This window comes from Lemur catta, chromosome 2, assembly GCF_020740605.2.
Source record: "Lemur catta isolate mLemCat1 chromosome 2, mLemCat1.pri, whole genome shotgun sequence".
In the NCBI taxonomy this organism is placed as follows: Eukaryota; Metazoa; Chordata; class Mammalia; order Primates; family Lemuridae; genus Lemur; species Lemur catta.
This window is the reverse complement of record NC_059129.1, coordinates 27567518-27708277: the sequence shown is the minus strand read 5'-3', so window position 1 is coordinate 27708277 and position 140760 is coordinate 27567518. Positions and strand designations below refer to the sequence as shown.

At 48.2% G+C, this 140760-nt stretch overlaps 4 protein-coding genes and 1 non-coding gene across 11 annotated transcripts; 3 read left to right on the top strand and 2 right to left on the bottom strand.

Moving 5' to 3' along the window:
- The first annotated feature begins 23870 nt into the window (after positions 1 to 23870).
- LOC123633761 lies at positions 23871 to 24005 on the top strand. Its single transcript, XR_006733767.1, has one exon. It is a non-coding gene; the product is annotated as a small nucleolar RNA SNORA14 (small nucleolar RNA).
- Positions 24006 to 29714: 5709 nt separating this feature from the next.
- LOC123632595 (NADPH--cytochrome P450 reductase) lies at positions 29715 to 58950 on the top strand. The gene is made up of 16 exons (XM_045543092.1): positions 29715 to 29926; positions 30157 to 30348; positions 49095 to 49143; positions 51622 to 51750; positions 53308 to 53457; positions 53936 to 54060; positions 54440 to 54529; positions 54861 to 54959; positions 55899 to 56015; positions 56121 to 56239; positions 57028 to 57209; positions 57356 to 57505; positions 57745 to 58015; positions 58089 to 58234; positions 58320 to 58405; positions 58486 to 58950. Exons 1-16 carry the CDS (start codon positions 29730 to 29732, stop codon positions 58628 to 58630), a joined length of 2247 nt encoding a protein of 748 aa, XP_045399048.1. The 5' UTR covers positions 29715 to 29729; the 3' UTR covers positions 58631 to 58950.
- Positions 58951 to 59094: 144 nt separating this feature from the next.
- On the bottom strand, positions 59095 to 65121 carry TMEM120A (transmembrane protein 120A). Its single transcript, XM_045543093.1, has 12 exons — positions 64935 to 65121; positions 63182 to 63300; positions 62862 to 62978; positions 60875 to 60934; positions 60599 to 60694; positions 60432 to 60521; positions 60220 to 60285; positions 60065 to 60126; positions 59868 to 59960; positions 59671 to 59735; positions 59499 to 59567; positions 59095 to 59405 (listed from the first exon to the last, which is right to left on the bottom strand). Exons 1-12 carry the CDS (start codon positions 65013 to 65015, stop codon positions 59292 to 59294), a joined length of 1032 nt encoding a protein of 343 aa, XP_045399049.1. The 5' UTR covers positions 65016 to 65121; the 3' UTR covers positions 59095 to 59291.
- Positions 65122 to 66479: 1358 nt separating this feature from the next.
- Positions 66480 to 121731, bottom strand: STYXL1 (serine/threonine/tyrosine interacting like 1). Of its 7 annotated transcripts, none has more exons than XM_045543083.1 (10): positions 121560 to 121731; positions 111002 to 111108; positions 91354 to 91415; positions 90441 to 90576; positions 85972 to 86117; positions 80905 to 81050; positions 74344 to 74457; positions 73283 to 73380; positions 71637 to 71749; positions 66480 to 66730 (listed from the first exon to the last, which is right to left on the bottom strand). In XM_045543083.1, exons 2-10 carry the CDS (start codon positions 111102 to 111104, stop codon positions 66599 to 66601), a joined length of 1050 nt encoding a protein of 349 aa, XP_045399039.1. In that variant the 5' UTR covers positions 111105 to 111108; positions 121560 to 121731; the 3' UTR covers positions 66480 to 66598. The 7 variants fall into 7 exon arrangements, with proteins under 7 accessions (XP_045399039.1, XP_045399040.1, XP_045399041.1 ...); XM_045543084.1 differs by having other exon boundaries at positions 111002 to 111105; XM_045543085.1 differs by lacking the exon at positions 121560 to 121731 and adding an exon at positions 121113 to 121123 and having other exon boundaries at positions 111002 to 111105.
- Positions 121732 to 121770: 39 nt separating this feature from the next.
- On the top strand, positions 121771 to 138990 carry MDH2 (malate dehydrogenase 2). Its single transcript, XM_045543091.1, has 9 exons — positions 121771 to 121970; positions 127646 to 127814; positions 129274 to 129357; positions 129872 to 129981; positions 131912 to 132037; positions 135297 to 135374; positions 136310 to 136409; positions 136722 to 136873; positions 138685 to 138990. The coding sequence occupies exons 1-9, from the start codon at positions 121905 to 121907 to the stop codon at positions 138814 to 138816; spliced, it is 1017 nt and encodes a 338-aa protein (XP_045399047.1). The 5' UTR covers positions 121771 to 121904; the 3' UTR covers positions 138817 to 138990.
- Positions 138991 to 140760: the final 1770 nt, after the last annotated feature.

Genomic DNA, 140760 nt, shown 5'->3' with positions numbered 1-140760 from the left:
GTTGGATGCCCTTGGAGATTCTGTAAGCTCTGGGTGCCCACGGAGGAGAGGAGGCCTGAGCGCGAAGCAAGCAGGGAAGAGGCAGGCTGCCCTGTGCCCTGGGTGGGAGCATGGGAGCCTGCCCAGCACGAGAACTGGTGTCACCCCATAGTGAGAGCCGAACAGACACTGCCCAGGGGCTGGGCTGGGTGCCCCCTGGAGAGCCAGACCCTGCCACCAGGGAAGTTCTGCTTTTCAGCGACAGAGCAGAGCGGGAAGGGTTTGAATATGCTTGACAAGTGTACTGATGGGCACCAGGTCCTGCACACTTACTAGCTGGGGACCTTGGGACAAATCCCTTCACCTCACTGAGGCTTTGTTTACTCATCTGTGAAATGAGGACAACAGTGTATACTTTTGAGAGAAGATCTGCAGTGTAGAATGGTTAGCACCATACTTGGCATCTAGTTGGTGTTCAATAAATGGTAGTCAGCCCCTCCCCTCCACCCCGAGTGTAGCACGTCGCAAGTACTCGGTAAATTCTTGGTTCTATAGAACAAGGGAAAGCTTTGAGGCGTCATGGCGAGCTAAAGGTACCAAGACAGAGAAAGCTTGGTTTCGTGGGATGCTACCTGTTTAAAAGCTTCTCCTGGGGAAAGAAGCTTTGCTTTACGGGCCAGCTTCCAGCTTCCCAGACCCTGAGGGTCCTGTCTGTTGCAGGCGTCACGAGTTTTCGGGTTGTTCACATTTAGGAGAGCTTGAGGTAGGGGTGGGGCTGTGGTACTGCAGCGGCAAAAAGCTTACTGTCCTGGTGACCACCCCCCTATACCCCACCATTGCTCTCCCAGAGGATCACAGCTTCTTGAGGAGTCCTTAATGCAGCCACAACTGTGCCTGTACCCGGACAAACCTCTTCTTCCATTCTGGTCAGTGGAGACAGTCCCCCAAACACACCAAAGAGCAGAGCTCCAGACAGGTTGCAAAGTCCTTGTCCTGCAATGGCCAAGTCGCATCCCCTAGCTAGCCTCTCACTCAAGCCTAGGCTCTGGAACTCCAGTCTGCCTTTCCTCAGTCCTCTGTGCCTTCATTCAGCAAATGCCCCCTGCTACCTGCATTCAGCAGGGCTTGGGGTGCAGAGGGAGAGAGGGGAGGTTTTGAACACAGACCTGCTCTGGAGGGACCCCAGACCAACGGGGAGGCCAGTGCCCTAGAAATATGATTTAAAGTAGGAAATACTTTAGAGGGCTGGACAGTACTACGGGGGCCATCAGTTCTGGCGAGGGATCAGAGGTGGGAGCATTAGTAGGACATGGCCGTGTAAACATGGAAAAGAACAACATTCCTGATGGCTCAGAGGAATGAAAAGTGACAGCACTTTCCAGCAAGCATTTGTGTAGCTTTGCTGAATGTAGAATTTGTGGAGGAAAGTTAAGAAGATCAAGCTGAAAACTTGGGTTGGGACCAGATTTTGAACGCCCTTGTATCCCAAGCTCAGGAGCACCATTCATTCCACAAACTTTGATTGTGCACCTGCTACAAGAACTGAAACACAGACCTGAATTCAGCCTCGGTCCTTGACAGCAGCCAAAGTGGATGGGGGCAAGGAGCTGTCTGAGAGCCCTGGAGGAGGTCTCTGGAAAAAGGTTGATAGCACCATATCCGTGGATAAATTGAGGATTCACTTCTTTTAAACAGTGCCGGGGGGCGGGGGGGGAAGAGCATCCAGGAACAGGACAGGTGCACAGGAAGATCCCTGAAATCATAGAGATGGTTGGCTCTGCCAGCTACTGTGTGTGCAAGTGTTAAAACATGTCAACACCACTTGCTGACTTGACTTTTAGGCCCAAGCTACAAGCAAAGCAAAGCAAACATTCAGAATGTAAATGATAAAACTCAGTAATGAAAATGTGGAGTTGCAGATGCCTGAAGTTGGCAGACAGGGGTGGGGGGCAGAGTGAAGGGGAGAGGAGGGTGCTGGTAGCTTCATCTTATGTTAAGAGATACTGCCTGTAGTTCATGGATCAACAAACACGTAAAGGTCCGGCCAAGCGAGGTGGCTCATGCCTGTAATCCTAGCACTCTGGGAGGCTGAGGTGGAAGCATTGCTTGAGGTCAAGAGTTCGAGACCAGCCTGAGCATGAGTGAGACCCCTGTCTCTATTAAAAAAGTAAAAAAAAATTAGTGGGGCAACTAAAAATAGAAAAAATCAGCTGGGCATGGTGGCACATGCCTGTAGTCCCAGCTACTCAGGAGACTGAGGCAGGAGGATCGTTTGAGACCAAGAGTTTGAGGTTGCTGTGAGCTAGGCTGACGCCACTGCACTGTAGCCTGGGCAACAGGCTGTCTCAAAAAAAAAGAATAAATAAATAAATAAGGGTCCAAGGCTACTACTTAAACTATAAAGGTGGCTAAAAGAGAAACTAAATTAGGTATACAAATAATTATGTTAGGGGTTTGTCACCTAACAGCAGGGAAGGTGAGCTGTGGCTTAAATAATCTAACTCGTTGGTAGAAGGACTCAAGAGGTCACGTGCAAAATATCAGGCACAGGACAAACCCAGCCACAAAAACATTTACATATTTACCCACATAGAAATAATGACCAGAAGAAAGCGCTAAACAGGGTAAGAAGTTATCCTTTCTGGGCAGGGAAGATAAGGAGAAAGAGAAGGGAGCTGCCATGACTGCTGTCTGGAACCCCGCCAAGATGATTCTGATTTAAGAAAAATGAAGTTTATAGTCACTGTTCTTTAGGTTTTAGGAGCCAATAGAAGAGTTGGTTCTCTGGCCAGCAACAAGGTTGTTTGGATATAACAAAAGTATTTATGTATTTGACTTAGTAAAACATTCATAAGGTACAAAATTTGAAAGATACAGAGTGTACAGTGAAGACTCCCTTCTCTCAGTTCTTCAGAGACAACCAATGTTGCCATTTTTTTTTCTTTCCAGAGATATTTCATGCACATACAGGCAAATACGTACACATAGTGTGTACATTCTTCCCCTACTTCTCACCACAATTGTTTGAGAACACACGAACGGTAGCATTCTATACCTACTGTTGCACCCTGCACTTTTATCAATTTATCTCAGATTGCTCTGAATCAGCAATGAACTCCCTCGTTTGTCTTTTTTATAGCTGGATGATATCCACATACGATGTAGCAACGATAGATGGCAGGCCTATTTCCACATAGCTCCACTAACTGTGTGTCATCAACTTGTGGAGTTTGTCATAGTCATAGGTGAAAAATGGTATCTCAGCCAAGTTTTAATTTGCATTTCTTTTAGTTCAGGAGCTTTTCATATAGTTAACAGCCATTTGCATTTCCTTTTCTGTGAACTGATGATTCACATCTTTTCCCACATGTATGTTTTGTTTTTTTATTTTGAGACAGAATCTGACTCTGTTGCCCAGGCTAGAGTGCCATGGCATCAACCTAGCTCACAGCAACCTCAAACTCCTGGACTCAAGCAATCCTTCTGCCTCAGCCTCCCAAGTAGCTGGGACTACAGGCATGCGCCACCATGCCAGGCTAATTTTTTCTATATATTTTTTTAGTTGTCTGGCTAATTTCTTTCTATTTTTTTTTTTTTTTTTCAGTAGAGATGGGGGTCTCGCTCTTGCTCAGGCTGGTCTTGAACTCCTGACCTCCAGTGATCCTCCCACCTCGGCCTCGCAGAGTGCTAGGATTACAGGCCTGGGCCACCATGCCTGCCCTCACCATTTATGTTAATTAGGCATTTTCTTATTAATTAGTAGGTGCTCTTTATTAGGGAAACTAGTCTTTTGACTGTTAATAGTTGCAAATATTTTCTCCTAGTTTGCCATTTGTCTTTTGACCTTGCTTGTAGGCATTTGTCACACGTCAAGTTTTGATTTTTATGTAGGCAGATTTCTTAATCTTTTCATTTCTGACTTCTAGAGTTTCTGTCATAACTCAGAAAGACTTCCTGGAGGTTATGAACACAAATTCTCTCATGGACTTTTGGGGTTCCTTTTTTCTTCTCCTTTTAAAAAGTCATTTAAATATTTTATCTATCCAGAGTTGATATTAGTGTAAGGTGTGAGGTGTGTATCCAACTATTTTTTTTTCTCAGCTGGCTAGTGTGTGTTTCTTTTGGGGGGTGGAGGGTGGAGTGAGAGGAGGGCAGGGAGATAGGGCAGTGAGCAGGGCAGTACCTGAGGAAGAGAAGCTTCCCTGGCCAGTGGGTGGAGGGGAAACTGGAGGTGGCCTATAAGTCAGGAAGCCACTGAGATCATCCAGGTGAAAGGTGAACCCAGGTGGCCCCCGACTAGGGCAGAGACGGCAGGAAAGGTAAGGAGTCCTGGAGATAGAGTCCATAGGTCTCAGTTACTATTTCAATGGGAAAAAGCAAATAGGATGCCTGTTTCCCGATGTTTCCTCAGTGATGCTATTGGCAGAGAGAGGGGACTCAGTATTCTTAGGAGTTCTGGCTTCACAGAAGCAGGGGACAAGTCAAAGTCAAAGTTTGAAGCCTCAGTGGGACATCCAGGGGAGATGTCCAAGAGGGTGTTGAAAAGGTGGGACAGAGTATCAGATATCTGGGTGATGAATTTCTCAGCTCTCTCCAGGGCCCAGTGTGGGAGTTACCTGTTCAGTCCCTTAGTTGGACATGGCGTGCCCCACCCTGAAAGCTATTGCATTCATCAGACCTGTTCAATGGGGCTGGACCAGACCGGTCTCTGAACATAGGAAGCCCAGCACCTGGACCATAATAACCCCCTCTTTTTATAGGACTTAACTATTTTCACAGTATTTGGTTGTTGGTTGGCTGGCCCCGTTTTTAAAGATGGAGAAGGAGCTCTGAGAGAAGTGAGTTGCTCACTGTTCCAAAAGGAATTCGCAGCAGAGCCTGTAATAATAATACTAGTGAAAATAACAGTAGTAATTAAAGCGCTGCACTAAATCCTTTAGGAACCAAGGTTATACCACTCAATCCTCATAACCCTGTAACACAGGAACCGCAGTAGGAGACAGAGGTGGGATAGGTGGGATTCTTACCCCACCCCTCTGCGCCCTCCCCGCCTCTTCGGTCCAGTCCTCGCCCCCCGCATGGTCGCCGCCGCCGCCCAGCGGGCGGGCATCCAACCGCGAGCCCCGCGGCCAGGCTGGAGGGGCCCGGCCGATCTGTGCCCGCAGCCTCGCCATTTTCAGGCGAGGAGACTGAGGGCCGTCGAGGAGAAAATGCCGCGATCCCACGCGCGCGGCGGCCGGCAGCTGGAGGCCGGATCGGGCGGCGCACAGCCGCGGCCCTGCGGTGACCCACTAGAGGGTGGGGAGCCAGCCCGGGGGCCGCCGCCGCGGGGTCTCCGCCCGCCCCGGAACGACGCGCCGCGGCTTCCCCGCCCGGCGGCCCGACCGAGGCGCCAGGGGGCGTGGCCGGGCCGGCCGTTCCAAGAGCGCGGGCTCGCGGGGGGAGAAGGGCGGGGCCCGCGGCGAGCGCGGAGCGGCGGCCCTGACGGCCACGCCCCCACCCCCCGGCCGGCGCGGGCTGTGGTAGCGCCTCAGTGGTGCGGGCCTGCGTCCTGCCCAGGTGCCCCTGAGAGCTGCTCCGCCGCCCGCGGTGAGTGTGCGCGGCGGCTGCCGCAGGGTGGGCGAGGCTGGGGCTCCGGGCTCGGGGTGCGGGACTTCTCAGCCCGCCGCGGCCGGCTCCGCGGCCCGGTCGCGGCGCGTCTCCCTCGACTCTCGCGCGGAAGGCGCGGCTCCCACCCAGGTCCTTCCCCGGGTGGCTCTTCCCCGGCAGCTGACCTCTCGCGGCTGCTTGAGGGTCGACGTTTCTACAGCCTCGGACGGAGAGAGCCTGGCGGGCCCTTTGGCGGGTCTTGGCGTCTGAAGGCTCTGGCTCCAGTCCCCGCTCAGCTGCCCTTGGGCCAAGCCACTAACTCTCCCACCTCTGTTTCCTCGACTGTACTGTGGGCCTAGGCAGGCAGCGGATTGTGGGGGAACTCACGTGGGCTCGATGAGCGCTAATGGGGACCCCAGTCTGACCCTGCAGCATCAGGTGGGCTCAGTAAGGGGCTCAGGGGAGCCCGCCAGCCCGGCCTCTCCTTGGAATCGCCAGGCGTGCATCCCTGGGGACAGCGCCCTTCGCTGGCAGGTGCCTCGGCTCTCCTGAGCTCCTGGGAGCAATTGGGTAAGAGGTCGAGGACTGCTGGGTGGCGGAGGGGTGGGGGCGTTTCGGGGAGCTTGACCTCGACTTTGTGTTTTTCATTCTTCAAGGCTAGTCACCATTGTGTAAAGTGATGACCAATACTGAGGAGTCTGGGGCCGTTTCAGTGAAAGTGGCGGCCAGCTTTCTTAGACTGGTGAAGCTGCAGCCTTGGCTCTGAGCTTGGCCAAGCCAGAGAATGATGATAGCACATAGCGAGACTGGACCGGACTGGGTGGTCCAGGCTTTGACTCTTGGCACAGAGGCAAAACGCTTCTTTGAGCCTGTTTTCTCATCAGTGGAACGAGTAGTGCTACAGCTGCCCTGTCACCCCTACAGGGTTCAGGTTCTGAGGATCAAAACAAGGCCCTGGAGGGTGGCATTGAGAACTGTAAACTTCTTGTAAGCAGAGCAGTTATCTAACCCTCTGGGATCCAGTGTCCTCACTGTTCAGTGCTGTGATTCCTCAGGCCTTGTTTGTGGAGAAGACATCGATTCATTTAACCACTCACAAGTTCTAACTACACAAATCCCCTTTGAGTGGTTGTGGGGTTGGCTTGGTGAGGAAAATAGTCCAAAAAGCCCATTTAGTAAACCAGTGAACCCAGAAGGGTCCACTTCTTTTTTTCTTTTGCCTCTCTAAAGAGTTCTTATTTTCCTTTTGAGAGAATGGTTCTTGAGCTGCTCATGACTTTCATACCATCTGATGTGGGAAACTATTTCTTTTTTTTTTTTTTTTGAGACAGAGTCTCGCTCTGTTGCCCGGGTTGGAGTGAGTGCCATGGCGTCAGCCTAGCTCACAGCAACCTCAAACTCCTGGGCTTAAGCCATCCTCCTGCCTCAGCCTCCCCAGTAGCTGGGACTACAGGCATGCGCCACCATGCCCGGCTAATTTTTTCTATATATATTTTTAGTTGGCCAGATCATTTCTTTCTATTTTTAATAGAGAGACAGGGGTCTCACTCTTGCTCAGGCTGGTCTCGAACTCCTGACCTTGAGCGATCCACCCGCCTCGGCCTCCCAGCGTGCTAGGATTACAGGCATGAGCCACCGCGCCCGGCCAGAAATTATTTCTTAAGCAAGCAATCATTGTCAGAAGTGTCCAAAAAACATGTTTGTGTTTCAGAGAATAGAATGTTGGCTTCCAGTTGTGTTGCACTGAACCTTAGGAGTGGTCTTAACTCTCCACAATTCTTCACAATCTAGCACTTGAAAAAATAATAGGTTTGAAATGAAACAAACCCCAGGGATACACTTTGGCACCTGGAAATAGCAGCATTGACTGCTGCTAACATGAGTAAATCAGGTAATATTCCTGGGTATTGGGCAGTAGGAGATAGTAAACAGCCACAAGGAACATCTGTTGCCTGACAAACCTGAATTTTAGGACCTGCCATTGACTCTGGGTTGATCCACCCTTAACTCCTTGAAAATCAGGATCTGCATTAGGTAAGTCTACATATGCTTAGGAGATAGACCATTTGAAATCAGACCTGCTTGGCAAATCCAGAACATTTACTTGTTAAACCCATGGAACATTCAATGTTAAAAAGAATTTAGCTCTTAAGCAACTTTTTCTTTACTTTTTTTTTTTCTGATGGAAGTTTATGTAATTGTAGGACCTTTCATGGATCCAGAGGCCAGCTGCCCCTGCAAGAGTCAGCTTGCTTGTGCTTTGCAGAGGAGCCGAGCCCTGGATTGGGAGACAGGGAAATTGAGTTCGAGCTCTGGCACTAGCACCATGTGTCTTTTCACAAACCACCCCAGGCCTGTGGGCCTCAACTGAGCACCTCGGGGTTAAACTTTTTGTTATGTGTCAGATTCATTTAAAAATTAAATTTAGAAAAAAAAAGTGAAATGGAGAAATGACAATTTTCATTTAAATGTATTTTTTATTTACAAAAATATTAAGCTCATTATAAAATAAACTATAGAAATATGCACTATGGATAGTAAATGTCCTTTGTAGGGTATATTCTACAGATATTTTTTTGTCACATAAAAACATTAAAAATTTCTTTTTTACTTAAAGCAACAGGAATGTGTTACTGTTTAAATGTTTAACACAAAACTAAAATACTAGTTATTTTTGTCATACTGTTCTGAAGCTGGCTTTTTATTAATATGGATGTCTTTCTACTTCACTATGTAAAGATCTACTTCGTTTTTTAAAAAACCTCATTCTTTTCAAAATGGCAGTATTCCAATAACTAGTATTATTGAAGAGTTTTGTTTGCAGCTTTTTGCCAGTATGAATTCTGCTGCAGTGGGTGGTCTTGTTCTTTATCTTTGAGTACTTGGGCAAATATTTTTGCCTAATTCTTATAAGTGGGAGAGTGGAACAATGTATACGAGCTTTTAAATGTATTTATTTAACAGACATTGATTACCTACTGTGTACCAGGCACTATTTGATGTGTCAGGGATATAGCGGTGAATAAAAGAGACAAATCCCTCATGGGTCTGATCTTTTGGTGGAGGAAGACAAACAACATGTCTGGTTTATCAGTTGTTGATAACTGCCGGGGAGAAAAATAACACAGAGGGGGGTGTGTGTGTGTAAATATTGTGACTTTAAATAATAGATGTTGCCAACACCTCCCCCCCCAAAAGATGGCATCTTGTTATGTTACCTCTAACAGGGATTCATCATTTTTAAATTCAGACTTGTAAGGCCGGTTGCAAAGACTGATTACTCATGGCAGAGATGCTTTTATTTCATGGAATATTATGCTGGACTCTGCGCTGTGTTTGTGTTATCTATATACATGTGCATACGCACACGATATCAGAATTTTAAGTACTGATAACGCCACAGTGTTCTTCCTTCAGTGTCCACTTCGCAGCTGCGGAGGCCATCTCAGAGGTGGACTCATTTGCTCAAGGCTGTGAGGTTGCAGCTGAGACCTCACCCAGGGCCATCGTCTGCTTCCCAAGCCCTCACTGCTTTTGTGCTACGTTATCGTTATCTCATTTTCTGACTGCAGAGGATTTTTTTTTTTTTTTTTTGGTGAAGGGGAAATCTAGTCCATACACATAATTGCTTAATAATTGTTCCTCACTCCAAGTACTACAAAGCACAAGTAAGTGTATACTATTTCATACATCTCACTGTACATTTTCTTATAAGAAACATAAATGAATGTCTTATAGAGAGACCGAAAATGCCAGTTCTTTATTATTTTTATGCAGCCTACAGAACAAAACTTGTTTTCCTATGCAGTTCTGTTATCTGGCATTTGATAGGAATTTAGAGTCACTAGGCAGGTGGGAGAAGCACTTGGGTCACAGGTAGCTGATCTGCATTTACAGACCCTTGGCCCACACCAGCCGTAGTTTCTTCATCAGTGCAGTCGGGGAGAGAATCCCAGCAGGGTTGCTCTTTCAGGGGGTGATCTCCCTGCTCTTGGCAGTGTTCAGATCACTGTGGAATGACACTTAAAAAACACATTCAGTCTCAGGGGTGCATTTCTATGAGTAGGGTCTGGTTCAGGCACTTGAGAACTCCAGTGGGGAGGGAAGCAAACGTAAAAACCAATGAGAATGGCAGAGTGTGTTGAGTTCGTTCTCGAGGTGATGGTGTGAGGTGCTTGTTAGTGCTGAGGCTGGTGTGCGCTCCTGAAATCATGTGCTGGGAGAGCAGGTGGGAGCAGCTGCCTTTGTGGGGGGGCTTTGTGCAAGGCTTCTTGGAGGAGGTGACGTTTCAGTGGGGTCTTGGTGGGTCGGTAGGAATTCCCTGAGCCCACCCAGGTACACCACTTCTGGGGTGTGTGGGGTATAGGTTGCTTGGTGAGGCTTATCTGAAAGGATCTTATGAACCATGAAAAATGATTAGGAGGATTTTTAGAAAGTCAGTGCTGTGACTAGCTCAGAACAGTGTTCTCTTGCATTGAGTTTTCAGACTTTCTTACTGCCTAATGTCCTTCTCTCTGGGTGAATGAACAATCATTTGGGAATTTTTTACTGTGTCTAAATTTGTAATCATACTATTTTACAGCTCTACATCTTAAAAGCATTTTTATTCCTCAAGTGAGACATTTACGTCAGTTGTGTATCTATTGGGATTAGTGTGCACATACCTGCCCACCTCTGTGTGTGTGTATGAGAGAGAGAGAAGGAGAGAGGGAGGGAGAGAGAGAAGGTGGTGAAAGAGTCCCTTACGGGACAAACCGTGGTTCTTTGCTGGGTGGTGGCTCCTGTTGGTTGGGCCCACTGTCTCTTATTTCTGATGCTGTTGATGCAGGAACTTGGGTGATGCTTGGATGTGCTGTGAACAAAGTCCCTGGGGAACCTGGTCCTTCTGGGTGGCTTGTGCAGAAAATTGTTCATGTGGGGAGTTCATTTATTCCACTTGTAAAGAGGTGACTCGGGTGGGGGAACATCTAAGAATTGTCCTTTAATTGGAATGCTGGAGGGTGTGGCTTTCTGATCTCCTTTCTACAGCGTAGCTGAAAGAATGGTTCACATACTTTCCTGGAATGAATCAGTTTCAAGGCTGAACTAGAATATGATGATGGTCCAAACTGTGCTGCTGCTCTCAGCTGTGGACTATTGTCAGAGAATTGAATTCTTTAGGAGACATCCTGGTAGGAGAATAGAATGGGAGAAGTTGGCTTTTGCCCGCTTGGTTGGAGTGACCGGGAGGTAAGTGGACATTGTGGGGTGTGTCCTCTAATGTGGAATGGGCATAATTTACTTCTAGGTAAAAGTTAGGAATAACAGTTAGTCATTCTATTTATCTTCAGTGATATTTCCTATGATCCTGCCACCCAACCCCCTTTGCAGAGCTCAGTGTCCACATCACCTCTCTGGTATCGATGTGTCTGTAGAGCACCGTGTTCTTGTGATACTTCGATCTTCACGGGTATGCCTCATCATTTCATTGGGTAGGCTGGGTCTGTACAAAGGTTGCAGGGTTGGGTAGGAACACATGAACTCTTGTTCACCTCTTCTGAACTCACATGTCAGGACTGCAGGTCTCCTGGGTTCAGTTTTCAACACTGTAAACAGGGATGGCAGTTATTGACTACAAAGGAGAATGTATTAGCCACTGTGCCTGAGTTCTTTCAGGTGTGCAGTGTAGGTTGGCACACATTCCAGGCATCAGAAAGTTTTCCATCAGATATTTGTGGTCTTACAAAGAAAAGTAGTTGTTGGCTTTGGTGAAAGGTTACAAGAACCTTTGTGATTGTTTAAGAAACCACACAGTAATACATGAACTTGTTGGATGAGGTCCCTTATATAATGTGATTTGCAAACTCTGAAAGGTCATGTAGCATCACAACAACAATGAAAAGCCCTCAGCCCTTCTACCTGAAACCTCCACCAACAAGGTGTCTGCCCCTGCCAGTGGCCTCACCCTCTTCCTGGGCTCTGAAGCTCTAAGGAGCTTCATCCTGCTCTCCTGCCACCACCAGGTCCTGTCAGTTTTTAGTCTTTGAATCTCTTTCTACTGCTGTGGCCTTATTGTGACTCCTTGTTGTTTCCTGCTGCACTAACCCCCTAATTGGCCTTCTCCCATCTATAATTCTCCCTGTCGTCTCCTGCCGGCCACTTCCCAAGATCTGTCCATGGTACCGTTGCTAGATTGATCTGGGAGCTCTGCTTGTATCACCCCTCCTTTGTTGAAGAATTTACAATCACTTTCATTGTCTTAATGTTATATGTGTTTTTTTTCTTCTTCATCTACTTCCATAAAGGATATAAAGTGGCTTATAATAAAAGAGTCTAATTCCCCCCTCCCTGATGGCAATATGGTTGGAATAGAATGTGAATTCAGTGAGAACAGAGAACTTCCCTGTCATTTCTGTGAGTGTGAGCCAGTGCATAGAACAGTGCCAGGTATAAGGTAGGTGCTAGTAAATATTAACCAGATGAATAATTGAATGAATAAACATGGCTTCTCTCTACCACACTTACTGCTGCATATTAGCTGAGCCCAGATGTCAAAATTGAGTTTGATCAGTACTTTTGGTGGTTATTCTAAGGTACAATATGAACTTTCAGTAGGATTTTAGTTTTCCATCTAGGTATGAAATTTTAAATGTCTTAAGTTCCTTCTGCAATTGGTAGTTTATTCAATAGTTAATAATCATTTTATAATGGAAGAAGAGTATTCTAAGTCTTTCTAGATGAGTTACCTGGATCCCAAAGACATGAATAAATTTGCTTATTTTTAAAATGCTAATGAAAATGGAAAATAAAAGGGGTTTAGTGTAACCTCTGAGTGTCCCTTGTATGTCCAGGTGCAGTGCTGGGTGTTTCTGCCTCATGTAATCATCATAACACTGTGAGGATGGCCAGCAAGGCTCTAAGGCTGTGATAAGTAATGTGCCCAGGGTCCCACAGGGTGTAGGTGGCATATCTGGGGTTTGACCCAAGGTCTGTTGACCTGCGAGGCCCATGTTCTTTCATGGCTCAACTGAGTTGTGAGTTTGTAGAATTTCAAGTCCACTCCTCACTCCAAAAAATCCAAAAACTATAGGCAGAATTAAAAGCTGAGAGCCTAGTAATTGAGAGAAGGACCCTGAGAGGCAAGTAATTATACCAAAAAACAGTCAAGGGAAGCTGTTCTGATAGAGCATATAACTCAGAGCTTCCTAGAAGCCAAGGCAAAGAAAGATGAGATTGCACAGCAAGGATTATTAGAAAAAGGAGACAGATCAGTTTATCACAGGAAGTACTTTTCTGTTTGCCTTTATGTGAGTGTCATTGAATTAAGCAGTACGCAGCAGGCTCTGAGCTCTCCAAGCATTTGTAGATCAACTCGCATGTGCCATGCTCTCTTTGAGGTGCTGGGACTACACTTGTATCTGGAAAATACCAACAAGACAAAAGATGATGATGGCTTAGGCCAGGGTGGAGAGAATGTTCTAAGGAACAGAGGAGTATTGCCCACAGGTGGCCCTTTCTGGAACCCGTCTTGGTAACGGGCTGAGAGCTTCAGACTCACTTACAATACTGTAAGGGCAGGTCTTTGGAGTATGAGAGCAAAGGAATGGAATCAGAGTGTTGCATTTTAGCAGGCAGGAACAAAGCTAGAGAATCTGGGAGAGAGAATGAGGAGATACTTTTTGCCAGAGCGGAGGCAGCCCGTCCAAAGTGGAAGTCCTGAAGTTCTTAGTCCCTCCCATGTGCGGTGTCCTGCCATTTTGCAGTAAGAGTTGAAAAACCTGGCTTGGTTTCTTGCCCCTTAGTGGGTGACCTTAGGTGGAGCCAAGAGGTCTCAGAAAGCACCACTGGTTCTATTCATATGCCCCTCGCGCTGAAGGGCCAGTATGCTGTGCCATCAAGGGTGGAGCAGTGACTCTGGTCCAGGAGATGGGGTTCATTCGTTCATTCAGCAAATAAATACTGAGCCACCCATGTTATGCCAGGCCTGGCATGCACTAGGTTTACAGAGATACAAGATAGCTCTAGCCAGACATGAGATCACTCCATGTCCTTCTGCAGGGATTATTTAATCTTGAGTAAATCTGTCACTGATGGTATGACCAGGGTGTCAGCCACAAAATGAACCCCAGGTCATTCACTTTGCCTTGTTCTAAAAAGGTCTCAAGGGGCACACAGACAGTCAGTAGAGTGCCCCTGGAGCCTGTTGGTCTGGGATCGAATTCTGGTTCTAGCATTTATTGATTCCCTGGCATTGGCCAAGATACTTTAACCTTGTGATAATTACAGCTGCTATGCCTCGGAGGGGTGGTGTAAGGATAAGATGAGCTAGTTGAATGTCATATTGTAACTGCTCAATACATGTTGTTATAATAACTAGTATTTATTTAGGGAAAAATAAATAGTTGAGATAGTCAAGGCAAACAAGAAAGGATAGAGGGGAAAACCTAGGGATCAGGATATTGTATCTGTGCTCCAGGCTGTGCAGATTTGTTCAAAGTTTCTTGACGTCCAGAGCAAAAAGCGGAAGACCTTCTCTTAGACAGTTCACTGTGTCCATCAATTAAAAACAAGTCAACAGTGGGGAGTGACTGCTGGTAGGTATGGGATTTCTTTTTGGGGTGATGTTTTGGAATTAGATAGTGGTGATAGTTGCACAGTGGATAAATATAGTGAAAACCACCGAATTGTACACTTTTTTTTTTTTTTTGAGACATTGTCTTGCTCTGTTGCCCCAGCTAGAGTGCTGTGGTGTCATCATAGCTCACTGCAACCTCAAACTCCTGGGTTCAAGCGATCCTCCTGCCCCAGCGTCCCGAGTAGCTGGGACTACAGGTGTGTGCCACCATGCCTGGCTAATTTTTTCTATTTTTAGTAGAGATGGGGGTCTCTCTCTTGCTCAGGTTGCTCTCGAACTCCTGAAGCAATCCTCCTGCCTTGGGCTCCCAGAGTGCTAGACGTGAGCCACTGCACTCGGCCTGAACTGTACACTTTAAAACGGTGAATTTTATGTGTGTGAATTCTATCTTAATTTTTAAAAATCAGGTTTATAGGTCACGAGTTCTCGAGCAACTAGACTGCCACCAGTTCTGCCACCGGCTTCCCATCGCTTTGAGCAAGTCCAGACACATTTACGCTCACTGAGTATTTCCGTGCTTCCCACATTTCTTAGTCCTCTTGAAGTTAACCTCAGGTTACGGTTTGTGAGAGGAAGTGCTGTGTCACTTCTGGTTGGAAGCATTTGCGAGCCAGGGCTGGGCCCTCCAACAGTCCTCTTCCCATCACAGCCACCCTGGAAGTTACACATCGAGATGGTGGGATAACAAGAAAAAAGCTGCTTGAACCACTGGGTCACCTCATGGAAACCAAGAGCCTGGCAGAGTCACCCTGCCTGCACTGGACATTGCATAAAATTAAGCACGAAGCCGCTGGGATGTGGGTCAGTGCTCAGGAGGATTTTTTGATAGAGCTGTGGCCTAGAGAAATTTCCTCCTAGCCTCGCATGCAGGTGTACCGGATGATGTGGCAGGTGTCTTTTCTAACAGGAAGCCGCAGCAGAGCAGGGGTTCTCCTACCCGAGTGTGTCTCCACAGCTTGCCGTAGCCACGTGCACAGCCCTCTTGGCAATGTCCTTTAGATGGAGCATTAAGCTGTCAGCCTAAAGGAGCATCTTGGGTAACTTAGTGTGCCCATCCCGAGCAACAGGCACAGTACAGTGTCAGGCCAGCACCAAAGGATGTTGTCTTCCTCATAAGAGAACATGGGGCAGTAAAAAGCTGTCTTCAGATAATGGTTCAGTGTTGATGGGCAGTGTTGTAAATGGTGCATTAATTGTGGTTGCTTTTATAGACACCACCAGACAGTCCTTTATCACCACAGCGATGGGATCTAGTTATTACTGACTTGTTCATGTTGTGACTTCTTAATGACTCTGTTCCCCAAATTCCAGACTTTAAAAACATGGTGTGACTATCCAGACACAGGTCATGGAGATGACCTAAAGTTGGTGCTCAGTATATATTTGATTGACAACAGCTTTAATGCATAGCAATGGCCCTAATGTCAAGGTGAAATGCAGGCGAAGCTGGGGAGGGAGGTGGCCAAAACGATGCCATCTGAGGCCTCAGCCCAGTGGCAGTCTGGCCTGACTGCTTGATGAAATTTGGACTCTCTGTCTCATCACGACTATTGTTTCCTGTCAACTTGTGGAAGAGCTGGTCTGAAGCCACTTGTTGGACAGAAGGAAGGTACTGCCCGAGAGACCTGCTCTGTGCGGGAAGCCGTTGCCCAGAGCAGCCCTCTGTAGCTCCCAGGTCCTCACTGCCCTAGTAGAAACTCAGTTTCTGCTGAATGGCACAGCTCAGTGCTGGCTGAACCTGGGGTGACCATAGCCAGCACGAGAACCACTGAGAACATTGTGAGCAAGAAGTTGGTTCACCCCTTCCTTGTCCAGGGTTGCAACAAGAAATGGCAGAAAGGGTCCCACAAGGTCCTTAAATCTCCCTTGGTAAGTTGTGGAACCTTCAGTAATTTGCTTGGCTCCTACATCTTTGAATCTGTATCTGTAAAGTGAGTGAAATAATATTTCTCTGAACTGGTTTATCATATGAATGAAAAGAGAACTCAGACAAAGCACCTAGCATGGTGCTTAGTGCATAGTAGGTGTTGAGTAAATGTTGGTTTCATGGCTTGGCTCTTGTTTAGTGAATCCGCAGTAAACACGATGCCATATAGGACTAGGCAGGCTTTTTTCTGTTCTGTAATTCTGAGTGCCTTTTCTTAAGAACCAAGGGTGCTAACCCTTGTTTCTTGGAGATTATAGGGAATCCAAGTCATCAGACATTTTTCAACACTTGCTTAAATAAATATTCACTTGAACAGTGAAACAAAATGGGCAGGAATGTATAAGGTGTATCTAGAGAAGCTGAGAGAAAGGCCTTGCAATAAGGATGCTGCTGGATTTTAAAAAATCTTTTTATTTTTAACCAATTTTATACTTATAGAAGAGTTGCAAAAATGGCACAAAGAGTTTCCTTATATTTCTCACCCAGCCTCCTCTAATATTAACATCTTACATAATTTCCTGTTCTTAATCATTTCATTATGATTAACATTGGTACAATGTTATTAACTAAGTCAGGCAGACTTTTTCTGTAAAGAGCCAGATCAGTAAATACTTTAGAGTTTATGAGCTCTGTGACAACACTCAACTCTGTTCTTTTAGCACAAAAGCAGCCATAGACAGTATATAAATGAATGGGAGTGCCTGTGTTCCAATAGAACTTTATTTACAAAAGTAACCAGTGGGTCAGACTTAGCCTACAAACTATAATCTGCCAATCCCTGAACTAAAAGCTGCAAGCCTTGTTAGAATTTCACCAGCCTTCCTACTAATGTCCTCTTTCTGTTCTGGGATCCCACCTTGCATTTACTTACCATGTCTCTTCCAATTTAATTGTTCCTTAGTCTTCCATAACCTTGATGCATTTGAAGAGTACTTGTTGGTTGTTTCGTAACATGCCCCACAATTTGGGCTTGTCTGATGTTTTCTCAAGGTTGGAGTGAGGTGATGCATTTGTGGCAAGAATACCACAAAAATGGGATATATCCTTCTCAGTGCATAGTGTCAAGGGGTTAGTCCTATTACTAGTGATGTTTGCCTAAATCTCTTGGTTAGGTTGGTGTCTTCAAGGTTTATCCACTGTATAGTTATTGTTTTTCCTGTTGTAGTTAATAAGTGTCTTGGGGGAGGTACTTTGAGATTATGCAGATCCTAATTTTGCCCACTAATTTTTTAACATTCATTGATGGATCTTGTCTGCAACAGTTACTATTGTCACATTTGTCTAATGCTAATTCTCTATTTCCATCTTTCCTTCTGCATTTCTTAGTTGGAATTCTGTGCAGAAGAGCTGTCTCTTCTCTCCCATTTATTTATGTATTTGATTATATTTGTCTGGACTCATAGGTTTTTATTTATTCTATGGTTAAGAATTTAATACTCCACTAGCAATGACAATCTAAAGAGGATATTAAGAAAACAATTCTATTTATAATAGAACCAAAATGAATGAAATACTTGGAATAAATTTAAACAAGGAACTATAACACTTTTAAACTGAGAACTACAAAACATTGCTGAAAAGCAAATAAAGAAGACCTAAATAAATGGAAAGACATTCTGTGTCCATGGATTGGAAGACTTAATATTGTTAAGATGGTAATACCTCCCCAAGCAATATGCAGATTCAGTGTAATCTCTATCAAAATCCCTGCTTTTTATGCAGAAATGGAAAAGCTGATCCTAAATTTGTATGGACTTTCAAGGTACCCCGAATAGCCAAAACAGTCTTGCAAAAGAACCGAATTGGAGGACTCATACTTCCTCGTTTCAAAACTTACAACAAAGCTACACTAATCAAACCAGTGTGGTACTGTCATGTGTAAGACATGAAGAGCTACAGAGTAGAATTGAGAGTCCAGAAGTAAACTATGGTTTATTGATTTCAACAAGGGTATCAAGACCATTCAATGGAGAAAGAATATTCTCTTCAACAAGTGGTGCTGGGACAACTGGACATCTGCATCCAAAAAAATGAAGCTGGATCTTTACCTTATACCATATATAAAAATCAACTGATGATAAATTAAACACCTTAATGTGAGAAGCTTCCCTTGTGCCTTCTAGTCAGTACCCTTGCCCCAAAGGTAACCACTGTTCTGACCTCAGTCACCATAGATCTTGCCTGTTCTTAAAGGTCAGCTATAAATGTCTGTGAGATTCATCCATGTTATTGCATGTAGCAGCAGTTCATTCTTTTTCACAGCTGTGGGTACTTAATATGTCTTTTGTTGTTCCCTTTTCATCTTTCAGGACTTTTAGTAATAGTAACAACTACATTTATTACAGCAGAAACTTTGTGCCAGGTACTGTTTTAAGTGCTTTACATGTTTTATTTATTTAATCCTCAAAACAGCACAACGAAGGGGGTACTATTATTACCATAATCATATCCATGATTTTTTATCTGGTTGAGAAAGTTCCCTGTTATTCTTGGTTTACCAAGTCTTTCCATATAAACAGATGTCAAATTTTGTCAGATGCTTTTTCTATATCTACCAAAATGATGTTATGGGATTTTTTAAAAAATCCTGTTGATGCAGTGAGTTACATTGATTTTTGAGTATTGAACCAACCTTGTATTCCTGGAATAAACACCTCTTGATCCTGATGCAGTATCCTTTTTGTATATTGCTTGATTTGATTTGCTAATGTTTTGGAAGATTTTTGCATCTATGTTCATGAAGCATGTTTGTCTACAGTTTTCTTTTTTTGTTCTGTCTTTGTCTGGTTTTAGAGTAATGCAGGCCTCATAGGATAAGTTGGGAAGTCTTCTATTTTCTGAAAAAGTTTGTGGAAGAATTGATATTATTTCTTCTTTAAATGTTTGATAAAATTCACCAGCAAAGCCACCTGGTCCTGGAGTTCACTTTTCGGGGAGATTTTAACTATTAATTCAAATTCTTTGATAGAAAATTATTCAGGTTATCTGTTTGTCTTGGATAAGCTTTAGCAGTGTATGTCTATTAATTTTTCCATTTCATCTAAGTTATCAAATGTTGACATAAAGTTCATAATTTTCCACATTATCCTTTTAATGTCTGTAGAATCGAATGATGTCCCCTCTTTCATTCCCTATAGTGGTAAGTCAATCTTCTTTCTTCTTTCCTGCTCAGTTCAGCTAAGGTTAATCCTATTTGAAGGCAATTTATATATCAAGAATTATAAAAATTCAAATCTAGATGAGAATTTAAAGATTTTTTTTTAAAAAGAAAAACTGTCTAAAGATGCTTTTCTTGGTGTTATTTAGGGAGAAGGTCAGAATAAATTCAAGTTCTACCACTTAGCAGCAGATGTGACCTCAGGCAAACCACTTAAAATGATCTGAGGTTTGATTTCCTCATTTAGAAGGAGATAATACAATAATACTAATTGCCACATAGGGAGCTGAGACATTAACATACACCCAGAAAGTTCCAGGCCTGGTGACTGCTTATAGTGGGCAGTCACAACCACTGGTGTTTAGCAAAGTGAGATTTTGGAAACAGCCCTGCTAAAATGGCCCATTTGTGGTGTGTTTGCCCATTTCGCAGCGGCAGGTGACTGACGTCTTCTTCTCTATCCCACAGTCCTTGTTGAACATTTATGTTACACCATTTCTCACATTTGACTACAGCGTTTTCTGTTTCCTTGTCCATACTGAATGATGCAGCAGGGCCATGTTAATTCATCTTTTCTCCCTCAAGCCTAGACCAAGATCTAGCCTATATGTAGGTAATCAAAAGTATTTTCATAAGTAAATGGGGAAATAATTAAGTAAATAATAGTCTATCAAGTCAGCAGACTGTTGTGCAGCCAAAGAAAATATCACTATCAAGGGTCATCTATCAACATGAAAAAGTCTTTTAAAAAATAGAATACATTTTATCTGCTCTTGGTTTGAGTATATGTATATGTGTATGTATAATGTTATATTTATGTATGGGGAAAAGTGAAGGAAAATTCTAGAGAGAAAACACCTATGTGGATGATCAGATTCTGGCTCTGTTGTTATCCTTTAACCCATGCCATTTTTAAAAAATAGAATACATTTTATCTGCTCTTGGTATATGTATATGTGTATGTATAATGTTATATTTATATATGGGGAAAAGTGAAGGAAAATTCTAGAGAGAAAATACCTATGTGGAGGATCAGATTCTGGCCCTGTTGTTATCCTTTAACCCATGCCATTTAAGCAGAATGATACTTGGATGTAAGGTGGTGAGTTCCCCGTCACTGGAGGCTGTGCAGGCAGAGGCAGAAATATCACTCAGCAGAATTGGTTGTTGAGGTGCCTGTGCAGGAAACCCCCGAGTCTGTGATTCCTTTTCCTCTCTGCCATGGTGTACTGACACTGAGCCTTTGCCCCTCAAGCCAGCAGGGCAGTGAAAGTGTGGTCAAGGAACAGCAACTTTTGTCCCTGTAGATTTAGTTGTGTTTGAAAAGATGAAATGCAGACGCGGTGGTGGTGTGCTTTGGGGAGCCAGGAGGCAGAACATATTCATTTACTCCTGAAAAACCTCCTTGTTAAAGCTGAAAACCCAGCTCTGTGTTCCTGGTACCAGTTTTTTAATTGAAAGAGTTAGTACTTCTTCCTTCCTGCCTTTTACCGAGCATTGCCCTGAGCTTGCCTGTTTTTCTACTTCTTTCCTGAGTCCTTAGGATCTGCCATGGGATCATGTATCACTGTGTCCGTTGTCTGCCTTCTCTTTCCATAGCTCTTGTTTAAGGCACATGTGTGTGTGTGTGTGTGTGCACACGCACATGTGTTTCAAAGGAGTGAAAGAAGATCCAGGAATCGGTATGTAAGTATTAACTCAGGTGGTCAGAGACTTGGGGTTCTCCCCTGCCATTGTCACCTATCAGCAAGTTCAGATTAATGAACACTAATTTGGTGTCTGTGTCCCAGGCCCTTGGGGTGCAGGCAGTTTCTGTCATTAAGCCCATATGACGCACGCAGCCTTGTTGTTGACACATCTCCTGTGATGGGGAGACACACCCACAGCAGCCCATTCTGTTTGCAGACACCCTAAGCAGAATGTTCTTTCGTAGAGAGTACATACATCTCTGTCCCCTGTGACCACCTCCTCCTTCTGCTCTTTGGGGGCCTCTCCCCGCTCCCAGGTTTCCGACCATGCAAAGAAGGGTTCAGCTGCCTCTGAATCTTCTTTTCTTTAGGATTAACCTTTCCAGTTTCTTCAGTGTTTCTCTTGTGACATATTTTGAGGACCACTCCATCCCGAGGACTCTTTCTGACTGTGTACCAGTTTGCCTTTGATGCTAAGTGTGGAGCCCGTCTGTAACCCTGTTAGTGAATCCTTAGTGCGCCTTTGCTTTTTGGGAGGCCAGATTGGCTTTGGCCCATCCCATTCTCATTTCCATAAAAGAAGAGGAAGTAACACTCCCCGTGCTGCAGGCTTGCTGCCATGGGCGTGCCACGGGAGCTGTAACACGTGTGTTTCGGGGGAGCTTCTGACTGCTCTCGGGATACTCTTACCAGACTGTCACCCTTATTCCTGGTGAGGTGCTAGAGGCAGAAGCAGACTTCAGAGTTTGGAGAAACTAAGGCAAGTCCTCTGGCTCTCTGTGTTTCTCTTTTGCATACTTTTATTCAGAATTAATTGGGGCGAAAGGGGTGTTCAGGAGGATGAACCAGTATTAACTCCTTGGAGTTCCTGTGAAGTATTTTGTGCCCATAAATTGCCTTGTGTTGCCTTTTAGTAGCGTTACTGAATTATACCCATGAAATGCTCTTAAGCTTAGGGGAACCATGGGTTCGCCCCACTTGATGTTCAGGCCAAGTGGCCACAGCCCCAGAGATGCTGCTAGAATTAGGCACAAGCAGCAGCAGTTGCCGTGGTCAGCCCCTGTGGGCTTGGTTAGCCCTATCTGTGCTGAGTAATGCCTGCTTTTCTATCTGCTTCTTGCTGAGTCATGCTTGCACAGATCTAGCTTTGGTGGCTGCCTTCCCCTTTCATTGCAACACACATGCCAGTCATGTGCTTCCAAATTAAGCCCTGGAGTGTGGGGGAAAGGTCGTCAGCAGGGGACACTTGAGCATCTGCGGTAGAGAATGTTTTCTATGATGTCTTGGTCAAGGCTCTGTGACTGTACTGATACTGAGGGTGCAGGAGTCGTTGTACAGCATCACTTTCCTGTGGCAGCGTTCTAATAGTGCCGCCCTATTGCCTGGTCATCATCAGCTACCTGGGACCCAAAGATAGACTAGCATATGGGGCTCCTGGGCCCTTGGAACACTGGTCTGGGTCCCTTTTATTAATAAATGCTCATCTCCTACTTGCCACCTGCACACCCCCACATAGAAATGCATCCCTTCACACCACACTTGAGTACCCCAGATTCTGTAGGTGCTATTCTTTTGTGTTCTAGGCCTTGGTACACGCCTCCTCTGTCAGGAACTTCACTCATGCCCCTTATCTGACTGGGGGACCCTGGTCATCCTTCACAATGCAGGGCAGATGGTGGCCTCTGGGTGCCCTTTCCTTGACTCCTTTGGACCGTCTTGCCCCCTTCTTCCTCAGAGCTCAGTGTTGTGACTCTTGGGATATGTCTGCCCTTCCTCTTTGGGGAGAGCTCCTCGAGGCAAGATTGGAATGTTGCTCCCGCCTGAATCTGTGCAGTTAGTTCCTGGCTATGACAGGTGCCCCTGAGCAGTTTGCGGGATACATGAACAGAGCAGTGACAGAGCCATGCCCTTCGACATGATGTTTTTGTACCCGAACATTTTTCTGGAGCCTACTCCAGACTGTAAGCTGCGTGAGAACAGGAGCTGTGCCTGTCTTGAGCTTCCCAGCGTCCTCAGTGCTCTGGGCCTCACAGGCCAGCAACCAAATGGCCCGTACGTAGGAGAGCCCCGGCGCATGTTCCAGGCCTGCTTCAGCAGGAGCACTCAGCATCTTTGGGCACACAGAGCAGTAGCTCATAAGGCTTTTGGGGGACATCTCCACCACATCTAAGAATCAAGAAGCAGCTCAGAGTATCTCAAATGTATTTCACAAAGTCTATGAAAAAGAGGGCCCCTCAGGCCCTACTCAAGAGCCTTTTTATTCTTATTTTAGATAGCATTAACAAGCACAAGCAGTTGATTTCCCAGTTTAAGCAGATTCAGAGCAGCCAGTTATACATGAGGGAGAGACTTCCAAAGGAATGCAGGTACTCTCACAGTGGGGGGACTCATCTTGTCCGTAAGAAAGGGCTAACAGCACCATCAAAAAAGATGCAGGAACCTAAGGGCACACAGCCTGGGGTCTCTCTGTGTGGGTACAAGCAGCCTTCCCCACCTCAGTAGCTCCTGAGTAATTGTATAATGATGTGATCTGAGTAATCTATAACCAGGCACTCTGTGTGGACTTCAGACAAACAGCTTGGAAATAGTTAACATATTTTGGAAGCATGCTGATAAATAACATAGTGAATAATCATAGGCTTTAAACACCTTACATTTTCAAAAGCTTTGCAAAAGCTAAACTAAGCCTTTTTCTGCTGTACACATATTTTTACCACCGTCAGTTATAACACATCTTAGCAGATTCTACTTCAGATTGTACTAAACTAGTATTTTCTTAACTTCTCTGAAAATGTTCTTGCTTGTAGTTGTTCCATGTTAATCCTTCAGTCACATCAAACTTGGTGTTGACTTCTCAAATAAACAACTGAGCAGTATAGGTAACGTCTTCAGTCTCATTAGGAGCCAAGGAATTGCATATATTCTTAAACCCTCTTGGTAGCTTCGCTCTAAATGCTTCCAAGATATGAGTGAATGCTGTAGAAATTGCAGAGGAGTCCAAAGGACTACACTTCCCCTGTGACTCAGTCTTATTTCATACCTGTGACATCTTTTAAGAAAGATTTACAAGAGGGAAAACTATACATTACAAAAAATAATATTTAAAAAAGCCAAGGAAATCTTGGCTCCCCAAAGAAGCAAGGAAACCTAATCTCCGTGGTGGCAGAGGAGGCCTAGTGAAAGCCAGGACTTCACCACCACCTGGCTGAACCAGGTACCCACACAAGGTGTCTGTGGAGTCCATGTGGACAGCAATAATGAGGTGACCTTCCCTCTTCAAGCTACGGATGTCAGCAGAGGCCTAGTAGGGAGACAGCACCAAGTTGGCACCCTTTTCCCCCACCAGCAGGGTGACAGAGAAGGCCTACTAAAAGAGAAGATGCAAATAAGATTCAGGTCATAAAACATAATAGTCAAAATTCCCAGGATTACCCACCATACCAAGAACCAGGAAGATCTCAACTTGAATGAGAAAAGACAATCAACAGCTGCCAGCCAGCCTCAAGACGACACAGATGTTGGAATTATACAAGGTGTAAAGAGGAACCAGACAGACATCTGAGAACTGAAAGATGCAGTAGCCAAACTAGAAAACTCAATGGGTGGCTCTACGGCAGAATGGAGAAGACAGGAAAGAATTCATGAACTTGAAGTCAGAACAGTAGAAATTACCCAGTCTGAACAACAGAGAGAAACTAGACTGAAAAAAAAAATGAACAGAGCATCAGGGACTTGTGGGAATAATAACAAAAGATCTCACTTTGTTGTCATCCTAGTCCCAGAAGAAGAGGAGAAAGAGGGCAGAGCTGAAAATGTGTTCAAGAAATAATGGCTGAAAAGTTCCCAAATTTGGCTCAAGACATAAATCTACAGATTCAAGAAGCTGAACGAACTCCAAACAAGATAAATCCAAAGAAATCTGCGCCAACAACATCTTGGTTTGTATGATAAACTTTCTAGATACTCTAGCTGTAGAAAAATCTGTTTGAATTGCTCTTTTGGTCACTGCTTTTTGGCATGTTGCCTTGGAGAGTGTAGTTTCTCCCTGAGCATCTGTCACTCTCTGGAGGTTGAGCTATTAGGCAACAGTAGGGTTTGTTTCCTTGAGGGTTTTCCCTCATCTTGAGGCTACTAAACCTTGACAGAGGTTTGTGAACCTGAGTAGAACCTGTTCCCCTGGCAGCTGGAGTGTGGATACCAGATCCTTGTCTAGGCAGCCGTGAGTTGACAGTGACTGCTGGTGGGTGACGCCTGCTAGAGGGCCGATTGCATTACTTGCTTTCTCCTCTCTTATTTGCTTCAAGTGACTGATTCACCCTGATGTCAGTGCTGGGTTGGTTGCTCAATGTTATTTACTGACCAGAAGTTGCATATGGGAAAAGCAAATCTGCAAATACTTCCTGGGCAATGACCGGCTATTCCAGTATCATGAACAGCTGGATGTAGAAAGCCCTTGTGTTCTTGCTTCATTTTCCCTTTCAGAAGCTGGCAAAGCCCCTGCCAGTGCCCGGTGGCCTGAGTGGCCGGTGATTTGTTTTCCACCTTCTCTGCAGTGTGTGGGACTGGAGTTGCTGTGTTGGGCCCCACTATGTCTGCAGGAACCGTCCAGCTGTTGAAATTCAGGAGGAATAATGGTCAGGCTATACATAGATAGCTTTTGCCCCTCTCTGTTTGTATGTTGTATTTTATATTAAAAATGAAAACTCTTGTATTGAGACCTAATTTATAATAAAAGATCAAATCAGATCTGCTCTATTTGGAATGAGGGAAAACCTACTTGGCTGGTGTTTTGACATATGCCTTTTTCTGTGCCTAATGATACAAATGAAAACATCCAAGCCTACTCTTGGTAAGGATGTGTCTAGGGTCCCAGCCAAGTAGTGGCAGGGCTGTGGCAAGAGCCTGGTCTAATCAAGAAGTTACTCTATCTCTTCATTTCCATTTCTTTTTTTCCTTGTTTGCTATTGCTGACAAATGTTGTGTTTGGCCCCGTGGGCTCTGCCTTGTCCTGTGTTTCTATCCAGTGAAGGGAGAAGGAATAAACTCAGAGATAAAGATACTTCCAGGGCAGAAGGGTAGCACTTGGCTCCCAGAGTCTCCTTGGGGTACCTGGTAGGGACCTCAGACTGACTATCTCATGGTCACCTTTGCCACCTCTTGACATGGAGGACAGTTATTTAGGAGGTCTGGAATTTTCCCTTCAAAGTATTTCACACAGCAGAGGTGGTTCCCAAACTGTGCCAAAGCGCCTCAGGGCACCACAGCAAACTCAGAGGTGCCTGATTTTCAAATGTAGCAGAAGTTCGCATCTGTTGAACTCTGTGAAGCACCAGCTTGGGATGGTTTGCACTTCCAGTGTTAGATCCTCCATTGTTCTTCCTGATGACTTTGCACCTTTGCAAAGCTGGGTTTGCAGTGGTTGTTTGGACCTAACTACTTCATATGTGGAACTGTTAGGCATTTCTTTTGGCCTAGGGAAACCAGAAAAATGTGCTGAGATAACAGGGACTCCATGAACCAAGAAAGTTTGGGAACCTCTGTCTTAGAGGATCTGCCCAGATAGGCAAACTATAAAGCCAACGTTTCTTTTAAATCTTCGCGCTTCACGTTATTGATTCATGCACATTTACATTCCATGTGTCATTCATTGATGCCCTTCATTCATTTCCTGAGTAGTTATTGCACAGTAGGTTGCGTGCCAGGAGAGTGTGCGTGGAGGGGATGGTGGGGCTGAGGCCAGGAGAATGAGTAGGAAGCGTTTAGAGACGAGCATCTCAGACACCGGTCAGGACCAGAGCAGGACTGCAGAGATGCAAGCTGGGGGCGAGGGAGGCTGGAGAGATGAGTGGTGTTGGCGTATGAAGTGACTTAACCTGGAGATGGGGGGTGAGACTTGTTCATGGCTTCAGCCCCCAGGCAGGCTGGTTGGATCCTTGGATTCCTCCAGGCTTGACTTCCACTTGCTAGCCTGCTGGTCCTCCCTGTCCCACCACATGCCAGATACCGAGGTGCCTAAGATACAGTTCTTCCCTTAAGGAGCTCACACAGCCTGGGAGACAGACATGGGTCCAGCAAAGTCTTCCTAGATAGAGGGCAGGTGAGCTGCTTACCCCCTCCCCCGGAGTGTCATCTATGGATCAAAGCCTTGGATAAAGTGACAGCCAAGTCCTTCCTGCCGTTTCTCTGCAGCTCTTATCTGTCCGAAGTTGTTCAGCGCTTCAGAGTCACAGCTGCTAGGAACATTCTCTGTCCTGTGGAGCCTCCAGGCTGAGAGCTGGCTGTGCCTCGGGCCCAAGCCCCAGCCCTGTGGCCACAGGGAGCCAGTCGCATCTGTAGTAGGCAGCACCTGTTCCTTTCCTTGGTATTGCTTGCTTCCTCAGTGGCACAAGAACTTGTGGCCCTGACTCAGAACTCGGGAGAGGCTGGAGATGCTGCAAGAAGCCATGAGAGCAGGTGTGAGCAACAGAGCAAGAAGACAGAGGAAAGAATGTAGTCAGCCTCACAGACTGTGTGTCATGACGGATCTGGAGTGTCCCATGCCATGCACTGCTAACCCGGGAACCCCAGACTCGGGAGGATTCTTGCCTTTTGTTCATGTTCATTCATTGGACTCATTGTATGCCAGGCTAGGAGCAAAGCAAAGTCCTTGCCCTTGTGGCGCTGACCCTCTGGTCAGGGAAATAGCCAGTGGGGGGAAAAACATACAATATGATGTCAGGTGGGGCTAAGCACTGTGAGGGCTAAAGGAGGGGAGAGTGGCCGGGGGACTGTTTTAGATCCTGTGGTCAGGTCAGGCAAAGTCTCTGTGAGGTGGTGACATCTGACCAGAGACCTGACGAAGTGAGGGGGCGAACCCTGCGAATAACTAGACAGCACATTGGCATGTGCAAAGGCCCTGAGGCAGAAGGCGGCCAGTGTGACCTGTGAGGTATGAGAACGGGAGCAGTAAGCAGTGTGGGTGGTGGGAGTGGTGTCCACGGGCCAGATCACAGAGAGTTGATAGGCCTCATAAAGACTTCAGGTTTTGTACTCAGTGTGATGTGGAACCGTCTGAGGGTTTTGGTCAGGGAGGGGACACGATCTGACTTACTTTCTAGAGGACCCCTCTGGCTTCCATGTGGAAAACGGCCCATCTGTCAGGAGTCTCTTGTGGTGGTCACATGGGTGCAGATGCACCACTGTCCCTGCTCCCTGCGCGGTCGGTTTAGAAGCTGCCAGCAGGGAATGAGCTTGCTCTGCTGTGTTGTGCAGGCAGCTTGAGTATGTGTCAGGAGATGGCGTCTTAGCTTCCTGGGCCTTGGTCCCTTCTTCTGGAAATTGAGGGGACTGGATCACCTGGTGAGTTAGAAGGGAGGAGGACAGCGGGACAGGGAGTGCATGTTTATTGACTGCTGCTTCATGTGCGAGACTAGCTAGGGGCTTTCCTGTGTCACCGCATCACTCCTGAGCAGAACACCCAGCTGGTTCCAGTCGGGTGCCGAGTGTCTGTCGCCTCGTGATTCTGTGGGACAGGTCCTTCCAGAGCCTATCAGAGAAGGTCCTAAATTCCTCTCTGTCTGGTGGTGCGAAAGCATGACAGATGGTTCGTGGGCTTGACAGGGATCCTGGCAGGTTGGATAGACCAGCATTGAATAAATATGAAATGAGTTTATAAGCTAAAACTTGAATAGAAACAGTATTCTCTGGGGACAATAGAATTAAATTTGTCCTTGAATGTCATATCAAAAAGGCCACATTGGGACTAACTCAAGCCATTGGAAAAGCATCTCAGGTCAGTGAGAAAGCAAAGAACCAAGCTCGCAGGTCTGTGCTGATGGCCCATTCCCAGAAGGCTGTAGAATGGACTGGGGCCCAGAGCCCTGGGATGCTTGGGCTGCCCAGACCAGCCTTGTGGTTTCCTGGAGGCGGTGACAGCCACCAGAAGTCACATGCGATGCAATCTCCCATTGCCTCATTGCTGAGGTGTGACTAAGGCAGTCCTGATTGAGTGTGGGCACCCCGGCTGTGGTGAAAGCCACCCACTTGGTCACAGCCGTGATTGCAAAATGCAATGATTGTGGATCCCAGGGCTGAGCCAGCCTCGCTGGTAAGCGGCATGCTGCCTTCGCTCTGGCCTCTGTTGACTCATGTCAGACCTGCCTCCCTGCTGGGTTTCAGTGGCAGAGAGACCAGTTGAGCATATTTCAGGGGAACCAGGTTGGTGAGTTGGGGGTCTCCAAGACCACCTCTGGTTCAGCGATTCGCCAGGACTTACAGAACTCAGCAAAGCTTTTTATTTATGATTATGGTTTATTCCAGCAACAGGATGCAGACTATAATCAGCAAAGGAAAAAAGGTCACACAGGGTGGAGTCCAGGGAGAGACCAGGCACAAGTGTCCAGTTGTCCTCTCCCAGTGGAGTCACAGGGACAGCCCTTAATTCTCCCAGCAAAGATATGTGACAACATGTATGAAGTCTCTCCACCCAGGGACACTCACCCAGGCCGCGTTATCCAGGGTTTTTATAGGCGGTCAGTCATGTAAGCACGGAGCACCCGGGCATCTAGCTCACCTACTCAGTGTCCAGTACCCCAGGACGTCACTCTGATACGGTGTGATTCAAAGCCCCAGGAATAGGAAACCAGGTGCTCACCATAAATCTCACTGTTAGCAGGAACTAGCTGTGTGGCCCGAGGTCTCAGGTATATAGGACACTCTTCCCAGGCAGGACATTCCAAGGCTCAGAGGTTATTTCCCAGCAGCCACTCAAGGGCCAGTCCTGAAGACCTTTGGAATATGCTGGGTTTGGGGCAACCCAGGCATAGTAGTTGGGGAAAGTGTTTGTTGTCAAGTGGCTCCTCTCTCACATGGACCCCGCCCCTGGCTGTGTCCTCATGGAGTTGTGAAGCCCTGTGGCACCGAGAGCCAGTGGCTTCCGTTCTCTCTGTTTGCAGAGGACCCAGTCTGAGCTCCAGCCTTAGCCTGCACCCAAGGTATGCCCTGGCGGGTGCTGACACCACTAGGGGCCATTTCTATGTAGTTCCGGCCCCGGGCTGCAGTGTGGTGGTGGGAGCCTTGCAGAGCAAGCTCCTCCTGCGCCACACAGCTCGTCCGCCACAGCCCCTGGGGCACGAGGCCCAGGCTGCTCAGGTGGGCACCCCAGCTGGCCTAGGGTGCACCCTGCTCCTCCCTGCTGATGTCTGCCATTTCTCTCTCCTGACAGTCTCACGATCAACAAGGAGAACTCCAACATGGACAGCAGGACCACCATTTCCGAGTTTTCGGCCCATGAATTGTCTCTCTTCAGCATGACGGATGTGATTTTGTTCTCACTCATCGTGGGTCTCCTAACCTACTGGTTCTTCTTTAGAAAGAAAACAGAAGAAGCCCCCGAGTTCTCCAAAATTCAGACAGTGTAAGTGGCACTGCCCAGCATGCTCTCTGTTGCTCCTTTCCCACCTCCTTGAGCGCGTCTCTCACCATCCCAAGCACGTCCTGCCCATGGGCCTCAGGCTGAGAGAGAAGTGAGCTTCCTTGTAGCATTTTGGGTCAAGTCCTGGGTTTTGCCTTATTGGTAGACTGAGCTTCAAATCTGCATCAATAATCCCTTATGTTTACGTAGCACTTTAGAGTTTATAAGGACCTTTTATATCTGCTGCTCATTTGAACTTCACAGGAACCATTCAGAGTAGAAGACACCATTGTACCGACAGAGAACTTGAGGCTCACGGGTGGTAATGGAGCCGCCCAAGGTCATCAGCCAGTGATGGCGGTGCTAGAGCTGGAACCGTTTTTGTTTTACTCCAGGCCAGGTGACCCTTTCATTTTGTAAGCAGATGGGAGCCTTTTGCATAGACTCTAACAGTGAGATGTTCACTCCTTTCTACTCCTCTCCATCACCGACAAGGAGAGAGTGAAGGTGTGTTGCTAGTGTGTCTTTAATACCTAACACTTGCTCATTTGTCTTTTGAACGAAGGAGGCATCTTAAGCTTAGAGCCTTGGGGAGGGACTGTATCAAGCTTGACTTTACTAACATTGATTTGATTTGATTTTTTTAACCTTCCATAAAGCTTCCTTTTATTTATTTATTTATTTTTATTTTTTTTGAGGCAGAGTCTCACTGTTGCCCTGGCTAGAGTGCCGTGGCGTCAGCCTAGCTCACAGTGACCTCAAACTCCTGGGCTCAAGCAATCCTACTGCCTCAGCCTCCTGAGTAGCTGGGACTACAGGCATGTGCCACCATGCCCGGCTAATTTTTTCTATATATTTTTAGTTGTCTAGCTAATTTCTTTCTATTTTTAGTAGAGATGGGGTCTTGCTCTTGCTCAGGCTGGTATCAAACTCCTGACCTCGAGTGATACACTCACCTCGGCCTCCCAGAGTGCTAGGATTACAGGCGTGAGCCACCACGCCTAGCTGAGCTTCCTTTTAAGAATAAGTAGAGAAGATGGATTAGTTCAAAGACAAATATTAAGGAAATAATATCAGTAGTACAGATGGGATGTAGACAGGAAAAAATGATGGTGAAGGTGTGACTAAGAGACTATGCCCCTGTCTCCCCAGTTGATTTCCATAAGCTGTATGTGAAAATCCTTCTTCAGACTTTAGGGTCCTACAGCCAGAATCATTTATTGTTGGCTGTGTTTGACCCCAATGTCAGACTTCAGAGGCTTGCAGCCAGGTTTGAGTGGGGACCTACCAGGCCACAGCCCAGCCGTGGGGGACCCCCTAGATTTGGCAAGGGGCAGGTCCCAGGCCAGAACTCCCTAGGCTGGGCAGGGTGGAGGTGTAGGCACACATCATGTCCTAATTCCCTCTTCCAATTTGGGTAACAGCTTTCTCTCCTAGAAGAGTTAGTGTACAAACATTAAAGCAGATATTCACAGAACATAGTTCTCGTATGATTGACAGGGCATTAACTTTATGTTTTTAAAAACTGGGTTCAAGGCCAGGCACGGTGGCTCACACCTATAATCTTAGCACTTTGGGAGGCTGAGGTGGTGGGAGGATCAATTGAGGCCAGGAGATCAAGACCAGCCTGAGCAAGAGCGAGACCCTGTCTCTACAAAAAAATAGATAAATTAGCCAGGCGTGGTGGTGTGCACCTGTAGTCCCAGCTACTTGGCAGGCTGAGGCAGGAGGATTGCTTGAGCCCAGGAGTTTGAGGTTGTAGTGAGCTATGATGATGCCACTGCACTGTAGCCAGGTGACAGAGCAAGACCCTGTCTCAAAAAAAAAAAAAAAAAAAAAAAAAAAACCCACCACCACCACCAAAAAAGAACTGTGTTCAATCTTATTTTCATCATTGATTCACTGGGCAAATATATTTACTGAGGGCCTACTACAGTGTCCCAGACTCTGTTCTAAGGTTCGTGGCCACAGCTGTGAGTAAAACAGATGAATGCTGTCTTCATCAAGCTTACACTCTAGCGCTGGGCAGACCCTGGGCAAAACCCATAAACTCACTCTGGCCCCGTTTCCTCATGTAAGTAGAGCAACAACCCTGATCTCACAGGGTTGAGGAAATGAGAAAATGTTTATAAACTCTCCCAGCACAGTTCCCGGCACATAGCAGCTGCTCAGTGTTGGTGTCAGATTGTGTTCTGTGCCAGGCACTATGCTAGGCATCGTAAGGACCACAGAGGTGATTTGCATTAAAGAAACTGGGAAATGAGGGTGTTGAAAGGTACTTTTTAGAAGTAGTTTATGAAATGCTTTAATGTACGTTGTCTAATCAGGGCCTCCTTGCAGCGGCGTCACATGTCAGGCAGCGTGGGCCCCTCAGATGCGCCCAGGGCCTGGCGGCTGTGGAGTTGCAGGGCAAGGCTGGTGGACCCAAACTTCCAGAGCTCTAAAAAAGAAGAAATTCCTTCTGGTGGCAGGATTGGACTTTGTCCTGAAGGAGGGACGTTAAGCAGGTCCGTGAGGGTGGAGCCACCCCTCCAGGCTGAGAGGACCGAGCAGAGGGCCAAGCGGGCCGTGCGCATCAGCTGGAACCAGCCTCTTCTGCCGGGGCTGGTGCAGGGTGCATTCCTTGTGTGGGAAAGTTTTTTTGGCAAAAAGGTGTAGTATTCAAGCAAGATAAAGGGACCGGTGTGCAGGTCCCAGCTTCCAAACTGGCCCTCATTCCCTCATCTGTAAAATGGAAGTACCACCCCTGCCCTGAGTGGGGACATGGGCGGACCGTGGGGGTGTGGAGCTGCTTCCGGAGGTGATATTTCCATCATTCCTCATTCGTTCTCTCCACTCACCTCTCTGGTGAGGTGAATGATGAATCCGAAATAAAACTTCCAGGCCATGGGAGCTGTTGCAAGTCCTGAAGCGCTTGTGTTTTGTTGATTCTAATCGCTCCTCTTTGCCAGGATGCTAAAACTGTATCTCCCTCCTCACAATCCTAACATTCTAACTTTGTGTGTATGGTTTCTGTATGTTACACGTTGCCGTCTCATCCCTCGTTGTGTCATGCTGGTGCCTGCTGTGGCCAGGGCTCCTGCCCGTGCACCACGCAGGGAAACATTTACAGTACAACGGTTAAGTTCTGGACCCCAAAGTTGGGTGACTAAGGTTTGAATCTTGGCTCTCCCATGTTAGGCATGTGGCAATGGCCAAGTCACTCAATCTTTCTAAGTCAGTGTCCTCAGCTGTGACCTGGGGTTAAGAGTACAGCTTACTTCAGAAGGTTATGAAAATTAAGTGAGTAAATCCATTGTAGAGCTTTGTGTCTAGTTCCTGGTGTGTGGTAAGCCCTCAGATGTTATATATTATTATTTTTTATCTTTAGTATTAATATCATCTCCAATCTCACAAGTGCCCTTCAAGGAAGGCATTAGTAGCCCCTTTTGCAGATAAGGAAACTGAGGTGCTAGTGATTGAGGAGTTTGCCCAAGGCCACCTAATTTCTAAGCAGTAGGGCTGGCCTTTGAACCAAGTCTGCAAACACCACAGCCCAAACTTCCTCTGTCTTACCATGCTGCCTTCAGCCTCTTAAGGTAGTAGTGTTCACGTCCCTATAGCTTGGGTATCCCTTATCCGAAATGCTTGGGACCAGAAGTGTTTCAGATTATGGATTTTCTGGATTTGGGACTATTTGCATTATACTTAATTGGTTGAGCATCCCTAATGCAAAAATCCTAAATCCAAAATGCTCTTTGAGCATCATGTTGGTGCTCAAAAGTTTCAGATTTTGGAATATTTCAGAATTTGGATTTTGGGATTAGGGATGCTCAATTTGTATTTCCAAGAAAACTGAGGCTTGGAGAGGTCACTTAGCTGATACAATTGGACTCAATCCTGGACCTCCCACTGTAAATCCCACCTTGGTGTCCCCAGCTGCTTGTTTTCCAGTGAGCACAGGTGGTCTCTGCCTCAGTGCCGGGCTGTAGAGAGTGATAGGGCTTAGTGTGGGGAATGTACATTGCCCAGGGCTCTGTCAGGAATTCTCACCATGCTTTCTGGCAGCTTCAGAATTGGTATTTTAAAGTCTTTTAAGGCCTTAGCCACCTGGGAGGCTGTGTGCTAATGAGCAGGAAGCCTTTGGATGTGGATAATTTAAAAAAACAAACCTATGGGCCAACTGTAGTCTGGCAGCAGGTACTTTGAATAGCAGAGAGGCGTAGGAAACATACCTGCAGGCTCCCCCCAACCCCAGCCCTGGACTTCTAGGCTCAGGGGATCCAAGAGGAGCCCCTGGGTGCTCAGGTGACTCTCCCAGGTGTGCTGGCCTCTGTGGCCCTCACTCCCAGTCTTGATGTGGCAACAGAACCTCAGGAATCTGGGGGCTCTCTACTGCCACTGTCCATGTGTGGCCGAGGAAGATGCTACCTATACACCTTCTAGGGGCAGCACTCAGGGGCTTGCTCTCCTGGCCCAGGTCAGCATCACTCTAGGAGGGCTCTTGGGACGGTGTTTGCCCTCGAGGGCATGGGGGTGGGAGAGGGCTTAATAGCCCTCAAAGTAGGCTTTGCCCTGAACACTCCGCCTGGCAGAGTTCCAGCTCATGAACCACTGGGAAGTGGATGTGAGAGCAGGGGACACACCTGCAGTCTCTCCCCAGCATCTCTGGTAAAAAGGGATGACGTGGGGGTGATTTTGAAGACCCTGGTTAAAATTGGAAGGATCCTGTAAAATGGGTCCCTGCCTTGCAGTCTTGTGTGAAGGGCAGTGTCCTGAACAGATTTGCGTGGTGTGTGCTGTGCTGGGCTACAGTCGTGTACAGAGTCGGGAGACCCGGGAGGGAGTGATGGATTCTGACTTGGGCTTGGGGAAGACTGTAAAGAGATGGTGACATTTGAGTTGTGTCTCGAGGGTGGAGCAGGATTTTGATAGGCTGAGGTGGTGTTGCTGAGGCACAGCGGGAGAAGGACCGCGTGTCTGGGGGTGCTGTTTGGTGGGTGTGTGTCTAGGATGGGGTGGGGGCTGGGGAGTGTGGGAAATGCAGTCAGAGCGGCAGGCTGAAGCCTGACTCAAGGGCCACGTGGATGGTGTTCTGCGGACCTGATTTCACACGGGCGCCACACAGGCTGCATGGAGGATGGAGGGAGGCTGGCAGGCCAGGAGACAGGTTGGGGGGCCGTTCTGGGAAGTGGTGCAGCGAGAGGTGCTGAGAGGCCTGAGAAGAGGGTCGGCAGTGAGAGGGCAGGGGGCAGGAGGAAGTGCATCAAAGGCCCAACTGATGGGCCTGGGTTGGTATGAGAAGCAGGCTGGAGAGTTGCAGGGCTGCCTGGAGTGGGCAGAAAGTGAGGCCGAGCTGGGCCGCAGGGGAGGGTTTGGGAAGGCGAGTCTAAGATGTAGGGTTTGGGGATTCCTCTTGGGCACTGGAAAGAGAGTAGCTAGATAGGGCCAGGGTGTTGAGCAAAACCCCAATTTAAGAAATTTGCACACCTTTGAACACAGTGGGGGATGGAGGCATGACTAGAGAAAAAGAGATCGAGGCGTTAGAAGGGAAACAGTGAAATCAAACAATTTTTGGAGACCTAGAGGGCTGTAGTTAGCAGGGTTGGGCTGCTCACTGCTCCTTTCCCTGGTCTCAGATCCTCAGGGCTGAATGGAAGAGGTGAAAGAGCCAGGCGGAGACAGGAAGCTCAGCTCTTGGAGGATCTCATTAGTATTCATTTGTAAACTTTTTACTGGAGTACATGACATACATCATAAAGCACACAGATCATCCCTCCTGCATAGGCTTGATTACTTGTCAGAAAGTGAACATGCTCCTGTAATCAGCACCTGCTGGTCATGGTGGCTCATACCTGTAATCCCAACACTTTGGGAGGCCAAGGCAGGAGGATCACTTGAGCCCAGGAATTTGAGGTTGCTGTGAGCTATGATGATGCCACTGCACTCCTACCCAGGCAACAGAGCAAGACACTGTCTCAAAAAGAAAGAAAGAAAGAAAGAAAGAAGGAAGGAAGGAAGGAAGGAAGGAAGGAAGGAAGGAAGGAAGGAAGGAAGGAAGGAAGGAAGGAAGGAAGGAAGAAAAGAGAGAGAGAGAGAGAGAGAGAGAGGGGCAGAGAGAGAGGGAGGGAGGGAGGAAGGGAGGAAGGGAGGGAGGGAGGAAGGAAGGAAGGAAGGAAGGAAGGAAGGAAGGAAGGAAGGAAAGAAGGAAGGAAGGAAAGGAAGGAAGGAAGGAAAGGAAGGATCTCCTTACCAGCCCGTAAAAAGCCCCCTACCCCCTCCAGCCAATAACACCCATTCAAGGGTGTCTACTCTGTGTCTGCTTTGAACAGGTGAGTTTGGTCTGGGTTGTAAAATGTGTACTCCTTGGCTTCTTTCTCAGCACCACGCGGGAGACTGACCACGTGTGTGTTTGTAGCTCTGTCATCACTGTACTTTGTGTGAATAAACCACCTTTCATTCATCCTAATGAAGATGGATGTTCAGATTGTGTCCAGTCTGGGGCTACTACAAAAAGTCCTGCTGAGAACATTCTAGTGTATATATTTTGGTTCCCATGTGCACATATTTCTGTCAGGCGTGTCCTTGCAGTGGAACTAGTATGACCTGGGGACTGTTTATGTTTTCCCAACTTACAGGTCCACACCAGTGTGTGGTGTTTCAGTTGCTTCACATCCTCACTGACACTTAGCTTTTGTCAACTATCTTTTTAGCTGTTCTAGCGGGCCTCTGGTGGTATCTTGTTTAATTTGCGTTTCTCTGATGACCGATGAAATTGCCTACCTTTTCAAAAGGTTTTTGGCCATTTCGATACGTTCTTTCGTGAAGGTCCCGTTCGGGTCTTTGGCCCACTTCTTCCTGTTGGGTTCTGGCCTTCGTGTTGGTTTGTGTCTAGTTTAAGAAAACTTCAGCTATCTTAACGTCATGAAGATGTTCTTTTATGTTTTCTTTTGGAGGCTTCGTTGTTTTAACTTTTATATTATACTTACATGCAGTCCAGCTGAAATTGATTTTGGTGTGTTGTGTGACATGGTTCAGAATTCAGTTTTTTTTCCTTACGTATGCACCATTTATTGAAAACAGTTGTCCCCTTCCCATTGTACGTCAGTGGGAAGTGCAGTTTGGTACAAATCAGGTGACAGCGTACGTCGGGTTGGTTTCTGGACTCACTGTTCTGTTCTGTTCTATTTATCTATTTTCTGTTCTTTCTCCAATAACCACACTGTCCTGTTTTCTATGATTTTAAGTAACTCTTTGATACCTAAATTCTCCAGCTTTGTTCTTTTCTTTTAAGATCCTCTCAGCTTTTTTTTTGTTTGTTTTTGGTCCTTGACATTTCCATTTTAATTTTAGAATCAGCTTATCAATGTCCACCAAAACCAAAACAATTCTTTTTCAAAACCTGCTAAGGTTTTAGTTGGAATGGGATTGAATCTATAAATTAATTTGCAGAGAGTTGACATCCTACAGTATTGAGCCGTCTGTTCGTCTATTCCATGAACATGGCTTTATCCCCCCAAGAGGAGGTCTTTTGAACCGTTTGTAACAGCATTTAAGGACTTGTTAAGGCATCCTTTAGCAGCAGTTACAAGTAGCAAGTTTTCTTTCATGATAATAATAGTAGTAGCAGTAATAATATTAATAAATGGCTGTTTCATAGCCACTCCCACTCACTCAGCTTGTACCTCTGGACAGAGCATTCCATGCCGGGGTAGCCCCTGCCCTCAGGACGCCCAGGGGAGGGCTGGTTCCCACGGGAGTCTCTCTGCCCTGGCAGCACTTTGCTCCCACGTGTGATACAACACTGCATGGAGCACCCTCTTGACGAATAGCAATTTGTTTATATTCCTGCCTCCCACGGTGCAGAGGTAGCATCCCATTCTTATTTGGGCCCCTAGCGTAGCACAGGGCTGCCTGTCAGAGTCCATGCTATTGAATTGATAAATGCCAAATCTGTGTGTGTGGCTGCCTTTAGGGCAAACTCTGGCTCACCAGCTGGGGTTGGCTTACACAGTATTTTTAAAAAATATTTTAATTAGAACATTAGGTCTGGCAACTTTGCATAAAAACCCAGACTTACAGCTTCTTACGAAAAAAAAAACATAAAAAACCAGAGGATCTGGCCACACTGGGCCCATGGCGATGCCCACCAGCAGCGGTGGCAGCTGAGCACCGGCCCTCCTGCTGGCTGGCGCCCCCTCCTCACCCCGCCTTCTGAGCCAGCTCGGGCTGCTGTGCTCCTGTCTGTGGCCCTAGCCCTGCCCTCTGCATCTCTGCCGCCCTCCTGGCGCCTGAGGGTGCTTTGAAGAAAAACAAAGCTTTTATTATGGAACATTTCAAACAAACACCAAAGTACAGAGCACAGGAGAGTGGGCCATGGGCACCACTTCCGCAGTTTTCAGTTACCCAGTCCTGGCCAATCTTGTTTCTTTCCACTTCCCCTGTCCCCACCGCCTCTGGATTATTTTAAAGCAATGCCTGGAAATTGTATTTCATCTGGAAATATCTCAGTTCTCTAAAGTTCAAGGACCCCCCATTTTTGAACATAACACAATGCCATCCTCACACCCCTGAAATGCAACAGTAATTCGACATTGTCAGATACCCAGGCATTGGTTCATAGCTCCCTGATTGATGGATCAATGTTTTGTTTTATTTTTTTAATAGTTTTTTTTAAATTCAGGATCTAAATAAGACCGATACACTGCAGTTGAGTAGTAAATCCTATAAATTTCTTTCTCTCCCGCTCTTTTGGGGAGTTAGATTTATTAAGGTATGATTTGCACATAGTAAAATTGCTCCTTTTTAAGTGCAAGATTTTATGGGTCTTGACAGATCTATGCGGTTCTATAATCAAATATCACAATCAAGATCTATAATAGAATATTCCATCGCCCCAAAAAGGTCCCCCCCATGTCCCTTTGCAGTCAAGTCTCCTTCCCTTGACCGTCATCCTCTGGCAACCACTGATGTCATTTCTGTCCCTGTGGGTTATCCTTTTCCAGAATATCACGTAGATGGAATTATATTGCTGCGGCCTTCTGTGCCGGCTGCTTTTCATTCACGTAACGTCAAGTCCTTTCATTCCCAGGTTTCCCTCCCATCCCGTTTCCTCCTTGCAGCGTTTGTGTGGAAGGAATCACATCATTTGTTTCTCAGAGTTTCCCACAGTCTGGATTTTGCCGATTGTATCCCACTGGGGGTTGCTTTTGAAAAGCCACAAAAGATCTCATTTTCCTAAATGACCTTCATTTAGGGGCTTGCTCTTGACGAAAAGCCCAGGAGAGCCAGACGTCAAGGCTGCTGGCATCACATAGTTCTGTTTTTATCTCCTGAGTGCCGACAGATGGAAAGTGTGCCAGAGGTCTTGCCACGTTCAGTTCAGGGTCACTTTTTCTATAGAGGGATCCTTGCCCCCACTGAACATGAGAAGAGAAACACGAGAGTTTCACAAAGAGAAAAGCACCTAGGAGAAGGGCTCTGTGCCCACGAGAGCCAGAGGTGCCTGCAGCTGCCCACGGGCGTGGGAATGGCCAGGAAATGGGCCCAGGACATTTCTGCCACCCCTGCAAGCACAGGTCTGAGATTTCTGCTGCCACTTGACTACCGAGGGGACTACACCTGCCTTTCCTGGTCCCTGATGAGACTGGGGTGGTTTGTGCCATTCTGGCTAGTGCCTGAAGCCCCAAATGTGGGCTGTCTGGAAACAGCAATGCAGAACTCGAATCGGCCACTGTTCTGGCTTCGCTGGGTGCTGTCAGAGTGCTCGGTGCTTCTGGTGGCTCCTTCCCCAGTGTGCCAGGCATGAGGGGCACAGAGGATAGAGCAGTGTCCTCAGGGACTCATGCATTTGGGGGAGATAAGGACGGTACAGAGTGACAAGCGCTCCAACAGCCCAAGGCAGTGGGAATGTAAGGGCCCCCCCCCCAGGGGGCATGTCAGGGACAAGGTGCCGCCTGATGAGTCTGGGAGACTGAGTAGGAGGCCAGGGAAGGAGCTGTGAGTGCAGAAACTCAGAGGTGAGAACTCGTGGGGCCCGCTCTGGGAAAGGCACGGCTTGGTAGAGCCCAGGTGTAGGTCAGCAAGAACGCTGGGTCACAAAGGGAGTCTGGGGTCCTGGGGGGAAGTTGGGGTCCCAGGGGTAGTCTGGGGTCCTGGGAGGAGCTGCAGTGCACTGGAGCCTTGAGTACGCTGAGCCAGAAGGCCCCAGCAACCCTGGGAAGGGCTGTGAGGTGAGCTCTCTGAGTGTGCCCAGCGTGCACGGGCACCTTGTGAGCTATGCTCTGGCTGAGCCAGCACAGGCTGGAGCAGGAACCCTGGGTGCTGGGCATCGTGGCTTTGGACTTTCACAGGCCCAGAGCTGAATTACCGCTTCACCCCCAGCCTCACTACCCTTGGCTATCAGTGGGGGCAGAAATCCTTACCTACTTCCCAGGGTGGAAAGGATTATGTAAAACAAAATATTAAGCTCCTCGAATACTAGCTGGCATACAGTGGGCACTCAATAAGTAGTGGTTCCCCTTCCCTTTCTGTCTTTGACCTGTGGCCTCTCACACCTGTTTTATCCTTGCACCTGCCCAAGGCTGGCTATCTCAGGCTGCCCTCGCTGCGTGGCCACTAGAGCTGCTGGCTTTTATTTGAGCTGCGGCAAACCACTTTCTGTTTTCTCCAGAGGCAGGTCTTTCTGACAATTGGCCCTGGACCACAAGGCTCTGAAGGTAGAGAAATCTGGGCCTGTTGGGTGGAGCCATCTGCAAAGCCGACTCCATCCCACCACGACCAGTCTGTCCCCAAGTCCGCTGCAGTCACACGTCCTGCCTCAGCTGCTCTCGTCCATTCTGTCACCTTGGCACCTGGTAGCCTGGGCCTGGGGCACTTGGCCGCCAGACACCAGGCTCTGGAAGGGAGCTGGTCAAGAGCAACTGTCCCCGTGTGTTGCCAAAGGCAGGGGAAAGTCCCGGAAGAAATCAGTTCCGCTGTGCAGAAAATTAAACTTGAGTCACAATTTTCAGAAATGCTTCTCAGCATTGCCTGGGAATGGAATAGGATGAATCCCACTGGGCTCTCATCTCCATCCAAGTGGCTGTGCTGTTCCCTGCCCTCCCTTTGTCCTCCCCACATGGTGGACTGCAGCTGACTTCTGAGGCCTGAGCCGGAGAGACTCCTGCTCCCAATTTGGGAGTAGAGAGGCCTAATTGGAACCTTCCTTGCTCCATTCTGGAGCCACGTGGTCTGTGCTCCCCGCCTGTGCCTGCTGCTGCCTCTGCACTGCGCAGCCCTGAGTTTTCTGATGGGCTGTTTGTGCTCGGGAATCTCTGAAGGGACACCCCTTAGGACAGGATACCTACACAGTGACTGAAGAAGCCACCTGGCTGGGCGTCCCCCAACTGCCGTGACAGGAGGGAAAGTGTGTCTGTTCCACAGCACGCAGGACGCTCCTAGCTGACACAGACGCAGCGTCATCGGCTCTGTTTGCCCACTTTTGTCTCGGGGAAGATGAGGACCAGATCTAATTTAATATGATCGCGAGGCACCCAGGCAGTGGGCTCAGCGTGGCTTCCTTTATGGAGAGACAGCCCTGCCATAGCAACCTGCACAGTTGCCTTCCAGAGTCTAGAAGAGCTTTATTCAGCAGACATGACTTCCTTTTTTTTTTTTTTTTTAAATGGGAAAGGGGGAGGGCGTGGGGAGAAGGGCTCTGATATAAACAGTTTCCAAGGAGATCCGAGTTGGGTTGGAAGGGTTTTCTCCTTCCCTCGGTCCATACAGGAGGAGGAGGGGTGCGTGCCCCAACCGCAGGGGATCATGGGAGGCCTCAGTCTTGAGTCCTGCCTCCTCCCGGCTAGAGCGGCCAGATGTCGCAGGGTTCTCAGGCTTGTGGGGACGGATGCCGGCAGGAGCTTGGGGAGACTCCAAGAGGACTTCGGGGCGTCCAGCAGCACTTTGAGTCCACAGGCCCAGGCACCTTCCCCACCAGCACTGGGGAGAGCATGGATGGACCTGAACTTTCTATCTGCTGGCCCCCTGCTGGCTTCCTGGAGCCAGCTGTACCCTTCTTTTTCCCTTAAGTCCTGGAACTGGGAGAGAGCAGCCATGGGGTGCACGTACTCATCTCCGCAGGACGAGCCCACCCTGAGAAGGTCAGTTCCAGACAATGTCCCCAGTGGCAGAGGGCCTTGGTGGCCCTGGCATCCAGACTGGAGTGTGGAGGAACTTCCTGCTGGGCGGGGACACCCTGGAGGCATGAAGACACTGCTGTGTCGAGTTGCCCAGCAGAGGCGGGCGTTCCTGGGGCTGTTTCACGAAAGTGTCGTTCCGGCAGGGGGTTGGGGGTTTGGCTGGGCCTGGCACTGGTGGCCCCTTTGGTCTCAGCCTCGCAGGCTGCATTTCCCTGCTTCCGAAGGACGGGATTTGTCCTGGAAACTAGCAAGGCCCCAATCACAACTCCTTCGCCTGGGAAGGGTCACGTTCCCTGTGCAAATCCGGGTCTGAAGCTCTCAGGTGAGGTGGAGCCAGTCCAGGGCAGCCTGACGTGTGCACCCCTCGGGCTCAGCAGGTGAACTGTGCTCCCTCAGCCCTGGCGCCGGGCTGTGGGGTGGGGAGGAGCCTCCTAGCTGCTCCCCGGGCAGGACAGGTTTGACAGCAGGAACACAGGAATTGCTCTGTATTGCGCCAGTGACCTGGAGGCACAGGGTCTTCCCGGTCCTTGGGAGGCAGAATCTCTAGAAGTTGGCCCTGAAGCCGAGAGGAGGGAGTGGAGGGTTCTTCCTGTCCCCTGGGGCTGAAGCTAATGACGGGACCAGTGCTGGGCCTCAGCAGGGCTCTGGGGGCAGAGAGGGCTCGCACGCCTCTCCCTGCTGGCCACGTTCCACTCCCAGAGCCACCCAGTCTGGAATTCCACTTTGTTCAGCTGTGTCAGGAGTTCACACTGAGGCCCTCCTCCCCACCACACCCTGCTGGGCTGCCATCGTGAGACCTGGGCTCCCCACCTGCTGTGGGGTCCTCAGCCAGGGGCCCCTTGGCAGCCTGCTTCCTGTGGCTTTCTCTCTTGGGGGCCCTTTTCTGTCTCTGAGGGTAGAGCCCAGCTCTTCCAAGAGGCCTTTCCTGGTCTCTTCAGCTCTAGGTGCCTGCTCCCTTTGAAGCCCCATGGCATGAACCGTGCCATCCCTCTGTGTGGTCTTAGCACAGCCACATTGTGCCACAGACTGAGCCCACAGCTTCCTCCTTCCAGAGAACTCCCTTTTTTCCCTTCGGTATTAACCAAGCTCCGAGTGTCATGCCAGACACTGGAGAGGCTGCAGAAGTCAGGGTGCAGGGCTTTAAACAAGAGGAGTGTGAGGCCGCAAGAAGGGCAGGGCCAGTGTAGGCACAGGCCTACATGGTGGCAGCACCAGGACCCAGCGTGCAGCTCCTCCCCTCCTGCTGTGATTGTCCTCAGAGCCTGTCTTCCCAGCCAGAGGATTGGCCCTTTGAAGACAGAAGTTCCTTCTTTCTAGTCCCCTGCCCTCGGTGCCTGGCACGGTGCCTACTTCCCCCGACCCCGCCCCAGGCTGGCACGCATTGCCTGTGGGTGCAGGGAGAGCTGCTGGCGCTCTCGGGGAGTTTGCCCCTGTCCCTTTCTTCAGCAGGTCTTCAGAACCACTTTGTTGGAGATGGAGTTTCTGTGAAAACATCTGTCCTTTAAGGGACAGGAGTTGGTTTTTCAGCTGCTGCTGGACTCTCTCAAAGGTGGGTAGGGAGTGTGAAGTGCCTCTGATGGCCTCAGTCCGCCTGTGCCAGCCTCATGCTGGGCAGAGGTCTCAGGACTGACCACCCAAAAGGAGAGAGAGCATCCTGTGCCAAGGCACAGACACCTCCCCCAGAGTTGTTAAAGCCAGGCCTCAAATTATTTCTTTGTTTTAGAGAAAAGGTCTCACTATATTACCCAGGCTGGTCTCAAACTCCTGGGCTCAAGCAATCCTCCTGCCTCAGCCTCCCAAAGTGCTGGGATTATAGGCGCGAGCCACCATGCCCAGCCTCAGACTTCAAATTAAACAGTCAGAATACACAGAGTAAAGTGCCTTGACAGGTATATGTCACTGAAGACAGTGACAAATAACCTTGATGTTGAGGGGCAGGGAAGAGGAAAGAATAAGTAGGAGTTTGCAGGAAGGGGTCAGAGGAAGGACATCCTGGGTCCAGGGAGCAGCATGGAAGGGCTGAGTCGGTTAGTGTGGCCCAGAGAGTCTGGAAGGTGGAGAGTCAGGGGATGGGGCTGGGCCACCATGAGAGAGGTGTTCGGAATCGGTGGCCACCTTTCTTTTATTTAGAATATCTTCTCTGATATGAGTTGGTACTCAGGGCCTAGCTATTCTAATAATCGTTATTGTTGGAGCCTTCAAAATCAATCAATCAATCTATCCTCACGCACATTTTAAAAATAAAAAGTAATTTTTCTTATTACAAAAGCATTACATGTGCATTGTAGGGGAAAAATGGGTAGGAGAGTTGGGTATAGAAATTAGCCAAAAAATTCAAAAAAGACTCATAACCCCTCAACCTAGGAGAAGACAACTCTTAGCATCTTAGTGTGTAGCCTCTAGACCTTTCTTCCTTTTGAGCAAAATGGGATCATGTCATCCATACTATTTTCTAACCGGCCTTTTCCATTTAGCATACTAAAAATGTCCTTCCATGGCAGGAGACAATGACCTGCCGTCACCTGAATAATAAGCAAACGATGCTGTATTATGGGACTGTACCTTAATCTGTGTGGCCTCTCCCCTAATTTTGGACATTTGAGTTGCCCACCCCCCACCTTTTTAAACTACAAAATATATTTTTAGTTATAAAAATAATGTGAAAACTTATAAATTTGGAAAACATGGGAAATGATCTCACCCATTATCCAAACCCTTAAATGTTCTCCCTGAAGATGCTGGTGTATGTCCCTCCAGGCCCTTTTTCTATGACTAATCATGGGCATTCAGTATTTTAAGGACACATTTTCCTGTGTTCTTGCCGGCAGTCGTACATCATACCCTAGAAGGGTTTGGGTGCCAGGGAAGGTGTGTTGATTACCCGATGGCACAATGGTCACTTCCTTGGGTCCTGCTTTACATTGTCATTTTGAGTTTCCACCAGAGTTTCTGCTGGGGTACATCTAGACACAAGGACCTGGCAACAGTTGAGAAATCAAGAAAGAAGAGTTCCATATAAGCGAATTTGCCAGAAACTCTAGTCCTTTTTAGACGTCAACTAAATGTATTTAGTTTTTAACTGAGAGAAAATTCACATCACTTAAAATGTACCATTTTAGAGTGTACAGTTCAGTGGCTTTTGGTGCATTGACACTGTTGTACAGCCATCGCCACTGTCTAATGCAGAACATTTTCCTCACCCCAGAAAGAAACCCTGGTCCCGTTGGCAATCACTCCCCACTGCCCCTCGCCCAGCCCCTGACAACCCCTAATCTACCTCCGTCTCTCTGGATTTGCCTGTTTGGGACAGTTCACATAAACGGGAATTACATTCAGTTTTGTACCTGCTTCTTCCCTCGTAGTATTTTATCGGAAACGTTCATCTAGGTTGCTGATAGTTTTCTTAATCATCACTTTAAGTTTGATTGCTGTTTGGTAGGTAATATATGCTCTTGACTCAATTCAGAAGGCACACGCACGGCTGTGCACCGGGCTTGCTTCGCCTGGCCGTGCAGCCTGCAGAGCCTGCCTTACTGGCACGCAGACAGGTTTTTAGTGTTCTAGTGTATGGTGAACATTAACTACAGGCATCGTGAAGATGTGGGCGTGGACAGAACTTGGACATGGGAGCCGAGGTGTCCAGACACAAGACCCCCTGCAGTGCGGTTGGAGCTGGGATTCAGTGGGGAAGGGGCAGCCTGAGAGCCTCCATTCCAGCCTCCGTAATTGTCTGTGCAAGCCCAGTCTCTGACGTGCTGCCCCAGAGCTCAGTGTCCCGGCCAGGCTCCGTGACTGTGGACACCAGGACGAGCACGGGGGCCCGGGGCTGGCAGGCTGACTGTGGAGGGAACACAGCCCACTGGTGATCCCAGCCCACCCCGGACACAGCCCGCCTGAGTCCCCCTCATCCTGCTGGACTTGTCTGAATTGGAAATCGGCCATGTCATCTTGGCCACTCTGTGAGGGAGATTTGCTAAGGAAATAAACGGCCTGGGTGGACAAGAGGCAGCCATCATCGCAGTTTTAAAAACCTTTCAGAATACTCAGCGCCCACCTGCACACCCCCACTGTCATTCCTCTGTACCACAAACTTTTGTGCAAGGGCTCTGTGGCATCCCTGCAGTCCCCAGAGACCCTCTGTCCTGTGTCTTGGCTGGGGTCTGGCAGGTGAGGTGGCCAGACAAGCTTCTGGGCATAGCTAGCTCCCTTCCCAGGTAATAGTGACAGCTGCCGGGTAAGCAGAGCCTGCTGTGGGCCACACACTGTGTTGGGTCCTTGGGATCCTCTTTCTTCATCTGATCCTTGCAGAATCATCTGAACTAGGATTTGTTACTTCCATTTGCTAATTGAGGAACAATGAAATCCTAGTTCAAGTTCACTCAGCTGCAAATTGGCAGGTTGGAAAGGGCACCTGGGTCTGCCCGACTCCAGAGCTTGTCTCCTGACTCTGTTGCCTCCTCTGCCTGCCTGAGAGCCGTGGCAGTGGGAGAAAGAGGGTGTATGTATGTGTGAGGTTTAGGCATAAACTTCTTACTGAAATATCATATCTATAGCTAGGCGCACCTCTGCGCCATAAGCATACAGATCTGTGATTCTCACCATGTGAGCGGGTTGGGGGGTGGTCGTCAGCACCCAGATCAACAAGCGCATTGTTACCAGCACCCCAGGAGCCCCTTCCTGTCCCTTCCACCTGCAAGGCTAACCACCATCCTGACCTATGTCCCCATAGATTGGTTTGCCTGGTTTTGAACTTTGTATATGATGAAATCATACGGTATGTGCTCATTTCTAGTTGGCGTCTCGTACATCGTGTTAGATTCATTCATAGGCACGTGTATAGTAACAGTTCCTTCTTTTTCATTGCTGCAGCGGAGAATGTTCCGCTGTACGCATGTACCACAGCCTGTTGACTCTTCTGCTGATGGGTACGAGGGTTGTTTCCTATAGTAGCATATCCAGTGCTGCTTCGAACATTGCTGTGCGTGTCTTTTGGTGCACAGGTACGAGCACGTTGCCTTAGGTGTGCGCCAAGGAGAGAATCGCCGCATTACAGGGAGAGGCAGGTTCTGCGGTGCTGCAGCATCTTTGCGCCTCTGCCACGCCCACCGGCAGCCCATGGGATTTCCTTTTGCTGCACATCTCACCTGTCCGTGGCGTCATCAGTCTTTCCAGTTTTAGCCATTCTGATGGGTATACGATATATCTCATTGTGGTTTTAATTTCCATTTTTCTGGTAACTAAGAACCTTGAGCACCTTTTCCTAGGTTCTTTGGCCATTTAGATACTCTCTTTAAGAAAGTGTCTGTCCAAGTCTTCGACATGTTTCTGTTGGATTATTTGTGTTTTCTGATTCATTTGCAGGACTTTCGTGTAGTCTCAATCCAAGTCTTTGCCAGATGCGCGTACGTCGCACCTGTCTTCTCCCGTGCCATGGCTTGCCTTTCATCGCCTTGATGGTGTCATTTTAAACGGAAGCAACTGTATTTTAGCGTTCAGACTTGTCACTTGATTCAGAATGGCCTCATTTCAAACATCCTAAAGATTTGCCACCCTGAGAAAGGGACGTGTTTCCCACCTTGCTGTCTTACACAAGGGCTTTTAACCACGTTCAGCTTGGGAGTCCTTGGCAAAGTGCCCTGGGCTTGTCCTGACAGCCCTGCAGGCCTGGGGCAAGGACAAGGGGGATGAAAAAGGACAGAAAGATGGGATGGGGCAGGGGGCGAGAGCCCAGAAGCTGGGATGTGGAGAGTGGACAGAAGATCGAGTCAGCCCAGACCTGTCCTGAGGCCGTGATGTGCCAGGCTGCTCTCTGGAGGGGACAGGATCCAGTTCAGGGCTCTAGAAAGTGCCAGGAACACAGAGAAGGGTACAGTGAAGTGTGGCACCAGTGCAGAGGAAGGGAAGGGGATCTTAGGCATCGCAGGGGAGCTGGCACTGGAGCAGGGCTTTGAGGGTGGAGCCACTGTCAGCCTGGCCCTTGAGGGTCAGCTGGGTGAGGAGGGTGCAGTGGGAATGCCTTGGGGAGGCCCACAGAATTCTGAGGGCCACCACGGAGGGAGAGGCCTCAAATCAGTGCCTTGAACATGGTTTTGGAGGGGAGCAGGAGGCTAGGCTGGGGACAGACTCTAAGAGGACTCGTACCCCATCCTGTGGGTCATGGGAACCATTGAAGGTTCTAGAGTAGAGCAGGGCCATGGTGTGTCTGTGTGAGGCAGGGATTGGAGGAGAAGGTTGAAGGGGGAGGGGAGGGGAGGCTGTGGGAACTTTGGCTGTAGAGGGAAAGGAAGAGGGAAGTGAAAACCTTGGCTCTTTGTTTGAGGGAAGCAGGTTCGCATCTATCTGGGGACAGGAGGTCTTGGCTTTGCAAGGTGTTGGTGTCAAAGGGGGCTTTGGATCTACACCAGAGGAAATCAGGAGGCCCAGCCAGCCCCAGAGACCTGGGAGCCCTGGTCCTGCCTCTTCCAGCCCTGATACTGGACCGGAGGCCAGCTGCTGGCTCAGTCACTGGGGAGGGGAACGGGGCACAGCTGCAGTGTCCCCTCGACATGCTGCCACAGCATCCCTCACCCATTGGACACTTCTGTTTTTCAGGACCATCTCTGTCAAAGACAGCAGCTTTGTGGAAAAGATGAAGAAAACGGTGAGTGTTCTCCATGTTTTTGCTCTTCTCAGTGAGTCTCAGCCCGGTGGGCCCAGGGGACGGGTCTGGCAGAGGGCCAGCTTCACGGGACAGAGGAGGCCTCTGGCGAGGGAGAGTGTGTTGGCACTGAGTAGGGGCCAGGCCGGGGAACCAGGCCCTGCTCAGCTGTGGGTGCCTTCTTGCCTAACCAAAGCCGGAAGCTGCTCTGCTGGTGCTGGGACAGTCTACTTTGTTTTTTTGAATGTTTCCTTGAGCAAACCAAAGTCTAAGAATAGACCCTCCATCTAACTCCTGAAGCTGTCCCTTCTCCCCTTTCCATGCCAGGCTGTCCAGGAGCAGGTATAAATTTCACATAGCTGTGGTCATGGCATGGCTACAGTTTCATCTCTGTTTTGTTTTTGGTTTATTTAAGTATTTAATTTTAGGAATACGTACTACATTCACATGGTTAAAATCCTAAACATCAACTGTTTAGTGGAAAGCCCCACCACCACGGCTGTTCTTGGTATTTATGGATCCTTCTAGAGCTCCTGTATGCACATACAAATAAAAACAGAGATTCTTATTACACTCTTTTTTAAACACAAAAGGTGGCATATTACATGCACTGTTCCAGACCTTGCTTTTTCTTTTAACTTAAGAATAAGTCTTGGAAATCCTTCCATGGCAGCACAAAGACACTTCCCTCGTTGTTACAGCTGCATGGTGATTCCATTATAGGGCCACATGGATGCACTATAATTTGTTTTAACACTGTCCTGTGGATGGGCCTTGGGATATTTCTGATCTTTAGCTCTTACAAACAACGCCGCTGTGAATATGTAGATCAGCTTGCACATTTGCAAATGCTGTATGATCCCAGAAGTGGAATTGTTGGGTCAAAAGGTATGTGTGTTTGTAACTGTGGGAGAAGCCACCAAATTGCCCCCTGGGAGGCACACACACCATGGTGCCCACTCAAAGAATGAGTGATCTGTGAGACAACCTCTTCCCCACAGCCTTGCCAACAGAGTTGTCAAAGTTCAGATTTTTCCCAATTTTCTAGGGGAAAAAAGACCTCAGTGTAATTCTAATGTGCATTTTTTAAATAAATATGTTACAGTGGAAAGCCTAGGAGGTGCTCACAGCACAGGTGGAGAAAAGTTTCTCGCGGAGAGATTAGGAGGACATATAAATGTAAAAAGTTTATTTTATCCTTTCAGAAGGAGAGATTGAGAGAGGGAGAGCAGGAGACGGTGGCGTCCCAAAGAGAGAAGAGGGCGCCAGTCCTGGGGCCAAGTGGCTGGCTGCTTTTAAGGGGGTGGAGAGAAAAAGAATAGCGATGGTCGTCAGGTGGTAACAAAAGCAGGAGCAGGATGTCAAAGTCCAAGCCTTGGTTGCCAGCCTTTCCTGGAGATGGAATTGTCACAGGAGATGCAACTCCACCCTCGAGATATGGTAGAGGCCGTAGCTTGTTCTCCTGTTTACTCAGGAACTCTGTCAAAGCAGATTCTCAAAACAACAATTTTAATGAGAGAGATTTACATCTATTTTCCATCGGTTCACTTCCTTCCAGAAGTTGTGCAGAGCAGAACTCCCGCAGGGTGCCCGTTGGTGAGAGAACTCGTGGGCTTGATCTTTAACCATTACTGGGGAAATTGTGGGATTAGATATTTTCCTGTTATTTTCAGCAAGCCCGCCCCTTGCAAATGAGGTTAAGTAGATTTTTATATATTTAGATGGCATTTTTTTTTATAGAATCTCTGCTCAAATCTTTTGTCCATTTTTCTGTTGGAATTGATCTTTCTCAAGGAACTCCTTAAAATTATCAAGGAGATTAACTCCTTGTCTGGGATGTAAGTTGAAAATATTTTGCCCGTTACCAGTTTGCCTTTTGACTCAGCTTACTGTGTTTTTATCTATTTGTTTTGCTGCGTAAAAGTCAAGTAGTCAACTTTATTATTCTTTCTTTTTGTGATTTCTGGACTTTGAGTCATAATGTGAAAGTCCTTCCCCACTGTAAAAAGATAAAGGTATTCTCCTGTATTTTCTTCTAGTGTTTTTATGGTTTAGTTTTTCATATTCAAAATGTAAAATTTGATCTATTGGGAATTTGTCCTGGTGTGAGAGGTGAAGTCTGGCTCCGGACTCGACTTTTTTTTATAGCTGTCAAATTACCATGGAAGAGAGTCCATCTTTTCCCCACTGATTTGAAATGCCACCTTTATCATATTCTTAATTCTGTTTGGTTACTTTCTTTTTTTACTTAATATTATGTTTTTTCCCATGTCATTAAAAAATGTGTCATCTTGAGCAGCTGTGTGTGCAAGATTCCCTGGGTGACTTGCTCGCCTCTACCACAGTGGCTGTGACAGTAAGAAGCCAGCCCCCCAGCCACTCAGACAGGACTTGGAGCCAGGAAGGAGAGGCGATGCCTTTGAGAGGCCCTGGGGGTGTCTGCTGGAGCCTCCCCAACCCTGTGTGTCTGGCCTTCCCTAGGGGAAGAACATCGTCGTGTTCTACGGCTCCCAGACGGGGACTGCGGAGGAGTTTGCCAACCGCTTGTCCAAGGACGCCCATCGCTACGGGATGCGGGGCATGGTGGCAGACCCTGAGGAGTATGACTTGGTAAGCTCTCGCCAGGCACTTGCCCCCTTCTTCCCCTCACTTCCAGCAGTATTGAGGAATTCGCCTCTAGATCCCAGAGAGGCTTAAAGGGCTGAGTTAGCCCAAGGGACAGATGGAAATGGGTGTCTCCCACTGTTTGTTCTAGCAGCCAGGTGGTGCCAGTTTTCATTAAGACATTAAGAACCCAGGCCAGTGCACGCACACGTGTGTCTACACCCAGCGCTGCTCGGGCCCAGCCTCCACGCTGTGGGGCCTCCCAAGTGCTGGGCAGCTGCGAGCAGAAGGGACCTGGCACGTAGTGGGCTGGGTGTTTCAGAAGGTCGGGAGGGGAACTCTGTCCCATTTCTCCCCACCCCAAAATGCACTGGCCAGAGACCAGACGAAGAGTCAGGTGGGATGGGTGCCGATCCCACCCCACCTGGCAGCCCCTGCCTGTGCAGCCTCCTTTCTGATCTACAGAGGAGGGATGAGGGCGTGGGATGGGTCACTCTGAGAACCCTTCAGCTGGCCTTGTAATGAGGCTGTTAGTAACTTGTGTGTCGGGGACACAGGGTGAGGGGACAGTGTGGCATGCGGAGGGGCTACAATTTGGAGCTGCAGGAGTCCAAGTCTGTGGGCCTTGACACGGTGCTCCCCTTTGGGCTGCTAAGGGACTGAATCCTGACTTCCTGGCCTCAGCTGCCTTGTCCCTGAGGGCCGTGGGAGCCATGTTTGCTCCTCCGGGCACTGGCACTTCCTGGATTTGGCTCCCTCCACCACCCCCTTGCTCAGTTGTGGCCCTCAAAGTGCAAGAAACTTCAAGCAGTCGCTTGCTGTTTCTGAGTTGGGAGAGCCAGGGACAGCCAGGCCGCCAGTCCCAGGTGGAGGCGGGAAAGTGGAGCCAAGCGGGAGGCTCCCTTTAGGAGGGGGAGGCTGGCAGGGAGCAGGGGTCTTGGAGAGATGTCACTAGTCAGGGAGTCAGGGCGGCTAAGGAAGAGCTGTTCCTGCGGCTCCAACAACACACCGAATGCCCTTTCCTGCAGAACCAGCCCTCTCCTGAGTGCCAGCCACATCCCCCACGGGCTGCTCCATCTCCCAAACCAAACCCGTCCTCTCCCCCCTGCTCCACCCTCTATCTCCAGGCCTCGTTTCAAGCTGATGAACAGCTTAGTCAGAAATCAGCGAGCACCCAGGCCATGCCGTGTGCCAGGGAGTCTGGGATGGTGGCCCAGGGCCTGATGCACAGGGGACCATGTTCTGAGTGTGGTCACACTCCCAGCCCTCTCCGCCCCATGCTCTCTGTGCCTGCTGCCCCCCCCTCCCCCAGGAACACACACTCTCCACTCCAGCCTAGCACACACTGCATTGTCCTGCCCCCGGCTCAAACGCCAGCCCCTCTGCATACTCGTCCCTGACCCTCCACGCACCTTCCAGGCAAACAGATTTGTTCTTTCTCTGACCCCGCAACACCCGGACGTCCCCAGCTGGGTGCTGCCCCGGGCAGCCTGGCCTCCCCCGTCTGGTGCAGACCCGCCCTAGGGCAGGCTCAGTCGCGGCCACTTCTGCCCCTCTCTCCAGGCCGACCTGAGCAGCCTGCCAGAGATCAACAACGCCCTGGTCGTTTTCTGCATGGCCACCTACGGCGAGGGGGACCCCACCGACAACGCCCAGGACTTCTACGACTGGCTCCAGGAGACGGACGTGGATCTCTCTGGGGTCAAGTATGCGGTGAGTTACCCAGAAGCTCCTGCGGGTTCACGTGGCCTCAGCCCCTCCCCTGGGCCTCTGGACCCTCAGGCCCGAAAGGCAGGCCGAGGGCATGACTGGGAGCTTGTGGGGGAGTCCTGGACCCTTTCTTCTGCCCTGGGCCCCAGCACAAAGAGAGCTTCTCCTCCCACGTCCCAGGTTGTTGCTGGACGCTACAGGAAAGACAGATGTAGCAGGTGACCAAGATTTGGCCAGGCAGGAGGGCTGGAGCTGCCCTGCGCCCCTCCCCGCTGCCACGTGGTGTCCAGGCTTAGAGGCTGCTGTGGAGGGGCAGCCTACGGGCTGCAGGTCCCTAAACAAAGCCTCTTCGGGAGCCAAAGGTGGCCCAGGTGTCCTCCCAGTGCAAGGAGTCAGGCGGGTACAGAGGTTCGCCAGTGCTGCCTAGCGGCTCGGCCAGCCTGACCCTCAGGCCAGGCCTCAGAGTGCCCTGTCGGCACAGGTGTTCGGTCTCGGGAACAAGACCTACGAGCACTTCAACGCGATGGGCAAGTACGTGGACAAGCGGCTGGAGCAGCTCGGCGCCCAGCGCATCTTCGATCTGGGGATGGGCGACGACGACGGGAAGTGAGTGCCCGGCCCGAAGCCTGGGCCACGCCCCCACCCCGTCATGTGTTAGGTGCCACACGTTTAGGGAGTTGACTGGGGGACGTGGGGGGAGTGCAGACCACTGTCAGCTGAAACTCAGTGACCCGTCACCGACAAGGGAAGGGACTCGCCCTCCCTTCACCCAGCCCTGCTGAGTCACCGGGTCCTCTCTGGGCTTGCCCAGCTCACAGAGGAACCTCGTGTCTGAAGTAGATGCTCCCCCAGATCCTTCCTGACCCCGTGGGTTCAGGTCGCGGGGCGTCCCCGGACCCGGGATGGGAGCCGGGTTGGGGGCGAGCAGGGGAGGGGGCGTCCCCAGCTGGTGAGGCCGGCGCGGCTCACCCTCTCCGCTCCCCAGCTTGGAGGAGGATTTCATCACCTGGCGAGAACAGTTCTGGCCGGCCGTGTGTGAGCACTTTGGGGTGGAAGCCACCGGGGAGGAGTCCAGGTGAGAGTGTGCTGCGGAGTGGGGGGCCTCAGCCGGGTCCTGCGCCCGAGGGCAGCCACCCCAGAGTGGGGTCTGGCCAGGGGTGGCAGTGGGGGCGATGAGGAGAAGGCGGCAGAAGCGCAGTCAAGGGGTCAGGAAGGGTCCTTGGTCCCAGCTGAGGAGCTTGGGCTTTCCTTACCTTCTCATGGAATCACCTAGAAGCTGCTGCCCTGCCCTGGCTCTGGGGATCTGACCGGACGGCTCCATGCTACTCCTCTCCCTGTGCTCTGTCCTCTCCTCCCTGCTGGGACCCCCCTGGTGCCCAGCCTCACCCATGGTCTCCCCTCACCAGCATTCGCCAGTACGAGCTCGTGGTGCACATGGACATAGACATGGCCAAGGTGTACGTGGGCGAGATGGGCCGGCTGAAGAGCTACGAGAACCAGAAGCCGTGAGTGGATGGGGAGCGGTTGCAGGCACATAGCCCTGTGGCCCACGGCACACCCACATTGCAGAGCCTGGGGACAGCAGCAGCTCAGTGCACTGTGCATCCCCCCAGCCCAGCAGTGGGCTTGAGTGTCCCTTGCACAGCAGGGCACAAGGCCCCGAGACAGGCGGCTGCTCCATGCCGGGATCCCCAGGAACACCTGGCCCAAGGCAGCACCAGTGCAGGGCGTGGCCTGTGAGAGACTGGAGCGCGCCCAGTTTGTACTTAACTTACTTGGACACGCTGCTGTAGGGGGGCGTGGGGCACATACCGTTACCTGGACAAGGACATAGCATGTTTGGCTCTGTGTCTAGGTTCAGCCTTGGCAAAAGGGCTCATTTCCTTAAAATCTACCTCAATAGATGGACTTTTTGTCCCAAAACAAAGTTCTTCTCTTGGCACCCTTTATGCCCTGGGTGCTGCCCAGGAAAGTCGTTGTGCTGCCGAGAGTCATGAGCACGGGCCCAAGGCACATCCTGCCCGGCTTGCGTCAGGCCCGCCGCAGGCCTGCGTTTCAGGGACTTCATGGAGTAAAATTCCTCTTGTCCTTACAGTCCCGGGCACATGGCAGGGCGAACTGGGCTGCATCTCTGAGGGCCTGGCCCTCCCTGCACTCAGCCCCCCAGAGTGTGGGAGGCCTCACGGGACTTGTAGGGGCCTGTAAATGGGGACACTGACGACCTAGCTCTGCCCACTGGATGGGTTGTCGAGAGGACTGTGCTGGATTGGGCTGGGAGGGTCCTTGACATAACCAGTGAGGTTTCTTCTTGGCCCTTAGAGGCCCGAGGGCCATTGGCCACCTCTGAGGTTCTCTGTGTGACCAGAAGGATCTCCTGGGGACAGGGATATCCGGATCCAAGCCCTGGCCAGTCACTGGCTCCTCTTCTCCACCCCACCCTCCAGCCCGTTTGATGCCAAGAACCCATTCTTGGCCGCAGTTACCACCAACCGGAAGCTGAACCAGGGAACTGAGCGACACCTCATGCACCTAGAATTAGACATCTCGGATTCCAAAATCAGGTACCAACTGCCACCACCACCTCTCCTGAACCTTCACCCGGGGCCCCGTGTCCAGGTGCAGAGCCATCCTTCCACCCCCTCCCTGAGCCTCTCATCTCTCTCTAGGTACGAGTCTGGGGACCATGTGGCCGTTTACCCAGCCAATGACTCCACCCTCGTCAGCCAGCTGGGCGAGATCCTAGGTGTCGACCTGGACGTCGTCATGTCCCTGAACAATCTCGACGGTGAGTCCTGGAGTCAAAGCCACCCTCCCTTCCCTCCCAGGCCATGGTGCTGGTGGGGACAGGCCCCTGGGCAAGGCCCGTGGGTAGAGCGTCTGCTCAGGAACCTCCTCGCCCCGAGACCCATGGTTACGGTTCAGGAGCAAACTCTGAGGTGGGGCAAGGTGGCTGCAGGGCTGCCTTCTCCTTTGGGGGTCCTCACCCCATCTCTGCAGTCCCCTAAGGAGGGAGGGGTGCCTGAGGCCTGCAGGCAGAGCCAGCCCCAGCTCCCAGCCACTGTGTCCAGACTCGACCACCCGCTGTGGGCCTGGGGCCACTTCCTCCCTGCTCCTGGGCCTCGGTTCCTTCACCAGAGAACCTTGGGTGTCGGCAACCCCGACCGCCCTCTGGGCCCGCTTGAGGGTGCTGAGAGGCACCAGACTCAGGGCTGGGTTTGCCCAGAGCCTCTCGGGGTGGCGCCACCCCTGCCCTCAGCAACCCCACCGGGGCTGCCCCCTCTCACCGGTTCCAGAATTAACCCTTGCACGGAGCAGCAGGAAGGGGCTGGGTTCTGTCAAACTCCCAGAAGCGGAAGCATGGGGGGCACAGGGGGGCGCGGACTCGCCTCCCTAGCAGGATCCGCCTGGGATGAGGACTCCCGTCCGCCTGAAGCCTAAGACCCGGCCGAAAGCCCGAGGCTTTGCCCCAGGTGCCAGCTGGGCGCCTACTTGGGGCTTTCCGACCCCTGCCCCCGGGACGTCCACCCAGGAGGCGGCTGCTCACCCCAAGGCCTGCCCGCCTTCTCCCCGCAGAGGAGTCCAACAAGAAGCACCCGTTCCCCTGCCCCACCTCCTACCGCACGGCCCTCACCTACTACCTGGACATCACCAACCCGCCGCGCACCAACGTGCTGTACGAGCTGGCGCAGTACGCCTCGGAGCCCGCCGAGCAGGAGCAGCTGCGCAAGATGGCCTCCTCCTCGGGCGAAGGCAAGGTGAGCCTGCCGCGGCCACCCGGCCCCCCAGCTGCGCTGCAGCCCCCGCCCACCACCCTCCCAGCTCTGTGGGTCCCACTTCAGCCGTGTCCCCGTGCCACCCGTCCTTTCACCCATGTCTCACCACACGCTCTGTCTCCTTCCAGGAGCTGTACCTGAGCTGGGTGGTGGAGGCTCGGAGGCACATCCTGGCCATCCTGCAGGACTACCCGTCCCTGCGGCCCCCCATCGACCACCTGTGTGAGCTGCTGCCCCGGCTCCAGGCCCGCTACTACTCCATCGCCTCCTCCTCCAAGGTGAAGGGCCCCGGCCACCGCGGCCAGCCCCAGCCTTGCCCCGGGTGCCTGAGCGGTTCCGAGGGCCCCGGGCTGTGGCTGCTCTCCAGCCCTGTCCCGGGAGCCAGTCAGGAAAGCTTCTGGGAAGGGGGCCTCTGAGGATGTCCAGGCCCTGAGAGGCCCCGAGCAGGGACGACCTGTGGGACAGGGCTGGGAAGGGGCCTTGGCACAGCAGCCGTGCTCACCGGGCCCGCCTGCAGGTCCACCCCAACTCCGTGCACATCTGTGCCGTGGCCGTGGAGTACGAAACCAAGTCTGGCCGCATCAACAAGGGTGTGGCCACCAGCTGGCTGCGGGCCAAGGATCCTGCCGGGGAGAACGGCCGCCGTGCCCTGGTGCCCATGTTCGTGCGCAAGTCCCAGTTCCGCCTGCCTTTCAAGGCCACCACACCTGTCATCATGGTGGGCCCCGGCACAGGGGTGGCCCCCTTCATAGGCTTCATCCAGGAGCGGGCCTGGCTGCGGCAGCAGGGTGAGTGTGTGGCCCGGGCAGGGGGCGGTGACAGGCCAGGGGCCCACGCTCACCCTGGCCCACTGCCACCCAGGCAAGGATGTGGGAGAGACGCTGCTCTACTACGGCTGCCGCCGATCGGATGAGGACTACCTGTACCGCGAGGAGCTGGCGCAGTTCCACAAGGACAACACCCTCACCCACCTCAACGTGGCCTTTTCCCGGGAGCAGCCCCACAAGGTGAGGCGGGGGGTACCGTGCAGGCGGGGGACACCCAACAGGGAGGCCACCAGGCCTGCCTCATGTCCACCCTCCCGCCCCACAGGTCTACGTCCAGCACCTGCTGAGGAGGGACAAGGAGCACCTGTGGAAGCTCATCCACGAGGGGGGCGCACACATCTACGTCTGCGGGTGAGTGGGGGCCGGGTGGGGCCTGCCCGCTCGCCGTGGCCCCTGCCCAGCCCCCACTGCCATCTCCTTCCTGCCCCCAGGGACGCTCGGAACATGGCCAGGGACGTGCAGAACACCTTCTACGACATCGTGGCTGAGCTCGGGGCCATGGAGCACGCACAGGCCGTGGACTACATCAAGAAGCTGATGACCAAGGGCCGCTACTCCCTGGATGTGTGGAGCTAGGACTGCCCGGTCCCCCTGTCCCCTACAGCCCCACAGGTTTGCTGCCCCCGTAGTCATTTCCCCTTCCCTCTGCCAGTCTCCTGGGGCGTTCCGCTCGGCCTTGCCACCCCGTGACAAAGACTCCTCTGGGCCTGGGGTGTGCCCTCCTGAGCCCCCAAGGCCAGGCTAGGTCCGCTGGCCCCAGGCAGCCTAGCCCCACGCTTGGGGACGCCTCAGGCCCCCAGTGGCTGCACAGAGGGCGGCCCCTCCATGTGATTGTCATTGAGTGTAAATAATTTTAAATAACCTCTGGTCCTTGGAATAAAGTTCTGTTTTCTGTATTTGCCTGGTGTTGCTTGAACAGATCCAGGGCCTCCACCTGGATCTACTTAACCGGGGCCCCAGCAGCCGGAGCCGCAGGGAGCGTGTGGGGCTTGAGCGCCAGGCCCCGCCTTCCTCTTGGAGAACACACACCTCAGGCCCCCTCTGTGCTGCTTCCTTTATTGAGAGCCCTGGCCCCCAGCTCCTCGCAGCCTGGGACACAGGACCAGGCCTTCCTTCAGGGCCCACAGAGCCCACAAAACCCAGGGGAGAACAAAAGAGCCCCCCCCGACACACAGGAGGGGTGCCTCCCACCTACTCCCCCAACACACGGGATACAGAGGCCCCTTTGGGGCCGGCCTCATTCTTTCTTGCTCGCGCGCTGCTGACTGTGGAACTTCTGGTGCACAACCCGCAGGGTGGTGAAGAAGTTGCCGAGGAAGAGGAGAAGGAAGGGGAAGCCGCACATTAGGACCTGTGGGAGGAATCGGTGTGAGGACAGGGGCTGGGCCGGGGACAGGATCCCCACCCCCTACCCTAAGCTGTCCCCACTGGGGCCCCGGCTCACCTGCCACTCCTTGCACTGAGGGTCCTGGGCCAGGTTAAACAACGTCAGCGCGTTGTAAAGCTGCCAGAACTGAGGGGAAGGGAGCAGTTTTACTCAGTCCACTTCCTGCTCAAGCCCAAACCCAGAGCGGGACGGACGGACGGATGGATGAGGACACACAGGTGCAACTCACGTGTCCAAAGAAAAGAAAAGGCAGCAGGAAGGTGAGGCCCCGCCACATCCAGGACTGGAAGCCCTCTGGGGAGAAAAGGGGCAGGGCACAGAATGAGCAGGGACAGATGTGAGCGCCGTCACTCACACCCGGGGCGGGGGAGGGCGGGAGGAAGAGTCCACCCCCAGCTGCCTGTGGCGCCGGCCCGGCCGACTCACCCACGGTGAGGTCCATGGTGTGCCGCTCACCCAGGGCCCGCAGGCGGTACAGGCAGCCGCTCTGGTAGTAGTACTGCAGGAACTGCACGAAGCCTGCAGCCGGGCGAGAGGGACGGGCTGCAGCCGCGGTCCTTCCCCGCCCGCTCCCCCCACCGTGGGCGCGTCTGGAGCTGAGAAGGGACCTTGGAGACACTCACTCTGGTACATGGAGAAGGACAGGAATTGGTTCCGGAACTTCTGGTACATGAGACCATCGGGCCTAAGGTAGAAAGCAAAGGGAGACACGGGGACCTCTGGGGACTCCGTCTCTCTCCGGTCCCGGCTCCCACCAGCTGTGGCCCAAGCCACTCACCACGTCAGCATGACTCCCGACAGGAACGTGGACACGTAGTGATGGAAAACCCACCAGCCTTTGATCCTGTGTCAGGGAGCCTCCATCACTTCCCTGTCCCCTTACAGGATCAGGGTTCAGGGACAGGGAGGAGGCAGAGGTGGGAAGAAACCGGGGCCCTGGCCCAGTCCCCACTTCCCAGAGGGTCACAACCCCTCCAGGCCCCCGCGCACCGGGAGCCGTTGTTGATGAGGATGCTCTCGCGGATGGTCAGCGTGCAGTAGTACCAGACCAGCAGGAAGTTGAAGGCAGCATCTGTCACCCTGCGGAGGGTACAGAGGGTTGGTGCCACAGAGCCTGGAGAGGGGGCAGGGACTCGCCCCCACAGCAGGACGCCCACCTGGAGTTGAGCAGGAAGCGGCAGGTGAAGGAGATGAGGATGAGGATGATGGTGAGGTAGAGCTTGAACTTCTCATACTCATCTTTGTAGGCGAACCTGTGGGGCACACATTTTGAGACAGGCCAGGATGCTGGTGGGCACCCTCACCTCTGCCCGAGGACACGCTTTGAGGGTGCACAGGGCTGGCATGGGGAGCAGCCCCCGAGCCCCACGGCTCAGCCAAGTGGAAAGTGCTTGGGATGGGGGGGTGCAGACCAGCCCACGACAACAAATTACTTAGCCTGCTTGCTCAGGAGTGTCACGTTGACGTTCCCCAGAACCAGGCTCAGGTACAACCTGGGGGAGGAGGAGATCGGGTGAGGAGACGCCCCAAGTGACAGAAAAGCCACGTGGCACAGAGCCCTGAGTGTGCTGAGCCAGAGTCTGGGCCACTGCCCCACCTGCTGCCTGCCCCATGGCCTTGGCGTAGGGCTCTGACCTTGGGCATGCTGCAGACCAAAGCCCCACCCTTCTCCCTGCCTGCTCCAGAGTCCCGACCAGGGTAAACTGAGGCCCCTGCCTTCCATGTCTTGCCTGAAGCTCCTCGAGCCTCAAGAAAAGTCTGGCTCTCCCTCCCTGCGGACGGCCATCCCGAGGGCCTGGCCCGTGGACTCAGTGCCCATGGGATGACCGCCATCTACCACCTGCCCCTTGCCACCTCGACTCCAGAACCTTCAGCCCTGAGCCTCTGTAGCCACCTACACCCACAGCCACACCCGGGACCTCCTCTCAACCCAGAGCAGCCTCCCTCGGACACTCGGGGCTCTGGCTGGTCCTGAATGCCCGGCCTCGCAGCAACTCCGCCCCACCCAGGCTTCGCAGTCTCCCGAGCCAGCCGAGCCCACACCCCCGTCAGCTCCCACCAACCAAGCTCGACTTGCCCTTCTCCACCAGGGACAGTCCAAGAAGTGACAGTAAAGTCACAGCCACTTACTAAGCAGCTGCACCCAACACACGTACTCTTGTTCATGCTTGGGTCATACGGACAGAGGCTCAGAGTGGTCAGGGGACTTGCCCAAGGCTGCAAAGGGATTCCAGGGCAGGGCAGGGCGGGGACTCCAGCCCAGACTAGCAAGGTGGCAAAGCCTCTGCCACCCCTGTACACAGGCCCTGCTCCCAGCAGGGGACACATTCCCACTGGGCTCCCCACCACATCCTCACCCCCACACCCTCCACCCCGTCTCCCTCACCCCAGCCCTGCCTGCGACGTCACTGAGAAAACAACCTGGCTACTGACATCTCTGCTGTCCCCACCCCAGGGGCTTCCCTCCGTCACTCCAGCCCCTCTGCTGGGTCTTTCCCCCGGGGGCCCCTCCTCTCAGCAGGTGGATACGCTCAGGTCTCTCCCAGGCACAGGGTAACACCCGCGACCCTCGAGCCTGTGCTCATTTCCAGCTACTAGTTCCTAACCGTTCTTCCTACTCACAACCAAGCTTCTAGAAAGAGTGGCCCAAACTTAGCTGTTTCCCCACTTCCGCTCCTCCATCATCCCTAGTATCGACTTCCAACTCCCCCCCACCCCACTGTACCAAATGATTCTCACCACGATGGTCGGTCTTCGAGGAAGTGCCTGTCCCCTTTGTCACACTCACCCCCACCCTGCCTGATCTCAGGACTGACATGCTCTCCTCCCTCGCCTCCTGGGTCACACTCCCTCCCAGCCCTCTTGCTGCCTGCGGCCACCCCTGCTGCAAGTTTTGGCTCAGCCTAGGGTTTTATACAGTCCCATCCATCCTCCTCGGTGACAGTGACAGCAGGTGACCATTCTAAGCACATGTTTGGCCCGTCCCTTTCCCCTGCAGCCCGGTGCTACCTGGTCTGCTCACTCCCTCTCGCCTCCCCCCTGAGCTCCAGCCACTGCAGTTCTGCTCCCGGCCTTTCCGTTCACCTGCTGCCACCCCTCCTTCCGCATCTGTCTGGCGCATTGTAAGACTCAGCTCAGCAGCCTCGACTCCAGGAAGCTTTCTCCAACCTCCAACGCTCCTTCTCACCGTGCGCCCCCTTCCCTGTACTTCCCCCACAAAGCACCTATCCCGAGGAGCTGTCGTCACTGTCAGCTGGGCTGTCTCCCCTGACATCAGGACTGTGCCTCATTTCTCAGCCCACAGCGGGTCCAGGGAACACTTGTTGATGGAATGACCAAGAAGCAGCACCCGGCTTCGGGCCTCTCTCCCAGGAGTGGCTGTGAACTGAGCTGGGGTGTGGGGTGTGGGGTGTGGCTCACCCGTTCTTCTTGGGCAAATAAGCCTCCATGTCAAAGAAGAGGCCTTGGCGTTCTTTCATCTGGTTCTCCAGCTCCTGCACAGCCTCCTCGGCCTCTGCTGGGAGGGCGGGTTTGCATCTGCAGGTGGGGCCAGAGAGTCAGAGCAGGCGGGCTCCCAGGTGTCCTACCTGACACCCTCGGGGCAGAAGGGCAAAACCGCAGGCCAGCGAGCCCAGGGTCACCCCATGACTCAGCATCAGCTCTCCCACCCCGCCAGGTCAGACACCCACACCCAGCCCAAGGACAGGAGGGACAGGAGGGGCGGGGCAGGGCATCCTAACTTCTTCAGGACGAGGGCTAGCTCCTGGAGCTGCTTCTTCTGCCGAGTGATGGAGCTGGTGCAGTTGTTCTGCAGTTTGGTCAGCTCCTCCAGCTTCAGGCGGTATAGCCGGTGGGTCTCCTGGGGAAGGAAAAGGGTCAGGCTGGTTGGGGACCCACTGAGTCAGAGCCTGCAGGCAGGGCATGGACACCAGCTCCCCAGGGCTCCTTGAGAGGGTCTCAGCAAGAAAGGAGACAGGACTTGCCGCGCCCTTCCCCCAAGGCAGGCAAGGAGCGGACTGTCTTCCTGCAAGCCCAGAAGCCCCCACAGCACACCCTCCCCCAGAAACAGACCAGTTCCCTGAAGGTTTTCTTAGTCTCAGCTCATCTGCTGGCTATCCCCAGCCCTATAGGGGCTGGCTGTCCCACCCTGGGTCTGGATTCTAGGCCCACAGTTCCGCTGGACCAATCAGGCTGCCCTCAGCCAGCCCCTGCCCTCCAGGCGCCTGCTCCTATCCAGCCTGCGAGTACAGGGGCAGCTCCTGTCATCCCAGGCGCCTCTGTTCAGGCATTCCTGTCCTTCCAGGTTAAAGGTCATCAAGCTTCAGCCTTTGGGCCTTCCGATATGAGGGCAGTCCCCCTCCTCTCCCCTCCCCCCCAGCACCTTTGGCCCAGGGCTTCCCCAGCACTTTGCCCTGGTGGGCGAATCTGGAGAGAGCACAGCCCAGAAATCGGGCAAGGGGCAGTATGGGGGGAGCCAAGGAGGGACTGTGGCCAGGGCAGTGGCAGCAAGATGGGGAGCCTGGGTCTGCTTTGGCCTCTGGGGAGAAGCACCAGTGGCAGCAGGCTTGGCAGGGCTCTGGGGCAGCTAGGTCTCAATGGTGACACGATGGGGCTGGACCCAGTCCAGAAGAGGCAAAGGCCTAACCGAATCATCTACTGTCTGGGTCATGTGTCTCCTGCCCAGGAGGGGCCACCACACCCCCCCAGACCCCAGCATATGCCGCCTCTTCCCACCCACAGCCTCCACCTGCTCCTGCCTGGATGAGGCCAGCAGCCTCCTTCTCCTTGGCCTCTGGACAGAACAGCCCCAGTGGCCCCCACAAGCCCAATCCAGACAGTTCCTCCCATGACTTCCTCTGGTGTCAGAGAGGCCCTGATCCCGCCAGGCCCCAGGTGTTCGAGCAGGGCCGCCCCGCCCACTTCTCCCCTCGCTCTCCTAGCGGCAGCCACATGGACCCGTCAGCCCTCCTTCCTTCTAAAGGCCTTGGTGGGCGCTGTCCCTCCGCCTGGGACGGCCCCACCCCCGTCCCGGCGAGGACTTCACCTGAACCCCACTTCCCCATCCAGGGCGACTCCCGCAGTCCCCGCAGCACTCAGCCCACAGCTGCCCGAGCGCGGCACATTCGCTGAGGGACCGACCAAGGACGGGCTCTGCTGAGTCTGACTCAAGGCGGCCGCCCTCCTGGGAGGGGATGGGTCCGGGTCAGGATGGCGGAGGGGTTCCGGGCTCTTTCCGAGGCCCTCACGGGAGGCCGAGGTCGCCCAGAGCAGTGGGGTCCCGCCAGGGCCGCCGAGCGCACGGGGCTGCCGCCGGACACTGGAGGGGCCGGCCGGGGGCACCGGGACCCGGGGCCTCGCCGCTCTCGGAAGCGAGGCCAGGGCCCTCGACCCTGACCCTGAGCTCCCCGCTGCCTGACCCAGGACTGCCCGACCCTTGACCCCCAGCCAGAGAGACCGGGCTCGGGGCCAATGGGCGTCCTCAGCTACGCTCACCTGGATGTTCTGGAAGTCCTGCTGCAGATCCTCCCAGTCTCGCAGGCAGTCGCCCAGCGGGCCGGGGGGCGGGGGATGCATGGCTGCAGCTCCGGGAGTCCCGAGTCGAGGACGGCGCCGCAACCCCCGCCGGCCCGAGGCGCCTCCGCCGCCGTCCCAGTCGGCTTCCGGGCTCGCGCCGCGCGGGCACCAACGGGAAAGGGCCCGGCGGAGCGGCGCTGGCCCCGCCCCCCGCCCCAGCCAATCCGCGCCCAGGGTGGGCCCGGGGCGGGGCCTCATGCGCGACCGCTGCTCGCCGGAGACTCCGGGCCTGGACTCCGACGGCGGCGGCTGCGGCACCCCCGCCCCCCCCCCCCTCCGGCCTGGGCTGCACCGGCCGAGCCCGCCGCGTGGGGCAGCCCGCGGTGACCCGGCCCGTCATGCTGGGAGCAAACCAAGGCCCGGGAGGTGACACCAGCCTGAACGCTCGTCATTGGGAAGCTGCGCCCCTTTGGGGAAGGGATTGCGAGCGTCTTCTCTCCTTGGATTTTTACGGCGGCCTCTTTACTCATGTCCCTGCCTCCAGCCTCACCTCCACTATCCCTTCACACGGCCACCAGACTGCCCTTCCTAAAACACAAGGCTAATTCCCCACCATGTCCTTGAACTTTGCAGTGGCTCTGCCCTGCCAGGAGGTCCCTAACCAGACGGAGCCCGTGCTTTGCAGCCAGCCGGGGCTCTGCTGCAACCCAGACCCTGACTAAAGCCAGTGCTGTCTGAAAAGCCCTGCTCCCTCTGGCAAAACCCCACTCCCTCCCAGAAGGCTTGCCCTTCTGTTGGGGGGAACCCCCCAACCCCCTCCATCCCTCTGCAGAGAGTCCTAGGAGCCTGGATGACATTCATCTCTATGTCCCCAGACCCACCCAGGTGGCAGCAGGGAATGGCTGCTGTGTGGACTCAAGGAACTTCCTGCATTGATGGACATCCTAAATTCCCCAACAGCCCCCTTCTCTGTGCTCTCTCCTGATTCCTAGGTTATTCTGTAGGTGCTGCCAGCCTTGGGGAAGTGCATTTGGAAAACAAACTCCCTTTAAGACCTGAAGAATTTCTAGAAACCTTAGGTGTGGGCTATGGGAGAAGTGGGAATCTTTCCTTGGTGAACAAGACCAGGCAGAAATGAGCGGGAAGCAGGAGGAAAATCTGTTATCACGTGATTGGCAAGGGAGCACAGGGTGTGCCCTCATTCCTGGAGCCCCCAGGAGCTCTGGGGCCTGGCAGCTCTGGGGCTGGGAGATCTCCACCCATGGGCATTGTAACGTCTCCTATGGACCAACAAGGCAACCTCCAGGGCTCCTCCCAGACAGCCTCCAAAAGGTCCAAGTCACAGGGGGCTGTGGGGCAGCTGCTTCAGCATCTAGATGCTCTTCCCCGGGGAGCCTCAGGTGTGCAGTGTGGGTGGTCCAGGACTGCAGGGATGTGGGTTCGCACTGAGCCTGAGCAGAGAACCTGCTGTGTGGAGTGAACTAGGAGCCTGGGAAGAACCAGTGCAGGAGGCTGACAAGAGGCTTCAGGCAGCAAAGGCCTTCTTCTTCTAGACCAACCTGAATATACATACTCTGGCCCTCCATGCACAAAAAGCCCCCAAGCAAAGTTCTTCAGCAACCATCACTGGGCTGTGGAGAAGATCAGTAGAGAGGATCCGTGATGTCTGTGATTAGGTTTCCAAGGACGATCTTCTCCCATTCCAAAAGCTGAGTCACCAAGCCCCTGTTTGGACGCATGTTGTTTTTGCACTTCTTGACGTAGGCCCAGGACCTCTACGAATGTAAAGACAGAAAGCAGACTTCAGGATTGGTCCTGGGCCCTTTCCACCTGGATCAGAGCCAACTCAGGAGGGACAGGAGGTACTTGCCCAGGGCCAGTAGCATGGCTCAAGGGCTGGACACAGAAACAGAACCACCCTGGGCTTAATTCATTAGGGCTAGGAGTCATGGGGACCCGCTGTGCCTTGCTCGAGCCCCCTCTGCATGTCTACTTCTAAATATGGGGGCAGAAATAATTTCTATTTCAGACAGTTCTTGTGACGATTGAGACAACATACATGAACCAGCCTCCTGTGGATGGGAAAGCACTATGCCAAGCCTGGCACACAATGCAGCCTCAACAAAGCTTTGCATTGTGACCGACGGAATTAATGGAAAAGAGAAGAGAGCTGTGGGCAAATTCTCTGAAGAAGGAAAACTGAAGCTGCCTTCTCTTAGGCACCCACCCTAAAGTGGCAGGAAGGGTTATTACACAAAGGAAGGTGAACAGCTGGTCTCCATGCAGACTAAGGAAAAAGGAAATGGCAAAAGTGGCGTGCCTTAACAAACTAGGACTAGAAGGAAACTACCTCAACCTGAGAAAGGCCTTATACACGAAGCCCACAGCTAACATCGTACTCAATGGTGAAAGACTGAAAGTTTTTCCTCTAAGATCAAGAACAAGGCAAGGATGCCTGTTTTCATCACTTCTCTTCAACACAGTACTGGAAGTCCTAGCCACAACAATTTAGGTAAAAAATAAAGATAAAAGGTATCCAAGTTGGAAAGAAGTAAAATTATCTCTTTTCAAAGATGACATGATCTTATATGTAGAAAACTGTAAAAATTACACACACACAGACTCACACACAAACTGTTAAAGCTAATATAGAAATTCAGCAGTTTTCAGGATACAAAATTAACACGCAAAAATCAGTTGCATTTCTATACACTAACAATGAGTAATGGAAAAACATCCCATGTTCGTGGGTTAGAAGACTTAATATTGTTAAGTAGTCAATACTACCCAAAGAAATCTACATTCTTAAGGCAATCTCTATCAAAATCCCAATGGTAATTTTTTGCAGAAATAGAAAAATCCATCCTAAAATTCATATGGAATCTTAAGGAAACCCAAATAGCCAAAAACCAAAAATCTTTAAAAGGAAGAACAAAGTTGGAGGTTCACACTTCCTGATTTCAAACCTGATTACAAAGCTACAGTAATCAAAACAGTGTGGTACTGGCATGAAGACAAACAGACCAGTGGAATAGAAAAGACAGCCCAGAAATAAACCCTCACACATACGGTCAAGTGATTTTCGACAGGATGCCACAACCATTCAGTGGCGAAAATGACGGTCTTTTCAACAAATGGTGCTGTGAAAACTAGATATCCACATGCAAAAAAAAAAAGAAAAGAAAGAAAGAAAGAAATTGAAAAGACATCAATAGAGAAAAATAAATGAAATTGAAAGCTAGTTCTTTGAAAAGATCAATAAAATCAATAAGCCTGTACCCAGACTAACAAAAATAAGAAAAGAAAAGAAAGAGAAGACACGATCACTAATATCAGGAGAGAAAGAGGGGACATTCACTACAGATCGCAATGGACATTAGAAGAATAACGAAAGGATTGGGTGAATGACTCCAGACCCACAAATTTGACTGACCAATTCCTTGAAAGACACATCTGCCAAAACTCATACAAGGAGAAACAGACAATCTGCATAGGCCTATACTAAAGAAATCGAATCAATAATCATGGAAAACAAAAAGCACTCAGCCCAGATGGGTTCACTGGTGAATTCTACACATAATGGATTATTATTCAGCCTTAAAAAGAAATTATATAAGGTATCTAGAGTAGTCATATTCATAGAGACAGAAAGAAGAAAGGTAGTTGCCGGGGGCTGCGGGGAGGAGGGAAATGGGGAGTTGTTCAGTTTCGCAAGATGAAAAAGTTTGAGCGATTGGTTGCACAACAGTGTGGTTGTACTTGACACTACTAAAATATCCATTTACAGATGATTAAGATGGTAAATTTTATGTTATGAATGTTTCACCATAATTTTTTTTTAAAGTAGTTCCAGGGGCAGCGCTGTGCAATTATAAGTCTTAGTCGTGGCTGGGCCAGAACAGGCCATGAGCCACAAACATCCCCCACCCCCACTCCACACATCCCCGCTTCCAGCCCACAAAGCCTCTGCTGGGACTCTCACCGCAAAGGCAGCGGGCAGCAAGGGCAGATGCTGTCGGCTTCACTCTACCTACTTCAGTGACAGAAAGGTAAAGGGACATGCCCAGGTCACACTTGGTACGGGGCAGCACCAGCCCAGGGCCCGTTCTGCAGCCTGCAAGGCCGGTGTTCTCCCTGCTGCCCCAGGTTCTCCAGCGGGGCCTCTGGCTTTGGATTGCGGCTTTGCCACTTATGGCCCTGGGGCCCGGGGCCAATTACCCGGGCCTCTCTGCACCTCTGGCAAAATGAGGATAATAACTAGGCCACAGGGTCACTGTGAATGTGTTTTATTACACGTAAATACTAAAACATCAAAGTTAGTTATTACAGTGCCTCCGGAGGTTTTCTTTATTTTTCCCCTCTGTGAAGATCTTCAAGGGACGGGCAAAGCTATTCCTGGACACTGAAACTGATTGCTCTGGGATCCCACACCACCTTGCACCAAAGCTCTGAAAGACCAGGTCAGGGGTGGCTCTGGGTGCCAGCCGATTGTAGGTGCCAGGTTCTTCCCACCTCACTCCCTGACCCTCCATCCTGGGCCTTAGCACCCAAGGAGCTGGGCTGAGGCCCCGAAAGCATTCTGTTGGGCCTGTAAGAAGCCCACACCCTTCTTTTCCAGTCCAGAGGGCTCTGATCATCACGGCTGAGCTGACAGCCAGAGAGCATGACGTCCCCAAGCCATGGATGGAGGAACCTGACCCCTAAGACTCCAACACCACATACAACAGGAGGCAGGATCACTCCCCAGAGTCAAGCCCAGATCCACAGGTGGCAGCCATCCAGGGTGCTCCCTATAACAGGAAAACCACGCAAGGACATAGGGGCAGTCCTTCCCGACCACAGCTCTGTGGGCTATGGGGCTTTTTGGCCATGAGTTGTTGAGATGGCATCTCTGACCGGAATGCCCCCCCTCCTTGAGGGCCTGGGCCTACCTGCCGGGGCGCTTGGAGGAGCCGAGCGGGAGGAGGGCCCTCCTCACTTTGTTCTTGCCCCAGCTAACCCTGGCAAGTGACCTGCGACCCCTGCTGGACAGCACACTAAATGTCAGAGTTGGGGGCCTCTGAAGACCTCTTTGCAACCAAACTTCTCTGTGGAAAACAGGGACCACGACAGGGCAGGGCTTGGTGAAGGTCACCAGATTGGCCTCTTTCAAACTCTGGGGGAGCTCAAGTCCTGGAACTCCCCAAGGACCCTGCAGGCGGGGCGAGCTCTGCCTTGAGCCCCGTTGGGCAGCAGCCAGCTCCCCACTCCTCCTCCTACCAGCTGGCAAGGCAGCAAGGGGGCCCCTCTGAGGACTGATTCCTGGGGAGGGGGCTGGAGAGTCCTCTCTGCACAGCCTTCCCCTCCCAGGCCTTATTGGTGACACCACTCCCCTCCCCCAGGACACACCCAGATACCCCTCAAGCAGGCAGTGAGCGCAGAACGGGGGGGCCCCGAAAATTCATCTTGAATGTGGTGAGAGAACAGGGATCTGGGTCTCACATCCTCAACCCCAGCCCCCAGCCCCTCTGATTATCCATTCAGACTCTTTCTTTAAAATTGTGGTAAAATATACATAACGGAAAATTGACCATTTTAACTATACAGGTCAGTGGCATTAGGGACATTCACGTTGTGATTCAACCATCACCACCACCCGTCTCCACAACTTTTTCATCTTTCAAACTGAAACTCTGTCCCCATGAAACACCGACTCCCCAGCGCCTCTCCCCCAGCCTCTGGCACCCCGTTCACCTGTGTCTATGGCTTTGGTAGCGTAGGTACCTCAGGTAAACGGAATCAGACAGCACGTGTCCTTTTGGGACTGGTTTGTTTCACTTAGCATAACCCCCTCGAGGTTCATCCGTGTTGGCGCAGGTGTCAGAATTTCCTTGCTCTTTAAGCCTGAATAATCTTCCACCGTATGAACATACTATGTTTTGTGTATCCATTCACCCGTCCACAGACACTCGGGTCACTTCCACCCTTTGGCCGTTGTGAATGATGCTGCCAGGAACACGAGTGTTCACGTTTGTGTTTACACTCCTTTTGGAAGTGGAATCGCAGGACATCCAAGACTTCGGAGCTTGCAGCTTCTCCCACAAAGAGCACTCTGGGTCAATGTCAAAACCACTGGCCGAGGAGCTCGGACCCTGGTTGTTCTTTGTCCCTCCTGTCCCCCAAGCACTTCCCTGGGCAGATGTGAACACTTTTCAGGTCTGACCCAAGCCCTCCAAGACTACGAACAGGCTGTGACATGACAGGCCAGGCCCCCTTCCCCAGGGAGGTGCCTGAGAGAACACTGCCTGGGAGCTCTGAGTTCTGCCCGGGTTTGCTGTGCTGGCTCCCTGCGCCCCACGCTCAGGTCAAGGAAGGTTGCTGGACTGGGAAGCTGCGGAAGCCCCGTCTGTGCTGTGATCCTGTGACTCCAAGCCATCCTCCCTCAGGTAACCCCCAACAAACACCCGTGGACAGACCGATGGCAGTGGGGACCACACAGGCAGTGCTACAGGCCACGACCTGGCCTAGTCCCTGGGCCAGCCCTGCATGCCCAGCCTCAGACCTCTACCCTGCAGGACTTAACCCCTGGTGCCAAGGCTGGGTACTGCCCTAGGCTTGGGGCTCCCCCCTCCTGATTAGGGCCCAAAGCAGTGCTGGGTCCCCATCCCTCCCAGGTCCCACTCTGGCCCCGGGAACGTGTACCTTCATGGTCTGATTGTGCTGGTGCATGAGGTAGGCCACGGTAGCCGCACAGCTGCGACTGATTCCCCTGGTGGAAAAGATCAAGATGACAGAGCCGAGCTCGAGGTGAATTTCTGCAAACAGAAAGGAGGGGGTCAGGTACAGCCCTCCTCCCTGTGGGCCTGGGTGGCTGTCAGACACCAGCCTCAGAGGGCCCGTGAGCAAGTTCAGAACCAGCACAAGTATCCCAGGCAAAGTCATGTGACTTCTCTAGGACATTTTCGTTGTCTGGCCTGGCTGGAAGTTCAAGAGGGTCGTGCCTGGGCATCTGGCATTGTCAGCAAGGCCTGTGCCTGCCTCCCAGAGTAGGGATGACAGGATCATGCCCCAAGGACACTTAGGCACTGAAAGAGGTAGTGTGGCTTCGGTGCAAATCCACCCTGCCACTCACTGGCTGTGGGGCTCGGGCAAGTTACTTTAAGCCACAGTTTCCTCATCTGGAAAATGGGATAACAATATACTTCCCATCCCATAGGGTTTGGTTTTGCTCTGTACTTAGCCCAGTGCCTGGCACAGAAATGTCAGCTATAACCCCTGACGCAGAGTCCCACCCAGTGAGGGGTGAGGAGGAAACCTAAGCTGGCATGGGGGGCTGGGCTGGGCACCTTCAAGAACTGAAGGAAAACACCAAGTGCAAAATCAGTCTGTCAGGCTGGAGGACTCGGAGGTGACTCAGGCTGACTGAATGGGCACGGATGAAGCAACGGAGGCACAGAGCCGTTAAGGACTGGCCTGGAGCTGCCTGGGGAGGTGGGGCTGGACAGGGGCCCCCTTGGGCCACAAGGCTCTGCCATCTCATATGGGACACATGTGAAGTTTCAGATCCTAGTCTAGTGACAGTTGCCATCTGGTGGGCAAATAAGGGGTGGCCAGGCCAAAATGCCGCATTCCAGCCCCGGGCGCAGTAGCTCGGGCTGGGGGCTGCATTGGTGCCAGGCAGGCAGTCACGGGGAGCGCTGGGGGAGTGCCTCTGACCTGACTCAGCCCTGCTCTCTCCAGGGACCTTGCTCTCCTGGGGCCAATCCTGAGCCCTGGGAATGACTGAAAAGTCTGCCCCCAATGAGGTGAGGAACTGGTGGGCCTCGCTTGTGCGTGGTGGGAGGACAGAGGGGCTGGGTACATACATTGAGGATCACAGAAGTCAGAGCTGAGGGGACTCTGGAGTCTTCTTTCCTTCCTAGCCCACCCTGCTGACCAGGGATGAGGGCAAGGATAGAGCGAGAGTCACCTCCAGGTCCCCAGAGCCCGGGCCAGAGCGGGTCATCATGAGCATGTGCACCCATGAGTGGGTGGCACCCTGCTTACGACAGGCCCAAAAGGACACATCCGCCAGCCAGGGCCAGAATGCAGGGTGCTCAGCCCACAGCCTTGGTGCTCTTATTGCCCCTCCCCCAGCCCGCGAGGTAAATGCCCGGTTGTCGAATTGCTGAGGGCTCCTGAGCAGCTGGACTTGGCCTGGGGCCTGTCCCCACTGGCCAGGCGTGTGCTGGGCGCTGCCCCTCCGCTCCTAAGCACCGGGAGTCGAGGTTAGGAACAGGTGAGTGGACGAGGCCACTCTGTTTCCTGGGTAGAGGCCAGGGGCTGCCTGGTCAGGGAACAATCCTCACCAATGAAGTGACAGAGGTGGCGAAAAAAGGGGGAAATCTTGGCTTCCGGCGAGTCTTCTATCTGGATGTGCAGAAGCTTGTCAGGGTCACCTACAAAACTAAACAGAAGGACGGCACAGGTCATCAGGCAGACTCGCTCGCAGCGCCACATGGCATCCCTCGTCCTCAGCAGGACCACGGGGGGGAGGACGCTGGGCTAGCATCGGGGGACTGTGCGCAAGTCGTCGGACCTCTCTTGGAAAACAAGCACCCACCTCACGAGGGTGCTGCGTGGACTGAGGGAAGTCACCTACGTAAAGCATGAAGCAATCACGTGGCACGTACTATGATATGCCAACGTTGTTATTATTAGTGACCCAAAACGCGGTACCTTCCTAGAATCGGGTGCAAATGATTAAATGAGGATGGGCCAGAGTACTGAATGGCCTCAGGGGATGCACCTGCCATGCCAGGTGGAGAGCACAGGCAGAGGGATGGACACCATATGGCTGCTGCTTTAGACGGAGTGTTCAGGGAAGGCTTCCCTGAGGAGGTGATGTTTGAGCAGGGGCTACCAGAGGTAAGGGAACAAGCCAGCCGGGGAAACTTCCAGGCACAGGGGAATGTGGTGCACAGGCCGAGAGGCAGTGTGTTTGTTGTACTGGAAGAACCACCAGGAGGGCGGAGTGGCTGGAACTTTCCAAGCGAAGGGAAGGGGGAGAGTGAGGAGGTGTGGGGCGTGGCTAACAGGAGGGTGTCTGAAAGGAGCCTAGCATGGTGCCTGGCATGCAGTAGGCACTTGCCAAACGTTATTTATGGAGACCACGGTCCACTGGTAGCATTCAGGAGCGCGCAGACCACTGTGGCACACAGAAAGTTGTAGTAGATTCAGGAACAAAAACAGTCTGGATCTGTTTCTACATGATCACTTGCTGTGACAAATACAATTCTCCATCCATCCTTCCCTCAGACATTCATGCAGTGCCTACTGTGTGCCAGACCCTGGGCTGGACCCTAGTGGACACGAGATAAATCAAATAGGGCCCCTTCCAGCTCCAAGGGGCTCCCAGTCTGACAGACACCTGGCCCCAATCCAACTGGCGAGGTGTTGGGAGAAAGATCTGCACGTGGTATCACGTAGCTGGGGCAGAGGAAAGTCAGGGGGAGCTGCGGGGGCTTCACAATGGAGGAGCCATCTGGAAGGAGAAGGTTGAAGGATACAAGGTCAATATATAAAAATCAGTGGGATTTCTATATACTAACAGCAATCAGAAACTGAAAATTTACAAATACCATTTATAATTGCATCCAAAAAGATCAAATATTTAAGAAATCTGACACAAGATGTGCAAGATCTATACACTGAAAACTAGAAAACATCGCTGAGAGAAATGAAAGACCAAAGTGAAGGGAGAGAAAGATCATGATCATGAATCACAAACTCAACATGGTTACGATGTCAATTCCCACCAAACTGACCTGTGGATTCAGTTCAATCCCAACCAAAATTCCTGCAGGCTTCTTTGTAGACACTGTCAAGCTGATTCTAAAATTTATGTGGAAATACAAAGGAAAACAACTTGGAAAAGAAGAACTAAATTCAAGGCCTAACAGTACCTGATTTCAAGACTTATAAAGCTACAGTCATCAAGAGTGTGGAATTGGTGTAAAGAAAGACGTAGATCAACAGAAAAGAGTGACAGATCTAGACATAGCCCCACGCATGGTCAATTATCCTTTCAACAAATGTTGCTGGAACGAACAGCTATCCATATTCAAAACAATGAACTTTGTTCCATATCTGGCACCATATACAAAATTATTGCAGAATGGATTATGAGATGTAAAAGTTAAAACTATGGGCCGGGCGCAGTGGCTCACGCCTGTAATCCTAGCCCTCTGGGAAGCCGAGGTGGGTGGATCGCTCGAGGTCAGGAGTTCGAGACCAGCCTGAGCGAGACCTGTCTCTACCAAAAAAAAGTAGAAATAAATTATCTGGACAACTAAAAATATATATAGAAAAAATTAGCCGGGCATGGTGGCACATGCCTGTAGTCTCAGCTACTCAGGAGGCTGAGGCAGTAGGATCGCTTAAGCCCGGGAGTTTGAGGTTGCTGTGAGCTAGGCTGACACCATGGCACTCACTCTAGCCCGGGTAACAAAGTGAGACTCTGTCTCAAAAAAAAAAAAAAAAACCTATGAATTTTTAGAAGACAATCTTTGCCAAAATTCAATTGTCCATATATGCAAGACTCTGTGTGTGGGCTCTATTCTCCATTGCTTTATTTTTTTCTCCTTGCACCAATATCACAATGCCTTTGCTTGCTGCAGTTTTATTGTCTTGCTATCTGGTCAAGCAAACCTTCCCATTTGTTGTTCTTTGACATTTAGCTTTTTTTTTCCCTTTGCATTTCCATATAAATGTTAGTTACTATATAAATTCCCACAAACCTACTGGAGCTTTATTGGCATTATATTCAATCTATAGATCGACTGGGCAAGAATCAATATCTTTGCAAAATTAATTCTTCTAATCTATAACTGTAAGTACATCCCTCCTCTTTTATTCAGGGAATCTTTAAAAACTCACAGTAATGCTTTTTATTTTTCCACGTAGAGATCTCACACGACTTTCATTACACATGGTAACATTTTTCTATCGCAAAATATATCTTTTTAAAATTTCATTTTGTGCTTCTCATTCGTATTCAGAAAACAACTGATATTTATATGCAGTATTGATCTTGTACCCGGCAACCTTGTTCATTACTTCTAACAATTTATCTGCAGGTTGTTTTGGCTTTTCTGTCCATACAATTATATTGTCTGTAAATAATGGAAGTCTTATTCTTTCCCACTTTTGCTTTCTTAAAAAGTATTTCTTGTTCTTGCTGTATTTTGCCAGCTGGGACCTCCAGCTCAACATTAAATAGGAGTGGGAGTAGTGGCATCTTTGTCTTGTTTCAAATCTCAGAGGGAAAACTTTCAACATTTCACCATCAAGTGCGGTTTGCTGTAAAGATGTTTTTAGACATTTTTTATTAGATCAAGAAAGTTCCATTCCATTCCCAGTTTGCTAAAAGATTTTTTAAAATCATAAATGCACAGTGAATATTATCAAATGTTTTCACTGCATCTATTGAGATAATCCTGGTTTTCCTCTATATTATTAATATGGTAAATTACATGGATTGATTTTTCAGATGTCAAAACAAACTTATGCCTTTGTAATAAACCCAACTTAGTCATCATATATTATCTTTGTCATATATCACTGTATTCAGTATGCTAATATTTTGTTTAGGATTTTTATATCTATGCTCATGATGAAAATTAGTCTATAATTTACCTGTATTATAATATCTTTGTCACGTTATGAAATCACATTGATACTGGTCTCATAAAACAAGTTGATAATTGCTCCTCTTTTTTATTCTCTAAAAAGAAATAAAGGCTTAACATTGCCTTTATTTTCTCCTTAAATCTTAGGTAAAATTCATCATGGAAGCTATCTAGTCCTGGAGTTTTCTCTATGGAAATTTCTTTATTAGTTCTTGATACTAATAAAATTTTTATTTTGCCTGATGTCATTTTTGATAGGTAGTATTTTCTAATTTGTTCATTTCATCTAAATTCTATTTATCATGATAAAGTTTTCATAACATTTTATGATCTTTTTAATATCTATAGGATACACAGAATCCCCTTTTCCATGTAGTAATTTATGCCTTCTCTTTTTTGCCAAGGATTTATCAATTTTATTACTTTTTTAAAGACTATTTTCATTTTCTTAATACTGTTTTATTGTTTCTGTTCCAGTAATCTGCTCTTTTTCCTTCCTTCTTTATTGGATTTAATTTGCTGTTCCTTTGGTAATTTGAGATGAATGCTTACCTAGTTGATTGTTAGCCTTTCTTCTTTTTAAATACATGCATTTAAGGCTATAAAATTTCCCTCTACACACAACTTAGCCATATTCCACAAGTTTTGATATGTTGTATTTCCATTACCATGTAGTTGAAAACATTTCATAATTTCCATTGTGAGTTCTGTTTTTTTTTTTTTTTTTTTTGTGAGACAGAGTCTCGCTCTGTTGCCCGGGCTAGAGTGAGTGCCGTGGCATCAGCCTAGCTCACAGCAACCTCAAACTCCTGGGCTTAAGCGATCCTACTGCCTCAGCCTCCCAAGTAGCTGGGACTACAGGCATGCGCCACCATGCCCAGCTAATTTTTTCTATATATATTTTTTAGTTGGCCAGATAATTTCTTTCTATTTTTAGTAGAGACGGGGTCTCGCTCTTGCTCAGGCTGGTCTCGAACTCCTGAGCTCCAGCGATCCGCCCGTCTCGGCCTCCCAGAGTGCTAGGATTACAGGCGTGAGTCACCACCGCTCAGCCTGTGAGTTCTTCTTTGATCCAAGAGCTTTTTTTTTTTCCCTTTCCTTTTCTTTCTTTCTTTCTTTTCTTTTTTTTTTTTTTTAAAGATGGGGTCTGGCTCTATCACCCAGGCTAAAGTACAGTAATGTGATCGTAACTCACTGCAGCCTCGATCTCCTGGGCTCAAGCCATCCTCCTGCCTCAGCGTCCCGAGTAGCTGGGACTACAGGCGTGTGCCACTGTGCCTAGCCAGAAATTTCTTTCTTATATTCTTTTTTTTTTTTTTTTTTTTTGAGACAGAGTCTCGCTTTGTTGCCCGGGCTAGAGTGAGTGCCGTGGCGTCACAGCCTAGCTCACAGCAACCTCAAACTCCTGAGCTCAAGCGATCCTACTGCCTCAGCCTCCCAAGTAGCTGGGACTACAGGCATGCGCCACCATGCCCGGCTAATTTTTTCTATATATATATTTTAGTTGGCCAGATAATTTCTTTCTATTTTTTTTAGTAGAGACGGGGTCTTGCTCTTGCTGAGGCTGGTCTCGAACTCCTGACTTCGAGCAATCCACCCGCCTCAGCCTCCCAGAGTGCTAGGATTACAGGTGTGAGCCACCACGCCCGGCCTCTTTCTTATATTCTTGAACAACATATTCTCTGGGTATGAAATTATGAGTTGGCAGTTATTTTCTTTCAGTGCTTTAAGATTGTGGCTGGGCGCAGTGGCTCACACATGTAATCCCAGCACTCTGGGAGGCCGAGGCAGGTGGATTGTTTGAGCTCAGGAGTTCGAGACTAGCCTGAGCAAGAATGAGACCCCATCTCTACTAAAAATAGAAAGGAATTAGCTGGACAACTAAAAATATATATAGAAAAAATTAGCCGGGCATGGTGGCACATGCCTATAGTCCCAGCTACTCAGGAGGCTGAGGCAGAAGGATCGCTTGAGCTCAGGAATTTCAGGTTGCTGTGAGCTAGGCTGATGCCACGGCACTCTAGCCCTGGCAACAGAGTGAGAATCTGTCTGAAAAAAGAAAAGAAAAAAAAAGATTGTATCAGTTATTTATTGCTCTATAACAAAATACCCTAAAACTTAGTTGCTTTAAACAACAAACATTTATTATTTATCCATTTCTGTGGGTCAGGAATCTGGATGTGGCTTAGCTGGATATCATTAGCTTAAAATCTCTCTTGTGGTTACAGTCAAGCTGTTGGCCAGGTCTTCCCTGAAGGCTCGACTGGAGAAGGAGCTGCTTCCAAGCTAACTCACACGGCTGTCGTCAGGATTCAGTTCCCTGCAGCCTTTTCAACTGAGGGCCGCAGTTCCTCACTAGCTACTGTCTGGCGGCCTCCCTCAGTTTCTTACCACGTGAACCTCTCCATAGGGCAGCTCACGACATGTTAGTTAACTTCCTTCAGAGTGAACAAGCAAGAGGGCAAGCAAGAGTGAGCAAGACAGAAGCCAAAGTCTTTCCATAGCCTAATATCAGAAGTGACAGCCCATCACTTTCATTTTATGATATGCATTGGAGGCACATCAGTAAGTCCAGCCCACATTTATTAGTGTGAATCCCAGGAGGTGGGGACTCACCTGAAAGGTTACCAACCACAAAGCACATTCCATTTCCTTCTAGTTTCAATTATTTCTGTTGAGAAGTCAGCTGTCAGTCTGACTGTTGCTCCTTTTGAAAGTAATCTGTCCTTTTTCTCTGCTGCCTTTAATATGTCCTCTCTTTCTTTGGTCTTCAGCGGTCTGACTATGAGCCTAGATGTGATTTCCTTTAGATTTATCCTGCCTGGAGTTCATAAGGCTTGAATCTCTGGCCTGGGGTACTTCATCAACTTTGGAAAATTCTCAGCCATTATCCTTTTAGATATTACTTCTGCTCCCATTTTTTCTCTCCAGAATCAGCAGATATCCCTCATAAAAAAGGAACACAAACTACTGGCCTCACCTCTCTAGTTTTTTTTCTTCTCTCAGCTATTGGCCATAAAACCTTCACTGTTTCGTTCACTCTTGGATACATAAAGCAGAAGAAAATCTCTGATCCAACTCTTCTAGTTGTTCTTTCTGGAAGGCTGGCCTGAATCACTTTGTCCTCATTCCTCACAAACTACTTAGGTCTCTATGTGAATTTTAATATCAAATGGTCTAATTACACACACAAAACTTTTTGACTGAAATCTTTCTGAATCTATAGATTAATTTATAGAGAATTGACATCATCGTAACATTGGACTTACTATCAAGAAATTCTTTCCCATTGTCCATACATTCTTTTATCTCCTTGCTTAAAATTTTGATTTTTTTGACATTGTCCCTGCATAGTTCTTGTTAAGTTTATTCTTAGAAATCTTATCGTTTTTTCTTCTTTTGTAAATTGGATGTTTTCTCACTTATGGGTTGAGAATACCTTATCCAAAATCCTTATGACCAGAAGTGTTTCAGAATTTGAACTTTTTCATATTTCGTAATATTTATATCATACTTACTGGTTGAACATCCATAATCCGAAAATCCAAATTCTGAAATGTCCAATGAGCATTTATTGCCTTTGAGTGTCATGTCAGTGCTCAAAAAGTTTCAGATTTTGGAGCATTTCGGATTTCAGATTTTCATATTAGGGATACTCAACCTGTACTGATTGTTGTTTTTATATCAACAAATCAAGCATTGATTTTTATACGGTACTTTTTGTTGCTCGATGCCTTGCTGAATCCTGTGTTATTTCCATGAATTCTCCCTAAGGTGAGTCTTTATTAGCTTCTATCAGGAGCTGGAAGTAGACGAGTACACAGTGCTGGGCCTTGGTGGTCATGACTGGACACAGCTGGGAAAACAGAGGCTGACAAGCCAGCTGTGCAGGGCTTTCCTGCTCACTGAACAAGGATTGATGGGCATGTGTCTGTCTGTCTGTCTCCCTGGTACTGGGGCAAATCTGGGGCATGGGGGGCATTTCTCAGAGGGCCTGAGACAGGCAAAATTGGGCAGAACAGGACATTTTATAGCATAATGTTAAATGCTATAGAAAACACTACTTTTGGTGAGAGGTAAAGGGCAACTATGGGGTCTTGGTCGGGCAGAGGATGCCAAAGCCAGGCCACGAGACAGTCTGCAGGCTGGGAGCAGGTGAAGGTCGGCGCTGACCTACTCCACCATGTGCTGACTACTAAGAGCCCTTTCAAATCTGTGCATGCGTGGCTCTAGGAAACTTGTATAAGTAAATGATACTTAACCTAAAAAAACAAAGAATCAATAGTATCTCCTTTACTTACAAAGGCCCCGTCTCCATGGAGACATTGACGTGTGCTTTGATTTTCAAATCCTTTTGAATTTTAGGGTCACAGGCTTGACTGAAATTGCCCAGGAAGACCCTGCCTGGTATTATTTCCACAGGGTACGGCTGAAATTCGTCCAGTTCCTGAGGTGGGAGAGGAGAAAGGCAGCTATGAGTGAATTCCCCAGGGAAGAGGGATTTTTTGTCTCTTGAAATCTGGCTCAGTGAACAAGCTTAAAAGAGCAATCCTGGGACAGTGAATGAGACCAAGATCCTGACTTTCAAAGAGAGGGGCCAATAACGACTTGCGCAAGGCGTCAGCGAGCTGGTGGTGACGAAAGGACTGAAACGCAGCAGCACAGTGTGGGGTCTCAGTACCGCCATCCGCTTCCTTCCAGGGCACCTGTGTGCTCCTGGCCAGGCACACAAAGGTTGGAGTCTGGGACCCTGTGGCCCAGAACTGTGACAACCCTTCATGTTTCCAGCTGGGGGTGGGGTGGGGTGGGATGGGCGGTGGACAGTCCTCTTATTACATTTGGAGGCCACCAGAATTTAAGCATCTTAAACAAACAAATAAATAAAATAAAAGCTCTTCTGAGCAAAAGCGAGACTCCGTCTCTACTAAAAATAGAAAAAAATAGCCAGGCAAGGTGTCACACACCTGTAGTCCCAGCTTCTCAGGAGGATTACTCAATCCCAGGAGTCTGAGGCTGCAGTGAGCTATGATGACGCCACTGCATGCACTCTAGCCTGGGCAACAGAGCAAGACTCTGTCTTTTTAAAAAACAAAAAAACCACCAAAAAAACAACTCTTCACACAGAGCATATTTGCCACTAGGAAATGAATTCTGAAGAAGGGTTGGAATGTGTAGAGAAGTAGAGGGAACAGGACAACCAATGAAATGGAACCTTATTCCGGGTCCAAAATTGTATTAAAAACTTTGGTTTCTTTGAAAAACAAAGAAACAGACAAAAGGATTATTTGTACTTTTCCCAAAGTGTGTTCTAGGAAACACTGGTCCCTCATAGCGCCCTGTGAAAAAAAGGGTTCAGAGAGCCAAGCACGGTCGTCCTCTGTCTCTGTGGGTTCCACAGCCATGGACTCAGCAATCTCACATCAAAAACATTCAGAAACATAGTGGATGGTTGTGTCTGTCCTGAACATGTGCAGACTTTTTCTTTTGTCATCATTCCCTAAGTAATGTGGTGTACCAACTATTTACGTAGCATTTATGTTGTATTAGGTATTGTAAGTAACCTAGAGATGATTTAAAGTGCACAGGAGGATGTGGGCAGGATATACGCAAATACCGCAGCATTTTATACCAGAGACTGGAGCATCCGTGGATTTTGGTATCTGGGGAAGGTCCTTGAACCAACCCCCCACTGTGGACACTGAAGGGCAGCTATATGTCCGGGCAGCCGTAGCCACGTCCCCCCTCTCTCGGGAACTCACAGCGCGTCTTAGCGATCAAAGGCTGGAAAGAGCCCCGTGGCAGAGAAACCTGCTGACACCGTACGATCTGATGTCTCCCGCAGGCTCCGGCTACAGACCACTTTTCTCCATCCATACTCCTTTGAATGACACAGGTTATTTCAAAGATCACAACCAGTTCCAGAAGTCCTCTGACTCCAAGTCTGACTCAGAAATCACGTCTTAAGGCTACTTCACTGTCTGCGTTGGTCCCTCAGAGCCATCTGGACTCAGCGCGTCACATCTCCCCACCACGGGAACCGCGGGGAGCCCACATCCTTCCCAAGCTGCCAGCCTCAAAAGCCTTAGCAAAGAGCAGCCACCAAGCCTCAGGCTGGTGGCACAGAGATGCATGACCTGATGCCTACAGGCAGGTCCACTGCTTGCGGATGACGTGGCCCAAAGCTGACACCAGCGTGCGGGCTGACCCCACGGGCTTGCTGGTGCAAAGTGAAATCCCCCTTTCAACTTTCACTTGGAAAATCACACCAAAAACCCATAACAAATCTATCAACTCCCTTCCTGCAGCTTTGACACCAGCTTCCTTTTCTGTGGTTGTGCGGGTTTGGCTGGGAAGCCGGCGTGGCGTGGAGAAAACACACGGCACTATGAGAGCAAGCTCTTGTTGGCATTAGGCATCGCCGATGAACAGGCCCCAACTGAGCCCACCGTCCTCCCCCAAATCACCTCCTCCTGCCCCACCCAGTGTCCCCACCACAGTAAACCACACCAGGGCCACCAGCCACCCACGCCTAAAACCAGGGCGTCATCCCAGTCTGATGTCTGGTCAGGGCCGCCCCCTAAATATTTCTTGACTCTGCACTCTCCCCTCTCCATCCCTGCCTCTTAGCAGGGCTCCCTCAAATCCACGCGGCCCCACTGATCTGCTCCCCACAGGGCAATCCGAGTTGATCTCTCTAACGTGAAATCTGACCATGCCACCCTGCAACCGACATTGCTAGGAGCGGGCTTTAAACACATTGCAGTCACAGAAAGAACCCCTTTCCTGGAAGGGAAGTGTCATTTAGGAAAGGCCACCAACAAAACAGAGGACATGCAGGTCACTGTCTAAAGCAGAGGAGCAGACTCAGAGCCCAGATGCTGGGCCTCCATCTCCCCTCATGGAAGGAGCTCCTTGGGGGGCAGTCAGGACACCCCAGCTTTGTGTTGTATAAGAACAGGTAATAGGAGGGAAGTGAAACTGTCATCCTTGTTCCTGAGGTTGGTGGCAAAAGTCCCACAGCAGGGAGAGATAAATGCTAGGTACCTACATTCTAAAGAAAGCCGCAAACAAGCAGAGCTGTGACGACTCACCCCACCCAGCCCTCATGCCTGCCACCAGCCACAGCCCACCCCCTCTTCCCAGTCTGCATAACACCAGGGCGACGATGAGGGAAAGTCACAGGTGCACACGTGTCAAATGATCACACTGTCCCTTTGAGATAGGTACAGTTATCATACGTCAATTACACCTTACCAAAGCTCTGGAAACGAGGTGCAGGGGATGGTGGTGAGTTACGAAAAGTGTATGGTTTGCAGGGAAGAAATTAATCTCCTCACAGCCTGCAAAGCCATCAAGGGGTGCTCCTCCAAGAGTGAGGAGACGGGCCTGGCAGGACAGGGACAGCTGAAATTCACAGTGCTGTGCTCTGTGGGGAAGGGAAGGAAGTCCTTGGAGAGCTTCACATGTGTGCCCTGGATTTGGGAACGTGTGTGACCTCAGACCCATGTCCCTGCCTCATCATCCAGGACCATCCTGGGATTCAGGGGAAGGAGTGTCGAGGTGGTGGTCGTGGGCTGCCAAGAGAAGGGCACGGAGTTGGAGGTAGGGGGACTCCTGGTGAGGGTTGAAGGGAGGCCCAGCTGGGACATCTTCTGCCACAGAAGGGTCCAGGGTGAGGCCGCGCCAGGCCCCAAGGAAACCAGCAGCAGAAGCCACTGGCAGCTCACAGACCCAGACAGGCCAGAGAGAAGAGGCGCTTCCCCACCACCAACACGCAGCCCACCACACAGACAGGCCCCGCTCAGCGCCCAAACACCCAAGGGCTAGGCCCAAAGAGGGGCAGAGAGGAGCTATCCTTAAAGCCACCCCACCACTCCCCATCCTGAGGCCTCCAGCAAACCCGAATGCTGCCCAGCTCTGGGGGAAGGCAGAGATTCAGATTGAGATTGGAATGTTAAACTGCCCAGTTTGTACTAGGCTGATTGTTTTCACTTCCTTTATTTAAAATTCTGTCAAAAATATGTATAAAATTAGAAAGAATAGTACAATAAACCCCTCTATCCACCACCCAGCTTCAAACATTATCAACTCATGGCCAATTTTGTTTCATCTACACCCCCACCGAGTCCCTGCCACACCCTGGATTATTTAAAAGGAAATTCCATACATCATAGCACTTCACCCACAAATATCTCATTCTGTATCTCTAAAATATAGGAACTTACACTTTTTAAAAATAAGCATACTAATGTCATCACAATCTTTAAAAAGTAACTATTCCTTAATATCAAATATCCACTGGATAGTCACATCTGCCCAATCATTTTATACTATGTATGACTTAGATTGAAGTTTACTGAAAGTGACCAGAAAGTATGGGATTTGCTCAAGATGTTGCTAAAGGCAGGAATGAAAGCACAGCTGCAGGAAACTTAGAACAAAGTACAACAAAACGAAACCACTTTGTGTTTACATTCCATTGTGCTCAGACTCTTTAGCAAACCAGATACATTTATCCAACAGGATGCCCTCCAGGAACCAACAGGTCACTGCACCTCTGGCACTTGCTTTTTTTTTTTTTTTTTTTTGAGACAAGATCTCACTTCATCTCACCTGGGCTAGAGTGCAATGGTGTCGTCATAGGTCCCTGCAACCTCCAACTCCTGGGGTCAAGCAATCCTTCTGAGTAGCTGGAACTACAGGCGTGCCACCACACCGGCTAATTTTTCTATTTTTTGTAGAAACAGAGTCTCCCTATGTTGCCCAGCCTGGTCTCAAACTTCTCACCTCAAGCGATCCTCCTGCCTCAGCCTCCGAAAGTGCTAGGATTATAGGCGTGAGCCACCTCACCCAGCCTTAGCGCTTGCCTTACACACCTGTACCTGGTTCTCTTGCTCATATCGTCATCCTCAGCTTTGGCTCCTGGAAGCCAAGCGCCCCTCCTCTGGGCTCCAGACACCTGGTGCGGCCCTCAGCCACAGCCCTGCTCCACCTACCACTTTCCTGATAGACAAGGAGCTCCTCCTGGGCAGGGACTGTTATCTCTTACTTTTTGGTATCCCCTGGATCCAGACGGCCAAGAATGGAGAGGTGGTCTGAGCCTGTCTGACTGTGAGTATAGCCCCCACCATCCGGAGCTCCCCTGGGGGTGCCCTGCCCTCTGAACAGGCCCGTCTCTGGCCTGGGCATTAACCTGACAGCTATAGATTCATCATGAAGAACGGGGCCCCTGGGTGCCCCACGTTCATTTGTGCAGCCCAGTCTTCTCTGTGTCCCCTGGGTCCTTTCCATCCCCTCTGTCCGCCACCCCTGGGTCCGCAGGCCTGTGCTCCCATCTGAGCCCACCTGTGCTCAGCACCCTGCCTTACCTGGGGCATCCAGATGATCTTCTGGGTCCGGAAGAAGTGATACAGGGCTGAGAAGCGCTCGTAGCCCCCTTTCAGGATGTAGATGGGGTGGTGGGTGAGGTGGGTCAGGATCTTGCCATACTCAATGGCAGCGCCAGGCGCCATCTCTAAAAGAAAAGACCAAAGAGCTGAATGTCCCCTGTGCACTCACCATTTGTCTAGAGCTGGGGTGGGTGGTCACTTTCTTCTGAAAAGCAATTATTTAGGAAGCTGAAGCGAGCATACATAGAGATGAGAGTTACAATGAAAATTTCAAAAGCAACTTACCACCAAGTTGATTGTTTTCCTGTAAGTTCTGAGATATATACACATACACACACACGTATGCCATATGTTGTATACCACACAATTCACCCATTTAAAGTGTATGATTCAATGGTTTTTAGTCTATTCAGAGTTGTGTAGCCATCACCACAATCAATTTTAGAACATTCTATCATCCCCAAGAGAGACGCCGTACCAGTCAGCAGTCACTCCGACTGCCCCCCAAACTCCCAGCTCTGGTTAACCACTAATTTCTATGGATTTGCCTATTCTGGGCATCTCATTTAAATGGAATTATATAATTACTATGTGATATTTTGTATCTGGCTTCTATCACTTACCATAGTCTCTTCAGTGTTCATTGATGTTGCAGCAGGTATCAGTATGTCACCTCTTTGTACGGCTGAATAACATCACATTGTGGACAGACCACATTATGGTCTGTTCCTATATCTGTCGATACTTTTTGGTTATTACGAATAATGCTGCCACACAATCTTTCACGTACAAGTTTTCGTGTGCATGTGTTTTCATTTCTTTTGGGTACACACCCTAACCTTTTGAAGGAACACGAAACTGTTTTCCACAGTGGCTGCACCACTTCACATCCTGCTCAGCTGGGCATGAAGGTTCCATTTTCTCCACGTTCTCATTAACATGTATTCCTTGCCTTTTTGATTATGGCCATCCTGGTGGGTATGAAGTGATATTTCATTGTGGTTTCAACATCAATTTAGTCTTAAAGGCTTTCATTGATCTGCAGAATGACTACTAGACTGTATGCAAATTAGATATGTGACAGTAAGTTTGCATAATTAAGGCTAAGCCAAGACATGCAGAAGATGTGGCCCAAAAAGAGAAATACCGTGCAGCAGGATTGGGAGAGCCAGCAATGAGCGGAAAGGGAAGGGCAGGGACTCTGACTTCTACCTAGAATTTTGTTCAGGGAGACAAGGACAGTTCCAGCAGGAGCTGCTTAGGACATAAGTGGCATGGGACCTGTCTGAGCGACTGCATTCGGAGGAGAGTCTGGAGTCTGTAGCCAGGCTGGGAGGGAATAGGAGCAAGACCCAGAGGGCCAGCCTGGCTCAGAAGTCAGAGAATCAGGCCAACGGGTCTCACAGCACCTGCCATATCACTTGTGAGCAAGAGACTGGCAGGTCGGAGGGACCAGGGAAGCTGGGGGAGGTGTCCTAGGCCACCCTGCTGCTGCCTTCAGACAGCTGCTTCCCCACCGCTGTCACAAGACCCACTGGAGTTGTATTCACAGTCAGGGATGACAGTCCGTGCCAGAGGAAGGCCAGTTTCCAGGGGACAATCAGAACAATCGGGTAGCCAAGCTACCCTGCCACAGAGATCCAGGGGAGGTCAGGTTCTGCGTTCTTAGAATAAGAGGTCCATGCTCAGGAAGCGGGGAGCTTTAAGTTAAATTATGATGGGTTCTTGGCCAGCCAATTGTCATGAAAGTCAGGCTCTGCTAAGAGAGGGGAAAAGGAATCCCCAAATTCCCAAAGCTTCCCCTCACATGTCAAGAGCCTGGCTTGGGGGTCTATAATCCATTTTGTTTGTTGCAAGCAAGGATGATTTAACATAAGAGAAATCTTTCTCACAAAAGAAGGGGCATGTTTGGAGAGAAAGTCCTAGGGGTCAAGACCAGGAAAGACACTGACTGGGTGCCTGAAAAGAGACCCCGCTGAGGAGGGAGACACAGGCTGGTGGGTGAGGGGCTGAAAACAGCCGTGCCCCACTTCCCACGAGGAATTCTGAGGTCCCCCTGGCAGAGCAGGTGGGTGGTTAGCCTAACACGGAGACTGAGGCGATTCAGCAGGGCTTGGCAGCACCTGTGGAAGCCCAGGTGTGGCGGCTGAGCAGATGGGCACAGGGCTGAGCTCCCGTGAGCAGCCACTGTGCACTGCCAGGGGCAGAGAAGCTCGCAACTTCCACCAGCCACGGGCATTTCAGCTGCAGACACGGCAAGGACAGAGGCTCATGGCCAAAGCCACTTGTGCTACACCTCACCTGGGGGCCAGCAGGAAAGGACACCTTGCACCTGCTCCTAGGACATAATGCGGAAGATATGAGGAGGCACGTGTTTAATGATGGAAAGAAGGGGGTGGTGAGAGAAACCTTGAGATGGTCTTGTACCCCTGAAGACTTTGCATTTACTGAAAAAATGCCATTTTAAACAAGAAAATTTGCCTTGCGTGGACAAGTCGTCTGTGTGGTCGTGGTTTCCTGAGTGAAGATGGGGGCCCCATAGCACAGGGAGGTCAGTTATGGAATGGAAGGGGGGGGGTCATCTTTACTAAGCACCGTTTCCTAGAGTTTCAGGGTCCAGCCTATAATCCTAGGGTCGCAGACCAGCGCCCAGCAGGACGAGCTAATGAAGAAGGGACAGTTTCCTGGCCAAGGTCCTCCTGGGAACAAAGTCCGGAAAGCCAGTTTTATTAAAGGTAGAAGCTTAGCGCCACCCAATGGCAGGCATGTGGGTGCCCAGCCTCTGGAACTGCACCCACACATGTTAATTAGCTACCAAGTCGCAGGAAGAGGAGCCCCCATGCCAACGGCCACGGGTGGTCAGCCCAAAACCAGGGACTGCATGGAGAACACAGCAGAGTCTCAGGGCTCAGGGGAACACACTGGAACTGGCCACATTTGAACCTGGGTTTGAATCCTGGCCTCTCCAATTTACAGGAGTGGTGGCTTAAGAATGCCCACACATTCTTTCAAAGGCCTCCCTTTGAAAGGTCGGGGCTAACTGCCCTCTCCACGAGGGTGGGCTGGACTTAACGACCTGGTTCTGATAAATAGGATGTGGTGGAGGCGACATTGAGTCCCAAGACTGGGTCAGAAAGGCACGTGGCTTCCCTGTTATTCTCTCCTCTCTCTCAGGTCACTCACTCTGGGGGGACCCAGCTGCCACATGTGTGGCCATTCAAGCTGTCCCATGCAGAGGCCCACGTGCAAGGAACTGAGTCCTCCTGGATTCAGGCCACCTGGCCCAAACCCTCAGATGACAGCAGCTCTGGCTCACATTTGACTACAAGCTCAGGAGAAACCCTCCCTGCTGAGCTTTTCCTGAATTCTGGGCCCACAGCAACAAGTGAGATAATTACTGTTTGTTGTTTGCAGTTACTGAGTTTTGGCATGATTTGTTACACAGCAGTAGATAAATAATTCCCTAGGTGTGGGATCCTGGGTGAGTTATTTCACCTTTCTGGGCCCCAGGTTCCTCCCATCTCTAAAATGGGGGCAATATTACCTATTAGGAGATAATTCACCATGGCCCCTCACACTTCTGCATGTCCAAGGAACAAAGAAACTGGCCACCCTCGTTCCAAACTAGCTTTTCAAGATATTTATATAACAGTCATGGAAGATAGAGTTTTTCCTTCTTTTCTGCCCATTATAGAAGACCCAGGCCCCCTAAGCTCTAGGTTCTTCTCCTATAATGCACCTTGCTGTGTATACAGGTGTCACCTGGCCCTCCTCCTGTCAGCCTATGAGAATTGGGGCTTGAGCCCAAGCTTGGTGGCTCATGCCTATAATCCTAGCACTTTGGGAGGCCAAGGTGGGAGGATCGCTTGAGGCCAAGAGTTTGAGACCAAGCTGGGCAACACAGAAAGCCCATCTCTAGAAAAAGTGTGAATAGAAAAAATTACCCAGGCGTGGTGGCACACACCTGTAGTCCCAGCTACTTGGGAGGCTGAGGCTGAAGGATCGCTTGAGCCCAGGAGTTTGAGGTTGCAGTGAGCTATGATCACACCACTGCACTCTACTGTAGCCTGGGCAACAGAGCAAGACTCTATCTCAAAAAAAAAAAAAAAAAGAGAGAGAGAGAGAGAATTGGGGCTTGGAGAACCAGTGCAAGAAAATAATGACATTCTGGCTAGTTCTATTGCTCTGAATAACAGAGTCCCTTGTCTCTGACCCAAGAGTCTTGTGTCTCTGTCGGTATCCATGAAACTGTAGCAGGTTCACCTGTTCTCTTGCAAAGAGGGTAAGATCTCAGTCCCCTCATAGCTCATGACATTATGGTTCCAGTAAGGTCATTCTGTAGATTGCATGAACAGACCTGGGTGAAGCACTTGGCCTCATGGCTCCTAGCATGTGGCAAAAGCGTTCAGTAACTGTTAACTGTTACTCTTGCTGTTGTAAAAACCCACCTTGATCAGAATCATCAGAGTCGTCGTCTTTGTCTTTTAAGGGCATCTCCATGGTGCTGGTATTGTTATCATACACCACACAGTACTTCACACACTCCAGATCCACAGACTCCGGGACAAGATATTTATTTCCTTTCTAAAGAAACCACAGGAGAGGCCAGTGAATGGAGGGTTCAGTTGAGCAAGTATTCCCTTCACAGCAGCGCTGGGAAGATCCAGGATGCGCTCTCTTGACTACACACACAGGCATGGAAACAGGGGGGTGGACCCAAGAGTCTGTTGAATTCCAGCATCTTCTACACCTACTTCCCCCTCTGAGAAACGCTGCCCACAGATGACTGGACCAGGGATAAGTGCCTGGCCAAGAACAGCTGGTCTTCTGACTGCCCACAGCCCATTAGGGGTCCTGGCATCAGAGCAACTGTGGCCAGCTGAATTAGTGACAGCCTCTCTCAAGGGGCACTAGGTGCCGAATCCACAAACACCCATAAAGGGGCAGTGAGCAGCAGACCTGACCTTCATAAACACAGGTCAGGAGCAGGCAGACAGGATGCAGCAGACTATAAGATCAAATGTAAGTTCTGTAAGAGTAGGGATTGTGGTCCTTTTTTAAGTCACTGATGTATCCCCACTTTCTAGAAAGTGTCTGGCACACAGTGGGCCATAAATAGGGTTAAACGGATGAATGGGCGACCAGAAGCCAGGAGGTAGAGAGGAGTTAGTGAGCAGTAGAGTCAGGGAGTGGCTGAGTCACCATAACAGTGGATCCCAAGGGCAGGAACATCAGATGCCAACTGCTAAGGCCATGAGGTCACCTAGGGAGGGGATGCGACCTCACGGTACTAGAACCTCCCATTCTTTCCCACTCTCCTGCAAGGTAGCCAGCCTGCCCCAGACTGACTCAACCATATACCTTTTTCACTCGAAGGGCTGTAATCACATGGCTTTCATCATACTCCCGTTTGCAACGAACATCTGGAAAGGAAACGTATTTAAGAACCATATTTGCAAAGGGACATACGACCAAATAACTTACAGTACTTACATCATCATCAACTATTTGTTTGGCAGTTAGGTGATAGTTACTGCCAGGTCAAAACTTGAGCTGTGTGGTTCACTACTCCAGGCTGCCAACATGACTCCCCCTGCCTCGTCACACCCACACCCACACATCCCCTTAAGGGCAGTGAGATTTTGTATCTCTGATTTAGGAGGAGTTCTCTATGTGAACTAAAATAAAACCGTAAGTCCCCCCGGCTGACTAAACAGACCCCCTTCTTGGCCAAGTGGACCCCAGAAATACCCTAAAGCTGAGTTGCTGGCCATGAGAAGGGAGGTCAGACAGGCCTCAGCATGCCTCCTCCCCTTCTTGGAGGTATCCTTAATAACTCATTAACAGGCCTAAGGCTATATAAGACAAAGCTTAAACCGCACCTGCAGGTCGATTATCAATTTACCTAACAGATCACTTGAGTCTGGGTATATTTCCAATATACGTCCAGTGGCTTATCTCTGATTAACAGACTTATCTTAAAATGTTCCAAACCTTTAGAAGAAACTTCATTTCTTTAACAAATTACAAGTCAGAGAACCTTTAAACCTACCTAAAACCTATAATGCCCTGCTTCAGGATGTCCTGCCTTTCCAGGCCAAACCAATGTACACCTTTCATGTATCAATTTATAACTTTACATGTACTTCCTGTCTCCCTGAAATGTATGAAACCAAACTAATCCAACCACGGTGAGACCACTTGCTCGAGGCTTCTTGGGCATGGCTCTCTGGGCAATGGGTGCATATATCTGACCCAGAATAAACCTCTTTAAATTATTTTACAGAGTTTGGATTCTTCTCCATTGACATCTATGAGGTCTAAAATGGGAGAGGGGGGGAAATTAAAGCCAAAGTTGAAATCAAAGCTAAATACCCCACTGAAATTTAGACCCAAACTCGACTCTAGAACCTAAGATCTGAGGTTCTAGTGCCCATGCTAGGACAGAAGACAAAGTGTTGATATTCTTTAAAGTTGGGAGGAACATGGAACAGGAATTGAGCCTTAGGCACAAATCCTAAAGCCTGAAAGATCTGACCTATTTATTAAAAGGACTAAACTATTTCTTTCTACCCACCAGTCTGAGGTAGAAACTTAAAAAAAAAAAAAAAAAGTCACCCACAAGAAACTGAAACCAGGCCTGTTTTGTATATAGAAACTAGTTTAGGACCACTGGAATTTGGGCAGCTTTGTCAGGAGCAATCACAAAATCTTTCTGTAGGGACACTTTAATAATTCCCATGGAAAGATGAATTCGCAAACAAAAATTTAAAAACACATGCAGTATGGGGGGGGGGGCAGAACAGCCAACTCCATATTGCAGGAAAGAAATAAAGGCAGAAGACTGACACTACCCAACATTAAGCAAGTAACTTTACCTAACTGTAAAGCAATTGTAACCTAGACTGTGTGGTATTGGCAAAAGAATAGACAAATAGATCAATGGAACAGATTAGAGAGCCCAGAAATAGACCTACACAAATGTGGTCAACTGATCTTTGACAAAGGAGCAAAGGCAATACAATGGGAAAAAGATAGTCTTTTTAACAAGTGGCACTAGAAAAACTGGACATTCACAAGCAAATAAAAATAATCTAGACACAGACTTTATACTCTTCACAAAAATTAACTCAAAAGGGAACATAGACCTAAATATAAAATGCAAACCAACAAAACTCCTAGAAGATAACATAGGAGACAATCTAGATGACCTTGGGCTTGGCAATGACTTTTTGTATACAATACCAAAGGCATGATCTGTGAAAAAAAATAATTGATAAACTGGACTTTGTTAAAATGTAAAACTTCTGCTCTACAAAAGACACTATCAAGAGAATCAGAAGATAAGCCACAGACTGGGAAAAAATATTTGCAAAAGGCATATCTGGATAAAGGTCTGTTATCCAAAATATACAAAGAACTGTTAAAATTCAACAGTAAGAAAACATCCAATTAAAAAACTGGCAAAAGATATGAACAAATACCTCACCAAAGAAGATATATAGATAGCAAATAATCTTACGAAAAGATGCTCAACATCATGTTTTTAGGGAATTGCAAATTAAAACATAATGAGCACCACTACACATCTATTAGAATGGCCCAAATCCAAAACAACTGAGAATTAAAATAAAATCTTAAGCCCCCCAGCCAACTGAAAAGACCATTTCTTGGCCAAGGGGACCCCATAAAAACCTTAAAGCTGAGTTGCTGGCCATGAGGAGAAGGGAGGTCAGACATGCCTGGTCATGTCCCCTCCCTTTTGGAGTTACCGTTTGTAACAATAAGATACTAAATCATTAAGAGGCCTAAGGGCATGCAAGGCAAAGGTTAAACCACACCTGCAGGCTGTCAATTTACTTAACAGATGTCTGGCTTGTCTCTGATTAACAAACTTCTTTATCTTAAATACATTCTCAGCTTTTAGGTAAAGTTTCATTTCTTTAATCAATTACAAATCAAAAAAATCTTTAAACTCACTTACTGTAATCTGTAAGCACCCCCAGACTCACCATGTTCCACCTTTTCAGGCCAAACCAATATACACCTTCCATGTGTGGATTTACGATTTTACGTGTAATTCCTGAATGTATAAAACCAAACTGTTACCTGTCTACCTCACGCATTTTCTCAAGACCTTTTGAGCACATTTCCCCCAGGCTGTAGTCACACACACTCGGCTCAGAATAAACTTCTTTAACTTATTTTTACAGAGTTTGGGTTTTGTTGTTTTCAAAAAACTTCTCCCCTGCTCCCACCCCTGCCTTCCCCTCTCCAGGTTTTTTTTTTCCCCTGTTAACACACTGACAACAGCAAATGCTGATGAGGATATAGAATAAGGGGAATTCTCACTCATTGCTGGTGGGAATGCAAAATGGTACAGCCATTTTGGAGGACAATTTGGCAGTTTATAACAAAATTATAAATACCAAGGAGCAAGATTACCAGCAATCGTGCTCCTTGTTATTTATCAAAATGAGTTGAAAACTAGTGTCTATAGAAAAACCTGCACACAGATATTTATAGAGCTTTATTCATAATTTCCAAAACTTGTAAACAACCAAGACATTCTTCAGTAGATGAATGAATGAATAAACTGTGGTACATCCAGACAATGGAATATTACTCAGCTCTAAAAAGAAAAGAGCTATCAGTCCATGAGAAGACAAGGAGGAACCTTAAATCCATATTACTAAATGAAAGACGCCTAACTGGAAAGGCTGCATACTGTATGATTCCAACTATATGACATTCCTAAAAAGGTAAAACTGTGGAGACAGTAAAAAGATCAGTGGTCACTGGGGGTTAGTGGGGACAGGGGATGAACAGGCAGAGCACAGATTTTTAGAGCAGTGAAATTGCTCTGTATGATACAGTAATGATGGAGACATGTCATGACACATTTGTCAAATCCCACAGAATGTGCAACACCACGAGTGAACCCTAATGTCAACTGTGAACTTTGGGGGATAATGATGTGTCAATGTAGGTTCTTTGATTGTGACAAATATACCACTCTGGAGGGGGACGTTGGGAGTCGGGGAGGTCGTGTACAGGGGGATGTGGGCAGGCAGAGGAACATGGGAACTCTCTGTACTGGCCACTCAATTTTGCTGTGAACATAAAACAGCTCTGAAAAATAAAGTCTACTTGTACAATTTCTTTCTTTTCTTTTTTTTTTTTAAGAGATGGGGTCTATGTTACCCAGGTTGGACTCAAACTCCTGGGCTCAAGTGATTCTCCCACCTCAGCCTCCCAATTAGCTGGAACTACAGGTGCATGCCACCACACCTGGCTAAAGTCTATTTTTAAAAAAGGCATAAGAAAGCACTAACCACAAAAGAAAATATTAATAAATCTATTAACATTCTCTTTTAATCAGATACAACATTAAGTGAAAGGGCAAGCCATAGAATGAGAGAAAATATTTGTAACACAAATAACAAAAGACTTGTACCCAGAATTCATAAGGAATTCATAAATCCATTGTCAGGGGTGGGAAAACTTCAGACATATGAATGGAAAAAGCCTTATAAAAGAAATCCAAATGGCCAATAAGCACATAAAAAGATGCTTAATCTCATGGATAGTCAGGGAAATACAACTTAAAACCACTATAAAATACCACTACATACCCACTAGAAAGTCAAAAATTAAAAAGCCAGATAACACTAGGTGCTGGTAAGGATGTAGGCAATGGAAATTCTCACTCACTGCTGACAAGAAGGTAAATTGGTATGATAACTTTGGAAAAGAGTTTTGCGTCTAGCAAAGCAGAAGATACACATACCCTATGACCCAACTCCTAGGTATATACCTTAGAGAAATGCATGCACACGAACATCTGGAGATATGTACAAGCATGTAGCAACATATCTATAGCTGACAAAATTGAAACAAACCCAATGCCCATCAATAGTAGAATGGATAAATATCCTAACAAATATATTGAAGTATATTCATATAACAGAATAATATTTAGCAAAAAAATGAACCATGGTATAGCAACATACAATAACATGAGTGAATCTTAATATAATCTAGAGCAAAAGACAACAGATACATGGGCCAGGCACAATGGCTCATGCCTGCAATCCTAGCAATTTGGGAGGCCAAGGCAGGAAAATTGCTTGAGGTCAGGAGTTCAAGACCAGCCTGAGCAGGAGTGAGATCCTCATCTTTACAAAAATAGAAAAATTAGCTGGGTATGGTGTTGCATGCCTGTAGTCCCAGCTACTTGGGAGGGTGAGGCAGGAGGATCACTTGAGCCCAGGAGTTGGAGGTTGCAGTGAGCTGTGATGATACCACTGCACTCTAGCCCAGGTGACAGAGAGAGACCATCTCAAAGAAAAAAAGAAAAGAAAGAAAGAAAAAGAGAGAAGACAGATACAACAAGAACATGGTCTGTATGGTTCAAATATAGGTGACACTAAGTAGTATACTGTAAGCTTACTTCACTCATTAATATAGATGCAAAAATCTGAAATAAATAGTAACCCAAGTCTAACAATGTGCACAGAATACAATATACCATGGTCTAGCAGGGACTATGTAATAATAGAAAATCACATAGAGATAATAAATGAAAAAAATGTAACAGCATTTCAATTGATACAAAAAAAGTTTAATTGTATCATGAAAAAAATTCTTAGTAAGTTAGGAATATAAGGTAGTTTCCTTAACCTTATAAGCATCTTACTAAATATCTACAGCAATCATATTGATTGGTAAAATGGGAAATGAAACAAAATGCTATCACTGTTCCTCTTTAACACTGTACTGAAGGGCAAAGGCCACAGCAATATAATGAGATAAGAAAAAAATAAAGCATATAAGAATTGAAAAAGAGGGAGGGGGCAGGGAGTAAAAAAAAAAAAAGAACTGAAAAAGAAATGAAATTGTCAAGTAGACAATATGATTGTCTATATAGAAAACCCAAGAGAATCACAATTAGTATCAGTAGGAGAGTGCATCAAGGTTGACAGATATTATACAATATCAACATATATATTTTAATATCAATATATTTTTAAAAATCAGTAATAGCTGGTAAAAGGGGAGGAAACAAAGATGTTTCAAAAGAGAAAAAGGCTCATAGTAATGCCCCAGTGATCCAAGTGACAACCAGAACTTTCAAATCGGACTAAGAAGATGAACATACATGTTGGAAATAATTCAGAAAAAAACCTGTAAAACTGAGAAAAGCCAATGGAAGATGGAAGCTGAAGCCTGATCCTTAAACGATCTTGTGAACTATGAGGAATCTGTTACACAAAAGAAAATGAAGGTAGAGGGCAAATCCAGAATCAGTCAGGAAGTGCCACAGGGTGACAGCAAAGTGCAGGAGAACAGAAAGCAAAATATCTGCATGGAAAAAAAAAGTACAAAGAAGAAAACTCTGATAAATAAATCAAGTTTAAAAATCAGCAAAACCCCTTCCATGGAGCATCCCCTTCACATGGGGCCAATTCCCAAAGAGTTTCCTCCCCAAAAGATAATGAAAAGAAGTCCCCCATGCAGAACGAAATGGAAGGGACAGAGCAAATCCTTGCCGCAGTTGGCTCAGTGCCAGTGGGCTTCCAAGGGCAGGTGCAGGCGCACAGGACCCGACCCCCATCGCCACTGCCGCCAAAGGAAAACTCAAGGAGTCAAAAGACCACAAAGTACTCTTAGAAGGGGAAGGAAATAGCGAGGTCTGTCTTCATAAAGCAGAGATGGAAGAGGCAGATAAGGACCTGCCTGGTCCTGCTGCTACTAGAGAGGAACCTACCACTGTCTCATCCTCTGAACAAAACCTCAGTGTGCCAGGGGGTGACCCTTCAGGTGGTGACTGTTAGGCTGACACTAAGCTCAGTGAAATGGGAACAGACACCAATCAGGACACAAGGGAGAACCTCCCTGGTTAAGACTGAGCAGCACAACAACCACTTTCTCCGCTGCTGCCTCCCCCACCAGGAGGAAATCGCGTAGCAGTGGCCACACTGCCCTGGCTGCATCTCCTGTTCGTGTGACAGTAACCGAGTCTCAGGAAACTGATAAAGTGAAGGCAGCCATGTGACGGGAGTGACCTAGTGACAAAATGGCAGAGGGTAGTGATGATGCCAGATGGAATGGGGCTTAGCTGATTCCACAGGAAACTAGTGGAGGACCTGACAGTCGACACAGCTAACGGACATTTTGTTTGTATCTCTTGCAACTGTTCTTTTAGAAAGGAAAGATTACAGCAAATACGTCAATTGCCATTTGATTAATGCATACTTCTTGAAAAAGGGGCAGGAGTGATTAAACTTTGGACAAAGCTTCAATTCTTAGTTTGTACGATCTGTTACATATTCATTTACAGTAGTAAATCTTTCATTTTTTCCCATTTTTTATTGCGTCAAAATATAAAACATAATTTATCATCTTAATCATTTGGAGGTTGTTTTTGTTTTGGAGACAGTCTCTCTCACCTAGGCTAGAGTGCAGTGGCATCATCATAGCTCACTGCAATGTCAAACTCCTGAGTTCAAGCCATCTGCCTGCCTCAGCCTCCTGAATAGCTGGGACTATAGGTGCCTACCACTGCACCTGGCTAGTTTTTCTGGTTTGTGTGTTTTGTGTTATTTTGTTTTGTTTTTGGTAGAGATGGGGTCTTGCTACGTTGCTCAGGCTGGTCTCGAACTCCTGGCCTCAAGTGATTCTCCCATCTCAGCCTTCCAAAATGTTGGAATTACAGGCATGAGCCATGGTGCCCAGTTGATCTTAATCATTTTTAAGTGTATAGTTCAGTGGTATTAAGTACATTCATAACGTTGTACAATAATCACCACCATCCATCGCCATGACTTTAACATCTTGTAAAACTGAAACTCTTTACCCATTAAACAAAAATGCTCCATTTCCTTTTCTCTCTAGCCCCTGACAACCACCATTCTACTTTCTTCATGATTTCCACTACTCTAAGTACTTCCTATAAGTGGAATTATGCAGTATTTGTCTTTTTGTGACTAGTTTATTTCACTTAGCACAATGTCTTCATGGGCCATCCATATTGTAGCGTATGTCAGAATTTCCTTCCTTTTTAAGGCTGAACAGTATTCCATTGTGTGGAATATTTTGCTTATCCATTCATCTGTTGATAGGTAATAAGGTTGCTTTCACATTTTAGCCTCTGTGAATAATACTGCTATGAACATAGGTGTACAAATATCTCAAGACCCTGTTTTCAATTCTTTTGGGTATATACCCGGAAGTATAATAGAATTGCTGGATCACATGGTGAATTCTATTTTTAATTTTTTGAGGAACTGCAGTATTGTTTGCATAGCAGCAGCACCATTTTACATTCCCACCAACCGTGCACAAGAGTTCTAATTTCTCCATAACCAACACTTCCTTTTGCTTGTTTTTTATAGGAGTCATTCTACTGGGTATGAGGTGGTATCTCATTGTAGTATTGATTTGCATTTTTCTAGTGATTAGTGACATTGAGCATCTTTTGATGTGCTTACTGATCATTTGTATATCTTCTTTGGAGAACTGTCTCGTCAATTCCTTTGCCCATTTTTGTATAGGGTTGCTTGGTTTTTTGCTGTTGAGTTTTAGAAATTCTCTACATACCCTGAGTATTAATCTCTTATCAGAGATATGATTTGCAAATATTTTCTCCCTTCTGTGGATTGCCTTTTTATTCTGTTGATAGTGTCTTTTGTGGCAAAAAAAAAAAAAAAAAACCTGTTAATTTTTATGAAGTCCAATTTGCCTACTTTTTCTTTTGTTGCCTATGCCTTTGGTGTCATGTCCAAGAAGTCATTGCCAAATCAAATGTGAAAGTAGTTGCCTTATGTTTTCTTCTAAGAGTTTTATAGTTTAAAGTCTTACATTTAGGTCTTTGATCCATTTTGAGTTAATTTTTGTATATGGTGTTAGACAAAGGTCTAACTTCATTCCTTTGCCTGCAGATATCCAGTTTTCCCAGCACCATTTGTTGAAAAGACTGTCCTTTCCCCCATCAAATGGTCTTGGCATCCTTGTCCAAAAGCATTTGACCATATACATGAGGGTTTATTTCTGGCTCTCTATTCTATTCCTTTATGTGTTTACCACACTGTTTTGATTCCTCTAACTTTGCAGTAAGTTTTGAAATCAGGAAGTGGGATGCCTGGAGCTTTGTTCTTTTTCAGGATTGTTTTGGCTATTGGTGTCTCTTGAGATTCCATATGAATTTCAGGATGGGTTTTTCTAGTTTTGCAAAAAAAAAAAAAAACATTATTGGGATTTTGATAGGGATTGCCTTAAATCTGTAGATCACTTTGTGTAGTATGGACATCTTAACAATAAGACTTCCAATCCACGATCGTGGGATGTCTTTCCACTTATTTATGTCGAATTTCTTTCAGCAATATTTTATCATTTTAAGTGTACAAGTCTTTTTTTGCCTCCTTGGTTAAGCTTATTCCTAAATATTTTATTCTTCTTTGATATTATTGTAAATAGAATTGTTTTCTTAATTTCCTTTTTGGATTGCCATTCTTAGTGTGTAGAAATGCAACTGATTTTTTGTGTGTTGATAGTGTATCCTGTAACTTTGCTAAATTTATTAGCTCTAACAGGTTTTTTTGGCATGTGTGGAATCTTTAAGATTTTCTCTACATATAAGATGCCATCGTAAACAGATAGTTTTACTTCCTTCTTTGCAAATGGGATGCCTTTTATTTCTTTTACTTGCATAATTGCTCTAGTTAGAACTTCCAGTACAGTGTTGAACGAAAGTGCCAAAAGCGGGCATCCTTGCCTTGTTCCTGATCTTAGAGGAAAAGCTTTCAGTGTTTACCATTGAGTATGACATTCACTGTGGGTTTTTCATATATAGCCTTTATGATGTTGGGGTTGTTTCCTTCTATTCCTAGTTTGTGGGGTTTTTTTTTTAAACCATGAAAAAATGTCAAATCTTGTCAAATGCCTTTTCTGCATCAATTTAGGTGATCATGTGTTTTTATTCCTTCATTCTGTTAATGTGGTGTATTATATTGCTCAATTTTCATATGTTGAACCATCTTTGCATTCTGGGAATAAATCCCATCTGATCATTGTACATAATCTTTTTAATATGCTGCTGGATTTGGTTTGCTAGTTTTTGTTGAGGATTTTTGCATCAAAGTTCATAAGTGGTATTGGTCTGCAGTTTTTTCTTGTAGTGTCTTTGTCTGGCTTTGGTACAAGGGTAATGCTAGCCTCATAGAATTATTTAGGAAGTGTTCCCTCCTCAATTTTTGAGATTATTAATATGTATTTCTCTTTAAATGTTTGGTAGAATTCAACAGTGAAGCCCTTAGGTCCAGGACTTTCCTTTGTCAAGAGATTTTTTTTTTAATTACTGATTCAATCACCTTGCAGGACTCCCTTAAGCATTTCTTGAAGGGCAAGTCTAGTTGTAATGAACTCTGTCAGTCTTTGTTATCTGGGAATGTTTTAATTTCTCCCCTCACTTTTGAGGGAAAGTTTGGCCAGATAAAGGATTCTTGGTTGACATTTTTTCTTTTAGCACTTTGACTCTATCAGCCCCATTGCCTCTGGTCCCCAAAGTTTCTGATGAGAAATCTTATTGAGGATCCCTTATACATGATGAGTCACTTCTCTCTCGCTGCTTTCAAGATTCCGTCTTTGGCTGTCATCAGTTTAATTATAACGTGTCTTTGAATTCATCTTATTTGGAGTTCATTGAGCTTCTTGGATGTTTATACAGCAGGCCCCCTTTATCCATGGTTTCACTTTCCACAGGTTCAGTTACACTTGGTCAACTGTGGTCTGAAAATAGGTGAATACAGTATAATAAGATATTTTCTGACAGAGAGATCACATTCACATAACTTTCATTATGGCATATGATAATTGTTCTATTATTGTGTTAATATCTTACTATGCCTAGCTTATAAATTAAACTTAATCATAAGTACATATGTGTAAGAAAAAACATGAAACATATATATGGTATAGCATTATCTGTGGTTTCAGGCATCCCCACTGGGGTCTTGAAATGTATCCCTCACAGATAAGAGGGGGGGACTACTGTATTCATGGTTTTCAAACTTGGAAAGTTTTCAGCCATTATTTTTTCAAATATTTCCTCTGTCCCTTTCTCCTCCTGCCACTTCCACAATGAGCACATTGGTCCACAACAGTGTCCCACACATCCCTAGACTCTGTTCACTTTTCCCCTCAATCTTTTTTCTGTTCCTTAGACTTGATAATTTTTCTTGTCCTATCTTCAGGTTTGCTGATCCTTCTCCCTGCTTAAGTCTGCCTATGAATCCCTCAAGGGAATTCTTAAATTTTGGTTATTGTACTTTTCAGCTCCAGAATCGATTTTTAGGTTTTCTCTTTATTGCTATTTCCATTTTATTCATAGACTGTTTTCTTAACTTTCTCCAAGTCTTCTTAGTTCTTTGAGCATCTTTGACATGGTTGTTTTAAAGTTTTTGTCTAGTAGATCTACCATCAGGTCTTTTTCAGGGGCAGTTTCTGTTGATTTTTTTTTTCCTTTGAATATGTCATACTTTCTTATTTCTTATTCTCCTCTTTCTCCAGGGCTGACTTTTTTGGTTTTTTTTTTTTTAATTGCTGTAAAGCTGTCTCTGTGCCAAGGCTCAGCCTAAGTGTAAACTTAGTTTTTTCAGGTTTTTTCCTGAGTCTGTGCCTTTCCCTGGGAATATGCAGTCACTTTATGATTTTCTTGCTCTAGGCAGCTATTTTTTTAGTGTCCTACTCTTTAGTGTCTGAGTCCCAAAGGGGACAAAAGAGAAAAGTGAAGGGGTGGGAAAGGGTATTGGCCCTTTAATTGCCCTGAAATCAGAAGCCAGAGAGGGAGGGGCTTGCAATAGAAAGAGGTGCAACAATGGTCGCCCACTTCTGTCTACATCTTTGTGATTGGAAGCAGCAGTCAGCAATCAAAGCACAGATCCATGATATTTGGAGGACAGGGTCCTGTTTGCTCATCCTCACTCCTACAAGCTGTGTACAGGTTGCTCTGGGAACATGTGCACAGCTGCCTGCCATGGAACGAGGGGTGGGGATGGCAGCTGCTACTTGGCTAGGAGTTGAAATTGACTGAAGTTAACCACAATCCAAACCTTCCCCTAGAAGCTGCAAGCATTCAATAGCCTCCAGAGCTCCAAAATAATTACATCAGACAGATTCTGCTAGTGCAATTGTTGTCTAGCTGGGGAGAGAAATTCCTGGTGCTACTACTCTACCATATTCCCAGAATCCTCTCTGGCAGCATTTTAAAGACTGCTTTAATTAGCATCCAGTGTTGATTTTTAAGTGGAACTCTTAATTCTTAGGACTTTTATATTCTCATTGATTGTTGTATAAATTTTAGAAAACCCAAGGAAGTTAATGTACTAAAACCAGGTATCTAAATCTGTTACCAGCGGTCACCAACCTTTTTGGCACAGGGACTGGTTTCATGGAAGACAATTTTTCCACAGACTGGTACAGGGGGTGGGGGGCGTGCAGAGCTCAGGTGGTGATGCAAGGCCTGTTTCCTAACAGGCCACGGACAGGTTCCATGCCATGGCCCAGGAGTTGGGGACCGCAGCGTTAGCCTATGTGTTTAATTGAAATAAAAATGCCAAGATGGCATAATAGCATTCTGTTGCTCTGTCTGGCTCCAATTTGTCAGTTTTTCTTTTTTTCACTTTGATTTTATTTCCTTGTTAAGCTCTATAAAAACTGGCATGCTTAATAGCAAATTACTTGAAGAGTTTGCCTGCTTTATATAAAATTAGCGCCTTAAAAATGTACGTGAATTTGGAATTCACTGGCTATTTAACTTGAAGAAAAATTCTCCCAACAATGGATATTGTATCCGTCCAGGTTTTTAAGAATTTGTTATTATCTCTTATTTGTGCATGTTAATCATATTATATATATATTTTATATATATAGTGATCCTGATATTTTTTTAAATTGTAATGCTTTAAAGGGCCTACAATGTTACATATCATTTTGATGTTGCTTTTTTAATGTGAGCAGCTAAATCTTTTCTAGAAATATCATTTGTGTTGAACACTAATGCTTTATACACACACGTGCATGTTTATTTGGGACTCTTTGGAGAGATGCTTTTAGGCTTGTTTGCCAATGGGCATTTTTTTTCTTTGCAGTAATTGCCTTTTTTGCAGAATATCACTGTGTGCAAGTTTATAAACAAATGAAGCATGCAGGTTCAACCCCTTGATTTTCATATCTTACATCTAATAGTAGTAAAAATAGTAATAGTAGTAAAAATTTGCAGCTCTCGGTTTGGATTTTGCAATAAATAAACCACTAGGCTCTCTATTGAATGGATTTGTATCTCAAATACCAACCATCAGTAATTTTTTTTTTTGCCTGTTTTGGTACAGCTACTTCTTAAATGTACAGTGATAAATCATATATTTGAGGAAAATCCTTTTTTATAGATAGCTGGCATCCATATGGTTACTCAACTGAAGGGTAAGTGATATTTGAAAACTACAAATCTGGAACTAGGAGATATTTATTCCTATAAGTTATACAAAATATCACTTGTGAGATTCCAAAGCCATAGCTTATATAGCCAACTTAGGATACCAGAAGTAGTTTGAATGTTGGCAGACCAGCTGCAACTTCCTATGAATACAATGAAAAAGGCTGGTGAAACTTAAATATAATCCAGATTTTTAAAATCACACTTTCTTAGGGATCTCCACAAACTGGTGGATGTCCTGCCCTATGACAGCCTCTCTCCATAAGTGAAGCTTTAAAGGAATTGCAGGGCTGGGTGTGGTGGCTCATGCCTGTAACCCTAGCACTTTGGGAGGCCAAAGTAGGAGGATTGCTTGAGGCCAGGAGTTCAAAACCAGCCTGAGAAAGAGCCAAATCTCTACCAAAAAAAAAGAAGAAGAAGAAGAAAAGAAAAGAAAATTAGCTGGGTGTCATGGCACGTGCCTGTAGCTGTAGTCCCAGCTACTCAGGAGGCCGAGGCAGGAGGATTGCTTGAGCCCAGGAGTGTGAGGTTGCCATGAGCTATGATGACACCACTGCACTCTAGCCAGGACAACAGAGTGAGACCCTGTCTTGAAAGAAAGGGAAAGAGCAGTACTAAGAGGGAAGTTTATAGCAATAAATGCCTGTATTAAAAAAGAAGAAACATCTCAAACAACCCAACTTCACACCTCAAGGAACTTGAAAAAGAACTAAACCCAATGTTAACTGAAGGAAGGAAATAATAAAGATCAGAGAATAAATGAACAGATGAAATAGAGAATAGAAAAGAAAATATGAGGTTGGGTACAGTGGCTCATGCTGATAATCCCAGCACTTTGGGAGGTGAGATGGAAGGAATGCCTGAGGTTAGGAGTTTGAGACCAGCCTAGGCAACACAGCAAGACCCTGTCTCTTAAAAAAAAAAAAAAAAAGAGCGAGAGAGAGAGAGAGAGAGAGAGAGAGAAAATTAGCCAGGTGTGGTGGCACATGCCTGTAGTCCCAGCTATTCAGGAGGCTGAGACCGAAGGATTGTTCCCTTGATTTCAGGAGTTCAAGGTTGCAGCGAGCTATGATTGCATCTGGGCAACAGAGTAAGACCTTACCTCTTAAAAAAAAAAAAAGAAAGCAAGCCTGTTTAATAACTAAATAAAATCAACAAACCCTTAGCTAAACTAAGGAAAAAAAGGAGAGAAGATTCACAAATAAAATTAGAAATGAAAGAGGAGACACAATAGATGCCTCAGAAATAAGGCATTATAGAGGATTATGAACAATTATACAGTAACAAATTGGATAATCTAGAAGGATAAATTCCTAGAAACTTACAACCTACCAAAACTGAATCAAGAAGAAACAGAAAGCATGAACAGACCAATAACAAATAAGGAGACTGAAGCAGAAATTAAGTTTCCCAACAATGAAAAGCTCAGGACCAGATGGCTTCACCAGTGAATTCTACCAAACGTTTGAAGAATTAATACCAATCCTTCTTAAACTCTTCCATAAACAAAAGAGGGAACACTTCCAAACTCATTTTATGAGGCTAGCATTAATCAGATACTAAAGCCTGAAAAAGATTCCACAAGAAAACAGGCTAATACCACTGATGAACATAGTTGCAAAAATCCTCAGTAAAATACTAACAAACCAAATTAAACAGCACATTGAAAGGATTATACACCATGACCAAGTAGACTTTACCCCAGGATGTAAGGATATGTAATCCATCAATGGGATACACCACATTGACAGAAAGAAACATAAAAACCATACAATCATCTCAAGAGATGCAGAAAAAGCATTTCATCAAATTCAACATTCATGCAAAAAACACTCAACAAAAAAAGTATAGAAGGAACTTACCACTACACAATAAAGACAATATTATATATGAAAAGCCCACAGCTAACATCGTAAGCAATACGGAAAAACTGAAAGCTTTTCCTCAAAGATCTGGTACAAGCCAAGAATGCCCACTCTTACCACTTCCATTCCACATGGTACCTGAAATTCTAACCAGAGCAATTACACAAGAAAAAGAAATAAAAGGCATCCACATCAGAAAGGAAGTAAAATTATCTCTATTTCCAGATAACATGATCACATAAGTAGAAAACCCTAAAGACTCAAAAATAAAAACTGTCAGAACTAATAAATTAATTCAGTAAAGTTGTAGGATACAAAATCAACAAAGATCAGTGGCATTTCTATACACAAACAACAAGCTATTTGATGTGAAAATTAAGAAAGCAATCCTATTTACAATAGCAAAAAGAGTAAAATACTTAGGAATAAACTTAACCAAATATTAAAGGTCTGTATACTGAAAATTATAATACATTGGTGAAGGAAATTAAAGAAGATATAGATAAATGGAAATATTAATATATTCTATCTTCATGAATCAGAAGAATTAATATTGTCAAAATGTCGATACTACCCAAAGCAATCTACAGAATTCAATCCCTACCAAAATCCCAATGGCACTTTTTATAGAAATAGAAAAAAACAAACCTAAAATTCATATGGAACCACAAAAGACCCCTAATAGCCAAAGCAATCTTTAGCAAGAACAGCAAAGCTGCAGGCATCACACTTCCTGATTTTCAAATATATTACAAAGCTACAGTAATCAAAAGAGTATGGTACTGGCATAAAAACAGACACATAGACCAATGGAACACAACAGAGAACCCAGAAATAAATCCACACATTTATAGTCAACTGATCTTTGACAAAGGTGCCAAGAACACAGAATGGTGAAAGGGTGGTTCTTCAATAAATGGTGCTGGAAAAAACCAGAATGGAGTTCCACATACAGAAGAATAAAATTGGCCCTTACACCACATACAAAAAAATCAACTCAAAAATGATTAAAGACTTAAATACAACATCTGAAATCATAAAATTACTAGAAGGAAACAGAGGAAAACTCCTGACATTGGTCAACGCAATAATGTTTTGGATATGACACCAAAACCATAGGTAACAAAAGCAAATTAAGTAGATGGGATTGCATTAAACTAAAAAACTGCTGCACAGCAAAGGAATCAATCAACCTGTAGAATGAGAGAAGATATTTGCAAACTATATGTCTGATAAGGTTATATATGTATCAAAAATATTTAAGGAACACAAACAACTTAATAGCAAAAAACAAAAATCTGATTTAACAAATGGGCCAAGGAGCTGAATACACATTTCTCAAAGAAGACATACAAATGGTCAAAAAAATGTATGAAAAAGTATTCAACATCACTAATCACCAGGGAAAGGAAAATCAAAACCACAATGATATCATTCACACCTGTTAGAATGGTTATTATCAAAAAGACAAAGGTAAGTGTTGGTGAGGATGTGGAGAAAAGGGAACCCTTGTACACTGTTGTACAAATGTAAGTTGGTGAAGCCATTATGAAAAACAGTATGGACAGTCCTTAAAAAGTTAAAAATAGAACTACCATACAACCCAGCAATCCCATTTCTGAGTATATATCCAAAAGGAATTAAATCAGTATGACAAAGAGATATCTGTATTCCCATGTTTACTGCAGCATTATGAACAGCCAAGATATGGAAACAACCTAAGTTAACGGATAAGGAAAATGTGACACACACACAGATGCTGTATATAATAAAATGAATTATTGGGCCTTACAAAAAGAAGGAAATCCCGCCATTTCTGGAACAACCTGGATGAACCAGGAGAACATTATGTTAAGTGAATAAGCTAGACATAGAAAGATAAATACTGCATGATCTCATTCATATGTAGAATCTAAAATAGTCAAACTCATAAAAGCATAGAGTAGAATGGTGGTTGTCAGAGGCTGGGGGAGGGAGAAATTGGTCAAAGGGTACAAAGTTTCAGTTATGCAAGCTGAATAAGTTTTGGAGATCTAATATACAGCATGGTAACTATAGTTAACAATAGTGTATTATATACTTGAAATTTGCTAAGAGGTTAGAGCGTAACTGTTCTCAGACACACTTGATTATGGCAATCATTTCACAATGTATATCTGTATCAAAAACATCGAGTTATGCATCTTAAGTATATACAATTTCTATTTGTCAATTATACCCTAATAAAGCTGAAAATAAACAAAAACATCTTTTCAAAAATAAAATATTCCAAAGACATTATCTGTAAAATTAAACACACATGTCCTTGACCTAGCAATTCTACTGAGGAACAAACTCAACAGAAATGTGCGTATGTTCAAAGGAGACACGTTCATAGAATTGTTAAACTTCTGGCCGGGCGCGGTGGCTCACGCCTGTAATCCTAGCTCTGGGAGGCCGAGGCGAGTGGATCGCTCGAGGTCAGGAGTTCGAGACCAGCCTGAGCAAGAGTGAGACCTCGTCTCTACTAAAAATAGAAAGAAATTATCTGGCCAACTAAAAATATATATACAAAAAAATTAGCCGGGCATGGTGGCTCATGCCTGTAGTCCCAGCTACTCGGGAGGCTGAGGCAGTAGGATCGCTTAAGCCCAGGAGTTTGAGGTTGCTGTGAGCTAGGCTGATGCCACGGCACTCACTCTAGCCCGGGTAACAAAGTGAGACTCTGTCTCAAAAAAAAAAAAAAAAAAAAAAAAAAAAAAGAATTGTTAAACTTCTAATCCTAAAAATGGAAATAACCCAAATATCCACCAGAAGTAAAATGGATGAATTTATTGTGATATATTCATGGCACAGGAATGCCACAAAGCAATGAAAGTGAATGAACACCTATACCCAACATGGATCAATCTCACAAACATAATAAGCATAAGAAGCCAATACAAGTAATATTTGTATCAGAATACAAATACTATTCTGATAATATTTATATAAAATTCAAAAGCCAGGCAAAACTAAACTATAAGCACTTAAGCTTAAATGAAAAGACCATAAAGAAAAACAAAGAATTCTGGGCAGTGGTTACCTCTGGAGGGGGAGGAATGGATTAACAACTGGGAGAAGGCACGATGGGAATTCTGTGGGCAGTAGTTACATGGGTGTCTGCTTTGTGATAAATCAAAACTCAAAATTTTTATTTTTAATACTTTTCTTTATATGTGTTAAATACTCCACAAGAAAACATGTCAAAGAAATATTAAAGAGTGGGAGAAGATATTTGCAACATGTATAAATAATGAGGATTAGTATCCAGAGTACATAAAGAACTCCTACAAATCAATAAGAGACAAATGACCCAATAGAAAAAAATGGAGAAATATGAATACTTCACAGAAGAGGAAACCAGAATGGCCGATAAACATGAAAAGATGCTCAATCCTATTAACAATTAGAGAAATAAAAATTCAATCATAATCCAATTTTATACCCAGACTATAAAAATATTCAAGGCTGACAAAACCAGGTATCAGCAAGTATGTTTCTTACACTGCTGATGAGATTGCAATTTGACACAATCTCTTTGAAGGGCAACTTGACAATAATGTAGTGAAGCTGAATTTGCAACTAGCAATTCCATTTCTAGGTATGTATCCTGAAGAAACTCTTGCACACACGAATAGGAGAACTGCACAAGGAGCATTGTTTATAATAGCAACACAATGCAAGCAACACTGTAATCAATTGGGAATGGATACATATCCCAACAGTTAAAATAAACAAACTAGATCTTCACATATAAACGTGGGAGAAACTCAAAAATATAATTTTAAGCAAAAACAAAAGTTGCAGAATGACTGTACACAATGGTATTATTTGTGTAAATGTTTAAACCACACATATTTTGGGATACCTGCATATATAGCAAAAGTATAAATACAGAAGCCGTGCCGTCATCTCTGAGGACAAGGAATGCGATCAGGATGGAGTTAAAAAAAAGGGGAGGGGGATATATCTGTGTAACATTTTATTTATTATGTTAAATCTGAGTGGGTACATGGGTGTTTATTAGTTATAATATGTTTATTACATGTTTAAAATATTTCACTAAAAACAATGACAAGAGGACTCAGAACACGAGTCTTCTAGGAATTTCTCTTCTAGATTTAATCTGGGATGATTTCCAAGTCATAGCATAGAGCTCATGAACTCAACAGCTTTCTTTCTTTTTTTTTTTTTGAGACAGAGTCTTGCTTTGTTGCCCGGGGCTACAGTGAGAGCCGTGGTGTCAGCCTAGCTCACAGCAACCTCAAACTCCTGGGCTTAAACGATCCTACTGCCTCAGCCTCCCGAGTAGCTGGGACTACAGGCATGTGCCACCATGCCCGGCTAATTTTTTCTATATGTATATATATATTTTTTTAGTTGGCCAGATAATTTCTTTCTATTTTTAGTAGAGACAGGGTCTCACTCTTGCTCAGGCTGGTCTCGAACTCCTGAGCTCAAGCGATCCACCCGCCTTGGCCTCCCAGAGTGCTAGGATTACAGGCGTGAGCCACTGCGCCCGGCCCTCAACAGCTTTCTAATGTCATTTGTTCCCCTCTCCCAAAAGTTTAATTCACCAGAAATGTTTGAAGGACACCGTCTTCAACACATTTTTTTTTAACGTACTTACCCAATAAGCAGAGATAGTTGGGTTCAGTTAATCTGGATAGCTTTGTGACCTGATTCAAGATGTTGTAAAGCTCTGTTGGTTCACACAAAACCAAATCGGCCATCCTACTGGGAAGAGTCAATAACATACAAACTTAACATACCTCTTTTAGGTGAATGACCACAATGTAAGATACTAAATTAAGCTTTCTTAACATACCTTCAAACAAAAATGAAAGTACTCATGTAAGCAATCAGAAAGGTTTCAAAAATTTGTAATGAAATGTGTGTAGAGCAGAACATTGAATACGAAATACCCGAGCCATGTAAATACCAGGTAGGCTATAAACCAGTCACCAATCCATTTGTTCATTTAGCAAATAATTACTGAGCACCTACCATATGCCAGGCACTGGAAATACCTGCGGTAGGCAAAACCTACCTTCATGGAGGTTAGTCTAGCATGGAATGCAGACATTGGGGTTGAAAATTGCAAGCAGGAAGAACACAACGAAAGAGTTAGGATCTAGTGTTGCAGCAGTAGCTAACAGGAGGTTCTCACCTAGTTGGAGGAACAGTCCCAGTTCCTCCAACTAGGTGTTGGAACGTCCTATGTCAGGATGTGACTGCTAAACTGAGCCTAGAGGCTGAGCAAGAGAAGGCAGAGAAGATGAACAGAAGATAAGAACATTCTCCCAGGAGCAGGAGCAAGCACAGGACCTGAGGGAGTTCACAGGAGCCTGGTGTGGCTCTGGTAAGTGTTTGCCACCAGGTAGAGTGGTCAGTGAAGACACTGGGCGGCCAACACAGGTCACCTCTGTGTTAAGGATCGTGACACTGTTAGGTGCAGAATTGCTGATGTGTACTGATGGCAGGGCTGCTCCTAGGACACCGGTTCCGGGGCACAAATGTTTCTGGGAGGGTCAGGCCTGTGCAGCAGCTTCCGGCTACCGTTTAGCAGGGGGGCTACAGGGAGAGCAGAGCAGGACCTCTGGAGGCCAGCAGGGGGCAGGTGGGGAAGAAGTTGAGTCCAGGGGTATTGTTGCTCAAAGCAGGCTCCACTTCAGAGCTACCAGAATGATGCTCCCAGGAAAAGTCAACACCTTGACTTAAACCTCAGATCCATCTCACCTCCTCAAAAACTTCAGTTCTCAGCATCTGCTCCAACATCAACAATTTCAGCCTGCACATGGCACTTTTCTATTGGCGTGCAAACATCCTCTTGTCCCTATCTCTGCTCTCCTTTCCAGCAAAACTCAAAAGGGTGGTGTTTAGTACGCACCTCCACTTCCTCACCTTCAGTAATGCTGACTCTGCTGTCAAACTCTTAGGTCTGAATCCTGGCTCTGCCACTTACCTTAGGGAGTAATTAGCCTCTCTGTGCCTGTTTCCACCTCTGTAAAATGGGGTAATAATAGTATTGCCACTTCTGTAAAAATGAAGATAACAGAGCCTGCCTATTGTGTGTGCACTAAGTTACACTTGTAAGGCATTCTGAGTGGGGAGGACACGCTTAATAACTGCTGGCCATTGATACAATCTTCTCTTCTACAGCTTCCAGCTCCACCAAACCACAAAAACTGCTTTTATCAAGGTCATCAAACAATGTCCATCTTGCCTAAGCCATTGGTCACTTCCCCCGTGCTCAAATGATTCCGCCTCTTAGCAGCATGAGAACACAGTATTGCACTGCTCCTTCCCCAAACTCTGTCCTCTCCCAAGACACCACACGCTCCAAGCTTCCCTCTTTCTCAGACTGTTCCTCTCCAGCCTTCTTTGCTGGGGGCTCCAGCTCTTCAAGTAAGAATGCCCCTGGGCTCAGCTACCATTTTTCTGGGCAGGGTTTGCAATGTCAGCACCACTGAAATTTGGTTCCAGATAACTCTGTTGCAAGGCGCTGGCCTGTGCTTTGTAGGATGTTTAGCAGCATCGTTGGATGTAAGCAGCAACCCCCACTCAGCTGTAACAACAAAAAGTGTCTCTAGACACTGCCACGTGTCCCCTAGAAGAGGGCAAAAATCGCCCCTGGTAGAGAACCAAAATGCTAAGACCCAAAGGCCTTGGTGATTCATCCACTCACATACCAGAGACTCCCAAATTTTATCCCTTGTTTGACCTCCCTCCGCTGAGCTCCAGATGCTACTTGGATGCCTGACGGGCATCTCAAATACAGCAAGGCCAAAATAAAGCTGTAATTCACACACACCTACGCCTCCAGTGCTGATTCGTCCTCTGGCCTTCTCAGTCTCAGTCAACAGCACCGTGATCTGCCCAGTTGCTCCAGCCCGATTCGTCTTTCCCTCACCCCCTCACATCCAATCTCTGAGCTCTGCCCCTAATGTAGTCCAAGTCCATCGCTTCTTCCCATCTCCAGGGCTACCATCCGGTCCGAGCTACTGTCATCTCTCTCCTGATGGAGCCACACTGCTTGGCTGGACTTCTTGCTTCCTGCATCTCCCTACAGTCCGATCTCCACGTGGTAGTCAGGGCAATCATTTCAGCATCCTAGTGTCTTTGTCTCCGCCTCACTTGCCACCATCTGAAATTACCATGGCATTTGACTGCTTGCTTATCATTAGTCTCCTTCTCCAGGAATGTCTGGTCCTTAAGGGCAGGTCCTTGCCTGTCACATCCATGCCATATCCTCACCCAATGCCCAGGATTTACCTGCTGCAAAGTCATGCTCAATAGGCACATGTGGAATGGACACACTATTGTTGGTGACCGCTACTGTCTTCACCACGGGGCCATCTCCACCTGCTGTCATACTTTTTCCATGTGTAGATTCCTCCTAAGGACCTTCTCACTCCCCTACCTCCCACTCGGTCAGGCCCTGGGTCCTCTGCCTCTGAAAGCCCTGTCCCCAGGACATTTCAGGGGTGGTGAGTACAGATGAGAAAGGGTGGGCTTTGTGTTTGGTCCTACAACCTCGTTAAGCTGACCTAAAAGCTGGCTGCTGACCCTAGAGCCCATCCTCAGCTCCCATCTGCTTTCCTCACTGAACCCCCATCTCTTCATTCACTAGCCAGGGAATTTTCTCTGGGCATCCAGATAAAAACCCAGCCCCAGGGATCTCCTCCGTCAGACGCTTCTCCTTCTCAAAGCAGGGACTCTGCCTGGCCAAGCAAGAGCTTCCTCTCACCTGCTGGTAAAGCACTAGGGGATGGGGGCAGCCCCCAAACGTAACAGCATGATTCTAGACAGGATGAGCCCCTGAGCCGAGATGTGAGCTGATGCCAGCACCGGCAGCTTGGGTGAGTCAGGGACTGAGCGGCAGCACTTCTCTGAACTCTGGAGAGCTTAGATGTCCTTGGCTCCACTTTTGAGGCCCTAAGGGATATTTTGACTTCACGCTTTTACAGAAAAACTTTAAGCTAATACAGATGTGTTTTTGCCAAAAGTGTTTTCCTTAGTGAATTCCATTAAGCCAATTTAATTCCTTAATTGGTTTCCTACATTTCACAATTAAGCAGTCCCAATTGTTTTCACTTTCAGTTTGCATTAACCACACTTGTTTTTCCCAAGATCAAGGCTTTTCCATGTGAATTTTTTTACAATAAATATTTGGTTCCTTAATCAGGTTTATCACATCAAGTTTTCCAAGTGCAATTTCTGCCACTGAGTTTCCTTTATATTGGTTATTTCTACCAAGTCTCATTTTCCTGGTGACTTGTTCAAAACAGAGTCAAAATGGCAAGTTTACGACATCCCCATTTATGCTGGACTCTCGGCACAGCATAGCCTTTCTTAAGAGACTGTCAGGGCCAAGCGCGGTGGCTCAAGCCTGTAATCCTAGCACTCTGGGAGGCCGAGGCGGGAGGATCACTAGAGGTCAGGAGTTCGAGACCAACCTGAGCAAGAGCGAGACTCCCGTCTCTACTAAAAATAGAAAGAAATGATCTGGACAGCTAAAAATATATAGAGAAAAAAAAATTAGCCGGGCATGGTGGCACATGCCTGTAGTCCCAGCTATTTGGGAGGCTGAAGCAGTAGGATTGCTTGAGCCCAGGAGTTTGAGGTTGCTGTGAGCTTGACGCCACAGCACCCTAGTAGGGGCAACAGAGTGAGACTCTGTCTTAAAAAACAAAAAGAGACTGTCAGGACATTAATTACAATGGCCCCTACAAGGGGAGGGTCAGAGGAAGTAACTTTGGGGGACCCAGCTTTACGGGGGTGAGAGATGGATCCTCCTATGAACCGATCCCTCTGGGAAACCCATGCAGCTTTCTGAGTGGCAAGCAAAGCCACTCACTCTGTCCAGAAAGCAGGCACCAGCATAGCCTTGTCCCTGGACACCCACCAGTAGGAAGGTTCTTTACCCTCCATGAGATGATCTGTGTGACCTTCAAACCAGGAGCTCCTGGGTGGCTCACTCTCGGTCAGCCTAGAGCAATCCGGAAGCAGTTGGGCTGGCAAACTCCCCTCCCGTGAGAGCACATGTCTATATGTGGGGAAAACAGCCAATTGGGAAAGGATGTGTCATTGGGGTGGTAGCAGAGCCTGAAACTAAGGGGGAAGCCAGCCAGATCCAGCTCTTCTCCCTGCCCCCCGGGTCTGATCAACACCTGGGGCCTTCTATCCTGGCTGACGGCAGAGCTGTCAAAGGCTGGGCCCAACCACAGGCTTCTCAGTCTCAGCCTGAGAGCTTGGCCCCGTGGTCAGCGCCAAGCCACCCCAACCCCCCCGGGCAGTCCAGGTCAACCCAACTGATGAGCATTTGTTTCTGGTGGAGAAGAGATACCTCGTGATGCTCCGGGAGAAGCCGGACCACAAGCTTCACTTTAGGCTGAATGGGGGCCAGCAGAGGATGACGCGGGTAAGAGTCAGGGTCCACAGCCAACCCCACCTGTGTTCTGGTTCTTGGTGGGAAACTCGGGCTGTGCCAGGAGGTCTAAGGCTTCACCACAGTGGTGGGCATCAATGCCCTCACCTGTTAACTGAGGCAGCAATACAGCTGGAAAGGCTGCAGGAATGTTCAATCAAGCTAACTGGTGTAAACTGCTTAGCACCGGGCGTAACACACAGGAAGAGTTTAGGAAATAGGAGTTCCTTCACTCCTACCCTCTCCGTTCAACTTCATCTAGAATCCTTGCACAGCTACAAGTCCAGGAGACAAAGTGCCATTCAGAGAGTCTCAGATCAAAGACCAGAGCCGGAGCTGGTGAAGAGCCCACGGTGCTGCCCGAGGGTCAGGATCTTAAGGGACCTGCTACAGCCTTTGCTCCATCCTAGCTCGACACCTTCTCTGTGGCCTGAACCTTGACAAAGCTGGATGACACAGTGCCAGGCCACAGCACTCCAAAGCTGCAGAGCCTGCGGGAGTGATCCTGAAATCTGTCTCTCAGCTCAGAGGGACACCAGGTCACACTGGCACAGATGAAAGAGGAAGGGGAAAGATGAGGCCTGGGCCAGCAAAACCTCCTAACTTTGCTTCGTCATTGCCAGTATCTCTATAGTTTAGGGGGACCAGGTATAGACCAGAGACTTAGACCAGCTGCCCACATCCTTGTCTTAGATCCTGCTTTCAAGTCCACATTCCCAGACCTAGGCCCACTCTGCCCCAAGAGGTACCCTAGTGTCAGGCCTACCATGCAGCAACTCAGCTGTCATGGACAGAGGGGTTGGCAAACTGCAACCCGGGCCCCCAAAGACCATGATCACTGCATCTGGCCCACCCCGTCCAACTCTGTCTCCAGGTCCTGCTTCTCTTGTGCTTCCCAGCCCTGGCTGGTGTGCATGACCGCAGCCTCTGCTCTCATCTGCCACTACCAGTGACTCTCGGCTCTTGGGAGCTTCTTGCCAGCAGTTTCTTGCTGTCTCTGCTGTGGCCAGCCCACCACCCCCTAGCTGTTCTGCTGGAATATATCTTGGAGAGCCAAATCCTTGACTTCCAGCAGGTAGGGTCACAAGTAAAAGTTAAAGCTATTTGTCTAAATACAGTTCTGTTTTAAAATATATGTCCCCAATTTCCAATCTCTTAGAGCACCTAGAGAAAAATTAAACTCCCAAGCAAGGCAAAATGATAACCTTTCTAACTCTGTTTTCATTCCAAGGCTCTGAAAGGAAAGATTTAAAATACTTCACTTGATCTATGATTTTACAGTTGAAGAGAAGGTAGGTTAGTATATAATATATGCACCTAACACCAAAATCACTGATAGCCCATGACTGTGATCTAAGGCACCTTTGTATAAGGTACAAAATGGTCAGTGTATGCAGGTGTGTGGGGGTGGGGTGAGGAGCATGTGCTAGGGTTTGGATGTGGTTTGTCCCCACCAAAACTCACGTCAAGGCTTGGTCTCCAATGTGGCAGCATTGGGGTGATGGCTTTAAGAGGTGATTAGGCCACTAAAATGGATTAGTCTTTCTCACAGGAATGGATTAGTTCTCAAGAGAATAGGTGTTATAAAACAAGGTCGCTTGTGTTTTGCCCTTTTACACAAATTCCCCTTTCAATTCTCTGCCATGTGATGACGCAGCATGAAGCCCCAGCCAGAAGCCACCCAGATGCAGCTACTCAACCTTGAACTTCCAGCCTCCAGAACTGTGAGCTAGATAAACTTTAAATAACTTCTTTACTTTAGAAGTTACCCTGTTTCAGGTATTCTGTTCTGGCACCAAAAATGGACTAAGACATGGTGTCAATCTATTTGTACATTTCATATACAATGAAGAACAGATTTATGGTAATAGAAATCAGGAAACGGCTGTCTTGGGAGACTGGTGGGAAGGAACATTAGGGAACTTTAAGGAATGATGACAATGTTTTATAGTTTGTTTTGAGTGGTGGTTACAAGGGTAGAAATTGTCAAAACCAAACTGGATACTTAAGACTAGTATACTTTACTGTATGTAAACTGTGCATCAATAAAAAATAAAAATAAATCCCCTGCGTAGATCTATGTATTTACGTGTTCCAGGATGTGAACATGCAGGTGTATGTCCATGACCTTGGTATGGGGTCTGGGCTGTCAAAAACCACTTGGACATACAGCTAATACACACTGCAGGACGTCAGCCTGGCCCTCGCAGCCACCAGCTAATCTCTTTCTCGTTTTTCCCCATTTGCCCAGCATTTTCCCAGTGACCACAAGCGTTATCCAAACCTTCTCAACCATCCTTGGAGCATCTTCTCTCATTTCCTAGCTCTTGCCTGGGTGTGAACTGTCTTCCCCCACCAACTGCTCCCTGGATGCTGTTCTGTGCTTTCTCCCAGACGGACGGATAAGCATCCTCTGACCTCATCCTCTCCCGCCTAATCCCCTCCTCTTCTTTCAGCATCTCAAAGTTCTCCCCCTCTATTAGCAACTTCCTTTCTGATTCCAAACATTCACAAGTCTCTTAGCTTTCTTGGATCAAGTCATGAAACCATAAGAAAACCCCTAGATTAGCTTAGCCTGTGCTCTTTGGAGCTTGTGCAGGCACAGAGGCTGGTGCTGGGTCCCAGGTTGGAGAAGTCTGCGGCTGGCCAGCTGTTAGCAAAGCAAGGAGAGGAAGCTGCACTTGAAATAACCAGCCAGCCCTCTCAGAATTCACTGGGGCAAAGGATGCCTAAGTGTGAGTATAGACCATATGTGGGCCACACAGGAGAGATGGCCAACTAGAAGCCAACTTAAAGGGATTTTGCCCAAGAGGGCCACCTAAAGGGACAATGGGCCAATCGCAGGTGGTGGGGGATCCCGGAAACCAGGGCTGGAGGGAGAAAATGAAAGCAGCAAGACAGATGGGCACCTGGGCAAGGGAACTGCAGGTAAGAAAGACCCACAAAAGCACTGCATGGAAGAGAGAGTCAGCCACAAACTCCCCATCAAGCTCAGAGTGTACTAAGGCCATATGACAAAAGGCACCTTTCTTCCCCCGTCTCTACTATCTTACAAGCTCCCTCCACCAACATTGGATGGGTGAGAAGCCACAATGTGCCTGGAGTGGGAAGGGGCGGGGGAGTGAGGAAGCAAGATAAAGAGAGAAGTCAGCCGTTCTCCCCCCCAAATGTGGGAGCTCAAAGAAAGCTTGAAAGAGGAAAGGGACAAGATTTAACTTTGAATTAAGTTCAGAGTTTTCATTATTAACATGAACTAGACTGCAGTAAGTTTGTCCTGGTAACCAGACGGAATCCAAGAGCAAGCAAAGGTTTAAACAAAGAGTAAGGGTGAAGACAAGCTGTTTCATGATTGCATTCCACTTCCTGCTCTGCTTGTTCACTCCAGCAGTTACCCTTGCGAAGCACCAAGCAGTCAGTGCCTACAACACAGTTCAGTGCTAGATATGGCAGCTGTTAAGACTATCATTAATGATCTTGGGATCTAGAGGGAGGCAGACAGGAGCTGAAAGTGAGGCTTTTCTAACAGTCGTTTGGGATAGCCCGAGTGGAGGACTTGGGAGGTAGTGAGTTCCTTCTCCGCGGAGATGCTGACTCAGCAGGGATGTAGAGGGGATTGAGCCCCAGATGTAGGAATGAGCCTGAGAATCTGGGATTCCAGTTTCTTGCTCATGGCCTCAACTCTCCCCTCTATAGGGACGACTTCAGCCCTGGATTTCAATCTTACATTTCCTCTTGAAGTAACTCCCCATCTGCCCACCGATATTCCTGTATGGACAACTCACCATCACTCCCAGTGTAGCCCATCTAAAATGGAGCTCATTATTTTTTTTCCAGCCAGCTCTCCTTCCACACAACCCCTGACTTCTCTCTTTTTATACACATATACTTCTCTCAGCCTGATTTTCCACATCCCTTTCATTCATTCCTCAAACCCAGGTGGGCACAAACTCTTATCCGCTCTTCCTTTGAGACCTGTCCCCCACTGGCCCCACTCTTTCCATTTCTGTGCCACCACCAAGACTCAGATCTTTATCATCTCATAAGACGGCCTCCTGATCAATCTCCCTGCCCTCCAATTTCCCTTGGGAATCCTTAACATGCGAGGTCAGCCTCATCTTCCTCAAACACAGCTCTCGTGGTGTCATAAAAGCTTTTGATAAACACTTGTTTCCCAGGGAATAAAATACAAACTTCACAGCTAACATTCATAGGCCCTGCACAACCCAGTTTTTCCAACCTGCTTTTTCCAGCCTCATCTAAAACCACTCAATTCTCTCAAAATTCACTGAGGCCCACTCTGGGACCAGTCATGTGTTAGATAATAAACACACAGAGATGAAAGACATAGTCCCTGACTCCAAAGTGCTCTCAGTTCCAGTGGCAAGATAACGGGGTAAATAATTACCAGAGACAGTGATAAGATAAAGGACAGGGCTTGTTCTAATGTCCCCACTCCAACAGAAATGATCTATTCACTGTCCCCCTAATACAGGCCTATGCTTTCCTTCCTCCAGGTTTTCTTTAGGCTCTTTTCTCCTCCTTTCCCCTATCTAAATATTTCCCATTGTTAAAAGCGCATTCCTAGTGCCCCTTCTCTGAGAACTCCAATTCCTAGGCAAGGGATCTCTCCCCCCTCTGGAGTTGAATGTTCCCAGTGAGTGACACCAGTCTTCCCATATGTCTCAGCTTAGATCATTTTCTGGAACCTCTCTCACATGTCCCCTACTCACACAATTTGGGGTTAGATGCACCCCGCTCTGTGTTCCCACTGCACTGCATAATTCTACTGTTGCCCATATGGTGCTGCTTGCAATTTACCTGTTTCTCCCACTAGACTATGAGCTTCTTGAAGGCAAATACTGTGTGGTTCTTGTTCACAGTTGAATACCCAGCTCCAGGATTGGACTGGCCTATCTCAGTAGCTCAATAAACACACAGAAGGGAGGGAGGAAACAGTAAAGCCGTCATCATGAACTCCCTTGTACTGGCATGTTCTTTAACACTTGTGCTGTTATTTTCACTCCTGCTTCCCCAACCACTGTGGCTAGGCAGAAATATAGTCATTGGTCCCCCCACGGAATTTGTACATTCTTTTATCAAGACAGCAACCTGCAGCTCCCTCCACCTGCCCCACTTGACTCTGAACGTTTTGAGGGCAAGGACTGTGTCTGAGACATCTCTGTACGCCCAGAAAATGGGGGACGGGGGGATGAAGATTATAATTTATAAATTTAAATGATAAACTCCTTGTGAGCAGGAAACCCTCGTCTCTACTTTCTGTTTGAGTAAACTCAGAGCAAATCCACTTCACCTCAGCCAGCGTTTTCGTTTGTAAAGCAGAAACAGCGGGACCGTGTTCACAGCATCCTCCCTAGACAGGTTTCTTCATTCGTAACACAAGGCTGTGCTCCCGTAAAGCCCACAGAACAGTCCCTAGCGCCGTCAGGGCCCGTGTCAGTAGTGGTGTCTCTAAAGCTTTGTAAACTGACGTTAAGGGTCTCTGCAACTTGAGGGACGACGGCACTGGCGGCTGCACGGGAGTGAAATGATGAGACAGCCCCTTCCTCCCACCCCACCCTGGGACTCTCAGCCTCCCTTGACCGCCTTTCCTTTCCAGAGTTCGGAGGCCCTTCCCGCCTCCAGGGGCAGGAGAGGTGGGTCTGGCTGAAGGCGAGGGCTCGGGACCGCGACCCACTCCGCCAGATCCGCTGCGCGACCGTGGCCGGGCTCCCTGTCAGAGCTTCTGTCTGGGGCCCACCTGGAAAATGGCTCCTCTAAGGCGTTTCCAGCCTAAAGCCCGTCCTCTTCCACCTCTCGGGTGCGGACTCTCCCTCCCACTCTGACTGCGGCTCCCCCACCGGCTCAGGGAGCAGCCGCGTTAAGACCCGGTTGCCAGGCGAGCCCCTCGTCCTTCCTTCCCGTCCCCAAGAAGTGGCCTTGATATCGCGAGATCTGGGGGCGCGGGCGGGGCCGGAAGCCCGGCTACTCTCGCGAGGCCGAGGCGAAGCGGAGCCGGGAGCTCTGTGCACTGTGGAGGTCGTAGGAGTCACTTGCCCGCTGCCAGCACCTTCACCTGCCGGTCGGCGCCCCGCCTGCCCCAGCCATGCTCTCCGCTCTCGCCCGGCCCGCCGGCGCCGCTCTCCGCCGCAGCTTCAGCACCTCGGCCCAGGTAGGCCCGACGATGGGCGGCCTGCCTGCGGAGGCCCCGGCCCGGGCCACGTGTGTCCCTGGCTCGCGAGCAGCTCTGACCCCTGGGCCAGCCTGGACCACAGGGCTGCGCGGCACTGGCCGGAGGCTGTGGCGCCCTGGGCCGACCCTGACACTGGGCAGGAAGTGCGGGGGAGAAGGCCGTAGAGAGGGGCGAGGTGGCCCAGTTCCGGGGCTGGTGCACTTGGCAGAGCTCCCCGAGCTGGCCCCCCAGGTCCCCCGGAGGGGCTGGCCTTGGCCTGCACGCCTTAAAGATTGAGAAGCCACGGCTCTAGGTCTGAAAGGCACTTACCTTTTTATGTAGCTTTCTTTTGCTTTGATGTACCTAATCTTGCAGCATCCGTGTGAGTTGCCCGTGAATAAGAGAATGTGTAGTTTTTATCTCCATGGTACAAACTGAGGCACTGAGTATACAGCGCTGGGCCAGGGTTACTCAGCATTTGGCCGGAGGATTAAAATTCACTCCTGACTGCGGTCACTGGCTTTAGCATCAAGCCTCTCCTCTAAGAACCTGAAGACTCTGCTTCCTCTTTAGAACCTTCTTGAAGGATCCTTTCTGCTGTGGGCAGAACAAGCCTGCAGCCAGGTGTCTTGACAGTGCATGACTTGGCCTGAGACCACTTAAGCCTAAGCTATTTTTAGCCATCTTCTAGGCTAGTTCTCACACTCTGCATGCATCAGAATCACCTGAAAGCTAATAAAGAACAGAGGCCCGGGCTTGTTGAGGGAGCAAAGGGTCTCTACCTTGGTATTTTTACCAGGTGCCCCGAGTGAATCTAATACAACCAAAGTTTGAGAACGCGGCAGGTGCCCACATTGCTTTTTAAGTCCCATGCCCAAGAGGGACGTGATTATTAAAGAGCATTCCAAATGTATTATTTAGGTTACATCCTCCCATTTCCTGTACATCCAGTTCATTTGAAAAATAAATGCAAATGCTACTGATAGATGAATTGATTAGGTGATTAGGACTTAGGTTTTTGGGGAGGATGGTTTAAAGGTGGAGCTAAGTACCTAAGGTAGTTAATGTAATGGGTAGGGAAGATGTTTGAGACAGCAAATTCTTCTTGATCTGACTGGGTGTCTCTGATAAGAGAGAAGGAAGAGGCAGAAGATGGTTCTACAAGTTTACATTTGGCAGAACTCAAGTGCCACCTGGGACCAGGGTTAGGCGGGTAGAGAGGATAAATGGACAATTGGGTTTGTAGGACCAGTGGAATATCTGACTGAACTGGGAATACAAGTTGGACTTTGGGAGTCCCAAAGACTAGAGACAAGACGTGGGAGTGGTAGTGAAAGATCTGGAAGTGGGTGTGATTGCCCAACCTCAGGTTCTGGGTTCATCTGGCTCGTTAAGTTTTCTGGGAAGTCAAGGGTCCCCTAATTAAAGCACCAGTAGAAATAAATAAAAAACCAAAAGCCTGTTTGAATTCAGATCTTGGTTGTAGCATATGCTTTTAGGGTTTAATTTCCTAAGCAGAAACCCACTGTGTTTGGGGCTTGTTTAGTTTTGGTTTTTTATAGTCAAAGCTTATCATCAACTAGCATCAGTTACTGTAGAATATAACGTGTAGTGATAATGTCAGGACCCATTGTAGATGCCTGCCTTAGACGACCACACATGGCACTTTGACTTCTTGTGTCTATTTTCCTGGTTTGTCTCCACCCTCCCTGGCAGCTGCCTTGGCTGCCTGCCAGGAATAGGCTCTCCTTCTCATTTGTGAGTTTAGATTAGAAACTAGCTCACTGAGGTTGGCTAGAATTTTGATTGGGCCTTGAATGAGACCTAGAGGGGAGGTGCTTTTGAATAATGGGAGTGAGCTTTAGGGTAGAAATTATTTTCTCAAAGACTTTTTCCTTTTTTTTAAGCCCAAATTCACAAGTCAAATTGCCAGTATTCAACTTGTGCCCCCGCAGCTTCATCACTTGCTATCCATGTGAGCCTGAACTATTTGCAACTTCTCTATGCTTCAATAAAATAGGTCTCTTCATATTACGTGATGGAGTTATGAGAATTAAGTGAGTGAAGACTTAGTTCAGTGCCTCACACAGAGCAGACCCTAATGTCAGCTGTGACCATTTTTCTGCCAGTGTTCCCAGTAAATGAGGTTGCTGACTCACTTATTGGATGACTTGGCTTTCATGCAAGGTATTACTATATGATAAATTCTGCCTATCCTAGAAAGGCTCACCAAAACACAGTCATTAAATTAGTTCTTAAAAATTACTCGGGTGGGAGTGGCCTAAAGTGGCAGTTTTTCTAGGTTCTTCTTTGTCCTCTCACCCCTTAAATGCTGGTGTTCATAGGATTCTGCCCCTGGTTCTCTTCTCACTCTGTGTTCCCTTTTGTGCCTTGTTAATGTCCAAGGCTTCAGTTAATCCTAGTGCAGACATTAATGACCTTTAGACCATGCCCTTTGCCTGAGATCGAGAGCCCTTTATCTAAGGACCCACCCACTGGATACATATGTGTGTCTGGATGTTTCAAGTGACTCAAACTCAACATGCAAAACTGAATTCATCAATCTTCCAAACCCCTTACCCTTCCTCAGTTCCCTCTATTAAAGGCAATGTTATCTACTCAAGCCGGGAAGTCATCCCAGATTCCTCCCTCAGCTCACCATTTGGATGGATGGAGAAGGAGAAGGGGGTTACCTGAATCTGTTGATGGTGTTTCACAGATCACTCATAACCCATCCACCTTGCTACTGCTGCCTTTTTCCCACCCTGGAATCATGGTTGGACTATTGCAGTAGTCTCCCTGCCTCCATCTTGTGTCTGTCCAATCCATCTTCAGCTCTGCCTCATATCTTTCTAAAACAGATCTGGTCATGTTCTTCTAAGCTTTTGAGGCCCTTCTTTAGTTCCCCATTGCCCACAAGGACCAGACCTGCTGTGCTAGGCCCTCAGCTCTGATTTCCTTCCTCCGCATGTATCTATTGGCGCTCAAGCCATAGAGGACTGTTGGAACTGCTTGTCCTCCATAGGCCTTACTCTATCACATCTCTTCCTGCTCCCAGCATTCCACCTGGTAAACTCCTACTCATCCTTCAAAACCCTAACAGTTTCTTCTCTCCTTTGTGCTGCTGCTCTTTCTAGTATCTGCCTCCGTGGCATTCATTACACAAGATGCTATTTTGCGTGGTGTGCATGTCTTTCAGTTGGCAAGTCTTGTCAGTGCTAGCAAGTCAGTCTAGCATGTAGCAGGTAAGAATTCAGTGCCTGTTGAATTGTAGGTGACCTTTAAAAGATGAATAGGCAGCCATTTTGGAAAATAGTCTGACAGTTCCTCAAAAGGTTAAACATGGAATTACCATGACTTTTCAATTTCACTCCTAGGTATATGCCCAAGAAAATTAAAAACATACCCATACAAAAACTTACATATGAATATTCATAGCATTTTTCATAATAGCACACAATGGAAACAACTCAAATGTTCATCAGTGAATAAATGGGTAAAAAAAAGTGATATACAGTTGACCCTTGAACAACATGAGGGTTAGAGGCACCAACCCCCACATAGTTGATAATTTTTGACTCCCCAAATACTTAACTACTCATAGTCTACTCTTGACTAGAAATTTTACCGATGACAGAAACAGTTGATTAACACATTTTGTATGTTACATGTATTATTTAAATATATACTGTATTCTTAATATAAATTAAACTAAAAAATGTTAAAATCATAAGGAAGAGAATACATTTACTGTTCATTAAGTGGAAGTGAATCATCATAAAGGTCTTCATCCTCGTGGTCCTCACATTGAGGAAGAGGAGGGGTTGGTCTAGCTGTCTCTGGCGTGGCAGAGACAAGAAAATCTGTACAAGTGGACCTGCGCAGTTCAAGCCTGTGTTCCCAGGGTCACCTGTATTTTATGTTATTCATCCATGAAAAGGACTTGAAGCTACCACATGGATGAACCTGGAATACATGCTGGGTGAAAGAAGCCAGACACAGAAGGCCACATACTGTGTCTTTCCAGTTACATGAAATGTCCAGAATAGGCAAATCCATAGACAGAAAGTAGATCAGGCCGGACGCGGTGGCTCATGCCTGTAATCCTAGCACTCTGGGAGGCCAAGGCGGGTGGATCGTTTGAGCTCAGGAATTCGAGACCAGCCTGAGCAAGAGCGAGACCCCCATCTTTACTAAAAATAGAAAGAAATTATATGGACAACTAAAAATATATATAGAAAAAATTAGCTGGGCATGGTGGTGCATGCCTGTAGTCCCAGCTACCTGGGAGGCTGAGGCAGGAGGATCACTTGAGCCCAGGAGTTTGAGGTTGCTGTGAGCTAGGCTGATGCCACAGCACTCTAGCTGGGGCAACAGAGTGAGACTCTGTCTCAACCCAAAAAAAAAAAAAGAAGATCAGTGGTTGCCGGGGGTGTAGAGATATGGGGAGTGGCAGCTAATAGGTGTGGGGTTTCTTTTGGGGGTGATGGTTGCACAACTCTGAATATATTAAAAGCCATTGAATTGTACATTTTTAATGGGTGAGCTGTATGGTATGGGAAATACATCTCAATAAAACTGTTTTTTAAAAAATAAAACAAAACAATAGGATCCAGTGGTAGCCAGTTGTTAGATTCACTTAGCTCTGAAGTGCTCATTGAAAGTCAAGTCTTTTGACTTTAGTTCCAGTAAGTTGACTAACACGTTGATATAAATTTTTCTAGCTCAGCCTTTTAGCTATTAATGAGGCCATCTAGTCTCTCTGGACCCACCTCCACCCGCCACCCTCCAAGGAATTCAGCCTTATCTCTTTTCTGTTCCAAGCTGAAATGCTCAGGGCCAACTGTTGCTTGTTCTGATTAGGTTGGGTCGTAGCACTGATTCTCAAACTCTGGTTGGTATCAGCATCACCTAGGGAACTTGGTAAAAGTACAAGGGCCTAAACCCTGCCCTACTTCAAGAAGCCTGGCCCTCTTGGTCCTCATTAGCACAGCAGGGGATTCTGACACACACCAGAGTTGGAGAACAGGTATGAGATCCTGAAGTCTGCGACAAAGGAGCCTTTTCAAATATACATTCCCCCTTCCACCTCTTGCTCCTGGTCCTGCCTCAGGCTCCAGCCAAGAGCTTGCTGCCTACCTAGGATCTTCCCTGGTTCCCCGGACCCCCAGACAGTGGAACATGCCCCCTCTGCTCTTTCCCACAGTGCTTCTGTGAGGGCTCTTTTCCCTCTACGCCTGATGCATCTGGTTATGTGTTCTCTCCACAGCCAGCAGGGGTCTTCTTTCCTGCAACCCCTACAAGGAGGGCCTGTTGCTAGGCACTCAGTAAACGTTTATAGTTTTTAAAGCTGCAGGTTAAAGATAAGGCTACTGTTATCAGTCTAGCTGCTTGATTGAGTAAAGCTTGTTCTTGATCTTTCAGAAGGGTTTTTGGAATATGACCCTGAATATCACAACCTCTATAGATATAAGTTCTCCCCATTTGAAACTGGATCTTTGGAATGAAGGTCCAGAATTCTACCAGAAGGAAACTGGTAGAAGTATGGCAATTGTATCTTGCTTTGGCACCACTGCAGTAAAAAGAGGCCCAGTGCAGGATTTTTGCAGCATACCATGTGGATCCTTTTAATGCTGACTTCATCCTAAGAGTTCTTTCTCTGTGCCTCTTTTTAGAAAAATGCTAAGGTAGCTGTGCTAGGGGCTTCCGGAGGAATCGGGCAGCCCCTTTCGCTTCTCCTGAAGAACAGCCCCTTAGTGAGCCGCCTGACCCTCTACGATATCGCTCATACACCTGGAGTGGCCGCAGACCTGAGCCACATCGAGACCAGAGCGACTGTGAAAGGTACTGGGCCCACTGACCCTGGAGACTTTAAATCTCTTCTCCCCAGTAGATCAGGATTTGAGTTTTGAGTAAGATTCTTGGATAAAACTAGATGTTTAGACACTTGGGGTTTCCATGTTAGTTTTAGAGTTAAATTCTACGAATGATTACACCCTTTGAGACTTGGGTCTATAAAAACTTAAACAACTGTATCTTTTAGAAATATAAGGTAGCCTAATCTTTCCATGTTTTACTTTTCTAATTTGAAAAGTAATATAAGGATGGGGAGGGGGGTGCGTGTCAAAGCCTCTGATGGGGATTTGGGGGCAATAAGATGTGTTATTCCTGGCGTGCTCCCGGCTGCCTTTCTGCTAGCCCAGGGGTACCTCGACCAGCTTCTCCAAAGCACGGCCTCTTGGGAAATCCATAGAAGGCAGTATCTAGGCTATTTGGTAAATATCTAAGTTGTAATAAATATCTTTATCTTTACATCTTTTTCTTAGAATACTAAAAATAGAACTATTAGGCATAAATGTTTTGAAGTTTTTATTATAAAGTACCAAATTGCTGTCCAGAAATGTACTGACTTCTTTCCCTACTGACAGTGTATGAGAATACCGTGTTTGATAGTGTTTTACATGAGTTTTCAACTGGCATAGACGGTTCAGGAGGCTGACTATCAAGTCATGTCTATGTGCCTCCCATAGTTCCTCTTAATTGGTTTGCTCATTTTCTTTTGGGCTATATATTTGAGTTTCTGAAGGCTCCTACCATAAGGAAAAAGTCAAAATCAAAGCAGATTTGGGCCCGGTATGGTGGCTTGTACCTGTAATCCTAGTGCTTTAGGAGGCTGAGTCAGGAGGATCACTTGAGCCCAGGAGTTTGAGGCTGCAGTGAGCTATGAATGTGCCACTGTGCTCCAGCCCGGGTGACAGAGCGAGACCCTGAAATCTTTGAAAACATATTTTTTTTTCCTGAGATGATAGGAGTGAACAAAATAGATACTAATGTTGAGAGTCCTTGTTTATCAGCACAGGGCGTTTTCTTTCATAGCCTTCAACGTGCCTTCTAATCCGACACTGTAGATCTAAGGGCTTTTGTTGGGATGATAGTGAAGTGGAATGAGCAGCTAATGCTGCTAATTCTAGCTGGAGGCTGGGAGTGACTTACGGTGCTAGCAGCAAGCAAGTGACTGGGCTTGGGTCGTGGAGACCTGGAGCGCCGAGCCATTCTACAAGGGGCCTGGGCAAGGAGAGGCTGGAGGAAGGTAGTGTCCCGCCGCCTGGGATCTGTCAGCTCACAGGGCAGTAGTTGTCAATGGAAGAAAATCACTTTACAGGTGGGACCGGCTGTCCTTTCCTGAGGTGTTTGGTTGGCCTTGAGCCCAGCTAGGGCCAGTCCTTCCCAGGCTTGTCCCTCAGAAGTGGCAGCCTCTCTGAATCAGAAAGGGTGAGATTTCTCTTTGGGGTGTTTTTTCTAGGCTACCTCGGACCCGAACAGCTGCCAGACTGCCTGAAAGGGTGCGATGTGGTGGTTATTCCAGCCGGAGTCCCCAGGAAGCCAGGTGTGTCTGAAAGACTTGCCCAGCATCTTCCCAAGTAAGAAGGTAGCTTTCTATGTAAAATGGATTTAATCTGATTTCTCTGCTGCAAAAAAATTCCACAGGCTCCGTATTGCCTGTGGGGTAAAGATCACCTCCATTGTCCTGCAGTTAAAGCCCTTGATGTCTGTGGTGTGTCTCCCCTGTCCCCGATGTCTTGCCATTCCCTGAATGTTTCATCCTTGTGCCTCTGTGTGTGGAATGCCCCTGCCTCCACCTGGCTCCCCCTTGGGCATTCTGATTAATCCTTGGCAATCCCTCTCAGATACCACCCTCCTAGCTCCACCCCCACAGACCTCTGTTTTGGCGCTTGTCCCACTGGACTGTTTTCCCTACAAGAGAGATTTACTTGAAACAGGGACTCTGTCTTGCTCGTGGTTAAATTTCTTATAAGCAACAGCGAACACACACAGCACTTGGCACCTGTTTAGGAATTCGTTGTGTTCTTTGTGAACATCTTGCATTGGATCATTTCCAGGCATGACCCGGGATGATCTGTTCAACACCAATGCCACAATTGTGGCCACCCTGACTGCTGCCTGTGCCCAGCATTGCCCTGAAGCCATGATCTGCATCATCGCCAATCCGGTGAGTGTCGCTAGGCTCAGCTCTCACCGCTGTGGCAGCCGGTAGGTGCTGACGCTGTGGAAAGCTCACAGTTAACAGCAGAAGTCTGCAGCGGTGCTGGTAGGGAGCAAAAGCAGAGTGATGTGCTGAGATGGAGAAGTCGGGTGCACTAGTAAGACGTCCTTGCATTTATTTCCTAAGGATTCCTTCTGAACTAAATGAAAGTTTTAACCTGGTTCTTCCACCAACTAACTGTGCCTTTGGGCAAATCACTTCTCTCTGTATCTCAGTTTCCCTACCTGAAGATAAGTCCATTCTTGAAGCTACCTTCACCCGTGATTGTGGTGTAACTCATTGGCTCCTGTTTTGTTGTACAGTAGTCTCCCCGTATCCTCGGGGTATACGTCCCAAGACCCCAGTGGATGCCTGACACCATGGGTCATACCAAGCCCTATGTATGCTGTCTTTTCCTATACAGACCTACCTATGAGTAGGTTTAATTTATAAATCAGGCACAGTAAGAGATTAACAACAATAACTAACAATAGAACAATTATATACTATAATAAAAGTGTTTTTTTTTTCTTTCCTTAAGTCAAGAACTTTCACCTTTTCACTTAAAGGAAGTACTTCACAGCTTCTCTTTGTCGTGTCCAAATTGACAGCGTCACTGCTCTTGTACTTTGGGGCCATTATGAAGTAAAACAAGGGTGACTTGCACACAAGCACTACCATAGTTCGACAGTCGATCTGATAGCCGAGACTGAGACTGAGAGACGGGCAGGCGGGTGGCGTACAGCGTAGGCATGCTGGACAAAGAGATGAGTCACATCCTGGGCGGGATGGAGTGAGATTTCATGCTGCTATGCAGAATGGCATGCAATTTAAAACTTATGAATATTCATTTCTAGAATTTTCCATTTAATATTTTCAGACCACAGTTGAGCGCAGGTAACTGAAACTGCAGAAGATGAAACCATGGATGAAGGGGGGACTATCTGTTTTCTGCTTGGGGATTGCGATTCCTGGTTCCCTGTCGTCCCCATCTCCTCACACTGAGACACACAGTCTCAGACACACAGCCACCCGGGGTCCTGCTCGCCAGTCTTTGCAGGTCACCTATTCTTTCACTCAGAAACTTCAACCTTGGTAGAGCCTTGTGTTGCATTTAACAGCAGCCCCAGTGTTCTTCCCTCCTGGTTGAGTCTGGGTCCTGGTGTCTGGGTGTGATGAGGGTCTGTGTGAAGGTGCAGTGACAGTGATGTCACTGAGGGACGTGGCTGCTGATAATGCTGAGAAGTTGTGCTCACAGCCTCTGAGAAGAGGATCCTGCCTTCTCTGTGAGCAGCTGGTTACAAGTAGATAGTAGCTGTTTCTTTTGCTGGGGAGCTAACTAGTGCCCAATACAGACCTTTCTGTTTTGTTTTTATTATAATCTTCCTGTGCACCCGGTGATGTGTTAAGCACTTACTGTATGTTAAGTCATTTATCTTCACAAAAACTTCACGAGTGAGTTGTCGTTTCCCCCATTTGTGGATAAAGAAACCAAGTCCCTGGGTTATTTGCCCCGGATTATAACACAGAGGGACGGAACTGGGGTTTGACCATACTTCATCTGTGCCTTTAGCCGCTGTGCAGTGCTCTCGTGTCAGGGATGGCCGTTCAGGTGTAGGCCCCAGCCAAGCAGGTGCCCAGGGGAGCCATCGTCACCTATTCAAATTGATAGCTGATGGGGAATAAGCATCCCCACAGCAAAGGGTTTCTTTGTTTACACGGTGTAACCTGTCCTGTCTGGCAGATGACTTTCCTGTACACGAAGTTATCAGATAGGGCAGTTTGATTTGGCACCTTCGGACTTGTTCATGGTCTCATGAAAAGATTTTGTCCTTTTGTTGCTTGGCCCTGCTCTCAGAATGCAGGGAAAAATATGCCTGTCTCTTGCTTTTACTAGGTTAACTCCACCATCCCAATCACTGCAGAAGTTTTCAAGAAACATGGAGTATACAACCCCAGTAAAATCTTCGGTGTGACAACCCTGGACATCGTCAGGGCCAACACCTTTGTTGCCGAACTGAAGGTAAGGGCTGCATCAGGTGTGGCTTGAGTCCGTCCCTTGCTGAACTTTTCCGGTCCCCCACCCTTGCTCATTTGCAGGCATAGAAGACACCAGGGCACTTACAGGTCACATGTGACTTGGGAGTTTTAAATGTTTTTACGGTTTGCCCGTTGGTGGAAGCAGCCCTCGTGTTTCCTTATGGACTTCATGCAGCAGGTCCCTGCGGGTTTAAACTCTGGCCAGGTTCTGTCTCCACTTGGCTCAGTCTGTCTTTTACTTCTCCCTGAGAGCGTCGGGGGTTCAGATGTTTCCTGGGTTTCTCGGTGGTTGGACTCATATTATGCTCCCCCAGTCCTCCCCTTCTCCTCGCCCCTGAAAACTAGTCCTAGCAGGATTTGCCTGCTGTTCATTAGACAAAGGTGATAAAACTAGGAAACATGAAGAACTTAGGAAAGTTCCAGAAGTGCTGGGATAGCAGAATTGTTGGCCCTGGTCTGATTCTGACTCCCTCTTTGGGTTGCCTGCAGTAGCTCGCCCCGGGGAGTCCCGGGCTGGCCAGGAGCCTGGCTCTGCTTGCGCTGCCAGACTTGTCTTGAGGCAGGGTTGGTTCTGCACCAGCGATGAGCCTGCAGTCCTTGGTGCCTTTCACAACCTGCTTTCTAATTGTTTTGGTTGTGGATCGAGTGGAACCACTTCCTCTGGCCCCAAAAAGTGTTTTTCTGGAGCTTCAGGCCATTTTGTCTGACTTTGCAGATTTGAGGAGGCTTCTCAGAAGCAGGCCCCGACTTGTGCACACGGCTTGGTGAGCAGTGCACGTGCAGGGCTGCCGGCCTGTGTTTAACTCCCCTGCGCACCGGACAGCTGCTTCTGGAGTGTCGGAGGTGCCCCATGTAATTCGTACAATTCGTACGGCAGCACATCCCAAGGGCCTGGTGCTCGGGCTTGGTTCTAGGCGAGGGCGTCACAGAGGTCTGTAAGTGGCCCCAGGCCTCGGGGGCTCTGTGGAGGGGAGAGAGATGCTTTGATTCAAGAGATGATTTAGGCCAGGCGCAGTGGCCCATGCCTGTAATCCTAGCACTCTGGGAGGCCGAGGCGGGAGGATCACTTACTTGATGTCAGGAGTTCGAGACCAGCCTGAGCAAGAGTGAGATGCCTTCTCTACTAAAAATAGAAAGAAATGATCTGGACAACTAAAAATATATAGAGAAAAAAAATCAGCCGGGCATGGTGGTGCATGCCTATAGTCCCAGCTACTCGGGAGGCTGAGGCAGGAGGATTGCTTAAGCCCAGGAGTTTGAGGTTGCTGTGAGCTAGGCTTAGCCTGGGTAACAGAGTGAGACTCTGTCTCAAAAAAAAAAAAGAAAGAAAGAAATGATTTAATTGAGTGACCAGGTCAGCACAGGTGTGTGGGGTGTGGTAGAACCTATAGGGAAGGAACAGGAGCGTGTGGTTGTCTGAGTCTGAAAGTGGGCAGGCCAGGCCGGCCGCACTCCCTCCAGCCTGCGGAGGCGCGATTCCCAGGCCCTGGTCCTGCCCTGCGCTACAGAAGCCACAGCTATGTGTGGCTATTGAAATTAATTCAAGTTAAATAACATAAAAATCATATGCCTTCCGTTGCATGAGCCACACGTGACTCCCATATTCTCACAGAAAGTTCTATGAGGCGGTGCTGTCTTAGCCTGGATGGTAGGCCCTCGAAGCTTCGCTGTTTGGGGTGGGGGACCAGGATCTTGGCCCTTGCAGAAAAGCTAGTGCTTGACAGGCTCTGTTAAGTGAACTGCCATTACCTCGAGCTGCCTGACATTCTGGAAAATTCCCGAATTATCTCAAAAATAAATCTCAGTCCCTAATACATTAACTGCCATGTGAGTTGTATTTAACTCACGCTAGTTTTGAGCCCGGGGCCCTGTGAAGCATATGTAACTCACATATCTCTTTACCTTGGGAGCCGCATGAACTATTTTTCAAGTTGCATATAACTCACCACAGAAAACAATAAGAAATAACAAATTTTTCATTAACTCATAAAGGGTCATTGTGTTTTCAACGTTTTTATTCTATTTTTGTAATAAAACACCATGGCCCCAAGGGAAAAAAAATTTTTTCTAATGCGGCAGTCAATGTGTTAAACTTAGCGTCTGGTTCCTCCCAACAGTCTCAAGCCCTTTTGTGACACCGGTGACCTTCCTTCCCTTTCTAAGCGGCTTGCAGCAATGTCCTGTCGTGTTACACTCTGCTTTCACACCCCCGTGGCTTTGCTCTTCTGTTCCCTTTGTCTAGAATATTCTTCCCTGGGCTGCCTCCTCCCACCCCCAGGAAACCCTCTCCTGGGCTGATGCCATGCTCCCATCTGAGCACATGGCGTTGGGACGTTAGTGTGCGTCAGTCTTTCACATTAGACAGCAAGCTTCTGGAAAGCAGGGCTGTGTCCCTGGTGACCACACAGTGCCCGGCACGTGTGCGCTCACATGCTTTAACCTCTCAGTTCTGCGACTCCTGCTGCGTAAGGCTGATCCTGCCTGCCCTGCCCCTTCCTGAGGTTGACCCTCCCTTTCCTGGGCAAGGCTTGTTTCCTAACCCAAGCTGGTCTCTTCAGCCATGGCGTTTGGGGCAGGTGGCATCATCTTGGGAGCTGCTCACCTCCCTACCATAACTCCTATTGGTTTTGGGTTTTGGGGTTTTTTCTGTTTTAAGAAATTCTAGTCCACAGATTCTTCAGTTTAACAAATGAGTCAGCCTCTCCTAGCGAGTGCTACTAACTGGAACCATGGCGTTTGCCCCGTTACAACCCGGTTTTGTTCTTTCTGTCCCAATCACCGTTTCAGGTGCCAGACTTCTTACCCGTCGGTTTCCTAGAATAGGTTTGAATTTTGCTCTGCAATGAGGGAAAGGGAATTTGACTTGTTCTCTGCAACAGTGTGGGGACTTGCGTCTGGGCTTGTGCATGGGGCTTGTCATTAGCTGAGAGAAAGAGGACCACTGTCCCTGATCTGAGAGGATATCGGGCCGATGGGGGACTCTACAGGAGGCAGTTCCGGCTCGTTGTGGAGGAAGAACCTATGGTGGCCTCCCCAGACAAGCCTGTCCTCACTGCACCTGCTCAGCCACCTGGTGGGACTGTCATAGGAGAGCTGAGCACGGCTGGAGCAGGACAGTGTCTCTTCCCTGATTTCTTTGTTCCATTCTGAGTTCTGTGGGTTTTTCCGTATTGGTGTTTTAGGGGTGGCTATGACATGTTTTACGCTCAGCTGGTTAACAAGCTTTATATTTTGGTGGCCAGGGTTTGGATCCAGCTCGAGTCAACGTCCCTGTCATCGGCGGCCATGCTGGGAAGACCATCATCCCCCTGATCTCTCAGGTACGTGTGTGTGACATTGCAGGAAGCTTCCAGATCGTGAGCCCCTCTCCCAGGAAGCCCTGCTTTGAGACAGTCCAGATGGACCGGAGAAGACTTGGCTGTCCACTGTATTTTGAAGATTCCTGCTGTGGTCAGAGGTGCTCACATAGCCAGCTTTAGCACACCGTGAGGATCCTGTTGGAAACATCGCTGAATGCCCAGTTAGGTTAAAGCGGGTGGAGGTGCTTTGTTTAAAGATGAGTTGAGACAAGGCAAACACCGTGAGAATGAGATAGTTCAACTTGACATCATAGCCCTTGACTATAGTACACTGAGAAGGACACAGAGTATTTGTGATATCCTTGTCAAAAGCATAACTTTACAAGAAAATCATGAAGAAGCATCTCACATATCCAAATTGGTGGACATTCTACAAAAGGAATGGTCAGTACTTGTGACAAGTGTCAGGAAAGTCAGGAACCGACAAGAGATGGACTGAATGCAGGGTGGGGTCCTAGCTGGGCACCTGGAACAGAAAAGGGCCAGTGGTGGGAAAAGTGGTAAAATCTGAATAAGGTCTGTAGTTTAGTTAATAATATTTATGTTCATTTCCTGTTCTTCATGATCGTGCTGTGGTTGCATGAAATGGTAGCATTAGGTGAAGCCAAGTGACAAAATTCTTTATACTAATTTCTATAACTTTTCTCCAAGTCTAAAATTAGTCCAAAATATAAAAAGTTCTTTTAAAATGAGTAGGGGGCTCACTAAGCTTCCCAACAAAGTTGATTTGTCTTTGTCATTTTTCTATAAAGAAAGTCTTGGTTTCTCATGCGGTGGTAGTGGGAGGGAGCCCCCCTCCGTGAGGACAGAGGGGGGCGGGTGGGAGTGGTGGCCAGGAGGCTTTGAGGACCAGGACGAGCCAGCAGCTGCTCAGTGACCCACGACTTGCCTTGTAGTGCACTCCCAAGGTGGACTTCCCCCAGGACCAGCTGACGGCACTCACGGGGCGGATCCAGGAGGCCGGCACGGAGGTGGTGAAGGCCAAAGCCGGAGCAGGTAGAGTCTCCAAGGCTGTTCCCTGGGCAAGGGCCTGGGCAGGAGGTGGATAGTTTCTGTGTTTCATTCGGGTTCATCAGTAAGAAAGCTCTACGTGAGAGGCAGCTCAGCTTGCTTTGTGGGGTTAACAGGCATTTTGAGGTTGGCAGGGCTACTTCCGTGCCATTCGTAAGTAAGTCAAATTAAGGGATGCTGGCCAGGAATCTGAACTTGTTAAGCTGGAAAACTTGCAGGTGCCTTCGCTGGCAGGGCAGGCTCAGCTGGACCTCACGGCTGTGGGGCCAGCGTGCTGACCTGCCTGTGCTCCCCTAGGCTCCGCCACCCTGTCCATGGCGTACGCCGGTGCCCGCTTCGTCTTCTCCCTTGTGGATGCGATGAACGGAAAGGAAGGAGTTGTTGAATGTTCCTTTGTTCAGTCACAAGAAACGGACTGTGCCTATTTCTCCACGCCACTGCTGCTGGGGGTGAGTATCCCGGAGCTCAGGGCCTCTGACCATGGAAGGAGGAGAGTCACCGCTGTGTAGGATCCAGGAGCTCTGCCCTGTCTGCTTGCTCCGCAATTCAGATTTCCTCTGTGCGGGAGCTGCACACCCCTGCCTGGCGTGTGCTTGGGTTTTTGAAGGTAGAAGCACATCACAGAATTGAGAGCTGGGAGACGTCGCAGGCTGTGAAATGCAAACCTCCCCACAGGTGAATGTCGTTTCCTGCGGATTTGACAGCGGCCGCCCGAGTGTGATCACTGATCAGACACTCCTGTCTCAGGACAGCTCAGACAGCTCTAAAAGAAACAGCCTTCCTGCACCCACCTGAACACCATCACTGTAGCTTGTGTGTGTTCATTTTGTTTTATTTCAAAAGATTTAGGAGTACAGGTGGTTTTTTGTTATATGGATGACTTGTATAGTGATGAAGTCAGGGCTGTTAGTGTACCTGTCACCTGAATAGCGTGCATTGTACCGATAGGTAGTTTTTGATGCCTCACCCCCTCTCACCGTCCCTATATGTGTTCATTCTTGTTCTGACTTCACATGCTACAAGGCCTAATCCCTCTTCCAGGCAGGCCTGCTTCCTTGTTCCACACCCCACTGGCTTTCCTTCTTGGGATGTGCATCTGGGAAGGAACCATGTGGTCACATTGCTGGCTTCAGCGGGCTGTTTTGGGGTCAGCTGTCTGGTCTGGTTGACACTTACTGAGACTTCAGCAAGCAGAAACCCTTCGGTCTTACAAACCATCCAGCCAGGTTTCCATTTCTCAGGTGCGGGCAGCTACTGAAGTCAGGCACATGTGTGGTTGGCTTCATCACATGTCCAGAAAGGAAGTTTCATGACTTGCTGGGCTACCCCCAGGCCTTTCCTGTAAATGCTCTGATGCTCAAAGATCCCTACACCAGGCCCCTGGCCTTGGTGGAGAGAGACTGACGCTCAACAGTTTAGTTCATTGCAGGTGTGTGCAGAGTGTGGCAGACCTGCAGGTGGGGGACACCCAGGTCTGATGGTCCTAGAGCCAGGGAAGGCTTTAGGAGGAGATGGCATTGCAACTGAATCTGAGGCTATTGGGGGACAAATGATGCTCAGGCTGAGGTAGGAGGATCACTTGAGGCCAGGAGCTCAAGACCAGCCTGGGCAATTTAGCAAGACCCCCATCTTTACAAAATAAGAAAAATTAGCCAGGTGTGGTGGTACACACCTGTCGTCCCACCTACTCAGGAGGCTGAGGCAGGAGGATCACCTGAGCCCAGGAGTTTGAGGCTACAGTGAGCTATGATGATGCCACTGCCCTCCAGCCTGGGCAACAGAGTGAGACCCTGTCTCAAAAAAAATAAATGTTTCTTCAGCCCTTTACCAACTTGAGAAAGAGGCTAGAACCCAAAAATAGGCTTCATCAGGGAGATGCTGTTAAACGCTCCTGAGGGTTGAGTGCCAGCCTCTGCCAAGTCGTCCTCACACTTGCTCGCAGCCTCCTTGGGGGTAGACAGGACGCTCATTTTATAGATGAGGAAGCAGATTTAGAATGTAAGGAATCGTCCAAGGCACATGCGTAGTGAATGACAGAGTCAGGATCCCAGCCTAGGACTGTCTGACTCTGAAGCCAGAGCTTCCGACGGCAGCTCAGACCCACCCGTCCCGGGTCAGCGCCGCACACTCAGGCCGCCCAGAGCCCGCGGGTGTAGACGGTCTCGGCAGAGCTGATGGAAGTTACAAGTTGGGTTTTCTGTAACAAATGCTTTTGTGGAAACTTCATTTTAAATTTTTACCACCTCCCTCTCTCCTTCAGAAAAAGGGCATTGAGAAGAACCTGGGCATTGGCAAAGTCTCCTCTTTCGAAGAGAAGATGATCGCTGAGGCCATTCCTGAGCTGAAGGCCTCGATCAAGAAAGGGGAAGACTTTGTGAAGAACATGAAGTGAGAAGCACTTGAGAGCAGCCAGTTTCCTTAATTTATTAAGGCATCATGTCACTGTAAAGCCACGTCAGATACCTTTGTATTTTAATTCATTTTGATGATAATTATTAATGCATCATCCCTTCCAAATCATGGGTGGGTCTGTTGGTGTGTCAATAAAAGCAGTCTTTGATTTCCATTTTCAAGGCCCCTTCTATACATGGTGTGCTTTCTCTCCCATGAAAGCTGACTTCAGTGTCTGTCAACCTTTTTTGTTACAAATCAGAATTAGATATTATCTAACTATTAGACTGAAGCATGGTGGTTTCTTCCATAGCTTCAAGAGAATGTAAAATGTTTATTTCTGAAATAGGACAAAATATTCAGTTTCTCAGTACCTGCTGCTCCCAGCTCCTCTCCCCACACCGTTGCATCACTCAGGTGTGTAAACTGGACGAAGGGTCAACTCCTGAGTCCTTGTTGGGGTTGTTCACCCTCATGGAGTCATAGTTCAGCAGTTAATGCCCGGCAGCCATTTTCTGTCCCTAATTTTGTGCTGTTTTCTGGCTAAGCAAATAGCTGCCTCAGCTGACCTCTGACCCCCTCTGAATTTCACCTGTGACTGAGCCCTGATGTTCAGTGACAACTCACAGCCAGAAATGCGAGGAAAGTGGGCGGGGCTGCACACGGACACCCAAGGCTCAGGCAGCTGCGTCAGCGCTGTGCTATCTGCCATGGAAGGGGCAGGGTTTTCTTCAGGGGCCACAGAAAGGACTTTGTTGGATTGAGGGCTGGGGAATTAGAGATTTGGCTCCCTTTCAGGACAGTCTGTTCCCCAGCTGTGGCCTCTGGAGTGGAAACTATACCTGAGAATCAGGAACTTTCCGGCAGCAGGTGGTGACCTTCCATTGTAGGGTGGAAGTGGGAAGGAGGTGGCAGTTATGCCCAGTGGATAGACGCTGATTTACCCACAAGAGCTTTTTTTTTTTAAACTAAAACTGAGATGAATTTTACCACAAAGGATGACATCATTGTTTTCTTATATGAATAAACATGTTCATTGTATAAAACCTAAAAGTAGCTAAAAAAAAATAAAGCAAGATAGTAATCACTGCTAATATTATTTGACCTCTTACATACTTCACTAATAGAGATAATGTAGCCTGCTCTTCTGGTTAACTACTACTATGTAGCAATTTCCTCCTCCTTGATTTAGCTGCTTTCAACAATTTTTATCTCTGTACTGACAAGGCTCAGCTGGGTGGTTCTTCTCACCATGTGCCGTCAGCTGGAGGCTTGGCTGGCCTGGAATATCCAGGCTAATGGCTGGTGTTTGGGAGATGCCTGGAGAGCTGGACTTCTCCCCGTGGTATTGGGCCTTTCATTCCTCCACAGCAAGGTGGATAGGTTCCTTGATGGCTCAGAGTTCCCAGAAGTGTGAAAGCAGAAGCTGCCAGGCTTTAAGGCAGGCTCAGAACTGACACAGCATCCCTCGTGCCACATTCTCTTGCTTAAGGCAAGTCACAGGGCAAGCCAGGTGCATTGTGTGTCGGAAACACCCACAGCCTGGCTACCAGGAGGCCTGGTTCTTTGGGGACCACATTTGGAGAGGAGCTGCCACAACTGGGATCCCTTTACTGTGACTATGTAGTCACCTTCGTCACTTTTTCAGTAACTGAATAATCGTTAGGGTGAACATGTCTATAATTTATTCCACCGTTGTTGGATAATTAGGCGATTTAGATTTTCACTACTACAAAGAGCACGACCCTGAACGTCATTGTATTTTTTGGACTGTTTCCTCCTGGTGGGTCTGCGTTGCAGGCACTGTGCCAGCTGTGAGGCGCACTTGCTATTTCATGGAATTTTTGAAGCAGCCCTGACAGGCAGGACACAGGACACAAGAGCCAAGTTGTGTCTTGGCCTAGGCTGGTCACTGCTCATCACCATATATCAGGGTTACCAAGCA

Excerpts from the sequence above, each read along its gene's own strand:
- LOC123632595 (XM_045543092.1), top strand. The coding sequence starts at position 29,730 with ATGCTGGGTTTGGGGCAACCCAGGCATAGTAGTTGGGGAAAGTGTTTG. Across the intron at positions 54,530-54,860 it reads GCCACCGGGGAGGAGTCCAG|CATTCGCCAGTACGAGCTCG; the intron begins GTGAGAGTGTGC and ends TCCCCTCACCAG. Across the intron at positions 57,506-57,744 it reads CCATCGCCTCCTCCTCCAAG|GTCCACCCCAACTCCGTGCA; the intron begins GTGAAGGGCCCC and ends GCCCGCCTGCAG.
- TMEM120A (XM_045543093.1), bottom strand. The coding sequence starts at position 65,015 with ATGCATCCCCCGCCCCCCGGCCCGCTGGGCGACTGCCTGCGAGACTGG. Across the intron at positions 60,695-60,874 it reads CTCCTGAGCAAGCAGGCTAA|GTTCGCCTACAAAGATGAGT; the intron begins GTAATTTGTTGT and ends TGTGCCCCACAG. Across the intron at positions 59,736-59,867 it reads CACCATGGACCTCACCGTGG|AGGGCTTCCAGTCCTGGATG; the intron begins GTGAGTCGGCCG and ends TTTTCTCCCCAG.
- STYXL1 (XM_045543083.1), bottom strand. The coding sequence starts at position 111,104 with ATGGCCGATTTGGTTTTGTGTGAACCAACAGAGCTTTACAACATCTTG. Across the intron at positions 86,118-90,440 it reads CTCTGATGATTCTGATCAAG|AGATGGCGCCTGGCGCTGCC; the intron begins GTGGGTTTTTAC and ends CTTTTCTTTTAG. Across the intron at positions 81,051-85,971 it reads AGATCATCTGGATGCCCCAG|GAACTGGACGAATTTCAGCC; the intron begins GTAAGGCAGGGT and ends CTCCCACCTCAG.
- MDH2 (XM_045543091.1), top strand. The coding sequence starts at position 121,905 with ATGCTCTCCGCTCTCGCCCGGCCCGCCGGCGCCGCTCTCCGCCGCAGC. Across the intron at positions 121,971-127,645 it reads GCTTCAGCACCTCGGCCCAG|AAAAATGCTAAGGTAGCTGT; the intron begins GTAGGCCCGACG and ends GCCTCTTTTTAG. Across the intron at positions 132,038-135,296 it reads CCTTTGTTGCCGAACTGAAG|GGTTTGGATCCAGCTCGAGT; the intron begins GTAAGGGCTGCA and ends TTTGGTGGCCAG.